General features: G+C 39.8%; 5 protein-coding genes across 13 annotated transcripts in view; 2 read left to right on the forward strand and 3 right to left on the reverse strand.

Moving 5' to 3' along the window:
- Positions 1 to 4,351: 4,351 nt before the first annotated feature.
- LOC146361641 (NLR family CARD domain-containing protein 3-like) lies at positions 4,352 to 23,962 on the reverse strand. Of its 2 annotated transcripts, XM_084921423.1 has the most exons (11): positions 23,356 to 23,962; positions 18,648 to 18,683; positions 17,796 to 17,933; positions 17,592 to 17,711; positions 14,933 to 15,011; positions 13,474 to 13,702; positions 11,553 to 13,359; positions 10,434 to 10,607; positions 6,059 to 6,232; positions 5,614 to 5,660; positions 4,352 to 5,444 (listed from the first exon to the last, which is right to left on the reverse strand). In XM_084921423.1, exons 3-11 carry the CDS (start codon positions 17,882 to 17,884, stop codon positions 4,864 to 4,866), a joined length of 3,300 nt encoding a protein of 1,099 aa, XP_084777549.1. In that variant the 5' UTR covers positions 17,885 to 17,933; positions 18,648 to 18,683; positions 23,356 to 23,962; the 3' UTR covers positions 4,352 to 4,863. The 2 variants fall into 2 exon arrangements, with proteins under 2 accessions (XP_084777549.1, XP_084777550.1); XM_084921424.1 differs by lacking the exon at positions 18,648 to 18,683.
- A 105-nt stretch (positions 23,963 to 24,067) lies between these two features.
- Positions 24,068 to 45,767, reverse strand: LOC146361642 (uncharacterized). The gene is made up of 20 exons (XM_084922369.1): positions 45,464 to 45,767; positions 44,437 to 44,578; positions 42,768 to 42,861; positions 42,525 to 42,650; positions 42,134 to 42,289; positions 41,475 to 41,562; positions 41,219 to 41,401; positions 41,104 to 41,127; positions 40,964 to 41,020; positions 40,819 to 40,867; positions 27,781 to 27,811; positions 27,340 to 27,404; positions 26,934 to 27,027; positions 26,707 to 26,832; positions 26,310 to 26,465; positions 25,632 to 25,719; positions 25,375 to 25,558; positions 25,260 to 25,283; positions 25,121 to 25,176; positions 24,068 to 25,024 (listed from the first exon to the last, which is right to left on the reverse strand). Exons 2-20 carry the CDS (start codon positions 44,476 to 44,478, stop codon positions 24,970 to 24,972), a joined length of 1,698 nt encoding a protein of 565 aa, XP_084778495.1. The 5' UTR covers positions 44,479 to 44,578; positions 45,464 to 45,767; the 3' UTR covers positions 24,068 to 24,969.
- Positions 45,768 to 79,097: 33,330 nt separating this feature from the next.
- On the forward strand, positions 79,098 to 84,726 carry LOC146361643 (uncharacterized). Its single transcript, XM_084921439.1, has 2 exons — positions 79,098 to 82,470; positions 82,745 to 84,726. Exons 1-2 carry the CDS (start codon positions 82,341 to 82,343, stop codon positions 83,194 to 83,196), a joined length of 582 nt encoding a protein of 193 aa, XP_084777565.1. The 5' UTR covers positions 79,098 to 82,340; the 3' UTR covers positions 83,197 to 84,726.
- An 8,977-nt stretch (positions 84,727 to 93,703) lies between these two features.
- rfc4 (replication factor C (activator 1) 4) lies at positions 93,704 to 103,673 on the reverse strand. Its single transcript, XM_084921437.1, has 11 exons — positions 103,518 to 103,673; positions 102,125 to 102,254; positions 99,237 to 99,315; positions 98,694 to 98,773; positions 98,432 to 98,551; positions 97,856 to 97,999; positions 97,410 to 97,530; positions 94,556 to 94,681; positions 94,372 to 94,452; positions 94,167 to 94,280; positions 93,704 to 94,052 (listed from the first exon to the last, which is right to left on the reverse strand). Exons 2-11 carry the CDS (start codon positions 102,238 to 102,240, stop codon positions 93,960 to 93,962), a joined length of 1,074 nt encoding a protein of 357 aa, XP_084777563.1. The 5' UTR covers positions 102,241 to 102,254; positions 103,518 to 103,673; the 3' UTR covers positions 93,704 to 93,959.
- A 939-nt stretch (positions 103,674 to 104,612) lies between these two features.
- mcf2l2 (MCF.2 cell line derived transforming sequence-like 2) overlaps positions 104,613 to 144,179 on the forward strand; it is a 99,550-nt gene continuing 59,983 nt past the window's right edge. For 2 of the 8 annotated variants that reach the window (XM_084921527.1, XM_084921534.1), the window contains exons 1-14: positions 116,427 to 116,846; positions 129,362 to 129,445; positions 134,487 to 134,601; positions 134,901 to 134,991; positions 135,514 to 135,633; positions 136,686 to 136,802; positions 136,955 to 137,104; positions 137,673 to 137,797; positions 137,906 to 138,020; positions 141,149 to 141,268; positions 141,472 to 141,663; positions 142,670 to 142,861; positions 142,949 to 143,135; positions 143,332 to 143,429. In XM_084921527.1, coding sequence (XP_084777653.1) covers positions 116,738 to 116,846; positions 129,362 to 129,445; positions 134,487 to 134,601; positions 134,901 to 134,991; positions 135,514 to 135,633; positions 136,686 to 136,802; positions 136,955 to 137,104; positions 137,673 to 137,797; positions 137,906 to 138,020; positions 141,149 to 141,268; positions 141,472 to 141,663; positions 142,670 to 142,861; positions 142,949 to 143,135; positions 143,332 to 143,429 — 1,815 coding nt within the window. In that variant the 5' untranslated portion in view covers positions 116,427 to 116,737. Of the gene's footprint in view, positions 105,515 to 112,667; positions 112,977 to 116,426; positions 116,847 to 122,683; positions 123,065 to 129,361; positions 129,446 to 134,486; positions 134,602 to 134,900; positions 134,992 to 135,513; positions 135,634 to 136,685; positions 136,803 to 136,954; positions 137,105 to 137,672; positions 137,798 to 137,905; positions 138,021 to 141,148; positions 141,269 to 141,471; positions 141,664 to 142,669; positions 142,862 to 142,948; positions 143,136 to 143,331; positions 143,430 to 144,179 lie in introns of those variants that run through there. The other 6 variants (XM_084921528.1, XM_084921529.1, XM_084921532.1 and 3 more) reach the window with 6 other exon arrangements.

The raw sequence follows: 144,179 nt of genomic DNA on the forward strand, positions 1-144,179 counted from the left end.
TTTACACCACGTCTTCATGTTTAAATAAGTAACTAGCTATTGTCCTCACAGCTCCACCGGTGCATGGGCTGAGGTTGCATTTTTAGTTACCTTCGCATTTGACATGGGCATCCCAAACTTCACACTTAACAATCCCAGTGTCTCCGCACCTCCAACATCTACACCCAAGGTGAAATATGTCCATTCGCTGCTCCTGCAGCTTATGTCAAAACAAGATTTTGTTGCATTTTTATTGTTCAAACTTGGGTTTTCTTTCCCTGTAGCTGCGTCTCTTCCCTGAGCCCTGGTCAGTTAGAAATACGCCTGCCCTTGTGCATTGAGGCTACCTACCCTGGGGGTTGCTGTCCAACCACCCAGCCCTGTGCTCCAAAGAACCCCGCTCCAGGCCGGACACAGACTTATGGATCCATCCATCCATTTGCTTCCGCTTATCCTTTTCAGGGTCGCGGGGGGCGCTGGAGCCTATCCCAGCTGTCATAGGGCGAGAGGCGGGGTACACCCTGGACAGGTCGCCAGTCTGTCGCAGGGCTAACACACAGGGACAGACAACCATTCGCACTCACATTCACTCGCACATTCACACCTAGTGGCAATTTGGATTATCCAATTAACCTATCCCCACAAGCTGCATGTCTTTGGACGGTGGGAGGAAGCCGGAGTACCCGGAGGGAACCCACGCAAACACGGGGAGAACATGCAAACTCCACACAGAAAGACCGTGCGGCAACAGTGCTAACCACCATGCCACCGTGCTGCCCTTATGGATCCAATACTGTGATATTTGCCCGGTATTACACATATACACATTGTGGCTTTGCCACGCAGTAGCACGGTCATAAGACTCTATCACATCATACAAATAAAATTCTGCAAATTCTACTGTCAATTATCTGTTTACTGTTGTTACCACCACTTTGGTCTGCAGGCCGCTGTCTCCTGCTGCTCAGGCTCATCTGGGCTGTGACATCATCTCCAGCTGCGGATCTCCCAAAAGGCTACACAACAGGGCAATCATTAGCCCGGTGAAGAACAGCAGGGCCACTCCAATGACAAGCTGCCTCTCGGTGTGACACATCATCATCAGAGGGTGGGGAACGTGGCTCGTTCCCCAACCTTCACTGCTGACTGATCAATCTCCCACTCCCTTCTCCATAAACAAGACCCTGAGATACTTAAACTCTTCCCATTGGGGCAGGAACTCGTCCCTGTCCCAGAGTGGGCACTCCACCCTTTTCCGGCTGAGGACCATGACCATGGAGGTGCTGATTCTCATTCCCACGGCTTCACACTCGGCTGCCATTCCAGACCGAGCTGGAGGCCAACAGAACCACATCATCTGTGAAAAGCAGAGATGAGATTCTGAGACCACCCAAGTGAAAGCCTTCCACCATTCGGCTATGCCTAGAAATCCTGTCTATACAAAAATTATGAACAGAATCGGTGACAAAGGGTGGCCCATCATCCACCAGCAATGGGTCCGACTTATTGCCAGCTATGCGGACCAAGCTCTTGCAATGGCTGCATAAGGATTGAGTGGCCTGTAGACTGTTTGAAGCTTGATCAGCTCATTAAATTGATGTATTTTTTATTTGATGAAGAGGGAGTCAGATGCTCGATTGAAGCCAGTGTTACTAATGATTCTTATTGCTCTTTGTTGGAATATATATATTGGTTGAAACTGCTCTTTATTAAGGAAGGCACCTGTCACTGGTTTAATATCATGCAGTTCCTCACTGTGACCACGTGAGGGCAGTAAAAAGCCAAATTCAACTTTGAGGACTAAGGAAATACGCAAAAGGGATGGGACACTCCACACTGACACTTCCACGCTGTGTCGAGCTTCTGAAGTGCACATTTGGAAACATTTCTCGGAAGTGGCCGTTTGGACAGGGGGCTTACCTTTGCTTCCAGCGAGGGGAGGGGCCATGATTCCCATATTCACCAGCTAGAGTCATCTGGGTTTGGCCTTGGAATTACTGAATGAATGTTTTTGCTGCTAACGCTTCTATTTATTCCAAGCAGACATACATATCAAAGAAAGCAATGTCATCATTATTATTGTGTAACTAGTTTCTGCATCACCATGCTGCAACAGGTCGGCCAAAACAAACTCCGTGACTCTGCATCGTATTGTATTTTTCTAAGAAGGCAAGGAGTCTGTGATTGATTGTTGCATATTTACTTCCTGTATGGAAACATAATGGTGACGGGTCAGTGCAAATGGCTCGCCACACATCAATCCGCACAGCACACTCTCTTACTGCTACTGCAGACTGGGAGTGATTACTGCAGCCAGCCTCACAATTGCAGCTGTGACTGTAAAGCCCAATCAAAGCTAAAGTCATGGCAGCTTCTACCTTTGTTTGACAGTGTGTAGAACAAACCTGATGACACAAACTCACAGAAAGCTTCAAGTCAACCAAACTCATCCAAACCCTGAGGGTGTTTTTTTTCAAGGCTGGCAGAAATCGAAGCCAAAAAGAAAAAAACATCTGAAAACCTGTGTGCTTATCACAACATACACAGCAGTGTTTTCCTTCTAGATTTGACTTTAGAAATGACCCTAAATTATTGAGCAGCTTAAACAGCCTCACAAATGTAATCAGAGAGTGGAAATACTATTTGCTTAAACACACTTTCTCCCAGATCTGGTGTCAAGCTGGCACTGCTGGCTGACTTCTGGCATGGTAGGTGGTATGTCATCCAGATATGGGCCAGGCCTGGCGTAGATGGCACTGTTTATGTGATGGCATGCCGCATCTGCCCCAATTGTAGTTTGGTTTATGTGGCCCAGGCTCATAGAAAACCGGTCTGGCTCAGATCCGGCATCAAGCTGGCACTTTTGACTGACTGGTGTCATGGCAGGGTGTATGTCAACCAGATGTGGGCCAGGTCTGGCAATGATGCCACTGTTTATGTTCCTATTTTCCTATTTTAGTTAGAAGACCCAAATACCATGTTGCAATACTATACTGCTATGGTAGCCAACGTTTAAAATGCAGGTTCGACAGGTTTGTGAGTGTACCCTTTATCTAAAACCTAGTGAGGGTTTACTCATGTTTACCACCGGGTGGCTGTAGCTCAGGAGGTAGAGCAGGTCACTTACTGATTGGAAGATTAGTTAGATCCCTGGCTCCTCCAGGGATGCATGTCAAGAGTGTGAACGTGTATGAATGTAGTTAGGAAGCACTCAGTTTAGAGAAAGTGTGTGATTGGATGTATGTGGCATGTTGTATAGAATAATACGGGAGACTAGAAAAGCGCTGTATAAGAATCAGTCCATTCACTGTCTGAAGTGTTTTATCATATTACTTTTGCACTATTATGTTCTGGCACATGTTGTTATTACATGACTTGATTAAGGTACACATTAGGCTGACATCTGGGACCAGAGCTGAAACTGTTCTTGGCCAGCACAGGGCTAGCAGTATGTCTACAACTAGCCCGTGGCTGCACACAACTTACACATGGCCCACATACCGCAAAGAATGACGGCCCCATCAGGTTTGCCAGAGGTAATCCACACATGGGCCAGCACAGGACCACCAGTGTGTCTGCAACTGGCCCTGTGCTGGCCCATGTGTGGGCCACTTTGGCAAACCAGATCTGGGCCACCAAAGGGCCGTCATTCTTTGTGGTATGTGGGCCATGTGTAAGCACATTTTGTGGGCCAGATCCGGGCCATACCAACTTTGCTATGTGGGTTTAATGGTTCACCATATACAAGCAAAGGTGAGCCCCTAAAGGGCAGGAAGTGAACATTCCTTACCAAATAAGTCAAATGAGTCATGGAATGTGCCTGTAGTTGAACACTATAGCTATAGCCTCCCCCACCATCCTACATTTAGGGGAGGAGAATAAAAACAGAAGAATATCTTTAATCATGCAGTTTAAAAAAAGGTTTGCAATTTTAAGCACAACAATAACAACTTTTAACAAACTCACTCCAACATTCATATTAGCATTTAACTGCTTAACTCTCAATATTTGTTCCTGGTAAATCAAATTTGAAAGGGTTAACTTCAAAAATAATGAACGAAACTCTTGTCATTCAAAATTCACCTGATTTGACATTGTCTTTCAGTAAAAACTTTGAATTCAAATAGTGTAAAAGGAATCATGGACACAAAACTATGACTAAAATACACTACAAGAATTCCACCAGGTTCTTTAACATTAAGTTTTGTGACAGTTCTAATGTTTTATACAAACTGAAGTGGTAGACGACATATTGAATGTTATAAAGACATATTTAAATGTTTCTAAGAATATTATAACGATGCTTTTACCAACATACTGCACAATATTCATGTTCAAAGGTGTCTGTGAAAAAGACAAGACTAGTTTCAAATGGTATATACAGTCTTGCTATTTATTAGATGAATCACATGCATTATGATACCTCAAACACAATTATTTTATGGTTATCCCTTAAAAAACTATTAAGCCAATTTTTTTCAATTTACATGGCTGGAGCATTTTTAAATGTGTAGCTTCAAACAAATGTGTGAAACTGTAAGACCATGTGGAAAGAAAACGAAATTAAGAAAGCAAAATCATTTGGATTCATTTTAATAAGCTCAGACTTGTTGAAAATACAAAAGAGCTGGTTGTTATCCGAGCTTCAGAGAAACACAGCATACTGATATTCACTGTGACGCTTTAAGTGGAAAAAAGACAGAAAAACAACATGTGGATCTTGGAATCATCGTAGTTTCCATCTTTAAAGGACTGAAGAGGAAAACATTTACAAGGAATCATTTAGAACAGTTTAAAACATGAATGGATTGAATCCATGAATCTGAAAACGTGTTTCTGGGTGAAAGAGACAGACATGTACAGACTGAACTATCTGTTCAACAGTCAGAGTTTTTCTCTAACAAAATGAGACTCTTTACACTCAACTGAGCACAGACACACTGAGGCACCAGGAGGGTAAGAGTAAAGTCTAAACCCAGGATAAAGAGTTTCAGTGAATGTGGTGTTGAAGGTGTGGAGGTGGATCAGAGTTTCAGAGGAGACTCTGTAGAAGGACAGAATGCCAGCAGGACAGTCCACATACACTGCTACTCTGTTAGAGACAGAGGGGGAGGAGGAGGAGATGGGGGCTGATATCTTATTGTGAGTGGTGGAATAAGGCCCATCATCAGAGCAGATGAGACTCCAGGAATGATCATTGTTTCCAAACAAGCAGTCATAACTGTCTCCTTTCCTTCTGATTCTTCTGTAACTCACTGATATATAAACGTGTCCTTTGCACTCGACCTCCCAGTAACAGCGACCAGTCAGACCATTTCTACACAACAGCTGAGACCAAACTTCAAATCTGTCTGGATGATCAGGATATGACTGAACCTCTTTCACACCTGTTACTTTCCTGTTGTTGTCAGACAGTTTGAGGTTTGTGTGTACTGTGTTTGTGTCGATTGTGAGTTGACAGGAATCTGATGGAGAGAACAAACACAATCCAGCTGCAGTTATTGAGCCATCATCTGTTCATTGATTGACACTTTGGTGATGACTCTTGACATCAGAAATGTGTGATGTGACAGTTTGAAGATGGTTGAATGTGTGCTGCTTTGTTTTCATAAATCACATTAAAAACACACTTACACTTCTTCAGACCTGGTCTCAACCATTGGACTCCAGCAGGCTCCACCCTGAAAGGAGGAGGGGGGTCAGACCAGCACAGTCTCTTTCAGCATGCACACATGGACATTACATCACTCTCATACACATACTTTTAGACACTGATAAAGGAACAGTCCAACATTTTCACAAATACACTTCAATCCATACGTGGATCAAACTGCTCTGGTTAGTAGCAAATGCTAATTTGAAATGCTCTTTCAGCAGGTAAGCAGCTAATGCTATCTATGCTACTTTACACCTGCAGGTCAAGTTATAATGTGCTACCAGAGTTGCTGTTACAAGCAAATGAACAATGTTCATGTATGTGATTGTTTATGTCACATCTTCCTGAAACAAACAGGAAGTGCGTGCAGAGCACAGAATATGTTTCCAGCTCTTCCTTCTCTATCAGGCATTCTCGCCATACCTGAGGGTGTCCAGTCTCCAGCATGGATCCTTCAGTCCAGCCATAAGTAGGTTTATTCCTGAGTCTCCTGGATGATTGTAGCTCAAGTCCAGCTCTCTCAGATGGGAAGGGTTGCAGCTCAGAGCTGAGGTCAGAGAAGTACAGCCTTCCTCTGTGATCAGACAGCCTGAAAGACTGCAGACACACAAAACAACAAGCCATCTGTAAAGACTGCAGAGAAGTATTGTTTTATTTGTTATTGTTTTTTTGTTGTTGCTGTTGCTGTTGCTCTCACTCATTTATTCTCTGATGCAGAAATGTGCTGGTCATTGGCTTTATCCCTACTTTGCCCATAGTTGTGTGTGTATTAATGTTGAATGCTGTGTGTGATGACTAGGAATTGAATAGGAAATTAAATTCCTATTCAAGTAAAGAGGAAAAAAAACATGTGGATGTGGTGCAAGAAAGTGTGGTGAGGGTAGGGGTAAGAAGGAGTGAAAAAAGTAACAAACAGCACTTAATCTTCCAAGAAAGTTGTGTGTGACTTAACCGGAAAACATGAAAAGGGGGCAAGCTGGAGGGATGAAAGAGAAAACTAGAACCCTGTAATCAATAACTTTAGCAAAGACTGGTGGTGTTTTATCTGCTATGACACGACTGACTTAATGAATTGACATGACTGAGGCAAGATAGATGTTGTAGGGAAGAGCAGGAGAAATATATGTAGTGGATCTTTCAAAGAAACTGGCCAGTTATGCTCAAGTCCATTACTTTTAGTTCCTTCTCTTAAAATGTTCAAATTTTGCCACAATAGCATGCACTCTTTGCACCCATGGATTCTTTCAGAGATGTTCTTCACAATGTCCTCTGGAAGCTTAGGTGGGTCTTAATGAAGGCCTGAAATGCCTGAAAACACCAGGTTGTCTCTCATGCTACAGGCCTGGAGATCGATGATGGTCTCTTTTTTTTTTTTTTTGGTTTTTTTACTCAGCTCAGTGACATTCTCAGTTAGAGACTTGACCGAGTCTCATAGCAAGGCGTTTTCAGCAGTGAGTGGATCCACTTGTGTGCTGTATTCCAAAGATTCCCTCATGGATTCCAATTCCCTGTGTAGAATTTCAACCAGGGTCAACCTTGCGTTATTGCTGGAAAATTACTTAGGAATAGATTCCAGGATGTCTTTACTGGTCTGCCATGTTGTTCCTGCTAGGTGCCTTCTCTTGGAAAACGTCTCGTTCTTGGCTGGGGAAGATGACCTCTGGGCCTTCTTCATGACTATAGCGTAGAAGCACCAGTAAATGTATTATTGGAGACCTTCCAAATTATCCTTGCTGTCCTCCAGGGTATTAGAAATTATTTTTCAAATGTTGTTAGTTGTCCATTAATTGTTTGGTATAATTTAAGCCTCAAAAATTGTTTTGATGCATGCTCAATCATCCAGGTAAGTAAATCCCAAAAGGTTAATTCTGTTCATCTGGACCTTCAGTCCTTTCTGGCCTGTAGGTGTAAATAGACTGCAGAGTCCTGGCCTGACAAGTTAGCTCTTCTGTGTTGTGCCATCCGCTTTGCCAGAGGTTGTTTGGTTTTCCTCTTGTATAAATCATGGCGATCCTCCTGGCACTTAACAGCGTACACTACACTATGCACACTACGTTTGTTTGTTTAATTCAGTTTTTTTCTCTGGCGTCAGACGTCACCTACAGCATTTCTGTTTTCAGTTATGCTGAACCTTAATGCATAGGCCCCAAAGCTAGGATTTCAGTAAGAAGAGAAACCAAAATTCTGGAGTAAGCTGGATAAATTGGAATCCAATCCTCCCAGAGGGAGAGAATGGTTATTGGAGCAGACTTTAGTGAACATACAGGTGAAGTGAACTGCGTTGATGAGGAGGTGTTGGGTAATGATAATTTTGAGAAATGCAGAAGGACAGGTTATGTGTAATTTTCCAAAGGAATGGAAATGACTTTGAATATTTGAATATGTACTTCAAGAAAAGCAAAAGGAGAAACATAGGGTGACGTGTAAGAATGGAAGAAGGTGCACAGAAGTGCATTTTATGTGATTTTATGCAGATGATGCAAGAGATAGGAGACAAAAAAGAAGATGGCGTGTATAGGACAGGGTTCTTTTGTTTTGTTTGCTTGTTTATTTTTGGCACAGCACTGGAATGACTGCAGGTGTCTGTGAGTTGAGTTTGTTGCACTTCAGTGATTAGCTAGCCCTACTGAAGAAGAGCATGCATGAAGGCATTGACTTATTTTTAGTTGTAATGTTATTTCAAAAGCAGCGTTTCAGCCTTAGATTTAAAGGTAAGAACTGCTCATTTAAAGCTCAAATATAAGTCTTCATGTTTTTAAGTCAGATATTGAGTTTGTACGTGTGACTTTATGTATTTTCATATTGTGAAACATGGTGTAAAATAAATAAATAAAATGGCCTGTATTTGTATAGCGCTTTACTAGTCCCTAAGTACCCCAAAGCGCTTTACGCAACCAGTCATCCACCCATTCACACACTGGTGATGGCAAGCTACATTGTAGCCACAGCCACCCTGGGGCGCACTGACAGTTTGTAAAACAAACTAAGGTAATTGTGCTATTTAAAGGCTGAATGAAATCCTCTGCAGGTTAGTGCAGGATAAACAGGTTAGTTTGCTGTACTGTGATGTATTTAAAGTGAAGAACAGTGTGTGACTGGTGCACAGTGGCTGTGGTTTCATGGTAAGAGTTAGCTTATATCAAGTGTAGCAGAGACTTATATGAATTTTAGCTGATGATGCTGAGATTAATTCACTGAATCTCACCTTCATACCAACTTTATACAGTCTAATATAAAGACAGCATAACCAGTGTACTGTCAGTGTAGAGGATGGAAATCAACCAGGACAACTCAATAAACATCTGCTGGCATCTGGTTGAATTTAGTTGTGTACATCCACAAAGAGCAGCAGGTCAGCTGATCACAGCCTGTATTACAACCAAACATCAATTTCCTATTTAGTAACTGTCTAAAATGTAGGCAACAGGAAATGGATATGCATTTTTAATTTTCTTTGTTTTTCTTCAGATTCAAGCTGAGTGTAATTAGTCTATTTTTTTTTATTCTAAGATTTGTATTCCCGTCCACTGATATTATTTTATTATCATGTTAATATAGCACAAGGCTCAGTTACTTGGAATGTCTAGAGTCACATTTCTATAAACAGAATTGTCAATAACCAATGTTTTTTTGTTTTGTTTTGTTTGATTTTTGTTTTGTTGTTTTTGGGGGCCCTTGATGGGCATATCACTAAGGACGGAAAATTTAACAGCTACTAACAAGCTACATTTATTACATATTTTAAAGTACCATGAGAGTTAAAAGAAGCACAGGACTAATATCTGACAGAATATTTGACATTGACAGGAAAGGGCTGGTGACACATCTTAGTGCTAGTGACACATTTTGAATTTAATTTGCAGATGCTCTGAAAAAACAGGTGTATGTCACAGTATGAAATGAGATGTTTGATGCTTTCTCTGCTTTAAGGTGTTGTAAACCTTGAGATGCCATGTTTGTAACTTCTGTGTCAAGCATATCTAGTTCACATGTAATTAAATGTGGTATAGTGATAAAATTCCCATTGTCGTTTTATTAATTTATTTTTTTTCTTAAACCACAATTAGGTTTCTATTTACATATTAGATATTTACGTTTAGATATTTATGTTTAAAAGAAGGCAAAAGGAATGGTGAGCCCAAAATAGACAATTTGACCAGGAATTTAGGAGTAACATGAGTAACCAACTTCCAGTTTATAAACATACTGTGTATTAACCTACAAAACAGACCGGAATCAAGCTGGAAAGTTTTGTTGATGAAAGAGTTGGTTAAATAAACATTTCTGACTGATTAGACAAAATAAAATTATAATTTCTAGAAACCATTCTATATATTTCCCTTTGGCCTTTGCTGTAGCATCATAGTATACCTTCCTTGTATATTTCTTTTGTTTCATGTCCCGATTTTTTTACTCTCTGGTGATATCCCATGTTTGACTTCTCTTTTAGAATTGTCATCAAGTTAAAGGTTTGACGTAAATTTGATGCACTCCTGCATCAAACAGCTGCTAATAAGCAAAGGAAATTGATATGATGTGAATGCAAACTATCCCAAATCTCTGAATCAACTATTGCATTAAAAAATATGTTATACACACAGGTTCATACTTATCAGTTATTTTTTTGGATTAAATGGAAAATGAAAAATGAAAAAATAAAATGGTAATATAGAGAGAAATGTAAAATAAAAGGTCAATTTAGAATTCCCTAATATTTGTCTTTGTCCAAAAAAATAACACAAATATGACACAATTTTTCAATATTGACAAAAAAACTACATCAAAAAACATTCCTGACCTGAGACTTTTCAGTGTACAAGTTGGACTCCTCAATCCAGCAGACAGAAGCTTTGCTCCCGAATCTTGCAGGTCATTGTTACTCAGGTCAAGTTCTTCTAGACTAGAGGACTGGGAGCTGAGAACTGAGCACAGAGCTTCACAGCTTCTCTCGCAGAGGTTACATTCTGACAATCTGAACAAATGAAATGGCTTATATTCATGCTGCCACAAAAAACACAAACATTTGCATGTGCACTTCATAAATAAGAATACAACTTAAAATTAAAGTCTGCAAAAAAAAAAAACTTTGAGCTTGCTCTGTAAACAGGTAAGGAGCTAGTACTTGTAGTGATAGAACAATACTCACTTACACATGTGAACATAATTTATAAATTAGAATATCTGGGACTTTTGTTGCTAGATACAGTTTCAAAATAATGTAAATTTTACTACAAACTGAACGTTGTTGCATCTCCTTATTTATCTTCTGTTTGAGACAAGCTGCCTTCCAGTAGTTACAGTTTGCTGACTTAATTATATGCATTGGACATGGAGACAAGATTATGAGTAAACAACCTGAGTTGTGTACACCTGAAAGGATCAGGTCAATGTTGTTATGTTGAAAAAATCGAGCCTGGAGGTACTTGATGTTGACAGCTGAATTATGCTGTTAGTGCAGATAGTTCTGAGTGGCAATGTTCCACCAAAAACACTAATTAAAAAACTTCTTAAAAAATGGGAAAAATTCAATCAATATTAAGTGTGTGGAGAAAGACTTTTTTTTAGAATCAGTAAAAACTGTTCTTAGAACCTTTAACAGAAAACCAAAAGCTAGGGCATATGATACATATTATGCTGTAGTATACCAGCAAGGCTAATCATAACATACAAAGAACAAAGTTACAACTGTCTGTGTAATGAAGGAAAGAATTTAGTTGACAGGATCAGACTGAAAACTGATGAGAGAATGTTACAGGAGCAGAACATTTGATGGTCCCATGTGCTTTTTATAGGCAAAAAGAATAAAATAAAAATCATGATTTTTGCATTTGTATTCATTCATATTTTTGAGGAGTTAAAGAAAAGCTGTGGGTCCATTATATGGGTCTGGATGGTACTGGGTGTTATGTTTACTTACAGGGCTTTGTTGGAAGCTTTGACCACTGGCAGCAGCCTCAGAAGAGCCTCCTCTGAAGCAGAGTATTTCTTTAGGTCAAATACATCCATTTCTTTTCCTGAGGACAGTAAGATAAAGACCAGAGCTGACCACTGAGCAGGAGACAGTTTATCTGTCGAGAGACTTCCTGAACTCAGGGACTGTTGGATCTCCTCCACTAGAGAACAATCATTCAGTTCATTCAGACAGTGGAACAGATTGATGCTTTTCTCTGCAGACAAATTCTCACTGAGCTTCTTCTTGATGTACTGGACTGTTTCCTTATTGGTCTGTGAGCTACGTCCTCTCTTTGTCAGGAGGCCTCGTAGGAGAGTCTGATTGGTCTGCAATGAAAGACCCAGGAGGAAGCGGAGGAACAAGTCCAGGTGTCCATTTGGACTCTGTAAGGCCTTGTCCACAGCGCTCTGGTAGAAATGTTTCTCTCCAGATTGTCTGATTTCTGACTTCTGGGGTGTCATTTCTTGTTCTTCAATTAGATTGATTCCAGAGTTGATGAAGGTCATGTGGACATGAAGAGCAGCCAGAAACTCCTGAACACTCAGATGGATGAAGCAGTACACCTTGTCCTTGTACAGTCCTCTCTCCTCTTTAAAGATCTGTGTGAACACTCCTGAGTACACTGAGGCTGCTCTGATATCAATGCCACACTCTGTCAGGTCCGATTCATAGAAGATCAGGTTTCCTTTCTGCAGCTGATCGAAAGCCAGTTTTCCCAGAGAATCAATCATCTTTCTGTTCTCTGGACTCCAGTGTGGATCTGTTTCAGCTCCTTCATCATACTTGACCTTCTTCACTTTGGCCTGAACCACCAGGAAGTTGATGTACATCTCAGTCGGGGTCTTAGGCAGCTGTCCTCCCTCTCTGGTTTTCAGCACATCCTCCAGAACTGTAGCAGTGATCCAGCAGAAGACTGGGATGTGGCACATGATGTGGAGACTTCGTGATGTCTTGATGTGGGAGATGATCCTGCTGGCCTGCTCCCTATCTCTGAATCTCTTCCTGAAGTACTCCTCCTTCTGTGGGTCAGTGAATCCTCTGACCTCTGTCACCATGTCAACACAGTCAGGGGGAATCAGATTGGCTGCTGCAGGTCGTGTGGTTATCCAGAGGTGAGCAGAGGGAAGCAGGTACCCCCTGATAAGGTTTACCAGCAGCACATCCACTGAAGTGGACTTTCTAGGGTCAGTTAGGATTGTAGTTTTGTGGAAGTTCAGAGGAAGTCGACACTCATCCAGTCCATCAAAGATGAACACAACCTGGAAGTCTTCAAAGCTGCAGATTCCTGCTTCTTTGGTTTCAGTAAAAAAGTGATGAACAAGTTCCACCAAGCTGAACTTTTCCTCCTTCAGCACATTCAGCTCTCTGAAAGTGAATGGAAATATGAACTGGATGTCCTGGTTGGCGTTATCTTCAGCCCAGTCGAGGGTGTATTTCTGTGTTAAGACTGTTTTCCCAATGCCAGCCACTCCATTTGTCAGCACTGTTCTGATTGGTTCATCTCTTCCTGGTGAGGCTTTAAAGATGTCTTTGTTTCTTATTGTTGTTTCTGGTCTGTCTTGTTTCCTGAATGCTGTTTCAATCTTTCTGACCTCATGTTCATCATTGACCTCTGCAGTCCCTCCCTCTGTGATGTAGAGCTCTGTGTAGATCTGATTCAGAAGGGTTGAGTTTCCTGCTTTAGCAATCACCTCAAACACACACTGGAACTTCTCCTTCAGCTTAGATTTAAGTATGGGCTGACACCATTGGAAGTTTCTCGTTGTGGTTCCTAAAAGAACCAACCAGTGAAAATACATCAATAAAGGATTTCTAAGTGTACACATTTTGAATTTATTTTTGTATATTTCTCCAGCAGCATAAATATTTAGAGAAATATTCTCACTGCTCTGCAGGCACTCAGCCAACTCCTTCTGCTTCATTCTCTTCAGGAAGTCGACTGTGATCGTCACAAATGCTTCTCTGCTGCTGTTACTCTGCTCTTCATCCTCACCCTCTAATAACTCATCCTCACATCGGTCAGGTGAGCAGCTTTCTAGGCCCTCTAGCCTGAGATCTCTATGAATCCTCTTCAGCTCGTTCTTCACAAAAGAGATGATTTTGTCCTCAAGCATCTGGAAAATAATACTTTATGAATGACCCAGTAGCCCCAAAACCTCAACCAGTTGCGGGGTGAAGAAAAAGAAGCGAGAAAGAAAGGTTATAAGAAAAGTTAGCGTTAATAGAACCAGTTTAATTATGTGCAATAAACACAATCCCCCAAGAAATTTCAAGCCCTGTTGGATAAAGGTTTACATGTGCCAGGAAGCTTCACAATGCTGCTTTGAGGTGGCTGCAGCTGAGGATCTTGATTCTACCTGGCACCTTGACCTACTTCCTACACGGTTAAACACTGTTCATTCCCCTTTCTCTTTAATAATTGAGAGTATTCACGTTTCCCTAACATGCATATTTTCCCCTCTACCTCTTAAAATAGTAATAATTCCAGCTCCATCCAAATGGTAATTTATTTTCTTTCAAAAATTCTAGAAAACTCTGTTGCTGTACAGATTTTCTCCTATCTATTGATCTATTTGAATGATTTCAGTCTGGATTTTTAGGCCACTTCACAGTACAGAGACAGCCCTGGTCAAAATCACAAAATATTTTCTAATGGTGGCTTACTCTGGGTGTTAGCCATACTTGTACTCCTTGATCTGGGCTCTGTCTGTGATACAGTGATCTGTTTGCAACTCCCATGAATGGTTTACATTGTATCTCTCAGATCATAATTAGTATGTGCAGTTGAAAACTCTCAGATTACAAGCTGGCAGAGTTGTCAGTGTTGTTCCTTTACCACAGAAACTTCTCCAAAGACTTCAGCTTGTGCAAAATGCAAGTGCTTGTGTCATTGCCACAATGCTTTCCATAGAACAAATTCTTGCTGTCCTTCAACATCTGGGTTTCTGTAAAATATCTCATTCATTTTAAGATTCTGCTTTTTACTTTCAAGTCCCTCAAAAAAATCCCCCTTCAACATCTCTTGTGTTCTGCATATTCTCACACCTTCCTCTACACTTAGATCCTCCTCCTTTGCTACTGTTATTTTACCATCTACTCACCAAACCATGATGGGCTTTGGAGCTTTTAGCTCAGTGGCCACTCATCTTTAGGACACACTACCACAGCACATTCACAACATTAATTCTCTCCCTGTCTTTAAAGCTAGCCTTACAACATACCATTCTGACCATTAACGTTCTGTTCAAAAAAAAACCTTTATGTTCTAAATCAGAACCCAGGTGCCCAGCATGGAGACAACCGAACAGAACAGATGTAAAAGTAGTTGTTGTACATGTACACACCATAAATATGGAGTCCAGCTGTGTTTGATGCTGCTGGGCAGACTGACCACTGGGAACCTCTGAGCTCTCTTGGTCCACTCTGTGGAGGAATCAAAGAGTCAAAATAATACAACAAAACATTAAAACCTAAAATGTTGCTAGTCCTCTGGATTTTTCAAGAAAAATAAAACACCCAGAGCTCTGATGATACCCTGTCTGACTCCTAGTCTAGGGATGAGCACTAACTGAGCACTTAAAGTGCTTTCAAATCATGACCAAAGTTGGATAATAGTCTTGCTGTTGCTACACTAATTGTTGTGTAAGCACAAAAAGCGCACAGAGCCCAACTCCTCTGCTTTTATTAAACTCAGTGACTCCTTCCTCCCCAAAGCTAGCACAGCCTGGTGGCTGTATTGGAACATAAGGGATGAATTGATGTAACCAGCTTTTCTTTATGAACATCTGAAAATTAATTAAATAAACAAAACAAAACAAAAAACAACAAAAACTACAAGCTAGTGGGTAGTGGGAGCTTGTGTGAGTGCCTCCTTATCCTAAAATCAAAAGTAGTCAAAAATAACAAGTTATAATCAATCATGAAAAATTAGTTTTCAATTTTTGGCTGAACATTTGTGTATGAAGAGTGCAGATTTCTGACATTTTGTGTAAATGTAAACATGTAACAATTTCATTCTTTCAAATCAAAGAAAGAGTGTGAAACCTAAGTTAGATGTGTATTTGTTAATGAATGATGTGTAGCTTTCTGGATGTTATACTTATTGGGCTTCATACTTATTTATAGACCACAGAGTGCATAAAATAAAAATTTAACATGTTTTATGTAACTGAAATGTTTAATTATGTGGGCTAAAGAAAATAAAAAAGTTATAGACTATGATTATATGAAACATGTATACTTATTTCATTTGATGTATTTTAACAATATATAATGCATATTACAGAATGTAATATCTGTACATGTGTTTGCAACCTTATTTGATTTCCTTGCCACCCTAACAAAATTTTTCTAGACCTGCTCCTGGATATCTTGACCAATGTGAGTGTTATCTTTTTAAGTTTAACTAATAACATTGTGAGTGCATGGAAATCTAAATTAGGCATGTTTTTAAGATGTGTCATATAAAACACGAATGTTGAAATTTATAGTTAAGCACTGCAGTAATGATTTATTTGTTAAATGTCTGGTGTGGTCATATTTCAGGATCTCAAACATTTAGTATGCAGATGATCTCTGACATATCTAGTTTTGGTGCATTTATACACAGTATCTTGAAAGTAGATACATCAAAGATAAAGTTAAAATGCAAAGAGATCTGACAACTGCACCATAAATGTATCTGTCAGTCCTAAAACACACCTCACAAGTCTCTCTGTTATTATAAATGTGACTTTTAGCTGTCCATCAGCAAAATATCTCAAACAGCAGGGGAATCAGACCACCTAGGTGACTCTGAGGTGGAAGGATAGCCCTAAACAGAAGCCTGCAGTACACCACCAACTATTCTATTAACCATTCTTAGGAATATGAGGCTGCAGCGACCACAGCCAAATGTATTCTTGGGCTCAGAGCAGGAAACACTTAATGTTAAACTGATGCCTAAGGATAAACATAGATTTGGCAAAACTGCAATTAAACTGTCAATCTGAGGTCTTCAAAAGTAATATCTAACAACAAGGTTGGGTCCCTTCCCAGTCAGACCAGTGGTGACATGTTCTCTTGAAACTAGTGTCTGTCTGAGTGATGTCCAGAAAATGACGAGGGCTTTACAGATTATTATGAAACGTGATGACATAAAACTGAGAGCAGGAACCAGAGTACAGTCTTGTATGTTTCTATGCCCCTTCTCTCCTCCTGTCATCTCCCCCAAACCCCATGCTCAAAGATGGTTTGCTGATGCTCTGGGAGGAGTCCAAGTCATCCAAATACTATTAAGCATATATACAGTAAAAACAACAACAACAACAAAAAACAAGAGTATCCGCAACTGAGTAAAACAGTTAAATGTGTATTATTAGGTTTAATAATCTTTTGAGTCCCTGTTAGTATATGATTGAATATAGAAGATATGAAGATATTAGTTTCATTCAGCCTTACAGAGACCTGGTTGCATCCGGATGAATGGGTTAACTTAAATAAATCTTTAACAACCCTCTCTTGTCTGATCATTTCCTGATAACATTTACACTTACAATAACTGATTACACAGCAGCAGGGAATAGACTTCATCACAGAATGTGTCTTTCTGAAAGTGCTGTAACTGAGTTTAAGAATATAATCAACCCACTGTCATCTTCTTCAGTGCCCTGTACCAACACAGAGCAGAGAAGCTACTTGAACGCTACTCCAACAGAGGTCGATTATCTTGATAATGATTTTGCCTCCTTACAATGTATGACACTGGATACTGTAGCTCCTGTGAAAAATAGAGCCTCAAATCAGAAGTACTTGACTCTGTGGTATAATTCTCAAACACATAGCCTAAAGCAGATAACTCATAAGCTGTAGAGGAAATGGTGTGTCACAAACTTAGAAGACCATCATTTAGGCTGGAGAAATAGTTTGCTGCTTTATTTATTTCTTTAAAATGAAAAAAAAAAAGGAAGTGCATCTCACTATTGATCAGTGATTGGACAAAATATACACTCAGCCTCACATTACCTCTCTGCAGAAGAACAGTGGTCTGCTTTAAACTTAATATAAAAATCCTTTGACCGGTCACTCTGTAAGGACACACAGCTGGGTCCAGGTTCATGTTTCTGTTTAGTTCCTCGTTTCTTCCTGTGAATAATGATGGAGCAGTGATGTGAGTGCTGAGCTGTGACATGGAGAAGAGTCATGGACAGTTAGAGATGGTCATCTCACCTCTGAGGTTTGGTCTGGCTCTCATGTTCCCCACACAGAGTGGTTTTAGAGGGAGGGACTCCCTCCTCTCTGTCCTCACACTGATCCATGCTGCTGAATTCACATCCACATCAGCTCATGCACACTTTCTACCTTCACCTGCAGAGGAAACACAAACCATTCATGTGCACATCAACTAAAATTCTCCTTTGATTTACTGGTAATGAGAAAAATAACACATGATATTTTGTCACTGTGAGTTCAGGATTAATGTGGACAGCAAACCAAAGGAAGGTGGAGAAGGCAGATTTATTGTGTATGTCAGAGGCTAGACTCAGGAAAATCAGTACAGATTTTATAATAAAAACAGAACCTTTTGAAAGCAGTGACTCTCAGTCATGGAGCCATCCAAAGTCTAAGTAAATATGTCTATTAAAGCCTCATAAGGCAAATATTGATTTTTAACAAACTAAAAAACCTAAAACGAAGAATATTACCCCAATAATTTAATTTCAGTTAGTTTATTTAGTTGTAATCTTTTTAAGTTTACTTTTTATTATAATTTTAGTTAGTTAAAAATGTTTTCTCAGATCTAATTTTACTTTTGAGTTTAGTTTCAGTGAACTATACTAACCTTATGTGTTTTCTAATGCTGGTTCCTGTTGGAACAGAGCCAACAGTTTGTGGCGTAGTATTTTTAATCAGAAGCCGACACGTTTGATCTTTATCTAAGATACATTTGTAAGGAATAATCATTCAAAAAGTCCACTCTCTATCTCCTGCTGTCCCTGTAAATATAAAGGCTCAGAGTCTCTCCAGTCGAGCTCATTCAGTGTGTTTAGTATGATTCCCAGACTCTGATCACACACTTACAGAAAATAGCAGACACACTCGGCCTCGTTGGTCCAGCTGTGTGAAGAAATCAAACATGAGCTGTTCATCAAACTTTTTGATTCCAGTCAATAATCTATAATGATTTAAAGAATGAAGCAAGAGAAACAGGATCCTTTCTTAACTTGTGTACGTGTGTGTGTGTTGTTCTTGTTCCACACACTTTGTGTTTGTAAGTTTGGAATACCACTTTATTTATAGAGCATTTAAAAACAGCAACAATGCTGTACAATAACATAAAAACCAGAGTGTAAAGATACAGAGTTAAAGAATTTGAACAATAAAAGGCTAAATAAAAAGTAACTTAAGATTACAGTCAACATCTCACACTGAGTTAAAGGTGGGGAGTAAAAGCGTGATTTAAAAAAAAACAAGATCTACAAAACAGGGATTGAAGGAGCCGGACATCAACGGCAAATCATTCCATGATTTTTGCGCCACAGCTGTGAAATCTCTCTCAGTTTACATTGTGTCTTTGAATCAAGTAAAAAGATCTGGTCTGCTGACCTGGGAGTACAAGGTGGGACATAAAGGTGCTGCAGCTCACACAGATAAAATAGGGACAACCATTAAGAGACTTAAAGGCCAACAAAAATGATTTTAAAATATATTCACAAACAAGCAAAGTCGTTAACGGTAAGCTGACACTGAACTCAGGCGCTCTTCACTTGCACCAGATAAAAATCAAGCAGCAGTGTTTTGCATCAACTGTAGACGAGCAACAGAGCCCTCGCTGATTCTGATAAAAAGAAAACTAATCGAGACATGAAGTAACAAAAGAATGTATTATTATTTCAAGGATGCGTTTATAAGAGGCTTGATTGTTCTTTCAACTTGTTTACCACAGTGTTGACACGAGCATCAAGCTTTAGAGAAGGATTCACTTTCCAATCCCATATTAAGGCAAAGCGTGTAAGAGACACCGTGGACCAGTGTGTCTACCCTGAACCATTTAACTGCGGGTTCTTGTCTCTCAGTGTGTGTGTGTGTGTGTGTGTGTGTGTGTGTGTGTGTGTGTGTGTGTGTGTAGGCCACACCTTTGTGTTCACTCCTAAAATATGCTGTCTGACTGCTCAGACTGACTCTGAGTCAGAATAAAGTTCACATGATATGTTAGGGTGGTTACTCAAAAAGAAAGTAATGTCTTACATATTGCTGGCTATTTTTCTGTAAAGTAACGCAAAATGTTACCTAACCACTCGGTGGAGTATTTTGCTCCTGTACTTGTTACACTATTTTCACGTCTCCATAAATGACCTGAAACTGTCTCACAATTAAACAATATAAACCTACAGACTACAGCCCCACACACCAACACAGATCACTTTCTCTTGATCTCTATGAGCTCTATTTTCAAAGCAATCACCACAGTGTTTCTACTTTAGAAACATGAACAGGTAGAAAAGGAGGCTGCAGCTTGACTGCTCATCAGTTGTAGTTCAGGCTCTGGCTGCTGTGCTCCAGAGACTCAGGTTTGACATCACTCTGTGTTCCTGGCTAGCTTTGTGTTAGCATGCTGTCTGTGCAGATGGTATGGTGCCACTGTACCTAACCGAACGTTTACAGCGTGCCAGTCTTAACATGACCCTGAAGTCTATGAACCAACTAATTTTAGACATTTATAGATCTGAGCTCAAAAGCAGAGGTGAGTCTCTTCGATGGTGGTTCCTAATATTTAACTTGCCCTTTCACATTAGAGCTCCCTAATCTGACAGCAACTTAATAACTATTTGAAACCTATTTATTGTCACTGGCTTTAAGCTCTAGTTGAGCCTTTATTGGTTTTATTTTGCAAATGGAAGATTCAGTAAAATTTATTGGAATCCAAGAAACAAAAGATTTTATCTTGTGTAATTAAAAAGCACAAAAAATAGTATATTTAAAAGTAGAAACAGTGTACACTGGGTATAAAAATCTCATCAGGCTCTCTCTGTTTGGGAAATATTCCAGTCATTCCTCTGAACCTGTTTAGTGAACCAGTTCAGTGCTACACTGTAGAAATGCTGTTTCAAAGGATGCTACAGACACTAACATGAAAACAGGTTCAGCAGCTTTACATTCTCTAAAATGGAGAACAGACAGATATGGAAGAAAAAAACAAAATGGCAGTTGCTTCATGACGGGAAGCCAAGAAAGTAGAAAACAAGAGCTCTGATACTGCTGAGCAGAGGAGTCAATTATGTGAGAAATGATTTTATTATATCCTGTCGTTGTTGTTTTTTTATTAAACGGCACAGAAGATTAGAGCGATTGACCAACACAGTCTTAATTCTAACTCAAACAGAGAACCCTCCCTGCTCTCTGAACACACCAGAAGAAAGCAGACAGAGTTTCTGTGATTTGTATTTCATCATCATGGTTTGGGTTAAAATACACTGTTTAGCAACACTGAGCTAAAAGTCATTTGTTTAGCTTTAAATCGAATCCTGTTCGATTTTCACACTTATATTACTTTCAGTATGAACTATGAGAACAAACTGTTTCTATATTGACAGGACAACTTCAATTCAATTTTTTTTCTATAGCACCAAAACAACACACCAAAAGTTGTTTCTATAGTAAGGTAAAGACAGCTACAGTAATACAAACCCCAAAAAACTCAATCAATCATATGAGCAAGCGCTTTGGTAAAAGGGGGAAGGGAAAACTCCCTTTTTACAGGAAGAAACCTCCAGCAGAGCCTGGCTCAGGGAGCGCCGCCATCTGCTGTGTTTGGGTGAGCGAAGGAAGCTGAACAGAAAGCTGACAGATCGCCTATAATAACATCAGAATTAATAGTCTCGACTTTATTAATAGACCATAATTCATGTGTAGACAACAAGTTCTTCACATGATTATCAAATTAATTCAGGGACATAGGCATAAAGAAATGTTTGAAAAACTATATTCTAAACTAAAGCAATTTGTATAATATCCCTATAATGTTTATAACAGGAAAACAGTCAGGTGAGAAGCAGCATTAGTTCCCTCCTCTGTCTTCCATCATATTCGTGAGAAACAAAAATGCTTTGTGTGATAAAATTTAAACTAGAAAAACAGGTAACTGCATGCACCATAGTTTCAGTTTGCGGCACATCTGATCTTTAGGATGCATGAGCAGTAACAACAGGCTATTTAACAGAGCTGTAAAAACATTAACATACATCAGGAGTTTATTTACTCATTAATCCACATTATTCATCAGATTTTTTTTTATTTAAAGTAAATAAGAAATGTATCACTTCCTGTTCTGTTCTACCAGCTTGACAAGTTTCTGTGACTTGTCAATCATCAGCTATCAGTAGAGGAACTGCTTGACTGTTTAACTGAACTTTTCCTCATGTTTGAGTGTGTCACAGTATGTGTTTGTCTGTGTTTGAACGTTACCCAATTTATTAAAGCATCATTCTAGTCTGTTCCGTCTACATTTAAATCCATTCTTCTGTTTTCATGAATTATCCTGAGTCACTGTCAAAGGAAAGCATGAACAGTCTGGATCAGACTGTTCATGCTCTGTAGTTCCTCAGCTCTGCTGACAACAAGGTCTGAGACAGACTCAGACCTGGTCTTCTGGACACAACTGTGTAGTCTTTGCTAAAGTGGTTTAGATCTTCACATCCTTAACTGAATTTGAATAAACTGAGTTCACTGAGTGCCTGGTATATAAGGACTCTGACATCAGATAACTAGTACTGATTCATGTTGTATCTTGTGTGGAGATGTTAACCTTTACATGAGTATAGCTGCTCTAAAACAGTCTTTTTACAGAATTAAGTTTCCCACAGAGCACCAACCGAGGGTGCAAAGATTCAGGGAGCCTCTGGTTTCATGAGACTTTTTCAAAAGTATCACAGTTAGGTTCTGCACTTTACGTCTTACACGTTCTTCATTTATGGAGAGAGAGGTATAAATGCGTTTGAGACTTTACTCCGACAGTAAAGACGTGATTCACTTAACTTAATGCGAGCCTTCATTGAGACTGGAAACAGTTCAAAAGTAGCAAAAAGTGTTAAAAAGAAATCCATAGACTTGGGACCTCAAAATAGAGAGAAACACAAGTGACCACACTCTGACCAACTATTAATGATTAAAACCTTCAAATGCGAAAAAAGAAAACTCCAAATCCACTTATTAAGAACAAGTGAACATGACATCAAGACATAGACATGGAAAAGTGGCCAAGTTCATAATCTATTCTGCACATTATCCATGATGTAAGTCACAGCCTCCAGGGTTTAAAACATGCTGTAGATGTTGGTGATTTTGTGAGAATATATTTTTTTATTCTGACATTCTTTGCAGTGATCCTGAACTGAGCTGCTTTGTTTCTTGTTTTCTCAACATCGCTTTAGTAAGACCTGAAGGTCGACTTCTTAAGAACAAAATGATTTTATCTGACTGTTCCCAGTTAAAGGGAAAAACAATGTTCCATCAGATTACTGATCAGTGTCTAAAGTTTCATACAGATCGATATATATACTGTTTATCAAAGTAACAAATGTTTCAGTGCAGAGTTACTGACGGATAACCAGTGTGGATTCCAGTCAATCATTATTATCTAAAATGATGTGGATTAGTCTTCAAACACAAGAGTGATCCAAAGTTTGTCCTGAAATAAGAGCTGAACATCTGGTCCAAACACTAGAGAGCAGAAACAAATAGTAAAGTTCATAAAGACAAACTGTTATAGGAGGAAACAAAGAAAACTTACAGTTTCTTCAAACACACACACGAACAACAAGCTCCACTCCACACTTGGACACTAAACACAGACACACAGGTGAGCTGCTTGCTGGAAAGAGGCGGGACTCCACCTGGAGCAGGACAGGTGGGAGGGGCTCAGCTCTGTGTGTATTGATGTGTGAACTTTAAAAATATGTCGTCTGGCTGCTCAGACTGAGTCTATGTCAGAGTAAAACTCACATGCTGACATGTGAAGACATGAAGCCTTGTTGTATCTGCAGGTTTGAACATCCCAGATCAGCTCTGTTGTATTTAAAATATGAACATTTCTACTGCAAAGCATCAAATATTCTGCATATTTCTCTGTCTTTCTGTCTATAGATCCAGTCACACCTTCTATCTTCATCTATGCAGTAAAGACTGGGAGCAGAGCTGAAACAAACAATCCAACCGGTGAGCAGCATCAACACCTGAGCTTTATCCAAACTCTATTATTGAAAATGTTGTTAGTACAAAGTTCAACTGGTGTTCATATGAATCCTGTGATGAAATTCATTAGCTTTAACCATGATAGAAGCTAGCAGGATGTTAAGATGAAGATGAACCATGTTGTGACTGAAGGACAAAGCTGAAACATACAGATGTGTAGCGCGTTGGACGTAAACACAGGTGGAAAACCAACCAACAGCTATGTTTGGAGGCTCACTGAAGTCCTCCCAACTGACAGTAGAAAAGTCTGATTTTTACTGTGAAAACCACAAACATGTTTAATGAATCATTTTTTGAACTTAGATAAACTGTTTATGTCCAAAATCTTTCAAAACACCAAATCTATATACAAGCTTTACATGGAATGAAGTAAAAGTCTCGGTTATTATCTGCACAAATACTTCAAAGTGTATCCAGAACAATCAGGTACATATACAATAAGACAGCACACAAATGATTTGTACCACTAGAAAAAAATTGTTCCAGACATTAAGACACATCACAGGCCTGATAACAGGAAAGTGTATCACTCCTAAAACGATGTATCTGTCATTACTGCTGCTCCTGCATACATACAAATATCAAAGTTTCATTTTGTACAGACATCATAAAAAACGATCCAAACACACACACTTAGCATTCTGGAATTATTTTTTTTAACTTATCTTTTTTAAGTTTAAATTTATTTTAAACAATTAAATTATATTCAGTAAATATCCCATGAGTCCATTTTGAGTCTGTTCCACTTCCTGCTTTGAGCTCTGTGTGAGTCTGTGTGTACAGTCACATGACCAAGAGCGTGTCGGCAGGAGCACTGCAGTTTTCAGTGTGAGTGCAGTGAGATGATGATCCAGATGTTTGATTTCTGTCCACTGCAAACACAACGTGTCAGCATCCAGCTACATCAGAACAGGACATGTTTATGTGTCTGTATCTCAGGAGGTGGAGGGTCATCTACTAAGTGGAAGGTTGGTGGTTTGAAGCCCGGCTGCTTCAGTCTGCATGCCTACAAGTCTTTTGATACTAAATGTGAATGTTAGAAAACGTTTAAGCTTAGAAGAAAAAGTGCTCGTGTGAATAAGGCATGTTGTTGTATAAGCACTCTGAGTGCTCAGGTAGAAAAGCACCATGTACGGACCAGTCCATTTACCAGTTATACTGGGGGGAGGAGACCATTTTCTTTCTCTTTATCTTCACTCGGTTTCCCTCTGAGGAGAGACGCACATGTGATTAAGGCTCTGATACATCTGTAGAGACATCAGTGCCGCTCACTCACTCAACAACTCTCACACACACACACCTACCTTGGACTTTGCATATGGAGTTCTGCTTGTTCTCTTTTGGAGAGCTTTTGGGTAAACTAAACAAAGACAGCATTAGTTTTTAGATAAATCAGTATTATCATCATAAAAAGTAAACACTGAGAAACAGAGAGAAACATACCTTAATGTGTTGTTCTTTCTGTTTCTATAATCAAATAAAACCAGTAAAATAAATCAGTGTCAGAAAACATGATGATCCAGTAAATAAAACATTATCATTGTTTTATCATCCTCACCTGGATAAAAAATACAATCCCCTTCTTTTTTAAGTGTAATAATACTAATAACACTAATACTAGTCCTAGCATAATTAAGACAATCACGGTGATAGTCAGGGTCACATGATTGCTTTTTTCGCCACACTGAGTGTCAGCTGCAAGTGTTCCTTCTGTTATCAGCTGAAGGTTGAGTGAGTGACATCTGGAAGGACAGAGGGACACTGTTAGAGGACAGTGTACAGATGTTGCACATGTGTCTCTGAAGCTTCACTTACTGTGTGTGTGGCTGACAGGACTGAAATGTTCCATTTGAAAATGTTCCACTGCTGCAGTCAGAGCACTCAGTGTCTGTGGAGGCTGTGCCTGATGACAACAACAATAACATGTGTAGATAAGTGTGGACTGACACTCTGACACCTTTAACTTAATCTGCCCTCACGGATGCTGAACACCACCTCCCAGCCAGTATCCATCTGTCTGCATTCATACTGAACCTCCAACATTAAAGGTTCATGTTATAGATCAACAATAAATTGATCAATGAAATCTTTTTTTCATGTAAGTCTTTAAGTGTTTTTTAGGAAGATTTTAAGAAGCCGTGAGAAAGTAAAAATGTTGGACTTCAGCCGGAGTCTCACATATAATCCTATTTTTGATAGTGTTCGTGTATGTCTGTGTTTCTATGAGTCTAATAGGTTTTCTCTAATGTTTAATGATGACTAAATTTGATCCATGCTCCTGGCTCTGAACTGCACTCAGATGTTTCAGCATCTTTGGTTTCCTTTACCTGCTGAATATTAGCCTGTGAGGTCAAATCAGACATTTCTACATGATAGAGCTAAAAGCTGATGTTTATTCATGTGTGTTGACCTCTTTGAATAAAATAAATATAAGTAAGAGGTTAATGAGCTAGTTTCCCTGAACTTTTCTTATAATTTAAAACACAACCCTACCATTCTGTCTGATGTACTGTCCTGGTTTACAGTGTCTGTGTTCCTGTGCTCTTCCACAGCTGTCTTTCTCATAGGAAATACAGTAGAACCTCTCCAGTGGTTCACAGACTGTATCTGATGTTGATGTACACGGTGTTTTTACCCTCAGTCCTGAACCTGCCAACAGAACAAGAAAATACTCAACATGTTTCATGTGTTTGTGAAGGATTTATATGTTCATGATTTCTGACTGGCAAACACCTTTGGTCTTTGTGACATCATTAAATGTGTACCATCATCATCATCATCATCTTGAATGTATGGATCCATGGACAGAGACTTCCCTTAATGATCTGATTTAAAATTACTCACTTAATTTTGACTGTTTCAGGGAATAAAGATGTGAACATAAATGTACCTGAGTCACAGTTTGTACAAGAAGGACATCGTTCTAGTCCATTTTGTTGATCAGTGTAGGTTCCACCCATGCAGGGAGCACAGGACGTGCTGCTGTACTCCTTACAGTGTGTTTTCACTCGACTTCCTGGTGAAATTAAATACAAGTTTATTTAGAGATTTCTTTTTTAAGTCTTTCCCAATTTTTCTCAGAAAAACACATACACTCATCACTCAGTTGATTCTTACCTGGAGGACACTTTGCACAGCATTCGTTTCCAATCTGATACTCTCCTGGATGACATGTGAGGCTGAGACCACTGAAGACTGTCATCACTATTATCTGAACAGAAAGAAAACGTTTTTGCATCTGGTGACATTCTGTTACTGTACACTTTAATTTTGGCTGTGTTATGTTTTGTGACATGGACCAATGCAGGAAATTTTCTTTTTAGTCAAACTTTTGAAATCTGTGTCTTTTACCCTTATAGGTCATCCATACTCTGTTGATGCATTTTACACCAACTTTAAAATACGTTTTCTGCTGATTTGGTTGAAGGCCACTATTTAAGTGTAAATATGAATGTCAATTATGTGATTATAGGTGAGCTGTAAATAGTAAATATTATAGTAATAATAATAGCAAATATTTTACCAGAAATGCTGTGGCATTCACAGGTTTCCTTCTAGAAGACATCTGATCTGACAGGTTGAAAGTTTCTTAGGTCCAAAAGAAGACGCATGTCCCTCAGATTTGGGATGATGGAATTCTAACAGGAAGAGCAGCTGGACAACATCTGGAAACCAAGAAATGAGAGGTTAGAGATGAGCCAGCAACAGACATTGGACCTGTGCCACTAAGGTGACACAGGTGAGGGTGTGAAAGAGCATCAGGTGAGACTGAACCAGACAGAGGCAGGATTTCAGTTAACGTTAACAAACTGTTTAACCTTGAACCTTTGACACATTCCAAACCTTCACTTTATTTTAACCTCTTTAAGTCGAAACATATTTCCACAGCACTGACACAGACAGACAGATCTGACTTGTTTCAGTGTTTACATATCACTCTGAGCATTTGCAGTAAATCTCTAACCTTCCACAGAGTGAACAGGTTTATACAGGCTCTGTTATCACAGCGTGAAGAGTCCAGAGTTCAAACAGGTGAAGTGTACGACTTAAACCTGTAACATGAATCTATCGATCATTGATCCCAGAATGTGACGTAATGATTTTACTGCACCGATTCATGTTGAGTGTATAACCACGGAGATGAACAGCAGCTTCTACCATACTGTAATAATCAGTATGACTGTATTATGATCATGATACTTTATAAAATTGAGTAAATGTATTATCTTTATTTCTACAGACACCTGTTTCTGTTCACTACAACCAGCAGGGGGCGTCCTGCAGCGACACCAGGGACGGTAAACAAGTCAGGGTGGTAAAATTCGAGAATCTGATGTATACTAAGTCAGGTTTGATGTAACAAGTATTAAAGATGAATCCTGAGGGGTTTTATAACATATTTATAATCACACACACATTCTGCGCCTGAAGCCTGCTGTTCTCCCGTCACGGCCTGATGCTTATGGCGGCTCTCCGCCTAAAACAACAAAAATGTCATCTTTCCTCCGTCACGGAGCTCCGATATGTTCAAGTGTCTTTATTGTTATTACCTGTGTGTGTGTCACGGGAAGAAGAGAAGGGAACGTCCTCGGGCCCCACCCGAAAGTTAGCAAAGTCTGCTAACTGCTCTAATGTCACTAGCTACAGTAGCGTAGTTAGACAGCTGCTAGCTTGACCCTTAGACAGGAACGTGCTCGCTTCTGTGCTAGTTCAACTGTTCGAGATCAGTTTCCTGTCCGTGGATGACAGACGGGTTATCCACACAATCCTCATCAACCACACCGTAAGTACCAGCTATGTTCCGCCGTTTTCTCCATTTTGTTGTTCTTCTTTTCCTGTTTCTTCTTCTGCTTATCGCCTTTCAAAATAAGAGCACCTTATTAACCTGAGCTAATGTGGAAACAGAGCGAATAAAACAAAGTGCCAGTCCATCCATGAATATTACAATAAAAGCTGAACCCATGGTCCACAGAGCTGTATGACTATGTATGACTATATTACACTGACGGTGTGATAAAGCTCTGTAACAGAGACACCTCAGCTTGACCAACACAGAAGATGAAAGCGGACAGGTTCAGGTTCCGGTGTTCTCTAACGCTCACAAACAGAAAATGACGTATGTGGAATTTCATTTCATTTCTGTGATTGTTGTTTTAAACAGTCTGCTGTGCAATAATACAATAAAATGAAAATAAACACATGATGCCATTTTATTTAGGATGATTTCATAAAAGTTCACAAGCCAAAGTCACACCACATCCACCTTCATTTCGTGCACAGATGATGGCTGTATCCCAATTCAGGGTCTGCAGCCTTAAAGTACGCAGCCTTAACGATCCTCAAGGGCCGCGTACTCAAAGACCGCTAAAGCCGGAAGTGCGAGGATTGTGAAATGGGACATCATCATCCGTCGCGCTGCCCAGGTTGCCTAGCAACCATGATACTAACAGTGGAAACGTTTCATACAGCTTTGTTTGACAGAAATGAAGGAGAACATATTTTGTTCATTTGTTTCTACATGAGCTCTGTGTGATTTAATAAGTATCTGAGGCTGAGACCACAGGACTGTAAAACATGATTGTTGGGCTTCATTTCTGTACTGAACAGTCATTTAAGATTAGCTAGTAAATAACAATTAGCTAATGTTGTTCATGAGACTAAAGTCATCTCACTTTGGTAATGTAAATATAATATGGCCAATATTATAGTTATTGTATTAATCGTTATTAGTTATTAGAGCAGTGAACATGAACTCTGTGCCAAACACTGAGCTTCAGTAAAGATTCAAGTTGCATTTATTTATGTTTCCTATCACCTTAAATCTTCACTCAAAGACAAGTATCTTTGACAGTATATATATAGATGTATTATATATAAGAGACAAATGTTGTTCCTTCCAGTATGTTGGCATTATTACATTTGGCTCAATGCTTACATATATGTGTAAAAAGCAAATGTATGAGCTGTGAAAACTGTGTCTGATAGAATGAAGAGTAGACTGATATATTAAATATTCCTTTATTGGGTGAGAAAATCAGACCATGTCATAACTGCTTTAAGTCATACAGAATAGATATCAGAGCCTTAAACAGGCTGACTTCTGCTAAATGGGTCAAACTGGGCAGAACGTATACAAACACATAACATCCTTATAGAATATGATGTAACACTATAGATCAACTTACCTCAGAATATATAAAGCATATAAACAATTGTCTAAGGAGCTTGGAAAGAAAAGCATCTGGACTTCTTTGGCTGTATCCCAATTCAGGGTCTGCAGCCTTAAAGTACGCAGCCTCAACGATCCTCAAGGGCCGCATACTCAAAGACCGCTAAGGCCGGAAGTGTGAGGCTTGTGAAATGGGACGGTCTAGCCTCCGTCGCGCTGCCCAGGTTGCCTAGCAACCATGATAGCTGGAAACGTGTGGTTGACAGAAATGAAGGAGAACATATTTTGTTCGTTCGTTTGTTTGTTTCTACATGAGCTTTGTGTGATTTATTTAAGACTCAACATGTCTGTGAAGGTTCTCAGTCATCCAGGTCATCGTAGTCAAAGGAGCTTGCAAAGAAAAGCGTCTGGACTTCTTTAAGTTACTTGAAGACGTTTCACCTCTCATCCGAGAAGCTTCTTCAGTTCTAAGGTCAAATGGTGGAGAGTCCCAGATATAAACCTAGTGGGAGTATCCCCCCACAGAGGGACAAAAGGACCCCCTGATGATCCTCTAATCGCCTGAGCCAAGGTGTGAAACTGGGTGTGGGTCCCAATCAGCCAGAGTTTCGGGTGTGTTCATTGTGAAACCTGGCCCCACCTTATCATGCGAATTCCTGAGGTCAGATGGCCCAGGATGTGAGTGGGCGTTAAGGCGTCTGGGAAGGGATCTCAAAACTGGATTATAGATGGCAGAGAGTTGGTGTCGTAAACCCCCGCCTCTGTTCAAAGATGGTCGCTCACAGTGGACATAGATGGCTTCTTTCACTCCTCTTTCAAACCATCTGTCCTCTCTGTCCAAAATGTGAACATTGGCATCCTCGAAAGAGTGTCCTTTATCCTTAAGATGCAGATGGACTGCTGAGTCTTGTCCTGTGGAGGTGGCTCTTCTGTGTTGTGCCATGCGCTTGTGAAGTGGCTGTTTGGTCTCTCCAATGTAGAGGTCTGGGCATTCCTCGCTGCACTGTACAGCATACACCACATTGTTAAGTCTGTGTTTTGGCGTTTTGTCTTTCGGGTGAACCAGTTTTTGTCTGAGCGTGTTGCTGGGTCTGAAATGCACCGGGATGTCATGCTTGGAGAAAACTCTCCTAAGTTTTTCTGATACACCGGCTACATAGGGGATGACAATGTTGTTGCGTCTGTCCTTCTTATCCTCCCTCGCTGGTGTCTGGTCTTCTTTTCTGTGCCTCTTTGCTGACTTTAAGACTCAACGACCACCCCCATCCTCCCCAATCCAGACTCAACGACCACCACCACCCTCTCCAATCCAGACTCAACGACCTCCACCACACCTCTCACCCCCCTTTCCTCCTCCCTGAAACTCAGAATACACACTCAGGATGTGAGCCGACTATTCCAGAAACAGAAGCCCAGGAAAGCCCCCGGACCAGACGGCGTCTCACCCTCCTGCCTCAAAACCTGTGCTGAACAGCTGGCTCCCATCTTTACTCGCATCTTCAACAAATCCCTGGAGCTGTGTGAAGTTCCCTCCTGCTTCAAACGCTCCACCATCATCCCTGTTCCCAAGAAACCCACCATCACAGGACTGAATGACTACAGACCTGTCGCCTTGACGTCTGTGGTCATGAAATCCTTCGAACGACTGGTGTTAGCCCATCTGAAAGACATTACAGGCCACCAGCTGGACCCTCTGCAGTTTGCCTACTGGGCAAACAGGTCGGTGGATGATGCAGTGAACATGGGGCTGCATTACATCCTGCAACACCTTGACCGCCCGGGAACTTATGCCAGGGTCCTGTTTGTGGACTTTAGTTCGGCTTTTAACACCATTGTGCCTGAACTTCTTTCCTCCAAACTCTCCCAGCTCAGCGTGTCACCAGCTACCTGTCAGTGGATCACCAGCATCCTGACAGACAGAAAGCAACAAGTGAGGCTGGGGGAGATCACCTCTGGAACTCGGTCCCTCAGTATTGGTGCCCCTCAAGGATGTGTCCTCTCACTACTACTGTTCTCCCTCTACACTAACGACTGCACCTCCAAGAACTCGGCTGTCAAACTCCTAAAGTTTGCAGATGACACCACTGTCATTGGCCTCATTCAAGATGGTGATGAGTCTGCATACCGGCAGGAAGTTGAGCGGCTGGTACTCTGGTGCAGTCAGCACAATCTGGAGCTGAACACTCTTAAGACTGTAGAGATGACAGTGGACTTCAGGAGACATCCCTCAACTCTGCTCCCCCTCACCATATCAGACAGTCCTGTGTCAACTGTGAAGACCTTCAAGTTCCTGGGTACAACCATCTCCCAGGACCTGAAGTGGGAGACCAACATCAACTCCATCCTCAAAAAGACCCAGCAGAGGATGTACTTCCTGAGACAACTGGGGAAGTACAGTCTTCCACAGGAGCTGCTGATCCAGTTCTACACTGCGGTCATTGAGTCTGTCCTGTGCTCCTCCATCACAGTCTGGTATGGTGCAGCCACTAAACAGGACAGGAGCAGACTGCAGCGGACTGTACGGGCAGCAGAAAGGATCATCGGCACCCCCCTGCCCTCCATCCAGGATCTGTACCTCTCAAGAACCAGGAAACGGGCAGGGAAAATCATCACAGACCCCTCACACCCTGGACACAGACTTTTTGATCTGCTGCCCTCTGGCAGACGGTACAGAAGCCTGCAGACCAGGACCACCCGAAACAGGAACAGTTTCTTTCCCCTCGCCATCTCCCTTCTTAACAGTTGACCTGTCACACTGCTCCCACTGCCAGACTGCAGCTGCACCTTATGTACATTTTGTAGTATTCATTCCACCTCATTCATTTCTGTATTTTATGTATATAAGTTTAGATTCGTTATTTATAGTTGGTTTACACAGCTTTGTATATGTATGTGTAATGTGTATATATAGACACGTGCGTGTGTGTGTGTGTGATTTACATTGCTGTGCTTGAGAGCCACCATCTACCGGAACCAAATTCCCTGTATGTGTCTGCACATATACTTGGCCAATAAACACGATTCTGATTCTGATTAATAAGTATCTGAGGCTGAGACCACAGGACTGTAAAACATGATTGTTGGGCTTCATATCTGTACTGAACAGTCATATAAGATTAGCTAGTAAATAACAAATAGTTAATGTTGTTCATGAGACTAAAGTCAGTGTAAATATGATATGGCCAATATTATAGTTATTATGCTAATCATTATTAGTTATTACAGCAGTGAGTTTGAACTCTCAAATCAAATCACTTCTATTGTCACATCACATGTGCAGGTACACTGGTACAGCACATGTGAGTGAAATTCATGTGAGTGAACTCTGTGTCAAATACTGAACTTCAGTAAAGATTCAAGTTGCAGCTATTTATATGTCCTATCACCTTAAATCTTCACTCAAAGACACTCAAGTATCTTTGACAGTGTATATATAGATGTATTATATATAAGAGACAAATGTTGTTCCTTCCAGTATGTTGGCATTATTACATTTGGCTCAATGCTTACATATATGTGTAAAAAGCAAATGTACGAGCTGTGAAAACTGTGTCTGATAGAATGAAGAGTAGACTGATATATTAAATATTCCTTTATTGGGTGAGAAAATCAGACCATGTCATAACTGCTTTAAGTCATACAGAATAGATATCAGAGCCTTAAACAGGCTGACTTCTGCTAAATGGGTCAAACTGGGCAGAAAGTATCCAAACACATAACATCCTTATAGAATATGATGTAACGCTATAGATCAACTTAGCTCAGAATATATAAAGCATATAAACAATTACAGCAATATGATGCAACAAACACAGCAGTACTACTAATCCAAAATACTCAAAGCTTTATAGAACTGAAACAAACATTTATTTTTAGCTCCATTCTGCTGCTGATACATACTTTAGGTTTCTGAACATTAAACTTGTTTCTGCCTTTCATAGTGTGTAACTTGAAGGCCCTGAGTACTTTCTCCCACACTGAAAACACTGGAATGATAAAATTATTTGAACATTACCTAATAAGACTGATTCAGGACAGACAATGAGTTATTTTGAACTTTTCTAGCAGTCCTTCACAAACAGGGAACAGTCTGTCTATTCTCTCCATCTGACAGCTGCTGCTGGCTCTTCCTCCTCCTCTTCCTCACACACTGCTGAGTTTGTCCTGGTGGATCATCAGGGGTGCAAAGCCTCACAGATGATGTGCAGCAGTGGGTCCCTCAGTCTGTCCTCACTCTGGACACTTGCTGTTGTCACACATGGAAATCAAATGTGTGATAAGCTGCAGGATTCAAACACAAGTGTAACTTATAAATACATGTTCATACTTTTATTACACAATCAGAGAGAAAGAAAAAGAACTGAAACTTCCCGTAAATATTTTACCAGAAATGCTGTGGCATTCACAGGTTTCCTTCTAGAAGACATCTGATCTGACAGGTCGAAAGTTTCCTTGGTCCAAAAGAAGAAGCATGTCACTCAGATTTGGGATGATGGAGTTCTAACAGGAAGAATAGCTGGACAACATCTGGAAAGAAAGAAACGACAAGTTAGAGATGAGCCAGCAAAAGACATTGGACTTGTGCCACACAGGTGACACAGGTGAGGGTGTGAAAGAGCATCAGGTGAGACTGAACCAGACAGAGGCAGGATTTCAGTTAACGTTAACAAACTTTTTAACCTTGAACCTTTGACACATTCCAAACCTTCACTTTATTTTAACCTCTTTAAGTCGAAACATATTTCCACAGCACTGACACAGACAGACAGGTAGAGATTGGTATCGTTTAGGTTTTATCCAATACCGGTGCCAAACCGGTACTTAAAGAATGGAGAACACCAACTTTGTCCAAAAACCTCTCATGTTTAGCTGTTTTCCACTTTTTCTTTGGTCATTTTAGCCTTTTTGGCCAGGTTGAAGGGAGTATCTGCCATCAAACAAGAAGACAGCCGCATGTAGCTATGATGATGTTTGCTAGTTCACCTTACATGCATTAATGTAATAACGTGGTTAGCCTACTCAACGTAAATTACACACAAACAACATTAAGCTACTCACGCAGAGAAGAGCGGCTGCTGCTGCCACCATCATCCGTCATCATTTCTGCTACACTGGCAGGGCTAGGGGCCAGGACTCTATTCTTCGGGTTTTGGGGTGATGTTGCTCCGGGTCCGATAACTGGCAACCCACCCGCAGTAGATGTGCTCGGTGTGAGGTCTCGCAGCAAGCTATCAAATACGGCGCATTTCTCGGCTTTTAAAAAAAACGCTATGCGTCACCAGGTGTTTCATCGGATTTGAGGTGTTACCTCCTTTGACAGTATCACAGTATCAGCTTAAAGCACTTGTTGCAGGCTGCTGAGTTTGCATATTTTGCTGTGAAGTACAGCCATACATTTGACCGGTCCTCCTTGGGCATTTTTAATCTGTAGCTCTGCTCTAAAAGAACGTACGTACCTGGACCCGCCTACTATCCTCGGAAACGTAAAATGATTGGCTAGAATCTAAAGTGTATCACAGCTCAGGAAAAAAAAGCACCGAAATGTGCGCTGCTTTTCGGTCTGGTTACTACCGTTTATGTCAGAACCGGTGCCATGATACCGGTACCCATCCCTACAGACAGGTCTGACTTGTTTCAGTGTTTACATATCACTCTGAGCATTTGCAGTACATCTCTTACCTTCCACAGAGTGAACAGGTTTATACAGGCTCTGTTATCACAGCGTGAAGAGTCCAGAGTTCAAACAGGTGAAGTGTACGACTTAAACCTGTAACATGAATCCATCGATCATTGATCCCAGAATATGACGTAATGATTTTACTGCACCGATTCGTGTTGAGTGTATAACCACAGAGATGAACAGCAGCTTTTACCATACTGTAATAATCAGTATGACTGTATTATGATCATGATACTTTATAAAATTTAGTAAATTTATTATCTTTATTTCTACAGACACCTGTTTCTGTTCACTTCAACCAGCAGGGGGCGTCCTGCAGCGACACCAGGGACGGTAAACAAGTCAGGGTGGTAAAATTCGAGAATCTGATGTATACTAAGTCAGGTTTGATGTAACAAGTATTAAAGATGAATCCTGAGGGGTTTTATAACATATTTATAATCACACACGTTCTCAGCCTGAAGCCTGCTGTTCTCCCGTCAGGGTCTAATGCTTATGGCGGCTCTCCGCCTAAAACAACAAAAATGTCACCATTTTCGGAGCTCCGATATGTTCAAGTGTCTTTATCGTTATTACCTGTGTGTGTGTCTCGCAGGAAGAAGAGAAGGGAACGTCCTCTCACAACGAGCAATGTAACCTTCGGGCCCCACCCGAAAGTTAGCAAAGTCTGCTAACTGCTCTAATGTCGCTAGCTACAGTGGCGTAGTTATATAGCTGCTAGCTTGACCTTTACACAAGAACGTGCTCGCTTCTGTGCTAGTTCACCTATTCGGGATCAGTTTCCTGTCCGTGGAGGATATACGGGTTATCCACACAAGCCTCATGAAACACTGTTAGCAGCAGCTGAGTTCAGCCATTTTCTCCATTTTGTTGTTCTTCTTTTCCGAGAACTCTTTGTCACTACCCGATCCGTACCGGAAACCTGATCGGTACCCCGCATGCGCAAATCTTACGTCACTTCCTGTCTTTGCCAACATTGCTACATTCAATATATTTGAATGATACGGTTAGCGCCCAGTTAGCTCCTAGCATTTCTCAACAGCTCTGCCTCCTTTTCGACTGCCCGGGACATTTAAACAATGGATAATCCGTATACAAACAAATTCATGCTTTTCTCCTCAACAGACAGCGTCCCCCGATTGAACAACAGCGCCGTAAAATAAGAAGAATGGCGCCTAATTATAGACTTAATAATATTGACTTAGCAATGTGTCACGTGAAGATTCATCAGCCAGATTAAGTGTTTACTGACAATTGACAGTGATAGCGGACATCATCATCACTATTCCAGTCAATCCTCTCCACACAGACAAGCATAAACACACTCGACTATCACTAAATCAAATTTAACACACGTTTGTAATGACGCCAATTCAGTTTACAATAGGGTTCATTCGCTCGGTCAGCAGGTGGCAGTGTCCTCGTACACTGGGGAGTAAACTGCAATTAAACGAACAGAAGAAGAACATCTGCACATGCGCGGTACGGATCGGGTAGACCCGATTTGTACAGTCCGACTTTGCACATGCGCAGTAAGGATCGGGGAGTCCCGATCCGTAACTATCTTTTTATTTTTCGTTTTTGTCTACATTGTACTGAAATGCTTCATTATTGCAAACATTTTAAGATATACTTATTACTCTTAAACAGTAACAGCTTTACTACAATATAAGCTAACGTTTACACCGTAACTTTAAGCTAGCACCATAAAGACGGTAAAACACGTAATAATATCTACAAATGCATCTTAAAGCTGATATATTAGCACGCGGTGTATTACTAACATAACCACATTAACATTATTGACACTCGCTGACTTTTAATAGTCATTCTATAAATGCTGTCCGTTTAAATGGCCTTACCTGTAAACACTGCTGTATCCACCAGATTCCAGCCAGAGTGGATTCTGGAGTCTTCCCACGCTCCTGTTAGTGATCCTCCATCTGGATGGATGATAACAACCTTCTGAACAATCTAGCAGGTGGAGATGGCCCATATCTATGGGACTGATGTCTGCTGATAACGCCTGATGGACTGATAACATCCGAAGCGGGTGAATAAAGTCACCCAGTGCTAGCTGTGCCATTACCCAGCATACATCACTCCCTCCATAAATGCAATAAACGATACAAAAGCAATAGCCTATAATTAATTTATCTGCTGTATCTGCTGTTTCTCAGGTAGTTGTTTACATTATATAATTTATTGTGTTCTGTATACGTCACTACATTGTTTTCAGGAATTATCCTGAGTCATTGTTAAAGGAAAGCATTACCAGTCTGGATCAGACTGTTCATGCTCTGTAGTTCCTCAGCTCTGCTGACAACAAGGTCTGAGACAGACTCAGACCTGATCTTCTGGACACAACTGTGTAGTCTTTGCTAAAGTGGTTTAGATCTTCACATCTGAACATCCTCAACTGAATTTGAATACACTGAGTTCACTGAGTGCCTGGTATATAAGGACTCTGACATCAGATAACTAGTACTGATTCATGTTGTACCTTGTGTGGAGATGTTAACCTTTACATGAGTATGGCTGCTCTAAAACAGTCTTTTTACAGAATAATGAAGTTTCCCACAGAGCACCGACCGAGGGTGCAAAGACTAAGGGGGCCTCTGGTTTCATGAGACTTTTTCAAAAGTATCACAGTTAGGTTCTGCACTTTACATCTTACACGTTCTTCATTTATGGAGGGAAAGGTATAAATGTGTTTGAGACATTACTCCGACAGTAAAGACGTGATTCACTTAATGCGAGTCTTCGTTGAGATTGGAAACAGTTCAAACGTAGCAAAAAGTGTTAAAAAGAAATCCATAGACTTGGGAACTCAAAATAGAGAGAAACACAAGTGACCACACTCTGACCAACTATTAATGATTAAAGCCTTCAAATGCTAAAGAAGAAAACTCCAAATCCACTTATTAAGAACAAGTGAACATGACAACAACACATAGACATGGAAAAGTGGCCAAGTTCCTAAACTTTTCTGCACATTATCCATGATGTAAGTCACAGCATGCAGATATTATTGTTAGGTACAGGGTTTAAAACATGCTGTAAATGTTGGTGGTTTTGTGAGAATATATTTTTTTATTCTGACATGCCTTGCAGTGATCCTGAACTGAGCTGCTTTGTTTCTTGTTTTCTCAACATCGCTTTAGTAAGACCTGAAGGTCGACTTCTTGAGAACAAACTGATTTTATCTGATTGTTCTTCCCTTTAAGTGGAAACAATGTTCCATCAGATTACTGATCAGTGTCTAAAGTTTCATACAAATCGATATATACTGTTTATCAAAGTAACAAATGTTTCAGTGCAGAGTTACTGACGGATAACCAGTGTGGATTCCAGTCAATCAATAATCTAAAATGATGTGGATTAGTCTTCAAACACAAGAGTGATCCAGAGTTTGTCCTGAAATAAGAGCTGAACATCTGGTCCAAACACTAGAGAGCAGAAACAAATAGTAAAGTTCATAAAGACAAACTGTTATAGGAGGAAACAAAGAAAACTTAGTTTCTTCAAACACACACACGAACAACAAGCTCCACTCCACACTTGGACACTAAACACAGACACACAGGTGAGCTGCTTGCTAGAAGGAGACGGGACTCCACCTGGAGCAGGACAGGTGGGAGGGGCTCAGCTCTGTGTGTATTGATGTGTGAACTTTAAAAATATGTCGTCTGGCTGCTCAGACTGAGTCTATGTCAGAGTAAAACTCACATGCTGACATGTGAAGACATGAAGCCTTGTTGTATCTGCAGGTTTGAACATCCCAGATCAGCTCTGTTGTATTTAAAATATGAACATTTCTACTGCAAAGCATCAAATATTCTGCATATTTCTCTGTCTTTCTGTCTATAGATCCAGTCACACCTTCTATCTTCATCTATGCAGTAAAGACTGGGAGCAGAGCTGAAACGAACAATCCAATCGGTGAGCAGCATCAACACCTGAGCTTTATCCAAACTCTGTACTAACAACATTTTCAATAACAAAGTTCAACTGGTGTTCACATGAATCCTGTGATGAAATTCATTAGCTTTAACCATGATAGAAGCTAGCAGGAAGTTAAGATGAACCATGTTGAGACTGAAGGACAAAGCTGAAACATACAGATGTGTAAAGCGTTGGACGTAAACAGGTAGAAAACCAACCAGCAGCTATGTTTGGAGGCTCACTGAAGACCTCCCAACTGTTTCTGATCAAAAATAAAAATCAAAAGTGTGATTTTTACTGTGAAAACCACAAACATGTTTAATGAATCATTTTTTGAACTTAGATAAACTGTCCAAAATCTTTCAAAACACCAAATCTATATACAAGCTTTACATGGAATGAAGTAAAAGTCTCGGTTATTATCTGCACAAATACTTCAAAGTGTATCCAGAACAATCAGGTACATATACAATAAGACAGCACACAAATGATTTGTGCCACTACAAAAAAAATAATTCCAGACATTAAGACACATCACAGGCCTGATAACAGGAAAGTGTATCACTCCTAAAACGATGTATCTGTCATTACTGCTGCTCCTGCATACATACAATTATCAAAGTTTCATTTTGTACAGACATCATAAAAAACGATCCCAACACACACTCTTCTGGAATTATTTTTTTAACTTATCTTTTTTAAATTTGAGTTTATTTTAAACAATTAAATTATATTCAGTAAATATCCCATGAGTCCATTTTGAGTCTGTTCCATTTCCTGCTTTGAGCTCTGTGTGAGTCTGTGTGTACAGTAACATGACCAAGAGCGTGTCGGCAGGAGCACTGCAGGTTTCAGTGTGAGTGCAGTGAGATGATGATCCAGATGTTTGATTTCTGTCCAGTGCAAACACAACGTGTCAGCATCCAGCTACATCAGAACAGGACATGTTTATGTGTCTGTATCTCAGGAGGTGGAGGGTCATCTACTAAGTGGAAGATTGGTGGTTTGAAGCCCGGCTGCTCCGGTCTGCATGCCTACAAGTCTTTTGATACTGAACTCCAAGCTGCTTCTCTGTAATGTGAATGCTAGAAAACGTTTAAGCTTAGAAAAAAAAGTGCTTGTGTGAATAAGGCATGTTGTTGTATAAGCACTCTTAGTGCTCAGGTAGAAAAGCACTATGTACGGACCAGTCCATTTACCAGTTATACTGGGGGGAGGAGACTATTTTCTTTCTCTTTATCTTCACTCGGTTTCCCTCTGAGGAGAGACGCACATGTGATTAAGGCTCTGATACATCTGTAGAGACATCAGTGCCGCTCACTCACTCAACAACTCTCACACACACACACCTACCTTGGACTTTGCATATGGAGTTCTGCTTGTTCTCTTTTTGGAGAGCTTTTGGGTAAACTAAACAAAGACAGCATTAGTTTTTAGATAAATCAGTGTTATCATCATAAAAAGTAAACACTGAGAAACAGAGAGAAACATACCTTAATGTGTTGTTCTTTCTGTTTCTATAATCAAATAAAACCAGTAAAATAAATCAGTGTCAGAAAACATGATGATTCAGTAAATAAAACATTTTCATTGTTTTATCATCCTCACCTGGATTTAAATACAATCCCCTTCTTTTTTAAGTGTAATAATACTAATAACACTAATACTAGTCCTAGAATAATTAAGACAATCACGGTGATAGTCAGGGTCACATGATTGCTTTTTTCTCCACACTGAGTGTCAGCTGCAAGTGTTCCTTCTGTTATCAGCTGAAGGTTGAGTGAGTGACATCTGGAAGGACAGAGGGACACTGTTAGAGGACAGCGTACAGATGTTGCACATGTGTCTCTGAAGCTTCACTTACTGTGTGTGTGGCTGACAGGACTGAAATGTTCCATTTGAAAATGTTCCACTGCTGCAGTCAGAGCACTCAGTGTCTGTGGAGGCTGTGCCTGATGACAACAACAATAACATGTGTAGATAAGTGTGGACTGACACTCTGACACCTTTAACTTAATCTGCCCTCACGGATGCTGAACACCACCTCCCAGCCAGTATCCATCTGTCTGCATTCATACTGAACCTCCAACATTAAAGGTTCATGTTATAGATCAACAATAAATTGATAAATGAAATCTTTTTTCATGTAAGTCTTTAAGTGTTTTTTAGGAAGCCATGAGAAAGTAAAAAATGTTGGACTCGAGTCTCACACATAATCCTGTTTTTGATAGTCTTCGTCTATGTCTGTGCTTCTACGTGAGTCTAATAAGTTTTCTCTGATGTTTAATATGAGTTTAATGATGACTAAATTTGATCCATGCTCCTGGCTCTGAACTGCACTCAGATGTTTCAGCATCTTTGGTTTCCTTTACCTGCTGAATATTAGCCTGTGAGGTCAAATCAGACATTTCTACATGACGGAGCTAAAAGCTGATGTTTATTAATGTCTGTCGACTTTGACTAAAATAAATATAACAAGTAAATGTTTCCCTGAACTTCTCATATTTAAAAACACAACCCTACCATTCTGTCTGATGTACTGTCCTGGTTTACAGTGTCTGTGTTCCTGTGCTCTTCCACAGCTGTCTTTCTCATAGGAAATACAGTAGAACCTCTCCAGTGGTTCACAGACTGTATCTGATGTTGATGTACACGGTGTTTTTACCCTCAGTCCTGAACCTGCCAACAGAACAAGAAAATACTCAACATGTTTCATGTGTTTGTGAAGGATTTATATGTTCATGATTTCTGACTGGCAAACACCTTTGGTCTTTGTGACATCATTAAATGTGCACCATCATCATCATCTTGAATGTATGGATCCATGGACAGAGACTTCCCTTAATGATCTGTTTTAAAATTACTCAGTTAATTTTACCTGTTTCAGGGCATAAAGATGTGAACATAAATGTACCTGAGTCACAGTTTGTACAAGAAAGACATCGTTCTAGTCCATTTTGTTGATCAGTGTAGGTTCCACCCATGCAGGTAGCACAGGACGTGCTGCTGTACTCCTTACAGTGTGTTTTCACTCGACTTCCTGATGAAATTAAATACAAGTTTATTCAGAGCTTTCTTTTTTAATTATTTCCCCCATTGTTCATCTAAGTTGTGTGCTTAGAAAAACACATACACTCATCATTCAGTTGATTCTTACCTGGAGGACACTTTGGACAGCATTCATTTCCAATCTGATACTCTGCTGGATGACATGTGAGGCTGAGACCACTGAAGACTGTCATCACTATTATCTGAATAGAAATAAAAGGTTTTTGCATCTGGTGACATGCTGTTACTGCACACTTTAGGCTATGTCTACACTCATCCAGATAAATTTGAAAACAGTGTTTTCGTCTAAAAACGTTCCGCATTCACACCATTGTTTTCAATCGTTTCCGAGACTTGTTCATCCACACTGAAATAATTGAAAACGCATACGTTCCTGTACTGCGTATATGTGAAACATAAGACAATTCGACCTGCGTCATTTCCGTCTGCCATTTATTTACTTTCTTTACTTGGCTCTTTGAAACGTTGTGGCAAAATGAAATTAAGTTGCTAAACAACAGCTCTGAGTAAACATTCTATTGTTTGGATCAGGTACAAACTGGTATTAATCTTTAATAGGGCTGTCAAAATTGAGAGCAAAAAAAAACAAAACAACAACTGCTGTACAATGCTGTCCGCCATCTTAGCTGAACTGGTCTAAAATGCGCCATCATTTTCAAAAGCCTCCATTTTCGCAGTCCACACTGCAACGTGAAAATGGTGTTTCCACCTTTATGCACTTTGGAGAGCGTTTCAGTTTTCCTTCACCAAAACTGCCATCTCAGTGTGGAAGGAAGGGCAAAATAGAACGAAAAAGATGTGTTTTCAAACAAAAACGTATTTGTCATGGTCCCGTGTCTGCCTGGCTGACTCAGGTTGGCTACATATGTTTCTTGTTTACATCTACCTCTCTCACGCTTGCTGTGTCTCGCCGGGGCGGAGCTCATTGCGGGCTCCCGCCCCTGGCCCTCGCACCTGAGGTTAATCACAGACCTGTGGCTCATCGCCTAAACTCATCCACTACTTAAGGCAGTGGCTGGAAACATCTCGTCGCTGGACTATTGAGTAACCTCGGTAGTAAGCTCCGGAGTACTAGTCTCTTGTTGCCTTTTCGTATCGCTGACCCTTTGGATTAATCACTTGTTGTCTGTAAACAGGAATTCCGTTTCCCCGGAACCCTTGGTGTGCAGGCTTGCTGGTGTGCTGTGTTTTTTGTGAAGTCCCTCGTGTGTGAAGAGCTCCTTTCCCGGATTCCCCCCACCCTCTCACTTGTATATATTTGCACCTGGTGTTGTATAGTAATAAACGGAACTGTATTCTAGCTGCCTTGTCTGCGCTTGAGTCCATCCCACTTCGTGACAGTATTAGTGTGGACATGGTCTTAATTTGACCATCCACAGCATACACACTAACAACTGTGACAGAGCACAGAGACAGCAGCAGGACATTTGCCCATTATTATTTAATTCCAAAATTACACAATAGACATGAGCATGTGACGGATTTCTTTGCTTTGGTTATAATTTGGCTGTGTTATGTTCTGTTCATGTACTTCTGCAGGAAATTTTCTTTTTAGTCAAACTTTTGAAATCTAGTGTCTTTTATTCTTACATGTCATCCATACTTTGTTGATGCATTTTACACCAACTTTTAAATAAGTTTTCTGCTGATTTGCTTCAAGGCCACTATTAAAAGCGTAAATATGAATGTCAATTGTGTGATTATAGGTGAGCTGTAAATAGTAAATATTATAGTAATAATAATAGCAAATATTTTACCAGAAATGCTGTGGCATTCACAGGTTTCCTTCTAGAAGACATCTGATCTGACAGGTTGAAAGTTTCTTAGGTCCAAAAGAAGACGCATGTCACTCAGATTTGGGATGATGGAGTTCTAACAGGAAGAATAGCTGGACAACATCTGGAAAGAAAGAAACGACAAGTTAGAGATGAGCCAGCAAAAGACATTGGACTTGTGCCACACAGGTGACACAGGTGAGGGTGTGAAAGAGCATCAGGTGAGACTGAACCAGACAGAGGCAGGATTTCAGTTAACGTTAACAAACTGTTTAACCTTGAACCTTTGACACATTCCAAACCTTCACTTTATTTTAACCTCTTTAAGTCGAAACATATTTCCACAGCACTGACACAGACAGACAGATCTGACTTGTTTCAGTGTTTACATATCACTCTGAGCATTTGCAGTAAATCTCTAACCTTCCACAGAGTGAACAGGTTTATACAGGCTCTGTTATCACAGCGTGAAGAGTCCAGAGTTCAAACAGGTGAAGTGTACGACTTAAACCTGTAACATGAATCTATCGATCATTGATCCCAGAATGTGACGTGATGATTTTACTGCACCGATTCATGTTGAGTGTATAACCACGGAGATGAACAGCAGCTTCTACCATACTGTAATAATCAGTATGACTGTATTATGATCATGATACTTTATAAAATTGAGTAAATGTATTATCTTTATTTCTACAGACACCTGTTTCTGTTCACTACAACCAGCAGGGGGCGTCCTGCAGCGACACCAGGGACGGTAAACAAGTCAGGGTGGTAAAATTCGAGAATCTGATGTATACTAAGTCAGGTTTGATGTAACAAGTATTAAAGATGAATCCTGAGGGGTTTTATAACATATTTATAATCACACACACATTCTGCGCCTGAAGCCTGCTGTTCTCCCGTCACGGCCTGATGCTTATGGCGGCTCTCCGCCTAAAACAACAAAAATGTCATCTTTCCTCCGTCACGGAGCTCCGATATGTTCAAGTGTCTTTATTGTTATTACCTGTGTGTGTGTCACGGGAAGAAGAGAAGGGAACGTCCTCGGGCCCCACCCGAAAGTTAGCAAAGTCTGCTAACTGCTCTAATGTCGCTAGCTACAGTAGCGTAGTTAGACAGCTGCTAGCTTGACCCTTAGACAGGAACGTGCTCGCTTCTGTGCTAGTTCAACTGTTCGAGATCAGTTTCCTGTCCGTGGATGACAGACGGGTTATCCACACAATCCTCATCAACCACACCGTAAGTACCAGCTATGTTCCGCCGTTTTCTCCATTTTGTTGTTCTTCTTTTCCTGTTTCTTCTTCTGCTTATCGCCTTTCAAAATAAGAGCACCTTATTAACCTGAGCTAATGTGGAAACAGAGCGAATAAAACAAAGTGCCAGTCCATCCATGAATATTACAATAAAAGCTGAACCCATGGTCCACAGAGCTGTATGACTATGTATGACTATATTACACTGACGGTGTGATAAAGCTCTGTAACAGAGACACCTCAGCTTGACCAACACAGAAGATGAAAGCGGACAGGTTCAGGTTCCGGTGTTCTCTAACGCTCACAAACAGAAAATGACGTATGTGGAATTTCATTTCATTTCTGTGATTGTTGTTTTAAACAGTCTGCTGTGCAATAATACAATAAAATGAAAATAAACACATGATGCCATTTTATTTAGGATGATTTCATAAAAGTTCACAAACCAAAGTCACACCACATCCACCTTCATTTCGTGCACAGATGATGGCTGTATCCCAATTCAGGGTCTGCAGCCTTAAAGTACGCAGCCTTAACGATCCTCAAGGGCCGCGTACTCAAAGACCGCTAAAGCCGGAAGTGCGAGGATTGTGAAATGGGACATCATCATCCGTCGCGCTGCCCAGGTTGCCTAGCAACCATGATACTAACAGTGGAAACGTTTCATACAGCTTTGTTTGACAGAAATGAAGGAGAACATATTTTGTTCATTTGTTTCTACATGAGCTCTGTGTGATTTAATAAGTATCTGAGGCTGAGACCACAGGACTGTAAAACATGATTGTTGGGCTTCATTTCTGTACTGAACAGTCATTTAAGATTAGCTAGTAAATAACAATTAGCTAATGTTGTTCATGAGACTAAAGTCATCTCACTTTGGTAATGTAAATATAATATGGCCAATATTATAGTTATTGTATTAATCGTTATTAGTTATTAGAGCAGTGAACATGAACTCTGTGCCAAACACTGAGCTTCAGTAAAGATTCAAGTTGCATTTATTTATGTTTCCTATCACCTTAAATCTTCACTCAAAGACAAGTATCTTTGACAGTATATATATAGATGTATTATATATAAGAGACAAATGTTGTTCCTTCCAGTATGTTGGCATTATTACATTTGGCTCAATGCTTACATATATGTGTAAAAAGCAAATGTATGAGCTGTGAAAACTGTGTCTGATAGAATGAAGAGTAGACTGATATATTAAATATTCCTTTATTGGGTGAGAAAATCAGACCATGTCATAACTGCTTTAAGTCATACAGAATAGATATCAGAGCCTTAAACAGGCTGACTTCTGCTAAATGGGTCAAACTGGGCAGAACGTATACAAACACATAACATCCTTATAGAATATGATGTAACACTATAGATCAACTTACCTCAGAATATATAAAGCATATAAACAATTGTCTAAGGAGCTTGGAAAGAAAAGCATCTGGACTTCTTTGGCTGTATCCCAATTCAGGGTCTGCAGCCTTAAAGTACGCAGCCTCGACGATCCTCAAGGGCCGCATACTCAAAGACCGCTAAGGCCGGAAGTGTGAGGCTTGTGAAATGGGACGGTCTAGCCTCCGTCGCGCTGCCCAGGTTGCCTAGCAACCATGATAGCTGGAAACGTGTGGTTGACAGAAATGAAGGAGAACATATTTTGTTCGTTCGTTTGTTTGTTTCTACATGAGCTTTGTGTGATTTATTTAAGACTCAACATGTCTGTGAAGGTTCTCAGTCATCCAGGTCATCGTAGTCAAAGGAGCTTGCAAAGAAAAGCGTCTGGACTTCTTTAAGTTACTTGAAGACGTTTCACCTCTCATCCGAGAAGCTTCTTCAGTTCTAAGGTCAAATGGTGGAGAGTCCCAGATATAAACCTAGTGGGAGTATCCCCCCACAGAGGGACAAAAGGACCCCCTGATGATCCTCTAATCGCCTGAGCCAAGGTGTGAAACTGGGTGTGGGTCCCAATCAGCCAGAGTTTCGGGTGTGTTCATTGTGAAACCTGGCCCCACCTTATCATGCGAATTCCTGAGGTCAGATGGCCCAGGATGTGAGTGGGCGTTAAGGCGTCTGGGAAGGGATCTCAAAACTGGATTATAGATGGCAGAGAGTTGGTGTCGTAAACCCCCGCCTCTGTTCAAAGATGGTCGCTCACAGTGGACATAGATGGCTTCTTTCACTCCTCTTTCAAACCATCTGTCCTCTCTGTCCAAAATGTGAACATTGGCATCCTCGAAAGAGTGTCCTTTATCCTTAAGATGCAGATGGACTGCTGAGTCTTGTCCTGTGGAGGTGGCTCTTCTGTGTTGTGCCATGCGCTTGTGAAGTGGCTGTTTGGTCTCTCCAATGTAGAGGTCTGGGCATTCCTCGCTGCACTGTACAGCATACACCACATTGTTAAGTCTGTGTTTTGGCGTTTTGTCTTTCGGGTGAACCAGTTTTTGTCTGAGCGTGTTGCTGGGTCTGAAATGCACCGGGATGTCATGCTTGGAGAAAACTCTCCTAAGTTTTTCTGATACACCGGCTACATAGGGGATGACAATGTTGTTGCGTCTGTCCTTCTTATCCTCCCTCGCTGGTGTCTGGTCTTCTTTTCTGTGCCTCTTTGCTGACTTTAAGACTCAACGACCACCCCCATCCTCCCCAATCCAGACTCAACGACCACCACCACCCTCTCCAATCCAGACTCAACGACCTCCACCACACCTCTCACCCCCCTTTCCTCCTCCCTGAAACTCAGAATACACACTCAGGATGTGAGCCGACTATTCCAGAAACAGAAGCCCAGGAAAGCCCCCGGACCAGACGGCGTCTCACCCTCCTGCCTCAAAACCTGTGCTGAACAGCTGGCTCCCATGTTTACTCGCATCTTCAACAAATCCCTGGAGCTGTGTGAAGTTCCCTCCTGCTTCAAACGCTCCACCATCATCCCTGTTCCCAAGAAACCCACCATCACAGGACTGAATGACTACAGACCTGTCGCCTTGACGTCTGTGGTCATGAAATCCTTCGAACGACTGGTGTTAGCCCATCTGAAAGACATTACAGGCCACCAGCTGGACCCTCTGCAGTTTGCCTACTGGGCAAACAGGTCGGTGGATGATGCAGTGAACATGGGGCTGCATTACATCCTGCAACACCTTGACCGCCCGGGAACTTATGCCAGGGTCCTGTTTGTGGACTTTAGTTCGGCTTTTAACACCATTGTGCCTGAATTTCTTTCCTCCAAACTCTCCCAGCTCAGCGTGTCACCAGCTACCTGTCAGTGGATCACCAGCATCCTGACAGACAGAAAGCAACAAGTGAGGCTGGGGGAGATCACCTCTGGAACTCGGTCCCTCAGTATTGGTGCCCCTCAAGGATGTGTCCTCTCACCACTACTGTTCTCCCTCTACACTAACGACTGCACCTCCAAGAACTCGGCTGTCAAACTCCTAAAGTTTGCAGATGACACCACTGTCATTGGCCTCATTCAAGATGGTGATGAGTCTGCATACCGGCAGGAAGTTGAGCGGCTGGTACTCTGGTGCAGTCAGCACAATCTGGAGCTGAACACTCTTAAGACTGTAGAGATGACAGTGGACTTCAGGAGACATCCCTCAACTCTGCTCCCCCTCACCATATCAGACAGCCCTGTGTCAACTGTGAAGACCTTCAAGTTCCTGGGTACAACCATCTCCCAGGACCTGAAGTGGGAGACCAACATCAACTCCATCCTCAAAAAGACCCAGCAGAGGATGTACTTCCTGAGACAACTGGGGAAGTACAGTCTTCCACAGGAGCTGCTGATCCAGTTCTACACTGCGGTCATTGAGTCTGTCCTGTGCTCCTCCATCACAGTCTGGTATGGTGCAGCCACTAAACAGGACAGGAGCAGACTGCAGCGGACTGTACGGGCAGCAGAAAGGATCATCGGCACCCCCCTGCCCTCCATCCAGGATCTGTACCTCTCAAGAACCAGGAAACGGGCAGGGAAAATCATCACAGACCCCTCACACCCTGGACACAGACTTTTTGATCTGCTGCCCTCTGGCAGACGGTACAGAAGCCTGCAGACCAGGACCACCCGAAACAGGAACAGTTTCTTTCCCCTCGCCATCTCCCTTCTTAACAGTTGACCTGTCACACTGCTCCCACTGCCAGACTGCAGCTGCACCTTATGTACATTTTGTAGTATTCATTCCACCTCATTCATTTCTGTATTTTATGTATATAAGTTTAGATTCGTTATTTATAGTTGGTTTACACAGCTTTGTATATGTATGTGTAATGTGTATATATAGACACGTGCGTGTGTGTGTGTGTGTGTGTGTGTGTGTGTGTGATTTACATTGCTGTGCTTGAGAGCCACCATCTACCGGAACCAAATTCCCTGTATGTGTCTGCACATATACTTGGCCAATAAACACGATTCTGATTCTGATTAATAAGTATCTGAGGCTGAGACCACAGGACTGTAAAACATGATTGTTGGGCTTCATATCTGTACTGAACAGTCATATAAGATTAGCTAGTAAATAACAAATAGTTAATGTTGTTCATGAGACTAAAGTCAGTGTAAATATGATATGGCCAATATTATAGTTATTATGCTAATCATTATTAGTTATTACAGCAGTGAGTTTGAACTCTCAAATCAAATCACTTCTATTGTCACATCACATGTGCAGGTACACTGGTACAGCACATGTGAGTGAAATTCATGTGAGTGAACTCTGTGTCAAATACTGAACTTCAGTAAAGATTCAAGTTGCAGCTATTTATATGTCCTATCACCTTAAATCTTCACTCAAAGACACTCAAGTATCTTTGACAGTGTATATATAGATGTATTATATATAAGAGACAAATGTTGTTCCTTCCAGTATGTTGGCATTATTACATTTGGCTCAATGCTTACATATATGTGTAAAAAGCAAATGTACGAGCTGTGAAAACTGTGTCTGATAGAATGAAGAGTAGACTGATATATTAAATATTCCTTTATTGGGTGAGAAAATCAGACCATGTCATAACTGCTTTAAGTCATACAGAATAGATATCAGAGCCTTAAACAGGCTGACTTCTGCTAAATGGGTCAAACTGGGCAGAAAGTATCCAAACACATAACATCCTTATAGAATATGATGTAACGCTATAGATCAACTTAGCTCAGAATATATAAAGCATATAAACAATTACAGCAATATGATGCAACAAACACAGCAGTACTACTAATCCAAAATACTCAAAGCTTCATAGAACTGAAACAAACATTTATTTTTAGCTCCATTCTGCTGTTGATACATACTTTAGGTTTCTGAACATTAAACTTGTTTCTGCCTTTCATAGTGTGTAACTTGAAGGCCCTGAGTACTTTCTCCCACACTGAAAACACTGGAATGATAAAATTATTTGAACATTACCTAATAAGACTGATTCAGGACAGACAATGAGTTATTTTGAACTTTTCTAGCAGTCCTTCACAAACAGGGAACAGTCTGTCTATTCTCTCCATCTGACAGCTGCTGCTGGCTCTTCCTCCTCCTCTTCCTCACACACTGCTGAGTTTGTCCTGGTGGATCATCAGGGGTGCAAAGCCTCACAGATGATGTGCAGCAGTGGGTCCCTCAGTCTGTCCTCACTCTGGACACTTGCTGTTGTCACACATGGAAATCAAATGTGTGATAAGCTGCAGGATTCAAACACAAGTGTAACTTATAAATACATGTTCATACTTTTATTACACAATCAGAGAGAAAGAAAAAGAGAGAGAGTGCAGGACAGACAGACAGGTGAGAGTCTCAGGTGTATACACTGCTACAAAACAGCACAAGAGAAGGAGGATTTAGTGTTTGTGTTATTACGAGCGCTAAACAAGAAGAGTTCCCAGATGGTACAGTGGGACACATGTGTGACTCCGGTGATTAAAGCATCTTTCTTTCAGCTTAAGAGTGAACCGTCAGCTCGTTCAAACACATGTTAAAGTCCGTTTGGCTCGACACCACCGAACAGAGGCAGCAATATAACATAGATAACATTAACAGTGCAGTGGATCCTGCTTGTGCCGTGATATTCAGGACTGCAAACCGAGCAGCATCACTGACTTTCAGCTTGTTGTGTTTGTGGATATATGACTGACTTTAATTATCCACAAAATCATCACATTCTCTGTAAGATTAAGGTCGACTATTGTATTATTATATTTTAAAGGCTTTAAAAGCAAGTAAAAGCTGAACGTACAAACATCACTAATGGCAAATAACTTTGCCGACATGTGGCCAACAGTAATGTTTTAATGTTCCTCATTATTAAACATTTGCACACAAATAAGTGACATAATATTCGGTACTTACTTTTCACAGTTCACTCTTTGGCCGCTCCGCTTCTGCCGTCTGCGGCAGAATTATCCACACCGACTGCCGCGCTATGAATTGTGGGATATATGGGACCACGAAGTCTACACCGCCACAGCCTTAAAATTCAGGGAAATGAAGGACGCATTTGAGGGCCGCATTTCGAGCAGCCTTTGAATTGGGACAGCCTCCGGCGCGCCACTGTGATGTAATCGGCCTTAAAATGCAGCCTTTAAGGCTGCAGACCCTGAATTGGGATACAGCCTTTGAGTTGCTTGAAGACGTTTCACCTCTCATCCGAGAAGCTTCTTCAGTTCTAAGGGTCAAATGGTGGAGAGTCCCAGATTTAAACCCAGTGGGAGTTTCCCTCCAAAGAGGGACAAAGAACCCCCTGATGATCCTCTACCTAATGACATGAGCCAAGGTGTGAAAGCGGGTGTGAGTCACAATCAGCCAGGGTTTCGGGTGAGCTCATTGTGAAACCTGGCCCCACCCTATCATGTGATTTCCTGAGGTCAGATGGCCCAGGATGTGAGTGGGCGTTAAGGCGTCTGGGAAGGGATCTCAAAACTGGATTATAGATGGCAGACAGTTGGTGTTGTAAACCAACGCCTCTGTTCAAAGATGGTCGCTCACAGTGGACGTAAATGGCTTCTTTCATGGTTTGATGGTTTGAAAGAGGAGTGAAAGAAGCCATTTACGTCCACTGTGAGCTCGCATTTCTTTCCGAGCTCCTTAGACTACGATGACCTGGATGACTGAGAACCTTCACAGACATATAAACAATTACAGCAATATGATGCAACAAACACAGCAGTACTACTAATCCAAAATACTCAAAGCTTCATAGAACTGAAACAAACATTTATTTTTAGGTCCATTCTGCTGCTGATACAAACTTTAGGTTTCTGAATATTAAACTTATTGCTGCCTTTCATAGTGTGTAACTTGAAGGCCCTGAGTACTTTCTCCCACACTGAAAACACTGGAATGATAAAATTATTTGAACATTACCTAATAAGACTGATTCAGGACAGACAATGAGTTATTTTGAACTTTTCTAGCAGTCCTTCACAAACAGGGAACAGTCTGTCTATTCTCTCCATCTGACAGCTGCTGCTGGCTCTTCCTCCTCCTCTTCCTCACACACTGCTGAGTTTGTCCTGGTGGATCATCAGGGGTGCAAAGCCTCACAGATGATGTGCAGCAGTGGGTCCCTCAGTCTGTCCTCACTCTGGACACTTGCAGTTGTCACACATGGATATCAAATGTGTGATAAGCTGCAGAATTCAAACACAAGTGTAACTTATAAATACATGTTCATACTTTTATTACACAATCAGAGAGAAAGAAAAAGAGAGAGAGTGCAGGACAGACAGACAGGTGACAGTCTCAGGTGTATACACTGCTACAAAACAGCACAAGAGAAGGAGGATTTAGTGTTTGTGTTATTACGAGTGCTAAACAAGAAGAGTTCCCAGATGGTACAGTGGACACATGTGTGACTCCTGTGATTAAAGCATCTTTCTTTCAGCTTAACGAGTGAACCGTCTGCTCGTTCAAACACACGTTAAAGTCCGTTTGGCTCGACACCACCGAACAGAGGCAGCAATATAACATAGCTAACATTAACAGTGCAGTGAATCCTGCTTGTGCCGTGATATTCAGGACTGTAAACCGAGCAGCATTCACTGACTTTCAGCTTGTTGTGTTTGTGGATATATTACTGACTTTAATTATCCATAAAATCATCACAGTCTCTGTAAGATTAAGATCGACTATTGAACGGTGTATATTTTGAAGTAAAGGCTTTAAGATCAAGTTAGTACAAGCATCGCTAATGTCACATAACTCTGCCGACATGTGGGCAACAGTAATGTTTTAATGTTCTTAATTATTCAACATTCGCACATAAATAAGTGACATATTATTCAGTACTTACTTTTAAAAGTTTACTCTTCGGCCGCCCCTCTTCTGCCGTTTTTTCGGCAATATTATCCACACCCACCGCCGCGCTATGCATTCTGGGATATGTTGGGCCACGTAGTCTACACCGCTAGTGATGGGATTTCCAGCTCTTTTTAGAGAACCGGCTCTTTCGGCTCGACTCACTAAAAAGAGCCGGCTCTTTCGGCTCCGAACTGGCTCTTCAGGTTGTTTTGTTGCTTTAATTAATTTATTATTAACAATAATATAAAATTATGCACAAAAGTAATTACTAATGTAAAAGAAAGTGGTTTTATTTATATATGTTTATATATAAATATTTATGGTGGCCCCTAGAGACAAAGCACGTACAAATTCCAAAGCACGTACAAACTGCAAAACACATTTCTAGCGTTAACTGAACTTCCAAAACAGAGCTACCTAGATCACTTAAATTACACAATTGGAAGCATATGTGTATTGTTTGTGTATTTATTAGAGATGGCACGATACCACTTTTTTATGTCCGATACCGATATCATAAATTTGGATATCTGCCGATACCGATATGAATCCGATATAGTGTGTTTTTTAATCAATAAAACTGTTTTTTTTTTTTTTAAATATCTTGCTACATTTTGTATAAGTTCATACTCAAGTTTAAATAAACAACAACACTAAAGCTATTCTGTTATACCTGTATGTAAAAAATACACTGCACCCAAAATATTTCATAGTTCAGCAAAACTGATCAATCTAATAAACTTAAACCTACTCCATCCTTCCTATTCTGGTATTTTAAAGAGTACTTAGCAGAAATATTAAGCAACCTAACTAATAGGGTTGCAAACTCCCAGCAAAAAAAAATAGGGAACCACCCTCCACCTCATGATGCTTAATCGACGTAATCAACTTTAATTTGATGCAGGTTGGGAAAAAAAATGCACAGAAATAAATTCTTTTTCAAGAATAATTAAATAGATTCAACATCTTTCTTCAACAGAATTGCAGACTGCACAGATGGTATCTTCCCAAAGGAAAAAGTACTATAGCTTACTAGGGTATATTAGACTTAACAGTTACTATATACAGTAATGGACTTCTATACATCTTACATCAGATTAAAACTTTGGGTGTAAGATTCAGATAATTATTTATTAAAAGCTAGACATTTTAAATGAGAATAAGAAAGAAAAGTATGTCTTTGTGCCCCCCTTTTCCTTGTTAATGCCCTATCGACCCCCCTGGCTAAACTTTGCTAGATCCGCCCCTGCACAGTTACCAGCCGTCAGCTACGTAGAAAAGGATCCTGGTGTAGAACGTAATATTAAATAAATTCTAACAACAGATTATCAAGCTTAAACGTGCTGCTGTTGTTCAGCCGCTGGTTTCCTCTTTCTGGTACAAAGTGGTCCAAAAACAAAGAAGAGAGAGACGGACTCGCGACAGAAAAGCTGATCAGCTGATCATTAAGCCGTTTCATGACTGAAGTCGCAACAGGAGAGGGAGGGGGAGAGAAGAGGCAGTCGCTCCATATTATCGGTTGTTAAACTTAACGTGGGAATGCTTTACAAACATTCAGAGATGAACTTACACACTTGCTTTACTTCTCTCTGGGATAACTTCCTCGGAGATGAAATGCCGGTTTGGTAGCAAGGCTCCAAATACATACAGCTGCTCTATCATGTCAGCACACTGCTCCGACGTGCTACGGTTATGGGCCGAGTTACGCCGTGTCGCAAGTTATGTGAGGTGCTTTTTTGATATTTAATGGATCGGATTACATTTTTTATTTCTCTCCGATATCCGATCCAGTAATTTACGTCAGTATCAGACAGATACTGATAAGTAATATCGGATCGGTCCATCTCTAGTATTTATACACAAGCACTCATATATATTCAAATAATTTAAAAAAATGTTCATTTACCTGTTACTACCACATACCAAATTCGGTCGTTGGTACCTTCCTGGCCTGTGTAGCCACTAGGTAACAAAAGCTCAACACTATGCCTAGCATCTTGGAGCACTTCTGTTGTCTTTTGTACATGTTTTGGAGTTTTTACGTGCTTCTGAATTTTTACTAGTGATGTGCGATACCACTGATTTCCTTTCCGATCCGATACCAAGTAATATTCAGGGTGGTATCGATGATACTGATCCGATACTGATACTTTGTACAAAAATGTATTTTATTTATTGGATCTCAAGTTATAGCATCATAATGATTACAGGACATCAGATTTCTTGTTCTTATCACTTAATAATGCAGAGTTCATCATATAGAAATAAAAAAAACTGAAGTTGTGCACTATTTGAACACCTTGCCTGCCTGCAGCATTAAAGGACTCCGTGAGAGACGTCTGTCTCACCCTAGCAGCACCTGTCCCTGTCCTCCTCTTCAGTTCGCCTCAACATACGCTCGTCATATTCTGTGATATGATTTACTTTGAGGTGTTTGACGAGGTTAGTGATGTTGCCACAACCATACATGCCAACCCTCACGATTTTTCCAGGAGAATACCGAATTTCAGTGCCCCTCCCGAAAATCTCCTGGAGCCACCATTCTCCCGAATTTCTCCCGATTTTCCACCCGGACAACAAAATTGAAAAACCATGTCGCAAAATTCATAGCTTGGCCCAGCCTATTCCAGTTTCCAGATACTTAGTTTTAATATTACTCTTATTTCTTTTTCTGGGTCGAAAAAAAATCTTTTAACATATTTTCAGGTGAGAATGTAGCTGTGTAAACTTCAAATATCTGAGCCGACCGACACATCGTTTTCAAACCCCCGCGGTCTTTCACTACTCGGGTTAAACATGATATATAAGTCACTTTGATAACTTAAAAATGTTATTGTTTGGCTTTTTCAGTGTTTTATTTGTTCGCGAGTAAATGGTTTGGCTGAGAATAAAGTTATTAGATTAGATTAAATTAAATTTAACTTTATTAATCCCTCGAGAGGGTTCCTCCGGGGTTTTCACACAGCTGAATAAACGTCAAACAGAAAACTGTTTAAACAGAAGTGTGAGACGGTCGAGAGTTTAAGTCAGCGCCCTGTTATATTTTAGATAGCAAGGAGCAGAGTCTCAGGTGGAAGCAGCCTCTGAATTTGGACACCCCCGCTGTTTCCGGTGACATTTAACGTATTTTATCCGATAAATAAACACTGTAAAATTGATTTATCAACCCCCCAACAGCCTTTTTGAATGTCTCCCTAATTCTGAGGTCTCAAGGTTGGCAAGTATGGCCACAACACCTCACTTTTTGCCACATGTATCACAAACCACGTCTCAGCTGTTTGTGGATGTAAAATATGTCTGCAAATTACTCCAATTACGCTAAGCCATTGTTGTGAGTGCGCAAGCCAGCGGCTGCGAGACATATTAACAGCCGTATTTCGCACATGACTATGAAAGGCGGAAGAGGAAGTAGTGCCTTTGAATGTAGACAATCCGAATGTTATAGTTTCTTTCCACTGTGTTCCTGTTAATGATAAACTACAAATTTACTCTAAACTACTAAAATATCGATATTTTAATGTGAGAATCGATTCTAGAACATAAATGATTGGTATCGGAGGAATCGATATTTCAGGATCGATCCGCACATCACTAATTTTTACTTGTTTTGGAGTTTGTACGTGTTTCGGAGTTTGTATGTGCTATGGAGTTTTTACGTGTTTTGGAGTTTGTACGTGCTTTGCTGTTTGTAAGTGCTTCTGAGTTTGTACGTGCTATGGAGTTTTTACGTGTTTTGGAGTTTGTATGTGCTTCGGAGTTTGTACGTGCTTCAATGTTCGTAGGTGTTTTGAAGTTTGTACATGCTTTGTCTCTTGGTGCCACTGTAAATATACTTTTATTTATTCACTCCACATAAAATGTAATAAATAAATCATATAATACAAAAAACAACTATTCATAGTTCAACTTTTAACTATTTAAATTTTCAGCTTTTTCTTTTTAAACAAATTCAAAGTGAAACAACACAAAACACTGCAAACCACAACACAATTAAATATAAATTAAAATATGAAAACAAAAAGAAGATGCATATTCTCTGTCATATGGGCCTGCATGATTAAACTTTCTGAATCCTTTATCATCTGCAACTGAAAATAGTTGTGGATGATTACCTTTCTACGGAAGAGGATTAGGGCCACTGGAAAAAAAAAAGTGGGCACGTCTTTTTTTTTCTTCTTTTCCTGAATTCTGAGAGAAAAGTCAGAATTCTGAGATTAAAGTCAGAATTCTGACTTTAATCTCAGAATTCTGACTTTAATCTCAGAATTCTGACTTTTTTCTCAGATTTTTTTTCCTGTGGCCCTAATCCTCTTCTGTACCTTTCTAATGTGACGTTGTTGTCCCTGGCTCTCTTTCTCTGTCTCTCCCTCCTGTTCTGTTCCCGAGCTACTGCGAGTGTAACTACCGCCCTTCCCCCTCTGCCCAGCGCAAAGCACAAGGCTCGCGTGCGGAGTGAAGCAGAAAAAAAGTGCGAGAGATAGGGTGAGAGAAAGAAAAAAAACCCACGGCTTGCTATAAGGAGCCGGCTCGCCTCGTTCACTTCAAAGATCCGGCTCTAAGACCCATTCGTTCGTGACCGACACATCACTATACACCGCCACATCCTTAAAATTCAGGGAAATGAAGGACGCATTTGAGGGCTGCATTTCGAGCAGCCTTTGAATTGGGACAGCCTTCGTCGTGACGCTGTGACGTAATCGGCCTTGAAATGCGGCCTTTAAGGCTGCAGACCCTGAATTGGGATACAGCCATTGAGAGGAACAGCATTGCTAACTAGCTAGCAAGAAGCCTCTAACACAGAGCGCATGCTAGAGGCTAATGTAGCAAACGAGTTAACAACAGAGTGATTTTAGATGTTGTAGAAGTATAAGATGTTAAGCTGTGTGTCTTTTTCGTAATAGTAACATGGTTGTATTTAGCTTAATTGAATGAGTCGACAGCTGCAGTAAACCCGTCAGCAGATAAACTGGAGCAGCCGGAATACGTCAAAAGTGTAGGGGGCGGGTTCGCGGTCACGTCCAGTGGGTTTGTGGGCAGGAGTGTGAAGCAGACACTTCACCTCAAGTCACTAGACTCTGGGGGGCACACGATTCTTGGGGCGCAGAGTGTTTTGGGGTTTAAAAGCTGCAAAGATGCGGTGTTTAGAGAAAATGCGTCTATTCCAATTCTCCCGACACATAAGGGATCACTTAAGTTTTTTTCGTAGGCAGCAGCTGTCCTTCTCTCCTGTATCACCTGGAGCTTTCTTTAGGTGGCTTCCCAGCTTTGTCTAGCTGGGATAACCAAATTGACTCAGTGCCTTCTTGATATAATGTTCTTCTGCTTCCCTGGCCACTCTGTCTGTGGGGATGTTATTCGCTCTGTGTTTTTGCACCATGGTGGCAACCAGTTTGTGCTCCAGTGGATGATGAGAGGTGTCATCCACATACATAAACCAGTGACCTGGTAGTGTTCCAGGTTTTCCACAGTTCGAAGCCTAATCTTAAAAATAGAGATAGTGTCTGTCTCTTGAATCCAAACTGGAAGGTTCCACAGGAGAGGGGCCTGAAAACTGAAGGCTCTCCCTCCCATTCTACATTTAAATACTCTAGGAACAACAAGTAAGCCTGCAGTGCGAGAGTGAAGTGCTCTAATGGGGTGATATGGTACTATAAGGTCATTAAGATAAGATGGGGCTTGATTATTTAATACTTGTATGTGAGGAGCAGGATTTTGAATTCAATTCTGGATTTAACAGGGAGCCAATGAAGGGAAGCCAAAACAGGAGAAATATGCTCTCTTTTTCTAGTCCCCGTCAGTACTCTTGCTGCAGCATTTTGAGATAACTGAAGGCTTTTCAGGGAGTTTTTTGGACATCCTGACCCTAACCCAGCCTAGAAGTAATAAATGCATGAACTAGTTTTTCAGCGTCACTCTGAGACAGGATATTTCTAACTTTAGAGATGTTGCGCAAATGGAAGAAGGCAGTCTTACATATTTGTTTAATATGCGCATTGAAGGACATATCCTGGTCAAAAATGACTCCAAGGTTCCTCACAGCGTTACTGGAAGCCTAGGTAATGCTACCCAGAATCTGGTTAGATACCATATTTCCAAGATTTTCAGGGCTGAATACAATAACCTCAGTTTTATCTGAATTAAGAAGCAGAAAGTTAGCGGTCATACAGGTCTTTATGTCTGTATGTCTTTCTTTATGTCTGCAGTTTAACCCTTTAACGGTGTGTTCACACCGAACGCCATAGAGGTGGCCAGAGCGTCAGGTTTACATGTAAAGTCAATGGAAAGGCGCGATGACCCGCGATTGCGGCTCCCGCGAAAATTCGGAAGTAGATTTGCGTCGCGAAAACGCCAAAACACCTGAAACTCGCGTCAGTCTAGCGCGTTTGGAGCGTTTGACTCGCGAAAAAAACCACGCGCGTGAGTTTTTGTGTTGCATTTTGTGCATACGCGCATTTCGCGTCTACCGCTCGAGTTGGAAAAATCTGAACTCCAGCGTCAAATCGCGCCGCGACAACCAATCAGGAGCCTGGTGACGTGGCTGTGACCTAGGTCAAAGGGGCAGATCCAGCCAAAGCCCTTCATACTTCAATGGGGGGGAAGGCTAATCAGCGCTGTAGCAAACAACCCGGAGCTGTACGACACCAGCTGCTTTCTGTACCGAGACAGGAATATAAAGGACCGAGCTTGGAGGAAGATATGTGAAGAGATCGGGCAACCTGGTAAGTTCATTCATGTCTCTTTTGAAAGTTTTCGCTGACCCGGGGAAGCCGCACAAAAGCTAGCAAGCCACCGCTATTTTCCCACTGACGTACAAATACCGTTCTGCTTTTATGCATGTTGTCATATAGGAATATATTTTGTTTATTAATAAACAGCACACAGTGGTCCCGCTCATCCGTCACTGCTTCGCTTTTTCGCTGATTTTCTTTTTCTTTTCTTTTTTTTGCACCGTACAGCATTGCATTCTGCAGCCTGATTGACAAATCTCCTCCGTGTTGTGTCTCCTGCGCTTGCCAAATTTATCATGTTTGGTTTTGATAACCCTCACGTCCAATAGAAAAAACAGCACAAAAATACCCATAACTATGAGCCTCATTCGGAAATAGACACCTGCACCGCGAGGGAAAAAGGCGCACGAAAGTGGCAGGCAGATGAAGACAAACCGCGGCATAATAATACTTTTACGTTTTGCAATCTACAAAGGTTTGCACTTTGAGAATCAATTGTGAGAACTGTGACCAATGTTCATGTGTGTGGGGAAAACAGTGTATAAAGTGCGTGACCAGGGGCTAGTTATTCTGAGAACCCCTGCTGCAATAAATGAGGGACCACTGTATATACTTTCTCCGATTATATTCAACATGTTAACATTTAATACTGTATTGATAGAACCACCTGATTCTGCAGCAGAGCATCCCCTGTTGCTTCTCCTGGCTCCCCAGTCCCTGAGCTGCTGTACCCACAGGTATGTACAGCAAGCACTGATACCTTTTTACTCCGTGGGATTGCCTTGTGATCACCTTTACTAAATATCTACAACCAATCTGATTATATCCTGTTTTTGTTTTTTTCAATGTTGAAATTAAAATCTAGTAGCAGCCTTCTCATTTCTTTGTGTTTTGTGCTGTTTTACAGGCCCACAGAGGAGGACAGCTCCGAGGCAGATGAGGGACGGGTCCCAGGACGGTCCATCGGCGCTGGAGCTGGCCATCCTGGAGTCCCTGAAGAGGCCACACCAGTCTCCAATGGAGCAGTTCCTCCTCAACCTTGTTCCTGCTCTGGAGAGCAGCTGGTCCTTTTTATTCCTGTCTGTCTGTAAATATTTTATATATTTATGTTTAATGTTTTTCTGTTTGAGAATGTTTATATTATTTCAAATAAATTTTTATAATGACTAATGTCTCAGTTCTACTACACAGCAAATGTTGGCACACGACTTGACACATGTAGAATTTATTTCATATTATACTAATGACAAAATATACTAATACAGTGGGATGCAAAAGTTTGGGCAACCTTGTTAATAGCCATTATTTTCCTGTATAAATCGTTGGTTGTTACAATAAAAAATGTCAGTTAAATATATCATATAGGAGACACACACAGTGATATTTGAGAAGTGAAAAGAAGTTTACTGGATTTACAAAAAAGTGTGCAATAATTGTTTAAACAAAATCAAGCAGGTGCATAAATTTGGGCACCACAAAAAAAGAAATGGAATAAATATTTAGTGTATATCAATGTGTGTGTCTCCTATATGATATATGGGGTGCCTTTGTCTGGACGTGCTTCCCATCCAGAGCTCCACAGCAGAGAGGGAAGTTCCAGCGCGCCTGGAATCCCTCTGTGATGGACCTCCAGGTGAAGGCACAGCCATGAAGTCGTCCACTAGACAGTCCCAGATGGCCGTCGCTACCTGGGGGGTGATCTGGCTCACCGCGGACACGCCGACTCTGTAACTGAACGCTTGGTCCTGAAGGAGTCCCCGGTGACAAGGAACCTGGACAAAATTGTTCAAAATTAGTATTATGTGTACTGCAGTTACAAAATACATTATTCAAATTCCAAAATACTTTTGTGATGTCAGATTTAAATCACAAAACTTAAATCTTACATAAAACATTTTGTAATTATAAGGATAATTACAAAATGTATATTAGATAATATCTAAAACAGTTGTGTTTTGTTTTAACTTTAACATATCATAATCTGATTGGTAGCAACTTTTGCCACTACAGTGAGCCAATCACTCATAATTCCTAAACATGTCAATCAGGTAGGAATGAAGTAAGACATTAATAGAAATAAAGAGTTGTATGTTGACATGTAGCCCTTTCCTTGCTTAAATCATTAATATTTTTGAAAAATTAATCTGTGATAAGACATAGCTTATCAAGATAGAACCATGTAACTAAAGATGAACCAAACTGTTCAGTTTTATCTAACTCTGTTTTAATAAAGGCTGGTGACCCCTGTTATAGAGTCTGACAGCTGCAGGGATTATATACAAATATTCAACTATCCCAGAATTAAACCAGGTCTAAATAAAAAGGAGTGAGTATCACTACAAAGGTTAACTCAGTGGTCCTAATGCTACAGTTTGATATCAGCAAACACCGAGCGCATACATTGATGTGACACCACAGCCATGCTATCATTGCTAACACTGATAACAGCATAAATCGAATTAAATCGGGACTTGATGAGACCTGAGTATCACTAGAAATATTACAAACAGTCGTCTCTGTACCACAGTTTGCTATCAGTAAACACCGAGAGCATTCACTGTTAGCATAGCACATCCATGTTAGCAGTGTATAAATGGATGGTTTAGCATATTAGCACAGGTATCAATAAAGGACTACCGTATTAAATACTTTTACTAACCTCAGGCAGATGGACAGGCGCTCTGCAGGTGGGATTGAGCGCATGTAATTGGTGTCTAGGCGGGCGATGCTGGGACCGACGAGGGAAAGCAGGTCCTCAAACTGGCCGAGTGAAAGACGGTGATATCGCTGGAATCGGCCGTCATCCAGGCGCAGCTCCTGGAGCAAATGGTGAAACTCACCAAACTGCTCACGCCTCTGGAGGACCTGATGGACCCAGGTACGGCGAGGACGTCTTTTACGCCGCTGCTCTGCTCTCCACAGTACATGGAGAAGGGAGACTCTCTCTTCAAGCGCTAGCTCGACAGCTGCCATCTTGCAAAGATACCGGTCTGGCACAACTTCCTCCCACATTCCTCCCACATTTCCGGTTCACGCGCGTCAAAATATCATATTTTGACGCGCTATGGATTTTTCTTGGACACGCGTTGAGACGCGAATGTGCACGCGTCAAATTAGGGGCGTTTGGGGCGTTTTGTTCGCGTCCATCGCGTTCGGTGTGAACACACCGTAAGACCTACCATAGAACCAAGTCCGCCAGAGCTTACTTTATATTTTTACATGCTGTAGTGACATTTTTGGGAGCATTTCAAGTTGCTATACATCAATACAACTGTTATAGCCCAAATTTTAATAATATGTGTGCATTAAGTCCATAGTAACTACATAAATTGCAAATAAAAAGTGCAATAAACTACAAAAAAAAAACAAAAAAACTTTTTGTTTTGTTTTTCTACATATATTTCTACTTAGAGAAATTTAAGAGGTTTATCCCTCAAAACTTTAAATACAAAAAAGTTGCAAGAAATAGTTTACAACAACTGTAAATTTATTTTTAAGTGTCTTCATAGTTTTATTTTTGAGATACATCAATTTTTATATACTGCAGAAAAAAACAAAAATAAATGCTATAATGCAAATTTGCAAAGAAAACAGCATGTGCATCAAAAGAAACTATTTCCAGCAGTGCAATTTGAATTCTAAGCATCCCAGAAACTATTCAGAAAAGCATGAAGTCAAACATGACTTTTAAAAACACCAGTATAGGCTTATAAAGCGTATAAGTAGAAAACTACATTTTCCGTGAAAATGAAGTCACTTCCGGTTTCGGGCAGGTAATGGACATGCGATAGTTCGCGCTGACGTCTATTTCAATGTAGGAAGTGTTATGAACAGCTGATCAGATCGGCAAAGCGTTTTTCTGGAATATTATGTTTTTGTTGCTGTAAGTTCTTTTTATGCAATTATAGCAAAGCTATATGTGGAAGGAAACCGTGACCTACGACAAGCTGACGGCACAAGATGTAAGTACAACTCCTCCAGTTTCATATGCATATATCATTTGCGCTAGCTTAGCGTTCCAGTTCTACAGGGATTTAAAAATAGTTAAGCAAAACGGAGTGTGCCCGCTCCGACCGGCATTAAAGGGTTAACTAATTGGTGCATCTGGCTTCATGGACAGAGTTGGATGTCATCTGCATAGCAGTGAAAATGTATACTATGTCTTCTTATGATACTGCCTAAGGGAAGCATGTATAATGAAAACAGAATTGGTCCTAGCGCAGAACATGATGTAGAAGTTTTGTTTGTTTGTTTTTTAAATTAAATTGGCTATGCAGATACACAAAACACTACTGTGTGTTGGAAAAGGAAAAGGAAGTGATACTCTGCCACAGAGAGAGTGAACACCAAGCAAGAACAACACCCAAAGGTTCCCCTATGTCTTTATCTTATACAGGGAGTGCAGAATTATTAGGCAAATGAGTATTTTGTCCACATCATCCTCTTCATGCATGTTGTCTTACTCCAAGCTGTATAGGCTCGAAAGCCTACTACCAATTAAGCATATTAGGTGATGTGCATCTCTGTAATGAGAAGGGGTGTGGTCTAATGACATCAACACCCTATATCAGGTGTGCATAATTATTAGGCAACGTCCTTTCCTTTGGCAAAATGGGTCAAAAGAAGGACTTGACAGGCACAGAAAAGTCAAAAATAGTGAGATATCTTGCAGAGGGATGCAGCAATCTCAAAATTGCAAAGCTTCTGCAGCGTGATCATCGAACAATCAAGCGTTTCATTCAAAATAGTCAACAGGGTCGCAAGAAGCGTGTGGAAAAACCAAGGCGCAAAATAACTGCCCATGAACTGAGCAAAGTCAAGCGTGCAGTTGCCAAGATGCCACTTGCCACCAGTTTGGCCATATTTCAGAGCTGCAACATCACTGGAGTGCCCAAAAGCACAAGGTGTGCAATACTCAGAGACATGGCCAAGGTAAGAAAGGCTGAAAGACGACCACCACTGAACAAGACACACAAGCTGAAACGTCAAGACTGGGCCAAGAAATATCTCAAGACTGATTTTTCTAAGGTTTTATGGACTGATGAAATGAGAGTGAGTCTTGATGGGCCAGATGGAGGGGCCCGTGGCTGGATTGGTAAAGGGCAGAGAGCTCCAGTCCGACTCAGACGCCAACAAGGTGGAGGTGGAGTACTGGTTTGGGCTGGTATCATCAAAGATGAGCTTGTGGGGCCTTTTCGGGTTGAGGATGGAGTCAAGCTCAACTCCCAGTCCTACTGCAAGTTTCTGGAAGACACCTTCTTCAAGCAGTGGTACAGGAAGAAGTCTGCATCCTTCAAGAAAAACATGATTTTCATGCAGGACAATGCTCCATCACACGCGTCCAAGTACTCCACAGCGTGGCTGGCAAGAAAGGGTATAAAAGAAGAAAAGCTAATGATATGGCCACCTTGTTCACCTGATCTGAACCCCATTGAGAACCTGTGGTCCATCATCAAATGTGAGATTTACAAGGAGGGAAAACAGTACACCTCTCTGAACAGTGTCTGGGAGGCTGTGGTTGCTGCTGCACGCAGTGTTGATGGTGAACAGATCAAAACACTGACAGAATCCATGGATGGCAGGCTTTTGAGTGTCCTTGCAAAGAAAGGTGGCTATATTGGTCGCTGATTTGTTTTTGTTTTGTTTTTGAATGTCAGAAATGTATATTTGTGAATGTGGAGATGTTATATTGGTTTCACTGGTAAAAATAAATAATTGAAATGGGTATATATTTGTTTTTTGTTAAGTTGCCTAATAATTATGCACAGTAATAGTCACCTGCACACACAGATATCCCCCTAAAATAGCTAAAACTAAAAACAAACTAAAAACTACTTCCAAAAACATTCAGCTTTGATATTAATGAGTTTTTTGGGTTCATTGAGAACATGGTTGTTGTTCAATAATAAAATTATTCCTTAAAAATACAACTTGCCTAATAATTCTGCACTCCCTGTAATGGGATGCTGTTCCACCCTCCATGGTTCACAAAAACCCAGGACCACAAGTTCTTTTTCTAACAGTTCAACCCTTTGGTCTAAATGTGAGAGTGTCATGGTCTACACTGGCAGACCATGTGGAGCAGAGAATAGGGGATCCAAACACAGACTAAATGAAGCATGGAAACTAATCTTGATTTTAACAAAAGGCAAGTCGTTTATTGTGGCTGGTGATAAGATACAAAACAGAGGGCAAAGGTGAAGCTAAACAAAAGCCTAAACTGAGTAATCAAAAATTAAACATGAAAACACCCTGAACATGAATGTGACTGTGAAATCTGGACTTGAGACGCATGAACTCCTGGAACATAAGACATGGAAAACAGACAACCTAACAATGAACAAAGAGAGACAGAGGACTTAGATACACAGAAGGGGGATGAGGGGAGTGGAAACACATGGTGAACACAGTTGATAGAAATGAACCTGACGCCACAGGGGAAGCAAAACTAAACACACCGAGCAATGGAACGTGAGCGTGTCAAACAAAACAGGAAACATAATGAGACGTAGAATGTAACAACGTGAGTTTGACACAGGGGTCGAGGAGACACAAAAGAGAGGGAGAGACTTGACGGGCTGGGGAAACATAAATGGATACACATGACAGACAAAGGAGGAGAAAATGAGAACAGGAAAAGGAGATGAGACACAAAGACATAACTGGGACACACAAAAGTGAGAGAGACCTAAACACAGAAGACACAAGAAACTCACACTGAGACAACATATTATAAACTACATAATGGGGAGACACAGACATGGGAGGAACATAAATAGAAAAAACTAAATTGGGAAACACAAATATAGAACTAACTGAAGGTTTAACAATATAAACTAGAAGTAGTTTATATTCAGTCCTCGTCACGTTGTCTGTGATGTTCAAGCCATGTTTCCAAGGTTTCACGCTGTCCATGTATTCTTGCCAGGTTTCCAAGTTTAGGGTTTTTCATGTTTACTTTCTAGTTTCCCCTAAGTTTAGGCTTTTGTTTAGCGTAGTAATTGATTTTACCTTTTGTTTTGTACTCTTTAATCAGCTGCAAGAAACATCTCGCTTTCTGTTAAAAAAATCAAGTTTTAGTTTTGCAAGTCTGCATTTGGGTCCTCCTTACTCCACACAGTCAGCTTCGCAGCCAGACTGTGACAATATTACTGTCATAACTGGCTGATTACCAAACTATCCACATCCTTATTTCCCGTTCCTGTGTCAGCTTCTTTCTGTTCTCTTAAAATACTTTTTGGAAACTGAGCAGCAGCAGCAGCGTTACACAGTTCTGTGTTTGAATACTGACAATATGACCTGACATTACTAGAACAAAGCTATAATTGAAAACATGTTTGGTCTTAATCCAGAGCTGTTGAAATACAGAAATTCCATTTAGGAGGCAAGTAACTAAAATGAGAAAGGTGGAGGGATCTGACATAATAACAGCACATGTTAGATGAGATATACTAATGTAGAGCTGAAGGAGTGTTTGTCAGATCGTGTAGACGATGGTTGGGAGAATCATCTACAACAGCGGTCCCCAACCCCCGGGCCTCGGACCGGTACCGGTCCATGAGTCGTTTGGTACCGGGCCGCGAGAGTTGAGGCTCAGGTGTGAAATGTATGGTTTTCAGGGTTTTTATCGGTTTTTAGCGTTATTTTGTTATTGTTTTTATTGTTAACTTGGTTTTCCTTGGTCTTTTCACGTGTGTTATGAATAAATCTTCTTTTTTTCGGTACCGGTACTAGTTTTATTTTGTTGTATTTATCCGCGACACTTTAAAGGCCGGTCCGTGTTGTCGGGCATAAACCGGTCCGTGGCGCAAAAAAGGTTGGGGACTGCTGATCTACAAGATAAGAAGTCTAAAAGTGCCTTTAACTTTAATCTCATTATTGATAAAACCCTAAATGTTCCTAACCACTGGTTCCAATAAGAGATTTGTCTCTGAGGGCAGAACTAATATTGATTAGATCTAGTATTGATTACATCTGATTGTGGTTTTCTTGATAAAACTTACAAGTTTACTGTTGTTTTATTATTGTAGGGTCTACCTTACAATATGAGGTGACTGCTGTTGTGATTTGGCGCAAATAAAATTGTATTAAACTGAATCAAAAAACACTCAAAAGTTTTACCTCTGTCAGGAAATTTTTTCTCCCATCACACGTCCTCTCAGTTAGGCGTCCTGGAGTTTATCCTCTCTGTAGGTGCAGAATTTAAATTTTCCAGCTTCCATCAGCGAGCTGATGAACACAACAAAAAACATTATTACCTTAATGACATGGTCATAACAAGTTGCATATTAATGATAAAACTGTTGCATATTATGACTTTCAGTCATTGTGCAAATGTACTGTTTATAAGGTTGGGGAAACCTGCAGTCATCTTAGACTGAAGAAGTCACTTGGATGAGTGACGAAATGTTTCTCCCAGTGAAAACGTCCAGACGAACAGAATCAACCTTTTGGGGAATACTATCTTAATTTATAACATCAGTTTGTACTTTTTGGAAAAAGGACTCATCTTATGCTATTTAGATTTTACTCTTTGGCAAACTCCCCATCCAGAAATGTAAATATAAAAAAAATAATAAATAAATAAAATTTATAAATAAATAAAAAATAAATCACACTTCCTTATTTAAATGAAGGAAGTAGAAGAAAAAGTTTAGTCTTTCTGTAACAACAACCTTTAAAACCATTACTTTAAATCATCAGTATTTATGGATTAGAGAGATTAAAAATAACCTTCTCTGAGGTTGTCATGTTACATTAATCTGGTTTCCCAGTCTGTATTCAGTATTATGGAAGAACTCCTTGCTCAGCAGAAATCCTGCACTTTTACAAATATCAACAGTAGGTGTGTCCCCCTACTGAGTCCTCACACATCATCACTGAAGCTCTTCATCCCCACACTTCAGATGCCCACTCGTCTCTCAGTCCTTCTCTTTCTCTTTCACAGTTTGATATTAATATCTGTGTTTCCCTTACTAACAGGTCTGTTCATTAAAGTAATAAAGTAAAGCTCCAGTCAGCCTATATACAGCAGGAATACAGTTAATACCACCTCTGCTCACCACAGGTACACAACACAACATTCAAAACCGCTTTAAACACACAAAGGAACAAACAAACAGAGGTTCAGAAACCATCCATTAACCAGCCCACAGAGTCAACATGTACATGAAGTAAAAAATATCACAGTGTGAAAACAAAAGAATGTTAATCCTGATACAGTCTGACTTACATTCATGTGATCAGTCACAGCATAAATTACAGCAGACAGCTCAGCTGATTGGCACATGACTGTACAAGGGCTGCTGGGTAATATAGTTCCATAATAAGAGGGCATTCTCTACAGTAACTCCCAACTGAAAGACCTTTTTTTCAGTGACTGTTTGGTTGATTTAATGCAAAGATCAAACATGTGTTTTTACACCAGAGTTCAGTCACAGAGCACGTTAGAGACAGAGGAGAAAATCTTTTACTACTCTCATTAGTCTGACGTTTCCTGTACAAAAGTACATGTCTTGTGATCTGAGGCTGGTACACACTATTAGACCTTTAAGTCTCATTATAGAGAAGGTTTCACACACCACAGATGTTCTCCTGTGCCTTCGTCCAAAATCCAGCTGCAGGTCACTGGACACACCTCGCTTGTGTGTCAGCCGAATGCTGATTGGATCACAGTTGGGCTGGAACAGTGAAGAGAGGGACATCATAATTCAGGTGGAGCAGGAAAGGCAGAGAACCAATCAAAGATGAAGACTTCATTACAAAAAGCTCAGACAGGCTGTAGAGGACAGCCTTATATTTTTTTAAGCTCAACTTTACTGCAGCTCTTTGAATATTGGAACGTCCTCTTCTTTATGGCTGACCAATCACAGCACAGACAGGAACAGCCCACAGACCAGACTGATCACATGCTCTACTCACTGCAGGCACTGTTTTTAAGGTATAGCTAAGTTAAAAAAAAAAAAAAAATAGCATATCACAAATAACATTTACAAATGTAGGACAAAGGCTGGATCTGTTTTATATAATTAATCGATCACACACCAGTGTCCCTCACACATTTAAATGTGTTAATATTCTCTTGCTATATTTGATGCACAAAAATAAAATCATGAAAAATGTTATACAAATATGTAATATTATAATAATAATCATTATTACATCAAACTAAGACTTACTTAGTCACTGTCCCATTGTCTCGCAACCACAGATGCTTAAAGCTTAGGCATTAAGGAAACAAAGGCTCTAAAATGTTTTACATTTTACTGGAAGTGTTCACAGAAAGGAATTTAAATATCAGTTTCAGTCTGAAGAAAAACACGTGAGAGGTTTTCAGGAAAGAGAAACTTTACTGACATTAGACTAATCAGCCAATCATGCAGCAGTGTGTTCACTGAGTTCTGTAGACAGAACAAACAGCCCACTGAGAACCAAACCAAGCGTAAGAATGGGGAAGATATTGTCATGTGAATACCAATAAAAATCTCTGAGGAGCGTTTCCTTCCTGAATCTACAAAGAATTAAAGAATTAAAGAAAAAAGAAAAAGAAAAGGTCCAGGCTGGTACCATTATACTATTAGGTACATTAGGTGTACTCAATGAAGTGGCTAGTGAGTGTAGTAGTGATGGCTTGTTTGTAAAAGCCAAACATAAAACAAAGACTTCAGCATTATCTGAATAGCTTTGGGTCTGCAGATGATACTGGGTCTACTGCCTCTGCTTAAACACTGTTTTAGTGCCATACTTTTAGTTGACTAATTTTGCTTTGCACTTCGCACATTTTTATGTTACGTTGAACCGTAACATTTTGTATGTAATTAGGTCATTTATTGTGGAAATTCTCATGTAGGAGCTATTGTACTGCATGTTGGTTCCGCTAGTGCACCTAAGTGAGACGGATGCCCATGTTGAAATGTGAGCATGGCAAGTTGTTGCAGGAGACGCCAATTTAAGTAAGAGGACGTTCAAATGTTCTTAAAAGTATCTGTAAAGTGCTCATTTCTGCCTGGGTGAGGTATGTTTTCTATATTGTATAGATCTTTTTTTTTTTATCTCTATTTCACCCAACTTACTATCTCAATAAATTTTATGTTGTTTCAGTTCGATGGTGGCATAGTTGGTAATGAAGGTGATTCTGTAACAATATCAACCCCAAGATTTTACAATTCACTTTAAAGCAAGCTTCATGCCATCAGTAAAAAGAACTCTTTGAATTTAAGAAGAGGTGGAAGTGACAGAGAGGGCAGAGCCTCACTGTTAAACTGTCTCTGATAACTTGGTGGGTTTCTGGGAGGGAGCTCTTTGAAAGTGGATCTGTTGTTTGACAGTGTGTGTGTGTTTGTGTGTAGCAGGTCAGTGTTGATGGTATACTTACAAATAAACCACTACATTGGACACTGATGTGTCACTCCCAGTGTTGGGACTAACGCGTTATTAAGTAACGCGTTACAGTAACTACGTTATTATTGTTGTAACGAGCACGGTAACTAGTTATTATGCCAAAATCAGGAATGCGTTTCGTTACTGGGATTTAGATAGGGTCGTTACTCGTTACTTCGTGTGGTGGCTATCGCGGAGCTTCCACAGAGTCAGTAACATTAGCAAGTGGTGGAGGCCAGCAGGTGGATGAGGGAAAGGGGGATGCAGAAGGAAAAGAGACCCGAGGCGGCTGCTGGTCCAAGTGTGAACTGAACTTCAGGTAAGAAGTTATGACCTGCAGTCTATCTGGGTCAGATATAAACCAAGTTTAGGTGGAGTTTATTTTCGTTATTCTGACTTTTTCCGTACTGCGTACTAGCTAGCATGACGGAGTTTCTATACAGCTGGGTGGGTGCTATGAAGTTAATGATGTTGAACTTTATTTTGTTCATAAGTTATTAGAGTTGCCAACCGTCCCGTCTGGTATTCAGAGAAAATATTACGCGTTTCTTATTGAGGTGAAAAGGAACAGTTTGTCCCGTAATTCAGCTACAATGAAAAAGGCACAAAGCTGGAGTTATTCTGTGTCTTTGCTTCACAGCCGCCTCTTCTTCTTTCATTCTCCCCCCTCCCTCTCCCGTTTCTACTTCAATCATGAAAACTGATCAATGATCAGCTGATCGGCTTTTCTCTCTTGTTTGTTTATCTCCAACTTTGCGCCGAAAGAGGAAACCAGCGGATGTCGCGCTAAACAACAGCAGCACGTTTAAGCTTGATCAGCTGTTGTTAGAATTTATTTAATATTAATTTCTAGTATCAGCTGATGTTTGCTGGAGCCACAGCTGCAAAAAAGCTGCTGGTCATGATATCGTTTGGTTATCTGGTGAGAGGGAAACATGAAGATGAAACCAGGAGATGTCCTTACTGAATCATCAGAGCTGAACAGGTGGTGGAGAAACAGGTTTACCTTTTAGGTGACATGAATGAGTTGAAGGGAAGTTATGAACTGTTTCTAAGAGACAAATAACACCAGGATCCTTTTTTAGGTAGCTGACAGCTGGTAACTGTGCAGGTGCGGATCTAGCAAAGTTTTGCCAGGGGGGCCAGGTAGGACATTAACAGGGAGAGGTGAGCACAAAGAAATACTTTTCTTTCTTATTCTCATTTAAAATGTCTAGCTTTTAAAAAATAATTATCTGAATCTTACAACAAACGATTGATAGATTGATGCATATATACCATCAAAACAGTGTACATCACTGTCACAACAGTGTTTATTTTCATTCAAAGGCTTTATGATTTTTCCTATAATGGTGGGCCGGTCTCTAGTCAAAATGCCCGGGCCAATTTTCTGTCCCAGTCCAGCCCTGTATGCAGCTCATCTGCAGTCTGGTGTTACCTACATCTTCCTATTCAGAAGGCAGAATTTCCGAGTTCTGAGTACAATCGAAAGCACCACGACTGCAGTTTTTGTGTTGGATGTAAAAGGCGCACATGACGCTGTGACGTAGGCTAGAATCATGGCAGCAGTCAATGATGGTCCAGGCGTGGGATTTCTCTTGTGGAAATATGCACATTATCTTTTCCTTTCTATTGGTAGGTGGCACAGTGCACTTGTGGCAAGTAAGCAAGCTAGAAGACTGGCAAAGTTATGGAAGCAACACATTAACAAGAGAATTCTGAGTAAAACCGAAGTTACTTTCCCTAGTAACTAGTTACTTTGAAAGTAACGAGTAACTTGAAGTAACTGAGTTACTTTTGAGAGAAGTAACTAGTAATGTAACTAAGTTACTATTTTAAAGTAACTTACCCAACACTGGTCACTCCATACCCTGCCACCCACTGGTCAGTATGTTGTCCACCTAAGTGGACATGTAAAAAACTATTTGAAAACCACATGTTTAAAAAATGAAGTTCAAAAATCTTTTTTTATGCCTAAAGATGAATAAAAATACTTAAGAAAAAAATCCAGATTGAGGATGTCGTAATTCATGCATGAAAGGGTCAATTTTGAAAATATTTCACAAACAACCAGAGGGAATGTCAGGGACTTTCCAAGCTCATAAATACTTTCACCTTCAGTTTCACATTTACAACAGACTCAATAAATTGATCACAAGACCAGTAATGTTGTGGGGGGTGAGCTGGACTCCCTTAGGGTGGTGCTGGAGAGGCAGAGAGTGCCTGTGATTATGTCTTTACAACGCCTCCGTCTAATGCACAGTAACCACTGCAATAGTTACACCCTTTTGCACATGCTCTACAGAGAAAATAAAGTACAGTAGGATCAGAGGGACACCACAGTGTTAACCAGATATATTTGTGTGATATACTGGGATATTTATAATTAGAGCTATTTAGATTTATTTTGTAACTTTGTAATTAACTGTATTATTTAATTAAGTTAAATAAAGTATTCTGATTTTGATTCTGAATCAAGAACAAGACTAAATACACTGATTCCAAAAAGAAGCAACACAAACAGTAAGCAAACCTGGACCTCGGGATATTTAAATAAGCATTACCGGGATGATTAAATTACAGTGTAGGAATCAGCACTCATGTGCAAATTAGTCATAGATTTTTTAGTTATTTAAAAAGTGGGATAACTGTTTAGTAAAATAAATGTGTGTATTTACTGTACTGCCAGGCCTGAACTCATTACAGGTTCCCGCCCTTGGCCCATGTACCTGCGATCTATTAGTCTCCTGCTGCTCATTAACTTGACTCTTCCGGCCACTACTTCAGGCAGTGCTCAGTGTTTCTTGTTGCTGGATTGTGCATCCTGTGTTAATATAGTCCCACCTTTATTCTACCCTTGTGATCTTGTGTTGTTTTAATCGCCTCATTCTTGTATTTAGATTTCCCTGGACCTATCCTTGTCTTCCTCCCTGGATCCTGAGCGTGAGAGTGGCGTGGAATGAGAAGGAGCGTGGCGTGTGTTGGAGTTGTGACTGGTAAAAAGTTAGCGTTCATCCTTCAGCTTAACTGTGTTTATGTTATGCTAACATAGCTCTGTTATGTGTCATGTAGCACATCATTATATACCAGCTAGCCCAACTTCAGCAACCCTAAAAGAGTCACTGCTGTTTTCTGTTTCATTTATATTGGTATTGATAGGAGAGCTGTACGTTTTAATCTTTACAGAAATCTCTTGTAGATCATGTTTAGCTGGAAACTAGCGAGCTAACTTCCTGCTACCTTCTAACTCCGTTAAATTTAATAAATTCTGTTGTCATGGATGCCTGGATGTTAAACTTCATTGTTACACCTGATAAAGCAGCAACGCTGATCATTTTATTAAAGATGAAAGAATTTAGACTCAGCAATGCCGCAGTGTTCGTTTGACTTTGGGACCTAAAGCGGACAGTTTTGGACCCAGATTACTCTGCGAGGCTCCTGACTATGGCAGCCGTAATGCTCTGGCAATCCATCAAGAAGTGCGACTTCGTAGCTTGCCAAAGTCGTACCAAAACATTTTTTGACAGATTTTTGAGCGCCGTGTACCACATAAAATCGATTCGAGGTCAGTAAGCACAACTAGTGATGGTAAATTTGATTCTTTTTACTGAATCGAGTTTTAATGAGTCACTCACCAAAGTGAATCAGGTTTTTTGAGTCATTTGATTCACTGAGTCAGTTGACCAGAGAGTGCAAAAAATTTACATTTTCACTCAAACTTAATTTGTTTCTCTTTTCATGTAAATCCCACTGCTAAGATGAATGATTCTCTATTTTATAGAGCAAAAAAGAGCAAAAACATTTCTAAAATTAAGCAATTTCCTATCAAAATTGCTTAATAAACATTTATTTTGTTTATTTTTATTTTATTAGTATTTTCCTTAAATGTGTTAAATATATATTTTCTCATCTAAATGTCCACTGAGCTGTGAGCCAGGGGCGGTAATGCGGTAATGCGCCTTAACATTGGTTGCCAACCAAGAAGAAGAAGAAGCTGTGAGCCAGGAGGGAGGGGGTGAGTGAGTGAGTGATTCGTTCGCTCGCTCTATGATTCAGCACAGGAGGGAGGGGGTGAGCGAGTCCTGAGTGATTCGCTTACGCTTACGATTCAGCACAGGAGGGAGGGGGTTAGTGAGTGAGTAAGTGAGTGAGTGAGTGAGTGATTCGTTCGCTCTATGATTCAGCACAGGAGGGAGGGGGTTAGTGAGTCCTGAGTGATTCGTTCGCTCTATGATTCAGCACAGAAGGGAGGGGGTTAGTGAGTCCTGAGTGATTCGCTTACGCTTACAATTCAGCACAGGAGGGAGGGGGTTAGTGAGTGAGTGAGTGATTCGTTCGCTCTATGATTCAGCACAGGAGGGAGGGGGTGAGCGAGTCCTGAGTGATTTGCTTACGCTTTACGATTCAACACAGGAAGGGAGGGGGTGAGTAGCTCAAATGTGCTGTTAGCATGTTAGCAGAGCGATGCTACTGTGAAGCGAGGAGCTATTTTCTTGATGTGAGCTTCTACTCAGGGTTTTTTCTTCCAGTTCAGAGCAGAAATGCTTTTGTTAAGAAACTGGCTGTTGTTTCCCCCCCCCTTGTTGGGCTTGTGAATCATGATTCACGAGTCAGTAAAGTGATTCTCGAGTATTGAACGATTCGTTCACGAATCGAACATCACTAAGCACAACCAGAATTCATACATAAGCAGTGTTGGTCAAGTTACTTGAAAAAAGTAATCAGTAACCAATTACTGATTACTTCCCCCAAAAAGTAATCCCGTTACTTTACTGATTATGTATTTTCAAAAGTAATTAATTACTTAGTTACTTAGTTACTTTTTAAAGAACACGATTTACAACCTGAATAGGTGATAAAGCAATTGATCTTTCAGCCCAATTCTATTTTTTCAGCTTAATCCATTATAAAAATGTAATCAAATGGAAAAGTCTCTTTTTAAAACTTGTTTTATTAGTTTTAATCTTTTAACTTTATGCATCAAGCAAAATTGTAATTATATGCAACATTCTCTGACTGGAAGAAATTTGTTTAACATTTAAACCTATTTTCTGCACATTCCAGCACATAAAATAATTTTTTGTGTGTGTGTTTACGCTCACTCTTTCAAATAGAATCAAACTCAAAGTAAGGTCAGTACTTCCATGCTTTAAACGCTGCACGCTCATACTCTCTCCCGCACTCGATATATTATCTATTGTTGATCTGCACACAGCTGTTCCCATATGGAAAAGATATATATAAATCTTATAAAGTTTGTATCTGTCTTGTGTGAAACTTGTATGAAAAGCATACAAAAGTAAAAACAGATATAAGATCCCTTGAAAAACTATATAATGAAACTTGTATGTTTTGGATACTTACTAAAACAATATATGAAAGTAATGAGAAAGTGGCCACTTTCATGAGTAAATCATGTAAGCCTTATATGATTTACTCATGAAAGTGGCCACTTTCATGAGTTAAGTCATATAAGTTTTTACTATTTCTTTTCCATATGGGTTGTCACGAACGTCGCACTTGCTTACGTCATTGTCATGAGACATTCTCGCAAAAAAATCACGGTTTTTGTAACGCAGCATGCTTACGGGAAAGTAACGGTAATCTAATTACTCTTTTTGCAATAGCAATCCCTTACTTTACTCGTTACTTGAAAAAAGTAATTGGATTACAGTTACAAGTAATGCGTTACTGCCCATCTCTGTACATAAGGTGCACCAGATTTTAAAGCGCACGTTCAATTTCTGAGAAAATTAAAGGATTTTAAGTGTGCCTTATAGTGTGGAAAATACGGTACACAAAAATATAAAAGAAACAAACTAGAAACTTAAAAAAGAAAATGAATGCACAGATAAGCATCTGCTTTTAAAATGACTGAATGATATCAAGTCATTTTGACATGTTAACAACATCACAAGGTAAAAGCCTCAATCAATTTCTGGCAGGTTGTCTTATATCTGTCTTTTATTTACACATTAAACATTTATTTTTTAAAGAGAGATTTGGCCAATAGGACAGCTGAAATTGCAACACCCATCTAGGGCTGCCACAAACGATTATTTTGATAGTCGACTAGTCACCGATTATTTTTGCGATTAGTCGACTAATCAGATCATGCATCCATTGGACGTAAAACGTACAGCTTATTGCACCAGCATGCGTCTGCTCTTATATAACTATCATTAGCTTACAGCTTTAAGTGTTTAAGGTATGTGCTAACTAAAAACAAAGACAAGATGATAGTTTATTAAATTTTAATGAAATTTGCAGATTGTTTCGGTGAAGTTTAATAAACTCCTTGCTATCTAAATTATAACGGGACACCGGAGTATACTCTCGAGCATCTCACACTTCTGATAATCAGTTGTCTGCTTGACGTTTATTCAGCTGTGTAAAAACTATAACTTTAATCTCAGCCAAACCGATTTACTCAGGAGCAAATAAAACACTGAAAAAAGCCAAACAATAACATTTTTAAGTTATCTAAGTGGCTTATATATGTTTAACCTGAGTAGCGAAAGACCGCGGTAGGTTTGAAAACGATTTGCTGAAGACGTTTGAAGACGTTTCACCTCTCATCCGAGAAGCTTCTTCAGTTCAAATGGTGGAGAGTCCCAGATTTAAACCCAGTGGGAGTTTCCCCCCAAAGAGGGACAAAGGACCCCCTGATGATCCTCTACCTAATGACATGAGCCAAGGTGTGAAAGCGGGTGTGAGTTACAATCAGCCAGGGTTTCGGGTGAGCTCATTGTGAAACCTGGCCCCACCCTACCATGTGATTTCCAAGGTCAGATGGCCCAGAATGTGAGTGGGTGTTAAGGCGTCTGGGAAGGGATCTCAAAACTGGATTATAGATGGCAGACAGTTGGTGTCGTAAACCAACACCAACAACACCAACTGTCTGCCATCTATAATCCAGTTTTGAGATCCCTTCCCAGATGCCTTAACGCCAACTCACATCCTGGGTCATCTGACCGCAGGAAATCAAATGATAGGGTGGGGCCAGGTTTCACAATGAGCTCACCCAAAACCTTCCAGATGCTTTTCTTTCCAAGCTCCTTAGACCTCGTCATAAATTGTGCTGACTCCTGCCTATTTCATCCTCTGAAGTAGGGCTGTTCGATATAACGATATATATCGGATGACGATATAAAAACGTCTATAGTTTCATTTTACGCTATCGTTTGTTTCGTGGTGTCACAAAATAAACTGTTTACAGCAATATTTTTTCATCGTTTTGATGGTCACTCTAGTGGCTATATTAATTTCTTAAAGTTCTCTCTTTTTCTTATATTTAATATAACCACACTACAGACGGACAAGCGCCTGTTTTTATGCGTTGTCATTAGCAACAACGACGGTAAAACCCTCGCGTGTCCGCTTGTTTATTTTCCACATAAACCTTTCACAATAAAGCTCAAGATCCTGTTGAGACTTTTCAAAATAAACTGAATCACGTGAAAGAGTATGCAGAATATTTACGGATGAAAAGCAAAAAAGAGCAGTCAGGTGCTAAAAAATAAACCTTACTCAAACGTTAGAACAGGCTTTTCCCCGCAGCATGCTGTGTAATAAATACTCACAAAGAAAACGGCGGCTGTTACAACCTATGTCTAAAAATGTATTGTTTCATGCATCGGTTAAAACACTTGACTCCAGGTACACGACGCCCAGCTGGAAACACTTCACACAAGTCGAGCTGCCCGAGATTCACAGAATTTACAGAAAATGTTAAATTTTGTGATTTATATTGTTATCGGACAATAGATGTCTTAATATCGGGATATGAGATTTTGGTCATATCGCACAGCCCTACTCTGAAGCATAACCTGTCGCTGGCATTACACAGGTGTTTTTTCTTTAACATTTGTAACTCTCATACCTCCTGAACTATTTGCTCAGTTGGAAGAATTCCAATTCCAGAGAGCAACAATCCCAGCCATGATGTGACAACAGCCCCACAAAGATGAGGGTTGGTTCAGAGGAGAGAGTGAGTGTGATGGAGCTCCACAGAAATATTACACATAGAAAACTACATGCAATTACCTTTTAGCAAAGAACTGTGTGCACATGCACTTACAGATACTCGGGTGTAACAGTCAGATCTGAGCTGGGAGGAAACAGTTGAACTGTGTCAGCAGCTTCAGTCTAACTTTGGAATCACACAATATAAAACCAGCTCTCTGATCATACTTCTCTTTATTTTAACCTCTTCAAGTCTAAACAGATTTACTAGCACTGACACACACAGACAGGTCTGACCCGTTTCAGTGTTTGGCTATCACTCTAACCCTCCACAGTCCACTGGTTTATACAGGCTCTGGTATCACATGATCAGAGCAGCAGTTCAAACAGCACAGTAGTATATACACTACTGTGGTGAGTACTACTGTGTCCACATTAGTACTCACCGAGTAGATTAGAAGCTGTATTTGGGAAGCTGTAAATCAGCAGTATCCAGGAAGAGAAGATCTGGGAGAATCCAAGTCTGTTTTTCCACTGTTACTGTACTGGCACTGTATCCAGATCTTTTTCTATTCTACAGACTACAGCAGCACCACCCACATAGCTACACTCTACTTTTAATGCAGGAATCCCAACTATATCACAAGTAAATTAGGACTAACAGTGTAAAACCTTCACACTGCCAACGACACAGAGCTGCTACAGGCTGATAAAGGAGGAAGAGGGAGGAGCTGACAAACAGAGGGCATAGTAGTGTAACTATCTTATATTTATGTCCTTTGAGTTACCAATGAAGATGTTAAATACTGTGTAAAGTGATGAGTGGCAGACTATATCATAACACTTATTATAAAAATATATTTTGTTTATATCCCTGTACAACTTCTGTCATGCATGCGAACAGGCCTACCATAAAGTCTTTTATTTTGAAAATATTTCAGAGTATAACTAATAACCAGGGGATTTCAGAGGATTTGTTAACTTAAGAGTCAAACAGACACATTTTTACTTTCTGTTTTCAGTTGACTGTTAGAGGTCAGATTCTGGTTATAAAAACCCTCATGATCTACAAAAATTTACATCCAAAGTCCGAAAGTCCAAAGTACTCCTTCCTCAATATTTGATCGTCAAACTGAAAAGGAGACTTGAAAGATAATTAAACTGAGTAAAAGATCCTAAAGGCTGCCACAGCTCCTACCCATTTGATTCTATGACCCCTCTTTGAAGACTTCCTGCTGGTCTCTATTTCATGTCTTTATTCTCTGTTTGTTCACTTTTTTATGTTTCCTTTATGTGTGTTTATCCATTTATCTTTATACTTATACATCACAGGTGTCTTGCTTTCACTTTTGTTTCCTCTTCTGGTCACATGAATCAGGTCAGCTATGTCTTGTTTTCCTCTGATTACCCTCCTGTTATCATGTATAGATCTTCATCCTCATGCTCTTGTCTCCATGATGTAAAAATTATCACTGACAGAGTACAGAGTGCTGTATGAATGCTCCACCTTCACAATAATAATAATAGTAATAATAAACCTTATTATTGAGCCTTGTTGTCTCGTGTGAAAGAATCAGAAACAACGTCAGGAATAAAAACACAGGAACACGTGAGGAGAGTTATGTTCAGACTCAAATCTGACTGTTTCTAAAATCTCTTTGAGCTCTGTGTCGGAATAAATATACATATTTATAATAATAATAATAACAATAATAATGATGATGATGATGATGATGATGATGATGATGACGATGATGATGTAGTGATGATGAGCTCTGAGACTTTGATCCTCCTAACACAAAGCTGTACTTTAAATTACGTCATGCCGGGACGAGTCCAGCGCTTCTGTGGAAGCCAGATCTTCACTCTCCTAAACTCTGCAGGGTCCCACAAACACACCTGTCCATGGCCACGCAGGTGAGCAGTAGTGGGGGCGGAGCAATCCAAATATGGTGGATATTGGTACCTGATGTTGAACTGGTATTGATCAGTACGAGTGTACTGTGATCAGTACTTTAGTTTGTCTCCTGTGTGCACTGCTGAGGCTTCATCAAAGAGGAAACCTGTCTGTGCGAGTGCTGCTACTTTAAAGTGTCAAAGCCCAGAGCAGGCAGTTTGCTCCGCTTCTCCTAAGTCACGTGACTCAGCAGCACCAGATAAGCTAGGGTGCTCCGTAACCATGACAACACACAGACAGAGCACTCAGAGACAGAAAGTGGTTCTGTGTGATCAGGCTGAAGATGAAACACATTTATACAAGCATATGAAAACTCATGCATGGAAACGCCGAGCTACACAAGCAGAGAGAGGAGGATGGACCCCCACCCCCCCCACCCGCCTACAGCATCCCACAGGACCCCACCCAGAGGTCACTCGTCTTTAACTGTGACAGAGAGTATCCAGGTGATATTCGAGTTACTTTCAAAGTGCAACTAGATCATTCTTACGTGATTATTTGATCATTTCTGTTGTGGGTTTTAACTCATTAATAGTCCAAACAATAATAAAATAATATCAATAATCCAAAGGTGTCACGGACCCGGCTCTGGAGGACTCGGGGGTCCGTGAGCAGGATGGATTATTATTATTATTATTATTATTATTATTATTATTATTATTATTATTATTATTAGTGTTGTTGTTGTTATTTGGGGATGTGTGTTTTTCTGGAGCTCAGCGAGCCTGTGGAGCCCACGCTGCCACCGGAGGAGCTCAGCGGGCAGGAGGAGTCCGTGCTGCCCACGCAAGACCTTGGAGAGCCGGAGGGGTCAGCACGACCGCGACCCGCACGACCGCGACCCGCACATCGTAGATCAGGTGCCACACCTCGCGGTTGCTCGTCGGAGCTACGCCGCCGCCGCCGGACCCGTGGCCGCCCACCGGGACCGTTTCGCCGCGGCTGCCGGACGCATAGCCGCCCGCCGGAGCAGCAGCGCCGCCGCCGCCGGACCCGTGGCCGCCCGCCGGAGTTGCAGCGCCGTAACCTCTGGACGCTTGGTAGGCCACCAGAGATGCAGCACCGCCGCCACTGGATTAGTGGCAGGCCCCCAGAACCGTTTCGTCGCTGCTGCTGGACCAATGGCCGTCCGCCACCGGGTTGGCCGCCAGAACTACGTTTGCTGCCATTAGGGCGGGGGTTGGACTAAAGACCTGAGTTTTTCGTTTTTGTTGTTTAGTGGTGTTGTCGGAGAAGTTTTGGGGTTCGAGAGTGTTTTCAAAATGAAAATGAAAACATATTAGTGTGGACGTAGCCTCAGTCTGTCCTCACTCTGGACACTTGCAGTTGTCACACATGGAAATCAAATGTGTGATAAGCTGCAGGATTCAAACACAAGTGTAACTTATAAATACATGTTCATACTTTTATTACACAATCAGAGAGAAAGAAAAAGAGAGAGAGTGCAGGACAGACAGACAGGTGACAGTCTCAGGTGTATACACTGCTACAAAACAGCACAAGAGAAGGAGGATTTAGTGTTTGTGTTATTACGAGTGCTAAACAAGAAGAGTTCCCAGAGGGTACAGTGGACACATGTGTGACTCCTGTGATTAAAGCATCTTTCTTTCAGCTTAATGAGTGAACTGTCAGCTCGTTCAAACACACGTTAAAGTCCGTTTGGCTCGACACCACTGAACAGAGGCAGCAATATAACATAGCTAACATTAACAGTGCAGTGAATCCTGCTTGTGCCGTGATATTCAGGACTGCAAACCGAGCAGCATTCACTGACTTTCAGCTTGTTCTGTTTGTGGATATATGACTGACTTTAATTATCCATAAAATCATCACATTCTCTGTAAGATTAAGGTCAACTATTGAACGCCGTATATTTTAAAGTAAAGCCTTTAAAACCAAGTTAGTACAAACATCACTAATGTCTCATAACTCTGCCGACATGTGGCCAACAGTAATGTTTTAACGTTCTTCGTTATTAAACATTCCCACATAAATAAGTGACATAATATTCAGTACTTACTTTTAACAGTTTACTCTTCAGCCATCTGCTGTTTTTGTCTGCAAAATTATCCACACCCACCCCCACGCTATGAATTCTGGGAAAGGTTTGGCCACGAAGTCTACACCAGACCATCCTTCAAATTCGGGGAAATGAAGGACGCATTTGGAGCAGCCTTCCAATTGTGACAGCCTTCATCGTGTCACTGTGATGTAATCGACCTTATAATGCCGCCTTGAATGATGCAGACCCTGAATTGGGATACAGCCACTCTGTCATCAGCAAACTTCAGGATGTGTCTTTTAGTGAAATTACTGCGACACTCATTTATATACAGAATGAACAGAAGGGGTGAGAGACAGCAACCCTGGGAAGGTGCAGTAGAAAAGGAGAGCGCATCAGAAAGTACACTGTTCACCTTCACACATTTTGACCTATTGGTTAGAAAGTCTAGCACCCAACTGATCAGAAGAGAGTGAAGCTTGAAATACTTGTAAAGCCTATCAGCAAGTAAGAAGGGCTGAACTGTGTTGAATGCAGACGAAAAGTCAGCAAATAATAATCTTGCATGAGTGTTCGGGCCCTCAACATGCTTGTACAAGAAATGTGACAACAGCATCCTCCACACCTCTTCCTGCCCTATGTGCGAACTGGAATGTGTCAAGGTGATGTTCAACCTGCATTAAAATCTCCTTCTTAATTATCTTTTCAAAGGACTTCATCCGAATCAATCAGAATCAGAATCCTTTAAAAATCCCCTAAGGAAATTATGTGGGCTGCAGTTGCTCCAGTACAGTAACAGCAACAGACTAGACTATTTAACAATACAATATGTTACAGATTTACAGAATTAAGAAATAGAACAATATATACACAAATAACTCAAAAATGAATATCAAGGGTTGACAGAGGTGATTATAAATAAGTATCAAGAATATTGACAGCAGCATTACTGAGTATAAGGAGCGTGTGCAAAAAGGGTGTAGCTATTGCAATGTTTACAGTATATACAATGAATTAGATGGAGGAGATGTACAGGGAGATGGCCATGGGCAGGAATGATTTCCTGTGTCGTTCAGTGGTGCTTTTTGGTAATCTCAGTCTCTCACTGAACGTGCTCCTATGACTGGCCAGCATATCATGGTGTGGGTGGGAGGTATTATCCAACATTGTCTTTATCTTGGACAACATCCGCCTCTCTAGCTCCATCCCCACAACATTACTGGCCTTGCAGATCAGTTTATTGAGTCTGTTGGCATCTGCAACCCTTAACCTGCTGCCCCAGCATGCAAGAGAAAAGAGGATAGCACTGGCCACAAGAGACTCAGAAAATCCTGAGCATTGTCCAGCAGATGTTGAAGGACGCCTCAGAAAATAGAGATGACTCTGGCCCTTCCTGTAAAGTGCAAAGGTGTTTAACCTAGTCCAGTTTATTATCTATGTATACTCCGAGGTATTTATAGTCCTCCACAATGTCCACGTTGACCCCTTGGATTCAAACAGGGGTCAAGGTTTTCCTGGTCTTCCTGAAGTCCACAATCAATTCCTTGGTCTTTGCCACGTTGATTATCCTTGCACCACTTGACAAAGAAGTCAACCACAGCCCGGTACTCTGTTATATCACCCTTGCTGATGCTTCCAAACACCGCAGAGCCATCAGAAAACTTCTGAAGATGGCAGGTCCATGTGCAGTGTCTGAAGTCTGTGGTGTAGAGGGTGAAGAGGAAGGGGGAGATGACGGTCCCTTGTGGTGCCCCTGTGTTGCCGATTACCTTGTCAGACACACACTGTGGGAGACACACATATTGTGGTCTTCCTGTCAGGTAATCAACAATCCAGGACACCAGAGAAGCATCGAGCTGCATCGCTGTCAGCTTTGATACAGGGAAAAGGCATGACATCTTCCACAGCACTGGGACCCTCTGTGCACTGAGACACATCATGAACAGTTTATGAAAGACTCCACAAACACAAAGTGTTATGTAATTAATTACAGCAATTACAAAACAATTTTTTAAGTTAACAATTTAAAATATTAAGTTGCTGTTTATTCAACACTTTTTTAGCAAATAACTTTTTTACTTTTTAACTGTAGGCATTTCAACACTTCATATTTAAAAAGTGAAAATAAACCAGAAATTTAGATTTCCCCCCAAATTATAAACAAATTGGCATTTGATAAATCATTAATACCATTGCAGCCAAGTTATATAATATGTCTTTATTTATGACTAATTTACGACTGTGCGTAAATTCCCCCTAATTTTGGTATGATCCGAGCTCAGGCACTAGGCGACTTAGCACAGCACTTACTCCTGTGAGCGAGGGGGAAGAAGCTGCTGCCTGCGAGTTTGCTGTAGGAGAAGCGCAGCCAGGCAGGAAGAAGAGAGCTTAAATTTGACCAGGTAACAAAACAAATCATTCGTACTGTACAAATAATGTAACTATGACGGTGTATCACAAAAGATTGATATCAAACTCATCACTTGACCCATATTACAGTACTTGCTCAGCAATGGACATAAGGAGCTTCTGTCAAAGAAGAAACTCAGGTAGATGTTATTTTATATATTATGCTTTGTATGTTGAGGAATTTCAATACACAGCAGTATATTCACAGTTACCAGATATTTACATACACTGTTACTGTTAAACATCAATTTAGAGTAAACTTTTTTTGTTTCAGTTGAATAAATATTGAAATATCTTTTGAATTAGTTAAATGTCAGAATAAAAAGAGGGAGCTGTCTATTTTAATCACTTTCATCAAATTTAGGAGTACATATACACTAAGTTTATTGTTAATTAATAAGAAAACTCCAGAAGATTCCATTCTGAGCTGAAGAAGCTTCTGATAGGTTAGTAGAGTCCATGTGAGTAAATTGGTGGCACAGCTGTGTATCCATATAAGGCACCCCCAACACACTGAGCCTGTTTCTTTGTCATGGGAAAATCAAGAAATGTCAAACAAAACACTAGGAAAGGAATTGAGCTCCATAAGTGTGGCTCAATTTTGAGTACAATTTGGTGCCATTTGCAATTAAGAAATACAGACAATTTCTCTCTTTACTCTTAAAGTTAACAAATATGATATTTATATTTATCAATAAAAACATATAATCTGTTTTGATGTTTTACAATTAAAAAAGTGTTTTTTGTTTTGATCTGAAGAGTATGTAAATATCTGGTTTCAACTGTATATTTGATGATGTTGGTGTTTGGCTTGAGGAACAGAGAGGGAGAGAGAGGAACAGAGAGGGAGAGAGAGGAACAGAGAGGGAGAGAGAGGAACAGAGAGGGAGAGAGAGGAACAGAGAGGGAGAATGAGGACAGAACAGAAATGGAACAAGAGCAGGTGAGACACACATGTTTGTCAAATGGTTGTTTGCCAAAACTCATCAGAACATGTATCTAGTGCCTAGTGTTTCTTTTTTTGTTTGTTATTTTTCAAATTCTATATTTATTAATTTATGCAGGCTTGTTTGCACAACAAGGCTAAATAATTATTCTGGTTGTGTCTTGGTTAAATCCTAAAGTAGCCCTGTTTTAATTCCAGGTCTGGTTGAATTGGGGTTTAGTAAACAAGCAGACAAAAAAAATCGGATTTGATCAAAAAATCGGAATTGAGTATTAAGACCTGCAGCATGAACGTAGCCTCACTTTCTTAAATCCACTCACTCTCACTGGTTGTGTTTATTTACCTATATTGGCTGAAAATGTTCATTTCCAAAGAAAAGACACAGGCAGACTCAGGGCTGGACTGGGACAAAAAATCGGCCCGGGCATTTTGACTAGAGACCGGCCCACAAAAAATGTGACGTCATTCAGGGGTAAAACCGCAAAGGATTCTGGGAACTTGTGGCAAGAGGTACTAGCGCATGCAGGCTTTCAATTGAACTCAGTTACACAGCGATAAAAAGAAACACAAAAAATGGCAAGAAGCTGTTGTATTATTAACTGCAATAGCCGGTGTTGTGCCAAAAAGTGATTGTCTGCCAAAAACTGATTTCCGGTATTTGCCAAAAACTGATTGCTCGTATTTAAATTGCTATAAGTAACTTGTTGGGCTATAATATGTGAAACATATGTCAAATGCATCCCTCATGGATGACATAAAGTCACCTCTCCATCTCCATCTCTCTCTCCTGCTCTTCTGTCTCCTCTGTCACAGACTTCTCCACTTTTGATGATAAATCAGCCTGGTGCAACATGTAAGGATTGGCACAATTTGTTAAGATTTTGAGGAGTTTGAGAAACTAACCTTAAGCATAAAATAAAATTTACTATCAGTAACTTCATAGCACCCGCCCAGCAGTATATAAACTCCGTCATGCTAGCTAGTACGCAGTACCAGTTATTCTAAGCGACTGTAAAAAGTCAGCACAACGAAAACAAACTACAACTAAACTTGGTTTATATCTGACACAGATAGACAGCAGGTCATAACTTCTTACCTGAAGTTCAGTTCCTCTGCCACTATGACCGGCGGCCGCCTCGGGTCTCTCCTCCTCTTGCCTCCCCTTTCCCTTATCCACCTGCTGGCCTCCACCACTTGCTGATGTTGCTAAATCTGTGGAAGCTACGCCATAGCTACCGCCAAACAATTCAGTTATTTTTACACATTTGGCAGCGTCTGCCTGAAGGGCTTGTTTCTTTTTGGCCCTAATTTTTTCTGCACCTCCTTTCCTTTTTTTGTTCTCCATTTTCTTTAGTTCGTCTATAAGAGGGAGGGTGCATCCCACCTCCTCGGCTGTAATTGGTCCAGCCCAGAGTCGATCATGACCAATTGGCCAATCCAACACCTTTCATTATTTATACCCTTCCAAAAAAAAAAAAAAAAAAAAAAAAATCGATCGGCCCATAAAAACAAAAAATCGCCAGTCCAGCTATGGGCAGACTGTGCTTACAGGATGTGATGTTACAACAGTGGTGAAATATGAATGTGTTATATATTTGTTCAAGACGTATTCTTCGTTATGGGAAGAAATATTAAAATCATTATGAATGACTAGTGATTTCTGTAACTTTGTGTATATAATTTGGCATTTCTTACTGATGTAGTCCAAAAATAAATACATGATACCATTTCATGTATGTTAAAGGTTTATTTGCAAGACACACAAACAGACACAATTGAAAGTTACAAATGTATTGTGCATGAAACGATTTCAAACGTGGTGCAGATGTGTGTCACAAGTTAATCTGGCTGTAGGCTTTGGCACTTGGCCACAGGTGGCGCTAGTTGACTCGACTCCATTTGAGTTGTGAAGCGAAAACGCTGAAATCGGAGTAATACCACGTACTACGGGAACGATAACAACGACAAGATTTTCCCGATCGTTTACTCTTGCTGTCCTGTGAACAGCATCGGTGTGGTGTTAATTGTTTGCTGTTTTCGCGATCGCCTCCTGCATGGGAATATCACCAGGTAAACTCGCAACATTTTTAAACATTTAGTTGTTCAACAGTAACAAGACTGACGGAGTGTGTTTGAGGTAACCTCACAAATGTCACCAATGAAATATTTCTTCTTCTTCTTTCAAGTTTAAGGGCAGCTTGCATCCAAAATTGTTGCATTACTGCCATCTCCTGGCTTTTAATCTTCCGTCACTCCTGAGTCCTCAGATCCTCTTAAAATATCCCCCACACCACCAGCCTCAACTCTTAATGCAACGCAGGATGGAGCCATGCTGTCATTTCCTTACATCAAATTCTGACTCCATCATCAGAATGTCACAACAGATATCAAGACTCATCAGATCAGACAATGTTTATCAATTTTCTACTGTTCAACTTTGGTAAGGCCATCTAAATTTAGCCTGAGTTTCTTGTTCTTACCTGACAGCAGTGGTACCTGGCTCGACATGCTTTGTGTTCAGAGATGCTCTTCGACATACCTCAGTTGTAACGAATAGTTATTTGAGTTACTTTGCCTTCTTATGAACTTAAAGCAGTATGACCTCTGACCTCAACATGCTCACTGGATATTTTCTCTTTTTCACACCAATCTTTGTAAAGCCTAGAGATCATCGTGTAAGAAAAGCCTAGTGGATTAGAACCACTTAAAAACATAAGAGCCAGATAAAAGTAATTTCTAAAAACACGGTAAAAAAACAGCATGATAAAGGAAAACTTGTTTTCCTCTTTTATTACACAAGAAAGAGACAATTGAACAAAATAGAAACAACACTGTTAAATAAAAAAGAAATACAGTTTTGAGTTTTTCAGAGTCAGACCAACCTGTCTGAATACCATCTGGCACCAACAATCATGTTCAAAATCATTTAAATAATTTTTCCCCCATTCTAGTGCTCACTTTGAACTTCAGGGACTCTGCTTAAATGCATTGAATTACTGCCATGTGCAGGTGTACTTATTAAAGTGGCTGGGGAGTCTTACTATAGAGAAAACATAAACTTTCTGTCTAGCTCTTCTTCTACTGTCATAAAAATATTTACTTAAAGCAGCCACTGGGTGGCGCATTTTACTAATATTCAAAACATAAAATTAACCAAGCAGTAACATAACAGAAATTATAGAAACAATTTTGAAACATTTTTTTGAAATTAATTTGGCTTGCTTTATGACTATTCTGGCAGTGGGAATAAACTTCTATTCTGGATAAATGAATAAATGAATGAAGGTATATGGAACTATGTAGCAAAGGGAAAGAAAAACCTCTCAATATGTTTTATATTTTAGATTCCTAAAAGTAGCCACCCTTTGCTTTGTTGACAGTGCTGCAAACCCTTGGCCTTCTCTCAATGAGCTTCATGATGTAGTAGTTAGTGTAATAGTTTTCACTTCACAGGTGTGCCTTGTCAGGGTTCATTTGTGGAATTTCTTGCCTTTGCAATGGGGTTGGGACCATCAGTTGTGTTGTGCAGAAGTCGGGTTGGTACACAGCTGACAGCCCTATTTGACAACGGTTAGAATCCATATGATGGCAAGAACCAGTCAGCTAAGTAAAGGGAAGTGACAGTCCATCATTACTTTAAGAATTGAAGGTCAGCCTGGAAAATTAAAAACTTTGAATGTGTCCTCCAGTGCATCAAGAGCTACAACAAAACTGGCTCACATGAGGCCCGCCCAAGGAAAGTAAGACCAAGAGTCATAAATTCATCTGAGTCACCAGCCTCAGAAATCACAAGTTAACAGCACCTCAGATAAATACCACACAGAGTTCCAGTAGCAGACACATCTCTACAGAAGAACATTGTTTGGACCAAGAAACACAAGGGATGTACATTAGACCAGTGGACATCTGTGCTTTGGTCTGATGAGTAACCCGTGAAGCATGGAGGAGCTGTGATGGTGTGAGGGTGCTTTGCTGGTGACATTGTTGGGGATTTATTCAAAATTGAAGGCACACTGAACCAGCATGGCTACCACAACATTCTGCAGCAACATGCCATCCCATCTGGTTTGCGTTCAGTTGGACCATCATTTATTTTTTAACAGGACAACGACCCTAAACACACCTCCAGACTGTGTAAGGGCTGTTTGACCAAGAAGGAGCGTGATGGAGTGCAGCGCCAGATGGCCTGGCCTCCACAATCACCTGACCTAAACCCAGTCGAGATGGTGTGGGATGAGATGGACTGCAGAGCGAAGGCAAAAGGGCCAGTCCTGGGAACTCCTTCAAGACAGTTGCAAAACCATTTCAGGTGACTAACTCACAACGCTCATCAAGAGAATGCCAACAGTGTGTAAGGCAGTAATGAAAGCTAAAGGGTGGCTATTTGGAAGAATCTAAAATATAAAGTGTCTTTTGACTTATTTCACACATTTTTGCTTACTACAAAATTTCATTCGTGATCATTCATAGTTTTGATGCCTTCAGTGAGAATCTACAATGTAAATAGTCACAAAAATAAAGAAAAGCATTAAATCAGGTGTGTCCACACTTTTGACTAGTAGTCTGTGTGTGTTGTGTGTTTTGGAGCCTTCACTGTGGCCATAAGGTGACATTACATGAGCTAGCTTAAATTTATATAGTGATCACTTGTTGACAGATATTTCAGGATAATAACTGAAGATAATGTTTGGTGTACCGTATCTCCTTATCTATATTTTAAAAATCACAATCTGGTAAAATATTAGTGGTGCGGGGGTCACACTTGAATCTAACATCAATAAAGTTAAAATATAGTAGAAAAAAATTTATGAGTTGTATCTTTTGATTTGTGCGCCCTCTTAAACCTAAGTGAACCTGCATTTACGGCTCTATTTACAGAAGGAGACACATTGACACCACAACCAGAAAGATTTCCATTTTAGCGCGCCATAGCCACACCTCATAATAAACCAGCCCTGCCCTCTGTGGTGTTACGTGCTCCCTTTGTTGCTGAGCAAGCTCCCAACATGGATGCGAGATGTACAAAAAAACATAAGCTTCACGCTTATATGATGTGAAGCTGGATAAGGTAAAGAAAACAGGTGATTAGTGCTGACATTTAACGAAACTGCTGTGGTTAAAAGTAAACACACTTTGCTAAACATCTACAGTCACTGTGCTTCTGCCAGCAGTGAAATCATCTGTAGATACCAGTGTGCCAGTTAATGTGTCTAAGCCAAAGTTCAACAGATCAACAATGTCTGACACATAACCTTGTGATGAACATTACATCATGTACATTAGTACTTTTGCCACCAGCTGATTTTTGTTTTGTTTGTTTTGTAAACTACAGCAAACTTGGTGAGCAAGATAAACCATACAGACACATTTAGTGTGTTTAGTGCTAACAAACAGGCTGAAGCACAAACTTACTGGCTGCTCCATACCACACACTAATCCTTACAGCACTGTGCAAAAGTCTTGAGCCATCAATTATTTCTTCATATTTTGCTAGGGAAATGGGAAGGTGGAGCGATTTATTGAAACATCCGCAAATATATATGAAATCAAAGTAAATAAGGCAAAAACTGAACAATTTGTGCGACCAGTTATTCTTCTACACAGACTGAACTCGTTTTTGTAATTTCTTCATGTGGTTATCCCTAGGTCCAGATTAAAACACAGAGGAGACCGGGCATTTGCTGTGGCTGCCCCCAAACTTTGGAATACATTGCCTTTGCATATCAGATCCTCCTCAACACTGGATACTAAGTCATCTAAAGACCCATTTTTATTCTCTGTCTTTTGATTCATCATGAGTTTGTTACTATTATACTTTATGATTTTATTCACTTTTTTTTTTTAATGATTTTATTCTCTTCTAAAACACTAGTTTTTTTTTTATGTTTATTGCCTTGCCCATTGTATTGTACAGTACTTTGGTCAACACCTGTTGTTTTAAGTGCTATATAAATAAATTTGAACTTGAACTTCACAAAGTGTTCTCCAGGTGTCCTCAAAGATATCCAAAGCTTTTCTTTGGATGGATGCCTTTTGTTTCATTCTCAGTCAAGATGATAACACACAACTTCAATAATGTTGAGGTCTGGGCTCTAAGGAGGCCAATTTCATGACTGATGATGTTTTTACTGCACTGGTAGTGCATATAGGGGGGATTATCATGCCAAAGCAAAACTATGTTTAAACGAGAGGTGGATCAAACCTGCACTGTACTGTATTATATGTCTTACAATTCAGTTAAGAAAGCACCAAGAGCACACGTCACAGTTTTGCTTGTTAACTCAACACTTTCCTTGAAGAATAAAAACAGTGAACCCCTGAAAACAAGAAAGAACTATTTATTATTTTCCAGAATTCAGAAAGTGTACAAAAGTATGTTGGATAAGTACTAACATGTCCTTTTTTCTTTTTTTTTTAATGAAGTGCTCTGACGTTGTTTATGAATGATCACTGTCGCCTGGTGTCCACGGTTAAGCATCCCAAACAACAATCAAATGCAGATAAATCTGAGTTAAGTGTCTCTGTAAAGCCTTTGGTCCCAATGGGAGCAGATGACCATGCCGTTTATGGAAGGGGATTTAGTTGTGGGAAGCCACCTGCATGATGACTGAACACAGACTCAACAGCTGCAGGTACTCGTCTGCACCATCTGACAGACACTTGCACACAACCTGAACCAGAGAAAAACAAACAGATCGAGTCATTAAAAAAGGATTTAACTTCTACATTTATTCCAACTTACTATTGTAGCTGCAAAAAAAACAGCACTGTATTATATGACTTACTGCCATCTTCTCTGTGATAGTCGACTTCTGCTTGTCACTCAGATCCTGCTCTATGACATACTCATGAAGCTGTGTCAAGATCTGTGTGGCTGCGTAGCCTTCATCCACCATGTTCTGACAGAGAAGATGATTAAAGATTGATTGCCATACCTTTTATTTTGTGCTTAACTATCTATTTCAGGCTATTAGATGTTAGAACACTTACCCTGACTGCTACCTCCAGTTTTTCAAATGTTCCTCTGAAGCAGATCTGGAGCAGGTTGTCAATCATCTTGTCAGGTACAACCTAACAGAGAGCAGAAGCAAGATCTCAGATGAGAACGACATTCTAACTACAGTTAAAAATCATTTCTTGCAGTCTACTGTGATACAAATGAAGTCCAGCTCACCCCTGCTATTTCAATAACAGCACAATCAGTGATTTCCTTGTCGACATTGAGGCGTGCAGCACTTTGCAAAAATGTGATGGCTTTCCGCAGGTCGCCTTCAGACACCCGCACCAATGCTGCTATACTCTGGATTAGGAAAGACAGTTATCAGACTTCACCAGCTGTGCAAAGAAAGCAGTTGCAGTTCTGCTATAACTCAACTCACATTTAAACTGATTATACATTAAATGTTATGCAGCACATAGATATCACTCAAATCAGATTTTCTTTTCAACAGCGAATACATTTCTGACCATGGATGGATTACCACCTGAGAAAGGTGGGCACAGGACCAGGGACAGTGACAGTGGTGGAGGAACACTGCCAGTATTACCAGACCAAACACAGTAAAATGGAAATGGAAACTGGCTGTGCCCTCAGGCATCTGAATTACATTAGCCATTTTTTTAACATATCGTACAGTTAAGAATATTCAACACTTCCTGCCTGTCACTGAGAACTCTTCTGCCTTGTGCTATTGTGCTTACGACGGGAGCAGGCCACACGTACTCTTCACAAATGTAGAGAAGTCTGCAGTCATGATAATCCATCTATTTATGTTACAATCAAAATTTTAGGCAGGAACATTCCTGCGTAACATTCCCTGTATCTAAAATACTTTACAGGTAAGCAAAAATGTTTATACTTGCAAAAACCATCTCTTCACACACTTTGTGTTCTTTTTTTTAATTTGAAAATGCAGCACCAGCAAAGGATGTTAATAATCATCTACTAATACAATTAAATCAAATGTATAGAAATGGATCATGTAGAATGACTGTAGTATGTGCTTTGACCAGTAGGTGGAGCCTCTTATTGCTTAATGAAATTGAGTGACAGTGCATTGAATCGTAAATTGACTGATGTACATATCACTTTTCTGCTCATGCTACTGAACACTGCAAACTTAAACCCCAGTTAGTTGTACAGGGGCTGATGTCTGCTACACCTAAAAAAGGCAACTGCAACAATTCCGTTTTAAACATGAAATATTAAAAAATAAACAGCTGTTTGCTCATATACATTTGTGGACAGGCTTAACAGCCGAGCAGTTAAACAAACAGGAAAACGGGAGTTGTTTTGTTTTTGTTTTTTTGGCCTCTGCAATCAAATCACAAGAAAGCTGGCTGGACTCAACTGGGAGTCTGCACCAAGGACAAAAACAAGACAAATAAGGATTGATTTGAATGGTGAATCATGCAAAGTTACTTCAGTAATGTCCAAGAACAAAAATACAGGGCTGGAAGTGAGTTTAATACAGTGAGCACAACACATTTGGGTATTTAAAACCTTGACTTTCTGTTGAGTCTGTTATGGGGAGGATGTGTGCAGATTTATCTTAAAATACTGGTGGTGTCAGGGTCAGACTCAATCTAACATTAACAAAGTTAAAAGATACAGCTCATCGTTCTGAGTTGAGCTCCTTACTAAACCCTGATTTGTACTTCTGTGTAAAAAAAACGAAAACAAAAAAACATTCAATATGTATTTGTGGATGAGTAAAATAAATGTGTTGACACTATACTTGTACTGGTCAACTATTTAATTATTTTTGACATTTTGTAGAAGGACTAAAATGTCACACATCCTCATAGCAGTCTCCAAAAGGACCTAAAAAGTGTGCAACTGATCATCTTTAAACCTGCAGATACTGTCACTGCTGAAGATTACAGCTTCATTAGTAATAAAAGGAAAGAGCAGACTTTCTTTTATTTGTTACATGAATCTTTTTCTTTTTGTGTGCTGCTTTTGTAAAGAAAAAAACATAAAACATTTAACAGCACCCACTGGTAAGATTATTATGTCTGGTAATTTCTTTTACACTCTCCTTTTAAGTCAGCCTCTCAGTTAAAATCAAAGAGCACTTTCAAATAATTTTTACAAGGCATTTTCCCCCATCTATGGAGCAATTAAAAAATGAACCTACACTAGAAGTGCGTAAGACATCTTAGAAATTTCTCACAGGTCTACATTACACTATCTGGTCTTTAAATCTGACGTCATTAGCCGTGTCTGGGCCCAAACTCCGCTTAAGGTCACAGTCAAACGATCACTGCGGCATCACTGAGGATTGAAAAACTGTCTAAATTCTTTCATCTGTAATAAAATGATCAGTGTTGCTGCTTTACAAGGTGTAACAATTAAGTTTAACATCCAGGCATCCGTGAAAACAGAATTTATGAAATTTAACGGTGTTAGAAGTTAGCAGGAAGTTAGCTCGCTAGTTTCCATCTAAATATAATATACCATGTTCTGACTGAGAGATTTCTGAAAAAAATTAAGATGTAGAGCTCTGCTATCACTTCCGACATAAATGAAGACAGAAAACTAAACAGCAGTGACGTTTATAGGGTTACTGAAGTTTGGCTAGCTGGTATATAATGATGTGCTACATGATCGCTAGCGACACAGCTATGTTAGCATAAACACAGATAGGCTGGAGGACGAACGCTAACTTTTTTCCACTCAATAAAAGTTAACGTGAGGGTTCCCGAAGGTTAGGGACAAATGCAATCGCATGGCAGGATGCTGTAAACGGACCAAACTTCAGTCAGGAGAACAACTGATATAATCCATCCAAAATACCAGGTTAGTCATTAATATACTGCTGCATGGGCTCGGCTGTAGTTACATCGTAAGGTTTCAAAACCTGAAGCTTTAAAATGAATAGTGGTAATAAAAACAGAGAGGCCGACCACTGTGATCACTGACCAGTGATCACTGACCAGTGATCACTGACTGTTTTTAGGGGCAGGATTCATCACGTCATCACTTGAAGTCCGGATAGCAGCACAATCATTTTCTTTCTTCCTACCTCTTTGGTGTACTTGAGGTTCTCCTTTTCGCATATCTCTAGTAGACGTTCTTCCTGGATCTGATTGGCTAGAGGTTTGAAGCGAAACTTGGAACACCGAGAAGTCAGAGGCTCAATAATCCTAGAAAACACACAGACATACAAGCAGGATTACAATAACTCTGACCAAGCAGGATTACAAACCCTCTCACCACCTACTGGTGGTGGTCAGAGGGCCCGGTGGCGCCAGTGTCCGGCAGCCTCGCCTCTGTCAGTGCGCCCCAGGGTGGCTGTGGCTACAATGTAGCTTGCCATCACCAGTGTGTGAATGGGTGGATGACTGGATGTGTAAAGCGCTTTGGGGTCCTTAGGGACTAGTAAAGCGCTATACAAATACAGGCCATTTACCATTTAACTGTGTGTTAACTGTGTGTTTAATTGATTCTGAGCAACAACCCACAGCAGACCTGCTTATATAGTTACAGATGAGACAAAACCGAGTTGTGCGAGACTCCTTCTCCATGGTCCGTCTGAGAGCAGCTTGAGCTGGCGCTGTCATGGAATCGGCCTCATCCAGTATGATGATCTTAAAAGGAGGACACGACTTCCCGCTGCAAATGTAGCAAAATAGTGAAAGTTTCAGCATTAGTTTGGACTTTACTGACAGAGACTTTGGTACTTTATTTCAATAATTATTCCAAAAGCTGTTCTGTCTGTAAACTGAGTTATCATCAGAGCACTGCTGGCACCACTGAAATGTGCTTTATGACACACAGTCACTTTACCTTTATAGCTAAAAATATTTGCATGTTTTAAAGGAAAACTGTACATACAGGAACTTATTCCTTCAGTTTGTGATTGGCTCTACAATTAGAGGATGACGTCTGATGTATGCAGAGCTGAAAACAATCCCAGTTTGCCTTTTAATTCACATTTACCAATTTATAAATGTGAGTAACCTCGTACAAAAAACCCCAAAACAAAAAACAAAAAATAAGTCTAGCTGTTTTCTTATTATCACAAACTGTAAAATGCTCACTCACTCTGGGCGTGTCCCGGCAACAGTGAGCTGAGCAAAGTTTTTGACTTTATCTCTGACGACCTGGATGCCTCTTTCATCTGAGGCATTGAGCTCCAGCACCCTCTGCCTGTACAGTTCTGGACTGAAAACAGAGACACGAGTCAAATATGAGCAGCAACAGTGCAAAGAAAAAAGGAGAGAGATCAACAAAGGTTTAAAAATTATGATGAAGAAATGACTGATGTGAAATCTCTTATCAAATACCACACATAGAGTTTACCCACCCATAAAGTTCTCTGGCAGCAGCTAAGATGGTAGAGGTCTTTCCTGTTCCAGGAGGGCCATAGAAGAGCAAGTTGGGAAGCTGCAATTTAAACACAGATCCAATGATACTGTGCCTTTATGGCCTTGCAGAATGTGCAAAATGAGCACATGTACAACCTGAATACAAAAATATTGGAAATAACCATGTTTATACTGTATATCTGACAACACACTGCTACATTGTGACAAAGCAATCTGACACAAGTTCGAAAACATTCTTACAGTATACGTGGTACATGCACGAGAACAAAAACACACTCATCTCCTATCAGGTGATGGGAAGTCTGCTGACTAAAGTTTTCTGTCAGATAAGAGAAATGTTTACTGTCCACTTCCACCCAAAACAACCCTCCACATTATGATCTTGAAAGGCTCTGTTCTGAATCAAAAGATTAAAGGGACCAAAAACCAGAGTGTACGGCATTTTCATTGTCATCAACAAACCAAATGCAGTAATGCAGCCAAGGCTATAAAAAAAACCAAAACAACCAAATGTTACTTACATCTGCTCCTTCCAGAGACTTCTTCAACACTGCTACAACCTCCTCCTGAAAGGCCACCTCATCAACACACTTTGGCCTGCTGGAGTTCATTGAAGAAAGAGAAAAAAAAAAAAAAAAAACTGGTTTGAGTACCTTGCAAGCTTCAAATTGTCTTGCCTCTAAAATGACAAACATGACCTTATATCATAATTTAGGTGATAATTGTGTGTTAAACAAAAATTTCACAAAAATATGACTTTAGATTCTTTTATTGACATTAGTCAACATATCACAGAAGCACTGCTGAACAAAATTACAAAAAGAGAAGAACACAAAAATTTTTAAAAAAAGATCACAAAGACAGAACCAGGTTAAAATACTGTAGTGTAACTATTAGGGGTGCAACGATACTCGTATCGATATTGAATCGGTTCGGTAGGCATGTGTATCGAACAATACAAAATTTTAAATTTATTTTATCAACTTTTCTTCTGACGATGGTGTCTGTGTTGAGAGCTCAGTGGATCTGCGTTCGACTACTCCGCCTAGGCTGCACTGTCGAGCGCAGATCCGCTGAGCGCAGTGCAAGCTAGCAAGACAGAAGCTAAGCTCATTGCAACATGAGAAAATTGAACCTCCCCCACCCTCATTCAGATGTGGCCTTTGGAACTATTTTGGTCTTTATGTGAAGTATGACCCTGAAGGTAAGCGCGTCATGGACTAAAGTAAAACAGTATGTCGGATGTGCCACGCAATGCTCAATTACATGGTGGGAACTAGTGCATTAGCGCAGTTTGCTCGTCAACGTGTTGGCTGTCCAGCCCCACGCACGGGGCGATCCGCGGTAACTCGTTAACGGAGATTTGCCGTGTTGTGGCGTTAATGTCATTTCAGATTAACGCTGACAGCAAAAGTGGGAACAAAACGAATATGACTGCACATTTACGCCGACATCATCTTGTGCAAAGACAAGTGGAAGCAGACAAAAACAACAAGCAGCCATGCTACAAACTTTACCCGAGTCATTTAGACAGCCGTTAGCACATGATTCTCCTTATGGGGACCTGATATGTTTAATATGCTGCTGAGAATATAGCCCAGAAGAAGCGTATAGTATAGCTTTTATTTTGGAAAGAGCCATTTCTCTGTAATAAACTCTCTTTTCCAAAGATGAGTAATTTCTCGATCAGATAGATTTATTATTTTATCCCTTTGTTGTTTCAGCAACATTAAATTTAAAAACTGTACGTTTGAGTTAAAATATATATTTATAATTTTAATAAATGACAAATTAAAAAAGCATGAACATTTTTTTGTATCGAAAAAATATCGAACCGTGACACCAAAGTATCGAACCGAACCGAAAATTTTGTGTATCGTTGCACCCCTAGTAACTATCTATTACACAATAACTGATAGAATGAAATATATTAGGATGATAGTGCACTGCATAAGAATATTAAATAAATATATACATAATAAATAATACATTTGTGAAGTAATGGCAGTCAGTTAAAAGCTGCAACAGAAATTGTCACAAAATTATATATGAGGACCAGAAATTTTTGTAAAGATGGGGAAGGAAAAAAAAAAACGTACGTCCAACTGTTTTATTTGTAGCTCTGCGGTTACCCTCCAATGCACTTACATGCAAAATATGTGTTCCATGTTTGGGGGATTTAATAATCATCTTGAGTCAAGAAACAATCCTGAATTTCACTGTGACATCAAAAGATGATCAAAATGTAAAAATGAGACACATGACGCTATTATTCATTATGCATTTTACAGATTAAGCATTTCTGTAAATCAACCCCAAGACTAAAGAAAAAAACAAAAAGATGTTGGATTTTTATGGCAATACTGAACAGTCCCCCGGTTAAAAGTTTTGTCCTGAAGGATTCTTGAGATTCCTGTAACTCTGTATAGTTAATCAGATGTAGTGTACAGTAGAGCAGGGCGATATGACCAAAAATATTTATCACGATATACATTTGAAAATTTGCGATAACGATATAACTGACGATATAATTGACACGAGACAAAATACTTTACAACTCCACAACTTTATTAGTGTAAAAAAAAACAAAAAAACATCAATGTATTTTCACTTAAACGAGCAGCTGTTTTTTATGTGAATTAAAGTTATATAAAAATTTAACAGTGCAAATGCAAATTCCTTGCTGACAGTTTAACCAAAAGGCATTTCCAGTGGAAACTGGCCAACATATCCTCAGCATAACCATGTAGAATATCCACAAAACTTAAAAAGAGGTTATACATACACAATACGGTAACATTAAGTTGAAGCACAGTACGTATCACTCCGCCAGGCTCCTGGCTACGATAGCCGTAATGCTCCGACAATCCATCAAGTGGTGCGGGTTCGTAGCTTAGCAAAGTCGTACTAAAACATTTGGCAGATTTTTGAGCACCGTGTACATAAAATCATTTCGAGGTCAGTAAACACAACCAGGATTCATACATAAGGCACACGGGATTATAAGGGGCACTGTCGATTTTCAGAAAAATCAAAGGATTGATTTTAAGTGTGCTGTATTTTCCCAAAAACACGGTAATAATGACGGCCCGCTAGCATGCTCTACCAAAAATAGTGCTTTGTTGTGTATCTGACGGACGAAAGCTAAACCAGTTCCACACCACTGAAGTTGCAGAATTTTTACAAACCAATTCTGGCTCATCCGTTTCATTCAACGATTTGCTTTCGCCGCCATGCTTTTTCCGACGTGTGCGTATCAAAACAAAGGCACTGCGCATGCGCGTTTTACCCATATTCTATCGTGATACTTAATTTTTCTATCGTTGCCCAAAATTATACCGGTATTACCGTGAACAGTATGATATGGCCCAGCCCTAGTGTACAGTACACCTTTGTGGGTCATACTTACTACTTTTCTACCCAAGGAACAGCCTTGGCTTTCTTCTCTGCACTGGGTCCAGCCACTGCCTTATCTTTCTGAGGCCTGGCTGCCTGAACTGTTGCTCCTTTCAAAAATGCTTGCATGACTCTTCTTTATTCTGTTAAAATGAACATACAAAATGCACACACTATAATTATTATATCATAATTATACAGAGGGAAGGTAGGTTGTAACAATATTTTGGAAACAAAGATAAAACAAATGTCCAGCACTGTGCTGAATTCCATCCTGTACCATGATATCCACATGTAGCTGCCTTGTTTAATCAAGCTATTCTCATGAAAGTTGCAATATTCAAAGATATGTCACCTAACAAGTAAACCATAACATGCCAGAATAATTGAAATCCAAATTATCAAGCCAATTATGATCTATATTATATATGCACCCCTTATTTCTAATCCTGTTCATTCAGGTAACTTTCAAGAAAATGAAAGCATCTTTAGCTCCACCTCCAGCTCAGCCTGCTGTCTTTTTGTTAGTGTCACCATCTCCCAACCATTGATTACGGAGTAGTGTTGGAGACAAAGTTAGAGAGAGCCAAGGCTGACACAGTTTGGACAAGTGCAGAGACAGTGGATATCTAGGACAAAGGATGCTGAATATGGAGCTAGCAGAAAGGAGGAAACAAGGAAGAACACAGAGAAGGTTCATTGACGTAGTGTGGGAGGACATGCAGAGTTGAAGTGACAGAGAAGGATGCTAGGAGTAGGGCGAGCTGGAGGCACATTGTCCACTGTGGCGACCCCTAAACAGTGCAGCCAAAAGAAGAAGAGGCACGCCTCAGAAAGATCGCTCTGTTGTACTGAAAGATTTGCTACAAGTCTTTTTAGACCCGGTATGCACAAGCATGAGTTAACAGATCGTTTAAAGAATGGTTGAACGACTGGAGAAAAAGACATAACGATCATTAATCGTTAACGTCAAGCCTTATTTCATTCGTTGGACAGTAAACGTTAAAATTTGACATCATAACGTTGGGATGCAAGAGCGGCACTTAAGACATTTAACATCACAACAGACAGAACTGTATTCGTTATGTAGCTCGCTAATGAGAAAGTGAAGTTAGTGGTTTACTTTGAACAGCAGATATAGCTTGACCCAGACATCACTGGTGTGTAGCCCATGTTAGCTGCGGTTAGTAAACACTTAAAGAAAGATTTCCACGCAGTCTCCCTGAACATTAAATGGCATTTGGCACTGTTTTTAGCATTATAGCACAAAATATCATGGCAGCTAACGAGGCTAGGTGAGTTAGCCACTGTGCTTACTATGAGCTAATAACATTAGCCCCGTTGTTAGCTCCAAAGGGCCGCCTTGTGTCTTTTTTCATAAACATGAACCGCTTTAGAAGTCTTACCTAATAATTCCAAGGGCGGAGTGAATGAATATCTAAAACTCCAGTAGTAGTAATAATAATTCTGGCAGCTGGCTCGACCCCTGTCGGCTTAACTCCGTGTCTTCAACAGCGTCAGTAAGTCTTCCCGCGCTAGCGGCCGAAAACACTTCCGTCGACGTCATTGTGTAACTTCCAATCATATGGTGCGGACGCTGCTCGTTTCCTTAGTCACGTCTCCTCCCATCCCTTTCTCCTTTTGGGGGAGAGGGGTTTTTTGTCTCCTCTTCATTCTGTAGCCTTCATAATTTTCGTTTGGTTTGTTAATACGCAATATTTCCGCTTATATTCTAAACTGTTAAATTTTAGACAAATAAACAAATAAATAATCCAATAGTTTAGATTTAATGATTTCATCTGACAAAAACAAACACTGTGTAGTCATGTTCCTAAGAAATACAGGATTATGTGCTTTGTTTTGTCAGCCAGTTGATGGGCCATTGATCTTGGCTGTTTCTGTTGTACGGCCTGTGATTGCCTGCAGAGAGAAGATGAATGAGTAGCAAGAGCACAGATGTCTCTGGCTAATAGACAGTCCCAGGAGCATACAGGGCCATGGAGAGATGCTAGAGCCCCTTACATTGTTTGGTTCAGGCAAAATGTGGAGCTGGATTAGCAGAGTGGCTTTAGTAGCACCGAATGACTCTGTGAAGTGAAAGCGTGAATGATTTGTTTTGTTCGTGCTCTTGCTTGATGATGATTAAATCAGAGTTATTTAATTTAACACGGTCTTTTTGATGGCTAAATATGTAGGGTTTTAAAAATGTTTTATGTTATTTTCCCACATATTTAACAAAAACAGAATATATATATTTTTTATAATGTTTAATTTGATAATCATTGTGTGTTCCTGGGGCTCCACTCCTCTTACAGTCCAGCTCCAGGCACCAGGATTTCTCTCTTGGACCTATTAACCCCCACCCCACCCTCAGCCAGCTCCGTGTCTCTCCCTCCGCCCTGCAGGCAGGTGAAGCAGCCTTCTGATTCGTTTTCCCTCTGTGTGACTCAGCTTCTTTATGAGAGCAAATAGAGCATCATCAAAGCAGCAGCACCACTGATTTCCTGCCCATCAAGCTTGAGGAGTTTCCCTTTCAACGGAGTGGACTCAACTATCGCCCCTGGCTGAGGAGCATTCTGTCTTTTCCTAGGTTAGAGGTGCTGTAAATATTTACTTTTGTTCTATGAGGATTTTTCTGGTTTTCAGTTGGGGCTTGGAGCATCATGACAAGGAACGGTTGGCTCTATCAGTGTCTGGATGGCTGATCAATAATTGGATGTTTTTACTTACAAATTTTCTGAAAATGCAGTTTTATTTTTTACTATTGGCACAGTTTTCTGACTGATAGGGTGACAAACAAATTGCCTCTTTTGTTGTCTTTCCACTTGACTTGTTCTGGCTTTTATTGTTTAATTGCTTAACAGTTACCTTGCCATTGTTTTTTACTGAACACTGACTGGCAGATTATCCTGCTCACCGTTCAATTGACTAAGCTATTTTATTTTCTATTCTATCAACCCCAACTGGGTTTTTTTTTGTTACTTTATATGTGCCTTACTAGCAGCGTGGTTATTTTATATGTAGACTTACTATTTAGCTAAGTGGCTGGGAGTGGCATCAACATTATCATTATCCCCAGGCTTTGTGGCTGTCTGTGATGGTGATAAATGTGAGGAAGGACTTGGAATAAGAGTATAAATAAGAATCAACATATATGAGGGGAAGAAAGGGAGACACAAATCTCAGGGGAGAAAATTGGATTAGGGAGCAAAAGCAGGGGAGACTGTCTGGGGTGGAAGGGTGACGAGAGGAGGCGTGGCAGCAGAGAGAGAGAGTGAGACGAAGAGAGATCAAGAGAAGAGTGGATGCAACCCACACCCTGAGATGCTGTGCTGGCTGAGAGAGGACGAGATGTCGGTTCAGGAGCTGCTACAGAGGGTCGAGTGTGTCATCACTCATGTCGGTAAGTCATCGTATATTTTCTCAGTTTCCCCCCTTTGTCTGTCTGTTCATGTTTCACTCTCAGGTGGATTAATTAGAATAAGAGGAGTGGATGTTTTAAACGGTATCCTCTCATGGGAAATTCTAAGGAGAGCCCGCCTCTTGGAATATACCCTCGTTTTGGTGAAAGATCTTTATCTATAAATCTTTGACTTGTGATTAGGAAGCAGGGCAAATGAAATGGAGGCAGGGAATTTCCATCCTCTCATCAGGACCACTGAGTGAAGAGGGATGCGATGGGCAAGAAGGAACATGTGCCAAAGAGTGTAGCAGAGAAGTCATTGGGTTCAGTTGTGATTTTCAGCAGCAATCAACATTTTTTAAATTGATTTTTCAATTCATTCTCATTTTCACTGGCATACATTAACTGTTTCCTTTGATGCGAGTAAATATTACTGAGACCAGGATCTTATTTTCTTGTTTTAATATGAATAATGATGATACATATTCAGTCTTCCATTGATATTGTCCATTTAAGTTTCTGTCTTGTTACCTTTACTCAGTTTTTTCATTGTGCCTTTTATTTCCACCTCTCCTCTTTGCCCTTCTCTCATAGTAATCACTTCTTTTCCATCCCGAGTTCGTCCTTTCTCTCCCCTCTGTGTGTCCTTCATTCTGCCTTCCATGCTGTTCAGTCCACTCAAACCTTTTTTTCTCCTTGCACTTTTCTCCTCATTCATCCATCATTTTTCATCCTCCTTCTCTCTAATTCCGCATCCGGGTTGTTTCTGGTGTGGAAGTAGGTTAATGTGCCACGCTGGAGACGGTTGCATTGCACAGTATTCTCCATTGCTGCACTGCCTGCACTGCACAGTAGCTAAGAGAATGATGGGTAGGGGGGCGGAGGGCAGCCTGTGAAGAGTGTTACTATGGAAACTGGCTCTGAATTAATTTACTGGAAATCATGCTCGCTCAGTATGCTGCCACCAGTGTTTGCAGCACAGATGATTCTGTAAAGGTGTTAATTTAACTGGATATTGTTATATTCTTCACCTGTTTTTAAAAGATTACTTGTTATACCCATTACATAATTGAGAAACTAATGATATTGGTCTCATGCTAACCTGAGTGTAACTTAATTTTAAGTCTGCACTCTGAAGTTAATTGATTTACAGTAGTGTGACTTGTTTCAGTCCAAAAAAGAATGACACGAAACTACAATATGACTCTGTGAACTGATTTATGTCTGCACATCATTAATACACAGACCCAACCATCAATGATCTGTCTATGCAGCTAATTTGTCATTAATAAAATTTGTGCATTATTATTATTTTTTATTACTTCAGGCCTTTCAGTTCGGTCTTAAAGTTATACATTACTGAAATTTCATAACAAATATTGGATGTCCAGTTAAAGGCCTTTCCTCTCTGTGATTGATGATTACAATTAACCTTAACCCCACTTTTTAGAGGCAAATAAAAGGAATATATATTTTTTTCAAAACAACAAAAACTGCATAGATTCACTCCAAGTACTCCAGTTTTCTCCGATGTGTGTTAGGTTAATCAGTGATTCTAAACTGACAAAAGTGTGAATGTGAGTGTGAATAATTGCCTGTCTATCCGTGTTAGCTTTGTGATGGATGACCAGTATCAGTGTGTGTCCAGTGAAAGCTCAGATGGGCTCCAGTCAAAGGCTGCAGTTTAACAGTCAGTTTACTTAAGAAGGTTCCTAATTGAGTGACGTGAAGCTGGAAGCATCTGTGTGGGAACGATAATAAGAGCTGGATGAATTCTCTAATTAAGTAAATGTGCTGCATTGCTTCATGTATGGTCCCCTTTAGCACTGGATACATTGAACCATCCTTTATGAAAGGTGAGAAGATATTGCTCTCCCACAATTCAAATATGCATTAACAGCTCATGAAAACAAACTTTTAACATTACACTCAAGCGACACAGATTATCATGTAAATTACTGCAGTTTTTTTTCTTTTTCATACTGCAACTGCCTAATATGCATTTATACTTCTTTCAATAATTTGTTTAACTGACAACTAAATGAGCATTGTGCTACTTAACAAAATTACTTGGGAGATGCTGAAGCTTTAATAAAGGCAAGACTTAAAGTGAATCACCTCTTCAGCGGGAAAGGAAAGTATGAGTCGATGGCTGGGTGAGGCAATTTTTCCTAATACAGCTTTTCACTGTTACGACTGGTAGGCTGCTATATTCCAGTGTTGCATAAAAAGCATGTTATCTAAGATGCACCTTTTTGGAATTCATCTACAGGACTCTGTAGTTTCACCACAGCAGGCCCATGTTAACAGAATGCGCTGTCATACTTTTTAAGCATAAGTGCAGTTGAATTTCCTGAGCACTGGATTTCAAAGTTACTATGAAATCGCCATCATTCTATGACTTTATAATATTTCTCACCAGGGTAAAGTGAAAGTGATTACCAAAAAATGTTGGTGGTCATTTTTTTCACTATTCAACCACAACCAAAAGCATACTAATGCAGAGAATCAGAAACGGAATGGATGACAACGTAATCTATGATTGTACTTAATTTCACAGTCTATTAAACACAGTCAAATGTGCTAACGAGTAGTTTTATAGGAACAGCATTTAAAGAGAAGCCCACTTTATAGAAACCTACACATTAATGTTGTTGCAGTACTTCAAGCATTCTCTCTTAATTAGTTAAACACAACAACACATTGCTCATTCAGCAGCGGGGAGCTCATTTTTGTTCCTTCTTAGACCAGACCCAAGCCACAATTTCCGACACTGATTAAATTACTATTTTAAATGAATGTTGACTTACACTGTAAATGTTTGCTATTTATATACCTTTGCAGTTGATCAGATGCTTGCATCCTTTATGAGTATAAACAAAACAAACTATAAGGGCTTTTGGTGATGTAATTCCACCTCTGCTTATTGTCATTAAAGGAATGACAGACACTCTCTCTAATTTTCTGTACAGTCATTTTGAAGAGAGCTTGTTGGCTTTTCACCTTTGATATTGTGCAGGCAGCAGGAGGAGGAGAAGCCTCAAATGGCAGAATGTAATTGATCAAAGATGGAATCAATTTTCCTTGGTGTGTGTTAGATCAGTAGAGACAGATCATGAGAATGTACTGTACCTCTGTTATAAGATGATACTGTTTGACATGAATTGGGTTTCAGAGCATGCAGAAACAGAGGAAGAGCCAAACAGTTTCAGGCAACACTTTCAAACCTTATCTGAACTGGTGATGTCATTATGAGCACATATAGGAGGTGACTAATGTTATCTTAGTCACGTTGCATATTAGCTTGCAGGAGAAACCAGGGATAGTTGTAACGTGGGTCAGTTGTAACACTTCCAATTTCTCCAATCAGAGCTAAGTTTCAAATGAAGTGATTCATCCTGTACATGCCCAATTCATTTCTTCTATCACATGTGAAAAATTAGCACATTTTGGCAAACACAGACAATTTAAGAAGAAAAAAATTAATTTGTATGCAAAAAAGTAAGGTTTTTTTTTAAACTTTATGTCAATTTCTAATAGCATTATCTGCTTTGCAGTTAAACTCATCAAACTTAAATTATGTTATTTGTATGTCTATGGGGATATATTCTGTGTAGGTCTTTAGTGCTAATGTTTTAGCCGTTGGCTGTAATGTTAGCTAGTTCATGGCTATAGGAGTCTGGGTCAGTTGTAACAGCAACAGTCTGGGTTAGTTGTAACAATAATGCAAATGTTACAACTTACCAAACTATTACTTTAACTTATATTAAACAAGTTGGGGCAACGACATCAGCAGAGAGAGGTTCACTGGTCACCTTTGTATATGCGGTTAATGCCATTGGCAACACAATTCCTCCAATGTTTGTGTTCCCACGTTATGGAGACCACTTTGTCAGAGATTGACCAGTAGGAAGTACTGGTAGTGGAAATAAATCAGGATGGATGCAAGAAACAGATTTCCTCATCTTTCTGAAGCACTTTGCAAACCACACCAAGGTAAGCCATGAAAAAAAGTAATTCTTCTCATGGATGTTCAAAAGCTAGATTTCTGCATTCTGTCACACACACATAGCTACATAAATAGTTCTAAGTGCATTCAGGTGTTGAAATGTCAAATGTTATGTTACAACAATCCCCTGTCTCCCCTACACAATTCCCAGTTGTTTTAATTATGAGTTATCTTGCCAACAAAATGCCGACCTGTTATGGATCTGTGATTCCTCTTCTCGGTTGAAGTCTTTTCTACATAACTCAGAAAATGTAAATCTTATTGGCTGACTGTTGTACACAGCTATCTGTCACATGTCAAATTAATAAATTAAAAACATTTATATAATTGGAAAGGATTAAATAGAGTTAGGTGAAGTCATTTGGGTCTACCTCCTGGTCTACCTCCAGGTGTTTTGGGCTTGATTGAACTTGAAGAGACTATGGAGCAGGCAGAACCAGGACATGCTGAAGAGATTATGTCTTCTGAGTAGCTTCTTAATGCCTCACTATGGCCCCTTAAAAAAAGGCTAGGTGGTCTGTAGTGCGTGTATGAAAATCGCTATATATCATTTATGATATTGTATTGAGTTTATGGTGCTAGGTTAGATGCTTATCCTTACAGCTTGGAACTCAAATCATAATGTGGTCATATATGTCGTTTGGTATAAGATACAACAGGGCAGAATTAGCAGTATTGTTGCCTGGCTTTTTGCTTGCTGCATTGTATCTTTCTGGAGATTCATCTAACATTACACTACCAGTTTTCTGTGTTTGACAGCATTCACATCTTACATGTCTTCAGAGGTCCACTACTGAAATCTCAACTGCAGCCTATTGATAGCAGCTCAGGATTTGTAATATTATTCAGAGGCCTCCTGCCTGAAACCCCTGTCACCCACCCAAGCTTCCAAACAGCGCCAACCTTTGTAGTGATGACGTTAGCACTGTATTCTCTCTGCTTCCTCTTCCTGTATATGATACAGGAGTGGAGGTGGGGAGGGGAGGCACACCATATCCTTTGGAAAGTGTCTTTCTTTCTGTCTGCTGGACAGAGGCCAGCTAAACGGTCCTGCTCACAACAATAGAGCTGAACAATAGCACAGGAGAACTTTCACAGCTTGGCCTAATTTTTTTACAGAACAATTTTTAAGAGGATAAATGCTGAGCAGGTCAAATGAGCCAAGGTCAAGTGGTCTGGTCACAGTTTCAGTGTTGACTACAGGGCAAACTCGTTGATAGAACGACTGTTTTCCTTTTAGTTTTTCATTTTGAAAACTTCAGTTGGCTGTCAAGATACTTGATAAATTTTGAAAGGTATTCCTGTAATCACAGTGTTCCTTGGAAACGCTCATCAGGACATGTGAATCATTTCATAGTTTCACTTTCAGTTTTTTGCAGTTTATCAGGAATGCTAACTGTTTTGCTTTCCTTGAAAGTTCTGAAATGATTTCACCAATAACTTAACAGGTAAACACACCGAGTGAAAGCTTGTTTTTTATGCTAACAATAAAGTGCTAAACAGAACAGAAAACAACATCTGTTCCTTTTCGATCTGGGACTGGTGGGAATGCCATGTTCATCAATTATTCAGATTGCTCTAGTGCCTGGTCTGAAACGTCAGTACTCAGTAATGTGTGGAAATGTCCGTCTTGTGCATCCTGGACTGTCACTTTAAGATAGTTTGCTTGCGTCATTTCAAGTCTATGGTGATTTTCTGGTTCCAGCAGGAGAAGGTCATTGTCAGTGAGCTAGCCAAGGCCTGCGGTGACATAATCCATGATGTCAGCGGTTAGAACAGTAGTTGACCAAAAAAGAGACTTTTTTTTAAATGGACCAGCAGCATAAAAGCTCTATTATTTTGTTGAAATAGTTTTGAAAAATGCAATTCCTACAGGCTGCTCTAACTGATATACATGCAGCTCAACATTACCAACTTTCAAACACGAGTGGAGAAAGATTCAGGCTGATGCGTGAACTGTCTGAATGGAAATACTGTATAAGTCTAGACTGTAACACCAGAGGTTTCTGAGAAAAGTCATTTTAAGAGTAAATTGTGTGAACTAGATGTTAAATAACACAGTAAGTAAGAAGCTCGGTTACATTTTAGTGAAAAAATATTTCTCCTCCACAAACTATCCAGTCACACAACACAAAAAGAGCCAAGACAACTGATTTACAATACCCCAGAACTTTTTTGTTGTGTGTCCTTTAATGAAGAGTCCTGTAGTTGTGTGGAAAGGACAAACATTTCTGAGAGGCTGAGGTCACTGACAGATATTGGCTGTTGCTGATGACTGTAGTTGTCTTGGTCGCAGCTGATTAGCACTCAGTGGTTTTTCTCATCTTCATGTGTGAAAAGAGAATTAAAGGAAAGGAATTAAACAGATACAATTTAGTACGATAAAACCTCAAATACAAGTAATGTGTCACGCCAAATTGCAGTAATGCATCCTCCTCAGTCACCTTAAATATTATATTTTCATGTATTTTTATATGGAATGAAAAGTTTTAACAATCAGAAAATATCAACATTTAACCTAAAAGAAGAAGTCTGATAAACTGCCAAGACTATTGTCTGCAACGAACATTTATTATATATCACATACATTCTGTAACACACTTATTAGACTATTTGGACACATGTGCCACAGCCCCGACTCACTTTTTGGACACAACCCAACAGATGTGCATGTAAATATTCGCCATCTTACTATTTTATATCTTCTTAACATTTTTTAACTAAGAAATTAAAAGTATCCGAGAAGAGGTGGAGGGAAAACACTTATTGATGGATAACAAACATCATACAGTTTTTTCTCTTCTGAATAATGTAGTCGATGCAACTAGAATAAATGCATCTTTGACTCTGAGTGTGACCAAAACCTGTCTAATTGTGCTGTTTTACATACATGATCAGTTCAAAGTCTAAAGCTTTGTCTATAGATAGGGCGTGGCAGCCATCTCACACGCATCCATAACTAGTGAAGAAACAATGTGGAGAAGCCTTATAAATCATTTGAGAGGAGGGGGCATAAAAGAAGCAGGACGGGGGGAAAGGAAAGCTGGGAGTAAACATGGAAGGATGCAGAGGAGAAGGGAAGTCCCCGCTGCCTGATGAGAGTATTGTTAAGGATATTTGTGTAAACTGTGGTAAGAACTGAGCAGCTAAGCTGGTCACAAGGCTGCCAGGAGAGGCTCAACCCCCCTCTTTGACGAAAACACGAACATCAGCACACACATATCCATACCTCTCTGCCGTTTCTTGCTACTCTTACACACAAAATGACAAGGACTGGTCCTGAACTACTGAGGAAAACCAGACAGCCCTGAGGAGTGGACTGTAGTATCACCAGATCTTTGTATGTGTATGTTGCTGTGGACATTGGACTGGATGTTGGTTTAGCAGTGTGGCTCAGCCCCTCCTGTACACTGTGTCACAGAAAGATCAGCAGCAACATGGGATCAGTAATATGTAAGTGACTGTCATATTGACTGTAGTGACTGTGTTATAGGTGTGTGTGCTATATAGCTTTGACTTAATCCGTACTCAGTAAAAGAGCTTTAAAGGGTCAAAGCCTATAATAATGCTGCTTCCTTAGTACCACCTTGTCAATGGTAGTGATGGAGATACACACGAGTCTTTAGCGGTTTGTCAGGAGTGGGAGTGACATGGACCTGCAGCTTATTAATACAGTTTTGTGTGGTGTGTAGTGTTAGTCTATCCCAATCTAGGTTAGTTTGAAATTACACTTAGTGACTGTTCAAGTCCTTCAAAATGGGAAACTGCAAACTTATTGACATTATAGATCATTATTTTTAATATATGTAATTTATGTGTGTGTAAGGTGATTTTTTTTCTTGTTATTGATTTATGGGCATGATTATATTTAGATGCATTCAAGACCTCTTGCCATCACATTGCAATCTACTGGGAACTCTTTAACACTTTTTAATGAAAGTACTCAAACCTAGTGTCTTACCTGGTGGGGAAGTTTACAAATTTACAACAAAGGTTAGAGTGGTGATGGTGGAAGCATAACTGACAGGACTTTGTCTCATGTGTAAAAATGTTGCTCTATATTTTAGTTTTGCTTTTATATGTCTTTTTCATTTTAGTTGGTCTCTGGTTATTTTTGACCACCACATTTAACTTCACATGACTTTTGGTGCCAGTATGTGTCAAGTAGATAGACAGACTGGCCTGGCACATGTGGTACATTATTGTTGAGTGATTGGTTTGGGAATTGTGAGACTGTATGGTAGATGCTGCGTCAAGAATTTGCGTGCAACACAAGGAAGAAGCAACAATGTCACAGCTATGGGATTGTTATCATTGTCATTTCAAATGTTCTTGACAAATCAAAAAGTATACAAATGATTGACAACATCTTAGAGGTTGACATGTATTTGATCTTATGAAATATAAAATAAAAGCAGGTAACCTACATTATTGTACATGCTAACATTTTTATACACGGTGGTTGCACGAACACAGTTTAACAAAGTGCAGATTTCTCAGTTTTTGCTTATTGTGACATGATAATAATAACACATGATAAACTAATGTAAAACACTGATTGTGAGACTGCATAGAGATGGAAGAGGGCAAAATAACTTAAATGGGCACCTGAATAATAATAGCTTATGCAGTGGTAGGAGCTATTGAAAGAGTCCATTTAACTATAACAGAAGGTGCAGAAGCTCTATTTGAAAAATTAGCCGAAAAATATGTTTTCTTACTTGTTACAAGGATTATCTGAGGTCACTGGTGCTTCTGTGATTCTCGCTCAATCAACAGTCCTGTTATAAGCTTAAGAATTTGCTAGCAGAAGATTCCTCCTGAAGTCCAGTACCTAGAGCATCCACAAAGAAGGGCTAGATCAACTATTAAGGATAAAACAGGAAGCATGCATGGATATCACAGGCAGATACCAACAGAACGAACATAAAGTGTGCATCTTGGGCAGTAAAGGAGAGAATAAAGGGAACAGCAAGCCTCTCCAGGGGAATTAAAGGAGCTGGCTGACATCAAGAGAACCAACATCAATTTTTCAAAAAGGCCAACAGAGATACTCGACTCATAACTGCACATGAAAAAGGTATTAAGGTTAAGGTCCTGTAGAACTTCAGTTTTTAGACTGAAAAGAAAGAGTTCCAGATACAGCTGACTGACAAAGGACAGCAGAGACCAGTTATGACAGTCAGAGGAAAGGGTAACCTTAGTGAAAGCTAAAATCCTCACAGGCAGGTGTGACAGGCTCTGTCATTTGTAATTTAAATTTGACCATTGGACCTTAAAATACAAGATGAAATTCAAATTATTTGAGATGCAAATTTGTCATGTAATCTAAATACACATCAAAAGCATTGCGGTTTTGCAAAAGAATTTGTCCTCAAAAACACACTACAAAAAAAAAAGAAAGAAATGCAGTTCACATCCAGCAATGATGTGCTGGTCCTGGTGTTTCTACACAAGAAAAGGAAGAAACAGAGATTCTGGGTTCATCCAGTTCTCAACAGAAGGCAACAGCAGGGAGAATTTAATGGTTTAATCCAGGAGTTGAAGTTGAATCACAGCTGCTTTCATGCATTTGCAGGATGTTAGTCGGGCAGTTTGATTGCTTGTTGGCAGAGTTGGGATCACATCTCAGGAGACAGAGAAATTATTTTACAGATAGATCGGGAGCAGCGTCGAGCTGTATGTGTGAGATAAAACAATCTTATTTTACAATTTGCATATTTGATTGCATTGTTTATTTGCATGTGAAAAATCTGAAAAACTGAGCTAAGAAATGATTTCATTTCAATCATTTGATTTGGTAATGAAGTGAGATAAAGTATTTTGAATGTCTCTCATTATTATGAATTCTCAAACAAAACAAACAAACAAACAAAAATGCCAACATTTAAAAAAGGTCTGTTTTTCTTTGATTCTGTACTCACAAACTAATTTCAGGTAATTCACTTGCCAGAAATAAAGCATCATACAGCAAACCTTTAAATGAGATGCTTATGGGATTTTAGCCACCTACAAAAAAACTTCTTTTATTTTATTTAGTGCCTTGAAAAGTTACATGAGCTGATTTTTATCTGGGTAAAAACTATAAAAGATTAAGTACAGTGTGTACCTGAATAGAGTTCACTGCTGTAATCCCCTTCTACGATAGCTTAAAATAGAGCTTTTTTCACCATATAAATAAACTTTTCTCACATGCATTTCAGTTCAGAACTATTTTAGACATTTCAAGGCAGTGATCTAAGTGTCAGAATAAGTCCTATCAGGCATTACATGGTTTTTACTAAAAGTCTGTATAATGTCAGACGGAGCCTACGCAAGAATAGATCAGGTCATTCTGAGCTAGAGAATGTCTACACTCTTCCTGGTGCCATCCCTTGCCTATACCAAGCAGCATATTTCCAGTAGAGAATACATGTGCGGATAATCCCCAGCTGTGTGTTGCATGTAAAAAAAGACTATTTTTGACAATGTCTCAAAATGATTCTCTTGACTTTATCATAGGTTGGTGATTGTGTTTAAAAGGTTTGCAGTTTTGTCACATTAGAGCAAGAGCACAGGTGTGACCGAAAATATTACACCTACATGTCATGTGGGTAAGCAGCCAGGATGCTGATGTTTTGCATACTGGCTCACTGGAAACAATACTGTATTTCTCCACAGTATCCTTTTTTATTTGTATTTTTGTTGTTAATTATTTCACAAAATTACACAAAATCTCTCAAAATTAGGAGAGAAGTGTACAAGGAAGAAAAGAACCTCTAATAGAGTCTACATAGAGAGTAAACTCCCTCCTTCACAGCAGGTCTGTGATTGTAACAGGTGTGGGTGTATGCAAATGACCTGTAATAGGCTTTACTCTGTAGCAGAGATTATGACAGAGAGCCAGAAACAGACATAGACAGAAGTAGAGAGGTTACAGGTATCTTGTGGGCTGTACAGGGACATGCAACAAACAGGTCCAGCAGCACAGCGGCATAGAAAACAAAAAGTGTGTATTTGTGTGTGTAACAGACAGGAGAAGCATTAGACAAACATGGATCACCCCCCTGCTTCTCTTACAGAGTCAGTGGGGAGGCAGGACAGGTAGATACCATAGAAAAGAATATACATGCAGTACAACCATGTAAGATTCAGTTTATTCTGACTACAAACAGAATCTTGAGGAAGGCTGTTACATCAGACCTTTGGATCTTGCTTTACAAGTTGTGGTAAATATGGACGTTTATGGACCTTATTCCACTGTACGGATCTCCATTGCTGAGATGGAATCTTACTACAGCTTCCTGGAGGTGTGTCAGGAGACTGAATCAGCCATACTAGGAAGTATGTAAATCCTCTATGCACCATTACATTCTTCTCTCAACCCTTTTAATATGTTACCTTTATACTACTATACAATTTTGGTTCAATACAAGCTTTGGGAGTGATTAGAAATTTGGGCACTATAGGACTAAAAATTTGGCTTGAAAGAAGCAAAATTACTTTGACAAGCAACAATGTAAAAGATGTTTTGACTGCAGCTTATAAAGTATGACTCTGTGTGTATGAGACAGCTGCCCAGAAGCAGCAGAAAACACAGAAATTCAGTTGCTATTAGGTCCTAGTCAATAAAATCTTAATGTCTTTATTAATAACAAAAAATAATTTTACACTGTTATTGTTGCTGACTCATGTTGTAGTTGCTCATATCAATCCTGCTGCTATAGCCTGTTTATTCAATTCTAGATGATGATGAAACCTGTAAACAGATGTAAGCAACAAAAGCTTCAGATCCCATTGAAAGAAGTTGGAAATGAAGCTTGTTTGTTGGTGTCAGCGGTTTTAGGAACCTTCCTATAGAACAGCTAATGTTAGCATACTAGCATGTTGGTAATTAATCTCATTTATAATCTTTAGTAAGTTTGTACAAAAAAAGAGAACTGTACTGAAAATATGGCTGATTGGAGTGCGTAAGCTTTGCTGCAATTTCTTTATAAACTTTGTACAAATTAAAGTTCTAGTAGAAGAATCGATACTTTGCTGAAGTTATTTGATCATGCTTCAGGTTATGCTCCTAAAAATGGTTCTATGTGAATTGTTGGGTTTCATATTTTCACCAGACTGTGTAGAACCCTCTATGCCTCTAATGAATGGGGCGTTCTAACCTATTCAAACGTGACAGTGTGCACTAGTGTTCACAATTTTAACACCCACTTTGAGAACAGCAGGTGAAAAAGATGTATCTAAAGAAAAAATGTTACTTTTCTGATGAAACAATTTGACATTGATAAAAGCAGCACCAAATGAACTTCGATTGAGGATTTTTAATTCAAATTATCATGCAAAATATATAAAAAGTGATGATTAATACAAGACACAAACAAAAAGTGAACAGAGGTGTTAAAATCCAACAAAGAGTGAGAACAACAAGTAAAACTTAAACTTTAATATGTAAATGACCATTACTGTCATAATCCTAATAGCAATGAAAATGTACAAGTGTACAAGATAAATCCAGTACATCATTTTCAGCTAATAGGAGTTCCCTAATTGAAAAATGAATGGACAAACCAAGAAAAAAGCTTTATATTTTCATTTGAATGAAGTGTTCTGGCTGAAGAGTTCATCGTTCTGTTGTTAGAATACGTGCAGGTTCTTCTATCTTTGTCTAATATCCTTGCTTATATGGCACAGAAAGAAAGAAATGAGCTCCAGTATCTATTGTTTTTTGTTGCCATTAGTCTTCCTATGCAGATTTTTTTGGACCTTATCACAGAGATATTAAGAAACAGTTTCTGCCTTTCCAGTTTGTTAGGTTTTTTTTCTTTGCTTGCTGCCAAGGCAACCAATATGGGGTCTTTACATTTTGAAGCTGGTCATTAAAATTGATTTTTGAATGATAGGAAGCATGTTTGTTCATGCAGAACTCTTTAACATTGGCTTTAACATACTACTTGTTGGTTGAAACCTGTGATTTACAGTAGCAACAGAGATGTTTCTGTGCTCCCATTACTCAACATATGTGCTGACTGATGGACAAACATCAGAGTGCTTTGTTTTGTCAGTCGCTGTCAAGTCCAAGATCAAGACCAAGCATGCTCATATTTATGGCAACAACAACAAAGACGGCTACATACCAAATGCATATAGAAATGCAGACGTTGCAAGATGCCCCAGTGTTCAGGGTTAAAAACAGGATCAGGCTTGTGACTCATTATTAGCACTCCACATTTCATGAGGTGATAATGATATTCATTGGGATAATGTATGTGTGTGTCAGGGAATGAGAAACAGAGAAGTGTTATCAGCGGATCTGTCACTGGACATCCTCTGATTGTTTTCTTGTGCTGACGCCTTCTTCCTGAGAACCAATAGGAAGCCTCCCCTTCACCTAGACCTTGAGGAACAACAACCCAAAAATAACACAGGCTCTGCATCATAATTGTGTATTTGTGTTTGTATATGAAAAAAGCATCTGTTTTGTGTGCTCCCTGTATCTGAGATTGACAGAGATCAAAGAGAGATAGGAAGCTGTCTTAAGACAGTGTTTGATAAACTTCTGCATGTTTTCACATGTGATATAAAACCTTTTATTAATGGAAACAAATTCTTACATATCATATGTTTTTCATCAAAGAAGTGCAGGTATATTAAAATTGGTTTGTTGCATATTCACTGTTTGGCAAACATTTTAACTTGGAAACCACTATAAAGTCTGTAATGAGCAAATCTTCACAAATTAATGCGGTTACAGCATGAACTTAAAAAAGCAGGGGCAGCCCACTACTTCCACTTAAAAACGGTAGCTGCGAGTATAATGTGGGTCTACTCGAAACACACTGAACTCATTCATGAGACCACTGTTATCCTGCTTCATGCTGTTAATAAAGACTCTAGTCTATGTAACATTCCCAGTTCACATCACTGCTAAGAATTACACAATTTAACATCATGCAATTACCAGATAAAATCCAGGTTTCATCTTCACCTCTCTGTCTTTCCATTCTCTTGATCACCATGTGTGCATCATTTTTCTCCGCTTGTCCCTGCACAGATACTTTTTTTTTTGTCATTTTGCCTAGAAAACATTTAAACATCGCATCAGTAAATTAAAATTAAAGTCCTGGGGCACATAATAACAGTACAGTAAATATTCTGCTTGGCTGAAAAGAAATGTTTCCCTTTGCTTATGTTTATTCTGATATATTCATTGTTGCAAAGCAAGTTTTTAATGCAATCTCTTCCCCTTTTTGAGCAAATTAACTGAACTTTAATCATATACTATGTATAAAAGATGACTATAACAATTCAGTCACTGATAGGTTTGTGGAGTGTCAATTTTTCAACTTTGATACTTTCATGTGTACAGTATATATTTAAATGCGTGCAACATAAGGGATTGAAATATTGTGATCTTTGGGGACTGACTCACATTTGGAATAAACTCCAACTGCCCATTTCCAAAATTGCAGTGTTTGGCACTTCATTACTTACAGTGTTGGGAAGGTTACTTTTAAAATGTATTCCACTACAGATTACAGAATACATGCCCCAAAATGTATTTTGTAACGTATTCTGTTACGTTACTCAATGAGAGTAATGTATTCTGAATACTTTGGATTACTTAATATTCTATCCTGCTTTTTACAACAACATGAATGTACTATTGCTGTGTGATTTATTATTATTACTGAAGGTTACTCGCCATACCAATATCAACTAGATTTTTAATTCTTAATATAAAATGAGTAACAGTAGGGTGGACATTAGGTAAGGCTGCACTTTTTGCAGCGATCTTGTATAGAAAACTAAATAAACAGGTCCGCAGCTCCGAACCGTAGTAAAGGGACGTCTGGCTAATATGTTGGGTTCATGTCGGGCTTGTAGCCGAAAAATAGCTTTACTTTGTTGTCTGGGTCAACTTTGCTAGCGAGAGACAGAGAGAGGCGTTGAAAGGCTGCTCCAACAGAACTTATTGTTTCGGAGGTAAAGACAAACACAGTGTACAGTCGAGTCTTAAAGCTTACTTACAACTGGGCTCGTCAGGCACTCTTTTTGGCTGCAGTGGTTATATTATATTTACATGCTTCCATCTCCCGTTTCTTCTCGGTGAGATTTCGTACTTTTCGACTCTTTTTCTCCCTCCTTCGCTCACAGACACATAACGGGTATGGCAGTCCATTCTCCCTGCCCATGAGGCTACATTCTTTAGGGCAATGCCTGTAACACTCTGCCTATTGCCTTCATATTAAATCATTTTGTGAATATTTTTTAAAAATGTTTCTTCACGTCATTATGCGGGACGCAAGTAGAGGTGACATGGGCCACGAGATTGAGACACAGGCATTAGAGCCTCTTAATGCGTGTCTTGTTTAGGTTTCCACCGGTGGGGAAACCAAAAATAGAGAGGGCATAGCCTAACATATGAAACAGGAAAAGACGGCCATGTAATCCATTCATTTCAAAAAAGTAACTGTATTCTGAATACCACCCTTTTAAACGGTAACTGTAACGCAACACAGTTACTCACATTTTGTATTTTAAATACGTAACGGCGGTACATGTATTCCGTTACTCCTTTCCTTTCTAACCTGCTTCATTTGAACACTTTCCTTTTTTCCCCTTCTTTTTTTTCAGAATCAACATAAAGCCAAGGCTAGCGTGTATCACAATCTGAATGAATCTGAATCTGACTGTGCTGCTTTTTTACTTCCTTGCTCAGACTTCTTGTTTTTGAGAACCTGTGTACAATGTGGAAGAATCATGAACGCACACACACAAATTACATGCCTGGGAATGCAGTAATGTTTATCCACTTGTAGGAAGTAGGTCACAAAATACATGTAACAACTGAACAGGCATTGTGCTGAAAACAATGTGTACAAGTTCACATGTGCACTTGTTTATGTGTGCACGTGCAGTTTTTATGTTCCTGCTGTATGTGGATGTCAGTATGTCACTTCCGTGTTTTCTCTTTGTGTCTGCCGCATTGATCTCTGTGTACATGCATCTATCGATCCATTGTCTTCTGTCATCTGCTTATCCAGTGCATTGTTTCAGGATTGATACCAAGATTGAGATTACTTCATTACAGATTGTTAAGTTAAAATGCACATTAGAATAAACTAAAACAAATCATCTCGTCCACATCTGCCCCTGATCACCAAACCTGCAGTCTTTCATCAAGTGTCCTCTCTGCTCCACCTCAGTCCACATTCCTTCGCCTCACATTTACAGAGATTAGTTCTCCACACTCTGGACTCTCTAGTAAGTTCCCCGCTGCTTAGAACAGCCAGCAACCCTCGAGGTTCTCCACACGTTTGGTCAGACACTCCCAGCTCTGCCCCGCTGTGCTCCAGCTCAAAATCACAACCTCATTCCATCAGTAGTTATTCATTTTTCATCTAATACACTCCCATAAGTGTTTATTTAACAAACAAATCTAGTTAGCTCTGGCTTGTGTTATAGCAGTATTTCATTCATTTTCATAAATTGAATTAAAAGTGTAGCTCTCAAAATGGATTATAGAAACATCACAAATATTTTCAGCCATATGTTTAGAAGCTTGATTGTAACAGCTACCAACTCAAAACAAGTAAAAGTTATTGCTTTACTCATGTAAAACTATATCTAGAGTTTAACAGTGAACACTACAGTTAGTTGAACACCTAATTTCTCTGTGAATAGATATGGCAAACCAGACATTCATGTTTCTAGGAAGGCAACAAAAACAACTGTCCAAAATGCTGAGTGTATAAATACAACCAATACTGCGCTGAAAGATCAGGGTCAAAAAATCTTTTTAGCGTCAGATTACTCTTGAGTGGAATCAAGCAAAAGAGGTATTTCAGTAATAATGTTTACTTCCACATGTTGTCCACATTTGGCAGCCCAACATAACTCTGGACTCATAAAAGAGACACGGACATAACAGCACACAGATTCTGTGGCAGGAACATGGAGCCTGCAAAAATGAAGCACACATGATCAAGGCAACATGCACACACACACACACACACACACACACGCACACACACACACATACACACACGCACACACAGCTGCAGCTCCACTCTATATTTTCCTCTGTGTTCCTCCTTCTGTCTCTTTCTTCTGACGTACGCTCCCACCCAGTCCTCTCTCTGTGGCTTCTTATAGGCTGCTCACTGCTCATAGCTGAGCTGTTTTACTACAGCTGGAGCTGGAAAAACTGACCACAGGCAAACCTAACAACAGTAACACACAAACAGTTCCGGGACTGCTCCGGCTCTGTGTGTGAGTGAGTGCGTGTGACTGAAATGCAAGAAAAGAGAGAGAGACGGAGATTTGTTCGTCTGGATGTCTGGAACAGCCTGAGATGATGATGAGGAGGATAATGAAGAAGAAGAAGCTGCTGTTGACAGACCGGGGTTTTGTTACTGGATGTCTGACTGGGTTTGGATACTATGAGTTTATTGTCATTTGATGGGATTGCTGGTCTTTCTTGGAGGATTTACTTTTTCTCCTGCGTGTGTGCTCCTGCCAGGAAGGTCTTGAGATGAAAAGCATCAAAAACATAATAGGTAATTTTCACACACACTGGACGCCTTACAGGATTAGTATTTGTCTGCACTTTGCCACTTTACTCCTCTGAGAATCAGCCATTGGATTCTCTTCTTCAGTATTCAAAACTTTTGGTGATAGGTTTGTAGCTTGAACCTATTCGCTGGAACGTTCAAAACAATTTAATTACACAGCAAAAGCAAGACACAAGTAGGCAAAGTTCTTTGTGTTACTCATGCATGAGGGAGACCTGCCTGGAGCCAAGTGCCGTTCCACCCACTTGACCTCCGTCAGACTCTCAGCCAGGTTCCCCATAGCACTCCTTTTATTGTGGTTACATGAATATGCATAGGTTCATTAACATATGACGTTTCATATAGGTATACATGTGGACAAAGAATACCTTGTCTGTGTGTGTCGTGTAAGTATGTGTGTGTGTGTGTGTGTGTGTGGGGGGGGGGGGGGTGAGACCCCGTGAAGACTCCCCAAAGCTGGTGCCAGGAGTCTAGCGGGGTCCATCTGAACAAAAGGCTCTTATATTTAACCAGATACAGAGTAGGTGTCCTCCTATACCATAAATCAGTAAGAGCAGATATAACCTCTCTCCTGACCTTAAGATGTGTGTGCTTGCCAGAGTGCTCTGGGAGGCACACAGAGTCTCCACAGACTGCTGAGGATCAAACCTCTGCCAACATGACATTGATTATAAAACTCTAAGCATATATGACTAAATATTTCTAAGCATAAATGACAATCAACAATATAAACTTAACATTTGGAGAATAAACCCTGTAGCTTTTCAGCAAAAACATTCTTTTCTGTAAATCATAGGTTCAATGATGCCAAAAAAGTGCTAATGCTTAAGGCATTTTTTTAAGATTAGAGGAGCTACAAAGTGGTTTTACCTGGAACACTGACAGCTGCAATTCCAGGGCTCCATGGTGCTGTAAGCTCACAGGAAAATCAAAGAGAGTGGAGGAACATAACAGAAAAAAAAAATTCCTGGTGAGTTCTAAGAAATACCAAAAACAAGCTGCACACACACTAGATTATTTTATAAACTGACTGTGGCGAGGCTGGCACTACACACTGCAACTTAAGAAAGCACATGCAGGAAGGCTAAACACAAGCGAAACACAAGACTTAATCAATTTGAAAGAATAAAGAGAAATATACAACTAAATCCACATTAATGCCTTTAAAACACTACTTCTCCTTACTACTTTGGCATGCAGCTTATTCCAAGATAATTTTAATGCTTTTATGCATCTCCTCTCTCTTAATGTTGACTCTGGACAATCAATGATCTTGAGGTCAGGACTCGATGGAGGTCGGAGCAGAACTGCTTTTTTTTATTGAAGAAGATAGTTTTTGTGACTCTGACAGTTTGGTGTTACTTTTCAGACACCTTCCTGGTAAATGCACAATGGAAAAGAATCTAAAGTTCCTAAAACAACAGTATTCTACAGTAATGTAGACATTAAAAAACAAAGCCTGAATAATTAGAATCTCCTCAGTCTGATTCTTTTGAATTAATAATTATTAAAAGATGGTGTAGTCATTCAAAAGACATTTTGGAAAGTTAGTATTTTCAGTTTGTCCATTACAATATACATTTATGAAACAGGTGCTAAAAGGTGGGTTTGTCTCAGGCCAGTATCAAAATATTAATGACTATATTTGGCTATCCATAGGTACTCCAGTCCTTTGTTTCTGAAAGATAGAGTCACTAGAGTCACTAAAAAGCTGTGCTAAGCTGTACTGATCTTTAAGATCTGTAATTGATATAGAAAGAAGAAATGTGAATATCCTCATAGATTCCTCCTGGGAATCTAGCAAAGAGGTGTTTCATTATTATTAGGCAGCCCAACGCATTAATCATAAAAAAGGCAAACATAACAGCACACAACATGGAGTGTGCAAAACGAAACACACATGACTGTGGTGACAATGTGTGAGAGCATGCAGTTTAATCCCTTTCAGAGCAGATGGATTAGGGTCACAGCCTAGGTGTGTGTATTCTAGCAGTGTGTGATAGTGTTGGCTCTGTATTTTTGTGGCTGTGTGAGAAATTACTGGCCACCTTTTGGGCACACTGAAACTCATTCACTCAGTGCTGTGATCACTTTCATGTCTTTTTGGTATTTTAACAAGAATTTTTAACATTTAACATAGTTTAGATATTTTATGCTGATATATATTAGTGGACAGAAGCCATTTTGTCTGTAATCAAGGGTTTAATGACATGAATTACACTGGACAAGTCCTTTCCAGACAAAGTCAAGCTTGTCTTTTCCTGCTTTGGTAAGACCTCTGGGTCTGTGTGACCATAGCTGACCAAACAAAAGTGCATAGTCAGTGGATTTTACGAAAAAATACTGCTTGGAATGGGAAAATATTTCTAAAACATTTTAGCTAGCAGTGGGATTTACTAGTGACATGTGCAGTGCTCATGATGACCTGGAACTGGATGAGGGGTTAGGAAAATAAATGGATAAAACATCCATAGACTGTATATGAAAAGTGGAGATAGCTTAAAAAACAGTGAGTTCAATACAGAAGTGCTTTGGAGGTGCGTTCTTCTACAGGCCAGCAGGGGGCGACTCAGTTTGTTTGCAAAAGAAAGTCTACGGAAAAAACAGGTCCTGTGATCCATGCCCTCAGTAAATACTTTCCCGGTGAGTTATGAGATCAGTCTCTAGTTTCACTTCATAGAGAACAAAACATTATGCTCATTTTCTACATTATAGTCCCCATTAAGCTCCACAACAACAATAGTTGGTAGTAGTTACAATTAGTTGGTAGCCCATTACAATTTAAAAAGCTAATTTTTCAAATGAATAGGCAACGTCCATCCTTTAAACACAGTTTTTGGTTTGATCATTATGCCAGCTCAAATTATAACTCCAGCACTTTCTTACATTGATTATGGTTCATGTTCAGTCTGCCAACCTCAGGACTTTGGTATCATATCCTTTTTCCTGGTTTTGTTGAACAAGACGCTGATGTCACTGTACCTTTACTGTGTTCTTACCTACACAGAAGAAGAAAGTACAATGAATACTACATCTATTACATGCACCAGTGGGACTAGATGTAAAAGGGGAGTGTAGATATAACCAAAAATCAAAATTGCATGGAATATGCCTTGTTGTTTACACACCGCTAACACCATCTGATCTCCATCAGAGCACTGACAATATATTTTGTTAACTTGCTGCTGGCGCAATGAGGACTTTGTCAAACTGAAAAAATGTCCCACCCTTTGAAGTAGGGCTGTAAGGTTTTCAGCTTTCCTCATGGGGCTATAATTGTGGCCATATTGAACAGGAGCTGCTGCCCAACATAGAAACAGATGCTAGTGAACCATTTAATTGTAGTAGTTCAACATATCTACAGAAAACTTTGTTAGTTCCTGCATGTTGTTGTCCAAGCTTAATGTCCCAAATTAAGAATTTCACTGGTGCCATTATAGAGTTCATTGCGTCCTTATAGGAGTTCCTCCTGGACGTACCCTTCGTCTCCTCAGGACTGCTTCAGTTTCTAAAAACAGCACTTTTCGGTCAAGCCTTGAAGTGGTCATGCATCACATCTGTCTTCACCACTCCTTTCTACTTTGATGTTCCAACAATACAGAACAGTCTCCCTCGTCGGGTGCCTGACCTGGCTCTGGTTATATAACACTACTGTTCTGAATGTTCCTGGACAAAATTTCCTATACTTTTTTTTTTAATTAACCTGATCTTGAAAACTTTGTTTCTTTATTTAAAATGATATTAAATAATGCAACCACTATATTAAATTTACCACTGGGCAAAAGTTTGCATTGGATGTTTGTTTTATAAAATGTTTCAGAATAGACACTTGTCACAGTGATGGATTGATAGTACACAGTATTTAGTTTTATGTAGCCAGAGCAGTTTGCACAAGTTGCACAAGTGTAGCAAATATTAGATACTCCGAAGACAAGATTTTGTTTTAAGAAGACATTGTTGTGTGTTCTTATCAAAATCAGCAAAATCTTATAAAACATTTCAGAATGCACTCGTCTGTAACAGAAGCTGAATTTTTAATATCCTTGGTGTGTCAGTAGAATCAGATAGTAACAACAGAGGTACATTGATGATGCCTCCATTAGCGACCACTACCAGCTGTTATGCTCTTCTGCTTCTGTCCCCACTCCCACTAGCACAAGACCTACCCAAGCATGTTTCAGAGTAATAAAGTGCAGTCAGTGTAAATGCATATCTTTATTCTCTGTAACAGAGAAAGGTTTGTTCACTGCACAGTGCACTTAGAGCATTACCCTGCAGGAGAACCATAATAAACATTAAACCAGAGCAGGAATACATATCCTTAAAGCCTCGTCTAAGAATGCTTTGTTCCAGTTCCTTATAAATGTCATATGAACAGCAGTCAGAAATGGATAGCTTTAGAACTGGCTGCTTAGGATGAACATGTGATGTGCAAAGAAAAATGTAGATAAAGGTCCCTAAAGTCAGCCTATTATTATGTGTTCTGCCATGTATGCTTTTGTCTGTCATATAATTACTGTTCCACTGCTGTTTGATCATATTAATACTGGTCTAAATCATAAGGCTTCAGATTGCTTTAAATGCTTTGCTTCTATGTTTGAATCTTTATTCATCTGAATTCTATTCAGTTTTATTCATATAGTGCAAAATCACAACAGCAGCCGCCTCAAAGTACTTTATATTGTAAAGTAAAAACCCTATAATAATACAAAGCACATGGATCACATTTGTATGACGAATCCCTAACATGATCATCTCAAACACATAGCTCTGGCTGAGAGAACAAAAGACCCACCCACATACTCTTTAAGCCTTTGTGAGGGGCTGCTAATTAAAAGACAGTTGGGTTAAGATATGAAATGTTAAAATGGCTTGTTTCAGACTGAGGAACTCAACCAAAACCCAAAATAAGATAAATAGCAATTGCTTTGAACTGCAGATCACACAAAGCTCCTATAGAGACCACAAAAATATGGAGCTTTTAAGTCTATTTCATAGCAAAGATGTTCAGTAGAGTTGCATATTCTATTTTGGCTCGAACCGATTAATTCTTGTCAAATTATATCATCACACCTTCCTGCCCCCATTTTGTCTGTTTTTTCCTAAATGAATGCAGACAGATACTTTGTTATTAGTCTCTGAACCCCTGACTGATTCTGCTGACCATTGAAATGGCCAATAATGTTTATGCTACCTGCAATCAATTTTCTCTATAAAACAATGTCTTTAGATTTTTCAACTTTAAAACATATCAGAGGATTTTTGTGCTTCAAGTTCAGAGGTACTGATGTTTTATGAAAAAATGTGTGCGTATATTGATACGTGCTTACCTCTCTTCTATAGGTAAGGTCACAAAGTGTCCAGCCTAGGGACTGTACTTTTTATATTAATGAGTGAAATCTGTTGTTGGCCTCAAAGCCTTTCTGTGGTATCTGTTTTGTTTACTTTTTACTTCCTTATTATGCATACCTGTATCTGCAGTTAAACTCAGAAAGCAACTTGTCTGGATGAAATGGTTGAACGTGGCTCACAGTGTGTTTGAAGATGAAAATTCTTTCAGTAAGATGACAGATTCAGGACTGGAGTGATAATATCTATCTGTAGAAATGTCTGCTTTCCCTATTTCTCATTGGTACAAATACCCATTAAATTGTTCTGCGACTTACATTGGAGACTCCTAAAATATTCATAATGCATCATGAAAACCTGGTTAATCAGACTCTGCATGGCATAGATGTATTTTCCTTTTATTGTTTCTAGTTGCCTGCTTCCATTCCACATCACCAAAGAATTACAAATGGAGCTAGGTGCCTGCCTATTCAGAGGATTAGGGAGAAGCTTCAGGTGCTCAAGAGTGGTAAAGAACTGTTTGCTAGGCAAGCCTATCAGGTCTCACCATTGTAATTCTCTAATTGCAGAGCGCTTACATGAGTTAGCCCTTGCTATTGTCAAACTCATGTCACAGTTGGTAGTTGCAACGGCTACCAGACATCCAAATCTTACTGTTACTGTTTTCTGCAGTGCTCCATGAAATAGCTACTTTATAGCTTTATAACTTTATAACTTTATACTCTAATGTGATTTTGTGTGCCGCTCTCTAGCCTGTTTTCTTTGATCTCCGATTAAATGATCAACTGGTCTTATGTGTGGCCTTTTTGATTTTGTATTGTAGTATAATATACTTTTATATCATATGCAGCTGATATCATATATCAGCTGGATACTGTAATGTCTTTTCAAAATACATCCATGGATAATTAACTGTTTTTTGCCTCCTTTCAGATGAGATCATGCAGCAGGACATCAGGCCCCTGCTGGCCGTAGACATCATAGAGCAGCTTCACCGCCAGTTTGCCTCGCTATCTGGTAAGTAACCTGCACTGTTCTATTTGCCCTCATTCCATACCTGAAGTTCATGTTAGGTGGAGGTATTGAAACAAAACTCTGGGTGGGACAACAAATGAGCCGTTAAAAGGAGACAAACAAGGAAAAACAGGAGACACAACAAAAGTACCAAACACAGGACAGAGTAACTGTTAACTCATGAATACTGCTATAGTACCATGACAGAAACATTAATGATCACGCCATTATCATTACTAGCTTCATTAAATCCACAGTTCCGTAAATTTAAGAGAAAAATATTGCACATATTTAGTCTTTTATGGCCAGTATGTAACATGGAGCACTAATTAAAGCCTTTTTCATTTTTTACCCCTGACATCCTGTTACAGTAACACTTCTCCCTTTGCCGTCATGCTTACTGTAACTAAAGCTTTGAACCCAAATTGATTTTAATGATTTTGATATTTCAAAAAAACCCCAAACATTCTCAGCAGTTTTTTAGCTGATGTTCTATTTTTGTGTTTTGTATCACAAGTTATGCAAGTGCCAGAAGAAAGGACTTCATGTGTAACTCAGCTGCTTCACTCTCTCATGACTTTTTATTCTTCACCGAGGAAATCACAAGCAAACGGATAATATGAGGAAACCACTGAAATCCCTTCAGCTGACTTGCTCACTGATTCTATTTGTTGATGTTTAAAAAAGGAGGAAATCTGCTGGAGTGATATGTAATCATGATTCATTTAATTCCACAAAACACAGCAGTTCACTGGAGGTTTATACACACACAGATCTTCCTGTCCACATGTTCTGGGGTTTTTCTTTTAATTCCCACTGGGGATTTGGGGCTTTTAAAAGTTCATTTGGCATTTTCAAGTTTGCTATGGCACTGAAACCTCATTCTCTTATTTAACAGTATTATTATATTCTGTCCTGGCATCTAGGTGCAAGTATCTGCTTTCTTGCAAACACACAAAATGAAGCTTGGTCAAATATAGTGGATGCTATGGTCTCTGGGTTTTTTTATGTTGTGCTTAAGTTTGTTGGCATTTGAATTCCTTATTTAAGATGTTCTCTGTTTGTTTTTAGGCATCCTGAGCTTTAAATAGAGTTAATTTTGCCTATGTTTTGCTGTGTTTGTCCATTTCACTGTTTCGTTATTGTTGTTACTTCCTGTTTTTATTATGGTAGTTATTTGTCTCCAGCTTTACTGCCCCACTACCTGTCTCGTTGTCCTTGATTACTTTGACCTGCATCTCCTGACTCTTCTGTATCCAGCTCCCTGATTTCCCTTTTGTCCTGACTTCGCAGCACTCTTTTCTCTACCAGCTGACCTACCAGTCTCTTCCTGCCTGTTGCCTGTCTATTTTGTGGTTAAGCTTTTGATCAGTCAAACTAAAGGCTTGCCTTTTGTTATTCAATTTATACAGAAGTCTGTATTTAGCCCCTCATCTTGCAATTTATGACATGACTGGAAATCTTTATTCCAGGGTTATCTGCTAGAATAGAATAGTCATTTTTGTCTGTTTTTTTAAGGATCCATTTTAATAAATATTAATTAATTTGATATAAAATTAATTTTACGTAAGTAAAATTGTGCTAGCAATGCTACAACTGAGCTGCACATACCATGTTGTGTAATACTGATTTATTAATTCAAGATTTCATCCAACACACATCTTCCAGGGAACTGCTTCCTCCAGTTCTTTATAGGCTTCAGATAATAACATCTCAGGGAAATTGGCTGCAATAAAGATAAAGTCATAGCGCAAAGAATTGTGTAAAAACACGAGCCAATAAAAAAACCAAGAATGAGTAGACCACCAGACACTTTCAAATTCTAAAATGTAATATACACATTAATGTTGTATCACCTTTTAAACTGAGAGCTCCATACGTGACAGAAGAAACATGAGAAAACATAAGCATTTTGTTTGCTTTTTGATTTCTTAAAAAAATATTTGAACATTTTTTTACAGCAACTAAAAGTTCAATTTGAAGCCTTAAAAACATTTAAGTGGTATATGTTTCTTTGTTTCTTTGTGTTATTGAAAAGCTTTTCATTTGAGGAAGTATGTATTTGAACTTTGTTGCTGAGACTATTGATGAGGAGAACATTAGTGGATGAGCAACTCTTAAAATGAGTTACACTAAAAGTAATATGCCATACCTTTAAAATATTGAATTCAATTCTTTTTTTCTTTGTTTTTTGTAGTCTAATTGGCACAAACACCTAGCCGTGCAGTCTGCTGTTACAAACTCTTATGAAATAATTAACAAGAGTTGTTCTAAAGAGCTCACCAAAAGCTTTTAGAAGTCATAATAACTCACCCATGAAGTGGTGGACCATATCAATCTACAGAGAAGGGTTACAGAGATACATAGCGTGAAAAAGTCACAGACATCCTAAATTCGGTAAATGCAAAGACTCAAACCTCCTCTGGTATTAGCATCAGCACAAAACCTGCCACCAGAAGCTTCTTGACATGGGTTTGCATGGCCAATCAGCTTCTGTAGGTGTAATGCGTAGGTGGTTCACTACATGTGTTTGCACATCATAGCTCACAATGATAAGCAAATGCGACCAGTTATTAACTAGTATGGAGCTGGTGGAAAGTCACATAATTTTAAATTTAAGCGTTTAGACAGGAACATTGCTTTTAGTATCCCAGCATTCACACTGGGTGCCCTCAGACTTTTCCAGATGTGCTGTTAGTGGTGACACAGCAGTCTGTGTGGTTCTCCAGGGATGCCTCTCATTCCTTCTCTCAGTCGTCTCACCAAACAGCCAAAATAACTGTTTCCAAAAGTTCCTCTCTCAGCATTACTTGCCTCTAGAATTACATAAGGTTAACACAAGTCTGGTTCATAGTCTTCACCACATGTGTGTGCCTACTGTGAGTGTGTGTGCCTTCTCAGTAGGATCCAGGTTTAAACGCTATGATCATTTGGTTTGCTATTTTTGTCTCTCTGTATACACATTTTATATATACATGAACTGGAACCAGTGAGGGTTTCCTTTTGCCAGAGACCAGTTAGGAAGTATACCAAACAATTTCATGTCTCTTTTCTTAGAGTTTTTATGATTTTGTTTTCCCTCACGGACAGCTGCAGGATTTGTTGCTTTCTTTTGATTCTCCTTAAAAAGTAAAGGAGAAACACATCACTGAGTGGTCAGTGTAAAACCCGTCACTTTTTCTGGGTTAGATGACCTTTGCACTACTAGCAGCAGGCAAGGAGTTGCAAGCAGGAAATTGGAAACATGCACATTTCACGTACTTTTACAGAAGTAACTTTATTAGGGAGGATTAACAGAGTTTTTATGTTCTTAGAGAGGAAAATGTATATTTTTGTGGAGTGTAAAATGTTTTCAAAATAGTGTTGCCTTCTTTCTACAAGTTTCAGAAAGTTGATATGACTATATCCAGGAGACATAAAGCATTATTTGAGTCATTTTAATTTAATTTACACTACTGGAGCTCTGTTTTGGTTGGTTCTCCTTTGTAGGAAATATGGGTTCTATAACATCTCATCATGTTTTGGGATTTGACTAATAACACTGCAGCACTTACCTGCCTTGCCTAACAGATGTTTTTTAAATGCCAGTATCACAGATGTCAGACCATGACTCCCACTTTCTTCCCCTCCTGCAACGTGTTGAGTATAAACTTTCCATTCTCAGCAAGTTAGTTACATGTTTGTGGTTGAGAGATGCTGGTCAGACAAAATTCTAAACCAACAAAAATATCCTCAGATGTGCTGATTCAAGGTTATGCACACCCCTTTAATGTCTGTATGAATGTCTGTAACTTTTAGCATTACAAACACTGTTAGTTTTTTTCTCAAGCACCATGATGTAGCAATGTTTTATTTGTAGAGCCAGCAGATTTATGGCTCATGCTCACCATCTAGTGACATTTCGAGAAATGTGCAAGTATTGGATTTTTCCAGTGACAAAGTCTGTACCTGCAACCAGAAGTGTCAAGACTACTGGTTGCACACTGGCTCCTTGTAGGGCCCTTTTATAGATGTGCAAAGGTAAAGCATACTGATGATCAAATATAGTAAGCCACAAAAGCCTGGATTAAGAGACAGAATTAACAATGAGAACACACAAGTTTGAAAATAGTATACGACTAGTATTTTTAGAGTTGTGTTTTGCTTAGCATTTACATTAGCCAGTTTAAGTTTATGAAATAATCATGGTTTGAGTTCAATAATTTCTTTCAAATCTAGAACACAATTTTTAGAAGCCTGAAACTTTTTTTAGATTATGGTTTAATGGTGTTTATTTCAGGTACATCTGCAAAGTGTTGCAGACATTGAAAAATGACACTAGAGGGTTGTCCGCTGTAGTGAAATGTGACATCAAGGACATTAATTCATAGTTATATAGTGCTTTCTAGTCTTACTGACTACTCAAAACACTTTTTTCACAATACAAGCCACATTCAAATCTTAAGAAGACTGAAGCACACAGCCTCATCCACAGCCAACCAAAAGTGGGCCTGACCAAGGACCAGTAATTAATGAGTCAAGTATAAGACTACCCTGAGGTCTTATACTTGACTCATTGAACAGTTTGGTCTTCTTACAGTTGGCAATGAAGACAAAAAGAGTGAAAACAGTAAAATCCAAATCTGTGAGAAGTGTAAATAAAATGTTATGGTTGGACATATACTAAGAACACAATGTAGTTTAACTTTAATTGAGAGCCTAAAGGAACAAACATAGTACTGAGGTGTTAGAGTTGGGGTGTTCCTCTGATATACCATTTTACATTTAGTAGAACCACATTGCCCATTCCCCATGTCGCTAATTTCATCTGGGTGCCTGTAATACGATTCCTACTGGGAAAACAAAACAATTTCATATATTCTGATTTAAATGGTGTCTTAACTTTCATTTCAGATATCTTAAATGAAACACAATTTCATATAGCCGTAATGGAGGTTTTACAGATGTCCGCATTTCATATTCCCTTTAAGTTATTAAATGATAAAATGTCTTGCAGTACAGTTACTGCAGTTATTGATTTGGGTTTATTTTTTCTGTGCTATAGGAGGGCGAGGGAAAGATGGTGCCCCCATCATCACTTTCCCAGAGTACTCAGGCTTTAGCGAAGTGCCAGAGGAAGATTTCCTCAATGTAGTTACTTACCTGACCAGCATCCCCAGGTATGTATACTCACACACAATTAAAACTAATAACGAGAGAGATCATAAAGATAAAATTCCATTTGATTCAAAACTATCCCCACAGGATCACATTTGACCCTGGGTGGTTAAACTTCTTCACTGCTTCATCTCAACAGTAATACCATAAGGCTTTCTGGAAATCATGCTTAGTGGTGTACTAATTGTGTATTCCTTGAAATGTGGACAATTCTTGAGTTCTGTATTTTCCGGAGCCCGAAACCTTTGGGAATTTGATTAGCATGGCCTATAACTTTAAATTGTTTTCCTCCTCTCTCCAGCCTGGATGCTGCAAGCATTGGCTTCATTATCATCATCGACCGGCGGAAGGACAAATGGAGCTCAGTAAAGGCCTCTCTATCCAGGATCGCTGTAAGTTCAGTGAGATACTTAAATCACCCTAGAAATATATACAAGGACCTTTTTAAAATGTTTTTTTAAGTCCTTATGTTTCCTACACAGGCGTAACAACCCTGTGATAGCCTCATTTTCTTTTGGGCCCTTACCATCACATTGTACCAGAGCAATGGATGGATCACAAACGCATTCATTTTAGAATTCCTCGTTTAACAATCAATTTCAATGCAATGGCTTGTAGTACACACCTATATCACAGCAAGAGTGCCTCTAGAACAGAATAGGTAATAATAATGTTTTAAAAGACACAAATCTCTTCACTCCTTCCTATTTTAAACACCATTTTTACTATCAGGCTCAGCTTGAACTAAAATGGGCAGATCTTTCATAACATGCTTCTGTAACAAACTAATTATGACCTGCAATAGTTTTATACCAGAAGAATATATTTTAGCTTGTTTCAAGTAACTTACAGATAACCATGAGAATGAAAAAGATGCAATATCTTATTTCAAGTTCATTTGTTATATTTTCCAGGGGGCATTCCCAGGAAATCTTCAGTTGGTGTTGGTGCTGAGGCCATCCAGGTTCTTCCAGAAGCATATAGCAGATATTGGGATCAAACTACACAAGGATGACTTCAAAATGAAGGTACCGGTAAGCATGCAGGTGTTTTATTCTGAGCCAGGGTATGGTTCTGAAACAGACACCTAAAAGAGAGACAAAAAGTATTTCCCATGATAATAGTTAGCTTTTTTGATATACTGAAAGAGAAAACATGTCATCCAAACACACAGAGATGCTATGCTTTAACACCACGAGGGATTTTTTTTCCATAGAAGGATTCCTTAAATTGCATAAGGTGTGATTTTTTTTTTTTTTTATCACAGCACAATTAAACCTAACATTTCAATAGCAAAGTATGAAAAGCATCAATCATGCTCCACCCATCCATCCATCCAACCATAATTCCATCCATCTGTCAGGCAAACTACACTTTCCTCTCCCTGGCCACTTTCTCCAGTGTTTCCTGGAGGACTCCAAGCTTGTTGAGAGATGTTATGTCTCTTTTGTAGGTGTTAAACATAACTATAGCTTTTTATCCTTTGATGGGCATGTCAGTGGTATCAAAAAGATATAAAATACTGACAAAGACAGACACAGTGGATCAGTTGTCAGAGTTGTGTAACATAACCAGGTCTTCCTCAATCCACTGTTTTAGTTAAGATAAACACTGTGTCACATTTTTGAGGGACTGAGCAACAGTGAGCAAAGAGGTTTGGTGGGAAAGAAAGAATGGCTGCTTTGACAGGAAAATCACACAACAGGAAAATTGCATTTATTTTTTGTGAGGGAAATCGTTTCATCATAGATCTTAGGTTTTAGCTAAACAAGATAAATAAATTATTCATGAATACAAATTTTGATACTTATTTTCAAGTCAGCACCTACAAATGCATCTCATTTTTTTAAATTGTGTATGCAAATGTAGTAATAAAAACAATAACCCCTTACTTATATGGTGCTTTTCAAAGCAAAGTTTTGAAAGGTACAAAGTGTATGTCTTGTAAACCAAAATGTTTGATTTCCTATTTAGTAACTTACCAGGCAACACTTCCCATCTTGCAACAACATTGACTATGAGAAGTTGTACTACCAATTTTACTTAATAATAATGGAGCGCGTAAAGCAGTGCACTGTGTTTGCAGATCGTGATGCTGAACTCGCTGTCTGACCTACATGGCTATGTGGATAAAAGCCAGCTGACCCGAGAGTTAGGAGGAAACCTGGAATACTGTCACAGTCAGTGGATACACCACCGAACAGTGAGCACTGACTTACTGTAGCATTCAATACCATATATGTATAACTTGAGACTATAAAATTGTAAAAGTTTCACAGATTTGACATTATAGCAGGTGTATGGTGAGCTAGATTAGAGGACATTGCAGAGTAACATGTGAGTCTGTTTCCATAGGCCATTGAAAATTTTGCCATGACAGTGAAAACCACAGCCCAGATGTTACAGAAGTTCGGGACAGACCTAGCAGAGACAGAGCTGCCCAATGACGTCCAGTGCACCAAAGACCTCCTTACAGCACACACCGACAAACACAATAACCTCAAGGTAATGTGGTGCATTAAATATGCTAGGACACACACATATTAACATGAGACAAAGCAAGTATTTTTACACTAGTATATCTGGTTAGCACTGGTGCCTCACAGCAAGAAAGTCTTGAGTTCAATTCCACTATCACGCCATGGTCTTTCTGTGTGGAGTTTGCATGTTCTCCCGGGTTCTCCGGCTTCCTCCCACAGTCCAAAGATATGCAGTTAGTGGGGTTAGGTTAATTGGAAACACTAAATTGCCCATAAGTGTGAATGCAGGAGTAAATGTGAGTGCAATTTGCTGTTAGCCCTGCAACAGACTGGCGACCTGTCTAGGCTGTACTCTGCCTCTCGCTCTAAGACAGCTGGGATAGGCTCCAGCCTTGGAATATTCTACGTGACTGACTTTACCTACTTCAAATATCAGTTTTAAATGCAAAAGTGTAGATGTCTTTAATCATCTACTACATGTATTTTAATCAGATTGGATATTTCTGCTGAAATAGGAACTTGCACAGATCTGCAAAAGTTTCTCTATGATATTAATGTTCTGTGATATTAATGCTTCTGTTTCTCTGAATCAGGATGAACTGAGGCTAGCTGTGAAGCAAGGCACCACCTTGTATAGTTGTATAAAAGATCAGTCAGCCAAGTCAGAGGATCATGAACTCAACCCTGATGAGATGGAAAACCAAACTACTGTGGAAAGGTAACAAACAACAAAGACTCCTTTATAGATGTTATGCACACTGTATATTGTTATGTATTTTGAGCAATTATATAGCAATTCTCATTACATTTGTAATCTGTGTTTTAGGCTTTTGGCCCAGCTAGATGAGACAGAAAATGCCTTTGAACAGTTCTGGAGCAAACACCATCTGAAACTGGAGCAGTGCCTACAGTTGCGTCACTTTGAGCAGGACTTCAGAGAGGTAAAGTATGCCATTGCCATGCAGCCTTTGGTTTTTCATGTGAGGTACTGCAAGTAGACCAGTAGAAAGGGCAATGTTTCGCATCTTCACATATTACAATGAGTATACGTCCTCTACATTTCTAAAAATGTTTTTTTTAATATCACATTTTTATGAAACAACTTGATCTTGGGATAATTTAATGCAGAGAGAACAGGGATGAGTGAATCTTTCATTTTTACAAATAATTTTTTGCAGAGGTGGCCCCTTGCTGTGTGTGTTCCCTCCGCTCTCTCCCCACCGATGTGTACACTGTCCGGTCTCGTGGTGTTCGCTGTGTCGAATCTAGCGTAGAATACGTTTAGATCCTCACACAGAGGCCGTGGTGTGCTGATTTTTCCCTCTTTAGTCTGTGAATGTGTTTAGTCCCTGCCACATTCTCCCACGATTGTGAAATTGCTGTTCCACTTTGTCCCTGTACTCCCGTTTGGCTGCTTTAATGAGTTGGTAATTTACGTGTTTGTAGTCCGATGTGTTCGCGGAGGCAAAAGCAGTGTTCCCTGCCGCCAGTGCAGTGCAAACATCACTCTTAATCCACGGTTTTTGATTTGGGTAGACTTTTAACTGTTCTGTGTGGGACGACATCTTCCACGCATTTTCTGATAAATCCGTAGACTGAGTTTGTGTCCTCATTGATGTCGTCAGCAGCCATGCGAAACATTCCCCAGTCCACGTTATCAAAACAGTCCCACAACATGGACTCTGATTGGTCCGACCAACGGTATAAATGCCGCCTCTGGGTGTGCAGTTTCCTTACTGCTGATCGCGCTGTACAGTTCTCTGCGTGCTCGATCAGTGTCGGCTTGTGGGGGGATGTAAACAGCCGTAATAATGACTGCTGTAAATGCTCTCTGTAGCCAGAATGGCCAGCACTTAATCATCAGGTACTCCAGGTCCAGTGAACAGAAGGAGTTAACCGGGTGCACGTTGGGACAGTCACATCAGCTGTTGTTGATCATGAAGCACACACCACCGCCTCTGCTTTTCTCAGTTTGCTCCTGTCACCAATGCGCTGCACAGAACCCCGGTAGTTGTATGGCAGAGTCCGATAGCCAGGTTTCTGTGAGGAAGATCCCGCAGCAATCCCGCATCTCTCACTGGAACGAGATCCGTGTCCGAAGTTCGCACAGCTTGGTCTCCACAAACTGCACAATAGCCAGTAATAAACTGGAGAGTGGTGGTCTGTTAGTGCGCCGTCTCAGTCGAACCAGAACGTCGGATCTTCTGCGTCGGCGTTTGCGGCCTCCTCCATGGGGCCAGAACAAAGGCGTCTCAGGCAAGATGAATGGGGGGTTGCAAACGTGAACTCAGGTAAACGATAAGAAAATTCAGCTCTTAGGCCCCCTCCTTGATTCAGAGATGGTCTTTCCCTTTTCAAATGGCCTCCTTGACGCCACGCTCAAACCAGCGTTCCCCCCTGTCCAGGATGTGTACATCCTCATCCTTGAAACAGTGTCCACTGGCCTGTAGGTATAAATAGACTGCAGAGTCCTGGCCTGACGAGGCAGCTCTTCTGTGTTGTGCTAAAGGGTACATCTTTCGCCATCTTACAATGCTGTGATTGCAGCCATTACCCAACTCTCTGTGAATGGTACTCATAGCCATTGATCAGTGGGCTTTGATCAGTGGGTTTTGGTCAGTGGGTTTTGGTCAGTGGTTGGTGATCAGTGGTCATGAGAATTTGCATAATTAAGATTAAGGAACTGACCTCCCAGCCCATTGTTCCTTCAGTGGGCTGGTTTCAGTCATTATGCAAATGTGTTAAATCTGTCAATTTTGTAATAACCTGTAAATTGTAAGTACTGTAAAACCACTGTCATTTAATGGTCGGGCATTGCATTGCACAGCTACAAGCATTTCACCTCATGTCATACTGTGTATGGTTGTGTGTGTGACAAATAAAATTTGAATTTGAATTTGAATTTGAAAATGTACTGTTTATAAGATTGGGGAAACCTGCAGTCAGCTGAGACTGAAGAAGTCACTTGGATGAGTGACGAAACGTTTCTCCCACAAAACGCTACGTCCAGATGAACAGAATCAACTTTTTGGAGATTTACTTTCCTGGATGATTGAGAATGCATCAAGACATTATATCCAGTCATGCTCCTGTTCAAAGTCACTGCTGTGTCCCATTCGAGAACAAGGTATCTGTTGTCAGCGGTGCATCGGTTTACGGTAGTCATGAGGCATGTAGCGCAAACCTTAGCCGAGCACCTTTTAGTTCCTTTTATTCGGTAACTAGCCAGAAAGTAAAAAGCAAGAATGTAGTGAATGAGTGAGCGGAGATGAAAAACTATGGGGACAACAGGGCAGATACCAGTTTCTTTGCTCACAGCTTACATCACTGGCACGTCTCCAACCTCCTAATAAAATAGAACTGTTATGCTCAGCAGTCATCACAGCTTCTTCTGGTGTAAAGCCAAAGACACCTTTTGCATAATGATAAAATCCAAGTGCCTTCAGAGGGCTATGCATATACATTCATAATACAGAGACAGGCATCACTTACTGCTATCAGTCAACATGATTAAACTAAAGTCCTTCTATTTTTGTGTTTTAGATTAACTAAACACACGAAAACAGCAACAATAAAAGGCAATATTAACACCATGTGCCCCAAAACCTTAATACCCCCCCCCCCAAAAAAAAAAAGTATGAGTAACCCGACATACAAAAATGGAATAAAATGAAATTACAGTTGCTACAGTGTTAACAATAGCAAGTATTGTTGCCACCTTCTCCAAGCAAAGCACAACTCTGATGCAGTTTCCACACTGATTAATATCTAATACAGGCAGCCATGGTTTAGAGGAAAATACAGTCAGGGCAGAAAGAAAGGACCACACTGCCCCCTACTGTTGAATACTGAGATCACAGCCCTACTGCAGAATTCTTACAGAGCTACCAAGATACTGCTACTGTTTAATGTTTAAGCTGTGTTTTTACATTAAAAAAAGTTTTACACAAACTAAATCAACAAATGTAATTCGTCATTTGGTTTGTTTAACACGAGCAGAATAGATAACGAAGTAACTCAATGATTCTCTCTGCTTTTTCTCTGTTTCTCTACAATCATTGGTGATCAGGTCAAAGTGTCTCTCGACAGCTTGATAGACAGTCTAAACAGCCTTTCAGACACTGGGGATTGTGTAGCCAGAGTTGAAAAACTGCTCAAGGAGCTAAAAACACTGGAGGAGAAAGCTCAGGTTTGTAATGGCACAGTTACACACACAATGGCACATAATCATTTAATAATATCGAATCATTACAAGTAATAATTTGGTTTCTTGTTAAAGCAATCATCATGAATCACTTTAGTAGAGTTGTAGAGTTACACAGTTGAGTGTGGATACCCTGAAGCTTTTGTTTGCACAGCTTAATGTATCATATTTAATTGATTTTCTTCCAGGCCACACTGGAAAAGGCACAACTTCACGCATTGCATGGTGACCAGCTGATTCAGAGCAATCACTATGCTGTGGACTCCATCAGACCCAAATGTGTCGAGCTCCGTCGTGTCTGTGACGACTTCAGCAATGAGGTCAAGAAAAAGACAGATATTTTGTCCAAATCTCTGCAGATACACCAGGGCATAGATAAGGTAAGGATACCATGTGAGTTGTGTACATTTACAGATGGCCACAAATCCAAAAGTTTGACTTAACACAAGCCAGATGAAATGTGATGAATCTGTTCTTTGGTTGTTGTTTTTTTTAATCTCTTCATTGGATAATTCTGGACCAAAATGTCCAGACAGTGGAAAAATCACACTGACATATTTACATCTTAGAATGTCACGGCCTCTATTTGCATCCAGCAGACGGCGCAAGCATTGAGTTAAAGTTGTTTAATCTTGAGTCTCTGGCACCTAAATATAATGTAAATATTGTTTTTTAGTCAATGTTCTTAGTGAAATGTGTTGCTGAGCACAGCTTTAATTCCAAATTTGGTTCATTCTCATCAATGTTTAAACTGTTTCGATATTTTAAAATGAGTTGAAAACTGCTTGGACTACTATTTGATTAGATAAATCTATAATTACATAATATGTGTTCCACATTACACCTGCGACTCGACTGGTGTAATGTGACTCTTCCAAAAATAGAGCTGATGGTTGTCTTTCTGTTTGAGTAAGGTGTGGACGGATCATTGTTTTGACTGTGCCATCTGTCCACACTGCTGCTGTAGACATATTCAAATAAACCGTCATTAACACACTCATCACCGTGGCTTCAGTTCTCCCGGTTGCCACAAGACCAACTATTGCAGTCATTGTGTTTAAATATGAAAATCTAAATCTATTCTAATCTTATCGTACAAGAGCACTCACCATCAGTTTGACCAAATAATCTTTTTAAAGATAAAGATATTAAAGATATTAGAAGACTGACAATCTAAGAAGAAACTTGACATAACTCAACAATCGAGGATTTTATTACCTGCATAACAAGTTTCTACAGACCCAACTGGGATTTTACTTGCAGTATTTTCCTCCTACCACCCAAATACAGGACTCTTACACTGTGACACCATATGTGAAGGGATGATTATGTTTTCTAAAACTGAATTCTTGGCTATTTGCTGACATCATTAGATGTTGTGTGCAGGTTAACCAATGGTGTGAGTCTGGGATCTACTTGCTGGCATCCCAGGCTGTGGATAAGTGTCAGTCACAGGAAGGGGCAGAGTCAGCACTGACAGACATCGAACACTTTCTGGAGTCAGCAGAAAAGAACCAACTGACTGAACTGAGGAACCTGCACAACCAGTATGAGGTTGTCTTGTCAGAGGATATCAAGGTACAGTCCAGAAACATAATACTTTGAAAGATGTTCTGTTGCAAAAATGATGAGGACAAAGGTAGATGTATAGCTTTTTACCCGCAGGGTAGTGTACTGAAGGCGCTAAAGAGACTGGAAGATGTTCAGGAGATGTTTGAAAAGCGGCATCTCAGTCTGAAGAGACTGTCAGCTAAACAGACAAGGCCCATCCAGCCTGTTGCTCCACGGCCTGAATCCTCCCCCAAACGGCCCTCAGTGAAGAACACCCCCAGGACTGCAGGAGGCCAACAGCGTAATTTGATCTTTGTGTTTTCAGCTAATTTAAATGAAGATATGTTCTTTTGGTTTTTGTCTTAACTGTAAGCTTTTGCAAGACTCTACAACAGTTAGATTAATCTGAAGTAATGCAAAGACTACAAACAAGAAAACACACAAACTTTGAAGAAAGAAAGGATCAAAGTTACCTGCGTGCTGTCATCTTGTTTCAGCTCTTGCTCGCAGAGCTTCCGATAATTCTAACAAACAGCAGGCTGAAGCTGATCTCAACAAGAAGAAGAACATAAGGAAGGCAAAGGGAGGAATCAAGGTAATGTCCTTGGGCTACACTTTTAAATCTCACTGAAACAATAAAACACATTTAAAGTCCTGTTCATCTGTCTTTGACCTCTTTTCCATTGAATTACATTTCATTTCACTCTGAAATGTGGTGGTAACAACAAACACAACAAAACTGATGGACTCAAACTATTTTTATTGGCTAAGAAAGGCTCTACTTTCAGAAACCTACCAGTTATTCATGGATGCACATAGGAAGCACAGTTGTTCAGTAGTCGGTACTGCTGCCTCACAGAGGCCCCTGGATTGTCTATATTAACACCTTTATTTCATAGTTTTTATTTATTTTTATTACTTTTAGTATTTTGAGTGAAAGAAAACACGAGAGATGTGAATGAATCTACTTCATCATCTTCTTTATTCCCACCAGTAGAGGGCAGAGGGGTTGACTGGTCACACATTTTAATACTCAGTCCAAAAGTGTATGCCAATTTGGTGGTTGACTGTGCACTCGTATAATTTATTTTGTGACTCAAGCTTCCTGGAGGCCTGATGCCAAAAGAGCACAAACTCTTCTGGTCACGTTACATGTCACACAGTCAGTTTAATAACTAATAACACAGTCAGTGGATTTTTCAGCATACTTGGTCAAACACTCATCCCTCTTTGAAACTGTTTTTTTCAGAAGAAAAAAAAAACAATAATGCTGGTAGATATTCTTCTGAAAAATTAAAATCAATCATACGCCAGACACGAATGCTGTTTTTGTATAATGTTGGCA

Source organism: Perissodus microlepis, chromosome 23, assembly GCF_051167445.1.
Source record: "Perissodus microlepis isolate ML-2025 ecotype Zambia chromosome 23, ASM5116744v1, whole genome shotgun sequence".
Lineage (NCBI taxonomy): Eukaryota > Metazoa > Chordata > Actinopteri > Cichliformes > Cichlidae > Perissodus > Perissodus microlepis.

Coding starts and splice junctions, on each gene's coding strand:
- LOC146361642 (XM_084922369.1), bottom strand. CDS start 44,478: ATGTCTTCTAGAAGGAAACCTGTGAATGCCACAGCATTTCTG. Junction 42,651..42,767: donor CTGTCCAAAGTGTCCTCCAG/GTAAGAATCAAC, acceptor TAATTTCATCAG/GAAGTCGAGTGAAAACACAC. Junction 41,128..41,218: donor GGGATTGTATTTAAATCCAG/GTGAGGATGATA, acceptor ATTTGATTATAG/AAACAGAAAGAACAACACAT.
- LOC146361641 (XM_084921424.1), bottom strand. CDS start 17,884: ATGGATCAGTGTGAGGACAGAGAGGAGGGAGTCCCTCCCTCTAAAACC. Junction 10,608..11,552: donor AAAGCTTCCAACAAAGCCCT/GTAAGTAAACAT, acceptor TCATTTGTTCAG/ATTGTCAGAATGTAACCTCT. Junction 5,445..5,613: donor GAGACCAGGTCTGAAGAAGT/GTAAGTGTGTTT, acceptor TCTCTCCATCAG/ATTCCTGTCAACTCACAATC.
- rfc4 (XM_084921437.1), bottom strand. CDS start 102,240: ATGCAAGCATTTTTGAAAGGAGCAACAGTTCAGGCAGCCAGGCCTCAG. Junction 98,774..99,236: donor AGTCTCTGGAAGGAGCAGAT/GTAAGTAACATT, acceptor TTTAAATTGCAG/CTTCCCAACTTGCTCTTCTA. Junction 94,053..94,166: donor CTATCACAGAGAAGATGGCA/GTAAGTCATATA, acceptor TCTCTGGTTCAG/GTTGTGTGCAAGTGTCTGTC.
- LOC146361643 (XM_084921439.1), top strand. CDS start 82,341: ATGCATGGAAACGCCGAGCTACACAAGCAGAGAGAGGAGGATGGACCC. Junction 82,471..82,744: donor CTGTGACAGAGAGTATCCAG/GTGATATTCGAG, acceptor TCTGGAGCTCAG/CGAGCCTGTGGAGCCCACGC.